The sequence below is a fragment of the Myxine glutinosa genome, chromosome 1, assembly GCF_964187855.1.
Source record: "Myxine glutinosa chromosome 1, kmMyxGlut1.1, whole genome shotgun sequence".
NCBI classification, from domain to species: domain Eukaryota; kingdom Metazoa; phylum Chordata; class Myxini; order Myxiniformes; family Myxinidae; genus Myxine; species Myxine glutinosa.
The window spans coordinates 322,986,782-323,130,960 of record NC_136261.1 but is presented as its reverse complement, the minus strand read 5'-3'; the positions used below and the strand labels follow the sequence as shown (position 1 = coordinate 323,130,960).

General features: G+C 43.4%; 1 protein-coding gene across 3 annotated transcripts; it reads left to right on the top strand.

The window, feature by feature from the left end:
- The first annotated feature begins 68,100 nt into the window (after positions 1-68,100).
- On the top strand, positions 68,101-136,048 carry LOC137411362 (pigment epithelium-derived factor). 3 transcript variants are annotated; one of them, XM_078769704.1, is made up of 8 exons: positions 68,101-68,165; positions 97,272-97,381; positions 104,488-104,656; positions 119,826-119,978; positions 127,227-127,430; positions 127,833-127,975; positions 133,510-133,720; positions 134,252-136,048. In XM_078769704.1, the coding sequence occupies exons 2-8, from the start codon at positions 97,310-97,312 to the stop codon at positions 134,605-134,607; spliced, it is 1,308 nt and encodes a 435-aa protein (XP_078625830.1). In that variant the 5' UTR covers positions 68,101-68,165; positions 97,272-97,309; the 3' UTR covers positions 134,608-136,048. The 3 variants fall into 3 exon arrangements, with proteins under 3 accessions (XP_078625830.1, XP_078625828.1, XP_078625829.1); XM_078769702.1 differs by lacking the exon at positions 68,101-68,165 and adding an exon at positions 96,797-96,814; XM_078769703.1 differs by lacking the exon at positions 68,101-68,165 and adding an exon at positions 96,798-96,830.
- The last annotated feature ends 8,131 nt before the right edge of the window (positions 136,049-144,179 follow it).

Below are 144,179 nucleotides of genomic sequence, written 5' to 3'. Positions count from 1 at the left end.
CCAGGCATTGTAAGGATTTCTCATTTTGGATTGTCATCCAGGCACTGTAAGGATTTCTCATTTTGGATTGTCATCCAGGCATTGTAAGGATTTCTCATTTTGGATTGTCATCCAGGCACTGTAAGGATTTCTCATTTTGGATTGTCATCCAGGCATTGTTAGGATTTCTCATTTTGGATTGTCATCCAGGCATTGTAAGCATTTCTCATTTTGGATTGTCATCCAGGCATTGTAAGGATTTCTCATTTTGGATTGTCATCCAGGCATTGCAAGCATTGCTCCTTTTGGATTGTCATCCAGGCAGTGTAAGCATTTCTCATTTTGGATCGTCATCCAGGCAGTGTAAGCATTTCTCATTTTGGATTGTCATCCAGGCAGTGCAAGCATTTCTCATTTTGGATTGTCATTCAGACATTGTAAGCATTTATCATTTTGGATTGTCATCCAGACATTGTAAGCATTTCTCATTTTGGATTGTCATCCAGACATTGTAAGCCTTTCTCATTTTGGATTGTCATCCAGACATTGTAAGCATTTCTCATTTTGGATTGTCATCAAGGCACTGCAAGCATTTCTCATTTTGGATTGTCATCCAGGCAGTGTAAGCATTTCTCATTTTGGATTGTCATCCAGGCAGTGTAAGCATTTCTCATTTTGGATTGTCATCCAGGCAGTGTAAGCATTTCTCATTTTGGATTGTCATCAAGGCACTGCAAGCATTTCTCATTTTGGATTGTCATCCAGGCAGTGTAAGCATTTCTCATTTTGGATTGTCATCCAGGCAGTGTAAGCATTTCTCATTTTGGATTGTCATCCAGGCAGTGTAAGCATTTCTCATTTTGGATTGTCATCCAGGCAGTGTAAGCATTTCTCATTTTGGATTGTCATCCAGGCACTGCAAGCATTTCTCATTTTGGATTGTCATCCAGGCACTGCAAGCATTTCTCATTTTGGATTGTCATCCAGGCACTGCAAGCATTTCTCATTTTGGATTGTCATCCAGGCACTGCAAGCATTTCTCATTTTGGATTGTCATCCAGACACTGCAAGCATTTCTCATTTTGGATTGTCATCCAGGCACTGCAAGCATTTCTCATTTTGGATTGTCATCCAGGCATTGTAAGCATTTCTCATTTTGGATTGTCATCCAGGCATTGTAAGCATTTCTCATTTTGGATTGTCATCCAGGCATTGTAAGCATTTCTCATTTTGGATTGTCATCCAGGCACTGCAAGCATTTCTCATTTTGGATTGTCATCCAGGCAGTGTAAGCATTTCTCATTTTGGATTGTCATGCACACATTGTAAGCATTTCTCATTTTGGATTGTCATCCAGACACTGCAAGCATTTCTCATTTTGGATTGTCATCCAGGCAGTGTAAGCAATTTTCATTTTGGATTGTCATGCACACATTGTAAGCATTTCTCATTTTGGATTGTCATTCAGACATTGTAAGCATTTATCATTTTGGATTGTCATCCAGACATTGTAAGCATTTCTCATTTTGGATTGTCATCCAGACATTGTAAGCCTTTCTCATTTTGGATTGTCATCCAGACATTGTAAGCATTTCTCATTTTGGATTGTCATCAAGGCACTGCAAGCATTTCTCATTTTGGATTGTCATCCAGGCAGTGTAAGCATTTCTCATTTTGGATTGTCATCCAGGCAGTGTAAGCATTTCTCATTTTGGATTGTCATCCAGGCAGTGTAAGCATTTCTCATTTTGGATTGTCATCAAGGCACTGCAAGCATTTCTCATTTTGGATTGTCATCCAGGCAGTGTAAGCATTTCTCATTTTGGATTGTCATCCAGGCAGTGTAAGCATTTCTCATTTTGGATTGTCATCCAGGCAGTGTAAGCATTTCTCATTTTGGATTGTCATCCAGGCAGTGTAAGCATTTCTCATTTTGGATTGTCATCCAGACACTGCAAGCATTTCTCATTTTGGATTGTCATCCAGGCACTGCAAGCATTTCTCATTTTGGATTGTCATCCAGGCACTGCAAGCATTTCTCATTTTGGATTGTCATCCAGGCACTGCAAGCATTTCTCATTTTGGATTGTCATCCAGACACTGCAAGCATTTCTCATTTTGGATTGTCATCCAGGCACTGCAAGCATTTCTCATTTTGGATTGTCATCCAGGCACTGCAAGCATTTCTCATTTTGGATTGTCATCCAGGCACTGCAAGCATTTCTCATTTTGGATTGTCATCCAGGCATTGTAAGCATTTCTCATTTTGGATTGTCATCCAGGCATTGTAAGCATTTCTCATTTTGGATTGTCATCCAGGCATTGTAAGCATTTCTCATTTTGGATTGTCATCCAGGCACTGCAAGCATTTCTCATTTTGGATTGTCATCCAGGCAGTGTAAGCATTTCTCATTTTGGATTGTCATGCACACATTGTAAGCATTTCTCATTTTGGATTGTCATCCAGACACTGCAAGCATTTCTCATTTTGGATTGTCATCCAGGCAGTGTAAGCATTTCTCATTTTGGATTGTCATGCACACATTGTAAGCATTTCTCATTTTGGATTGTCATCCAGGCACTGCAAGCATTTCTCATTTTGGATTGTCATCCAGGCAGTGTAAGCATTTCTCATTTTGGATTGTCATCCAGGCAGTGTAAGCATTTCTCATTTTGGATTGTCATGCAGACATTGTAAGCATTTCTTATTTTGGATTGTCATTCAGACATTGTAAGCATTTATCATTTTGGATTGTCATCCAGGCATTGCAAGCATTTCTCATTTTGGATTGTCATCCAGACATTGTAAGCGTTTCTCATTTTGGATTGTCATCCAGGCACTGTAAGCATTTCTCATTTTGGATTGTCATCCAGGCAGTGTAAGCATTTCTCATTTTGGATTGTCATCCAGGCAGTGTAAGCATTTCTCATTTTGGATTGTCATCCAGGCACTGTAAGCATTTCTCATTTTGGATTGTCATCCAGGCAGTGTAAGCATTTCTCATTTTGGATTGTCATCCAGGCACTGCAAGCATTTCTCATTTTGGATTGTCATCCAGGCAGTGTAAGCATTTCTCATTTTGGATTGTCATCCAGACATTGTAAGCATTTCTCATTTTGGATTGTCATCCAGGCACTGTAAGCATTTCTCATTTTGGATTGTCATCCAGACATTGTAAGCGTTTCTCATTTTGGATTGTCATCCAGACATTGTAAGCATTTCTCATTTTGGATTGTCATCCAGACATTGTAAGCATTTCTCATTTTGGATTGTCATCCAGGCACTGTAAGCATTTCTCATTTTGGATTGTCATCCAGACATTGTAAGCATTTCTCATTTTGGATTGTCATCCAGACATTGTAAGCATTTCTCATTTTGGATTGTCATCCAGGCACTGTAAGCATTTCTCATTTTGGATTGTCATCCAGGCACTGCAAGCGTTTCTCATTTTGGATTGTCATCCAGACATTGTAAGCATTTCTCATTTTGGATTATCATTCAGACATTGTAAGCATTTCTCATTTTGGATTGTCATCCAGACATTGTAAGCATTTCTCATTTTGGATTGTCATCCAGGCATTGTAAGCATTTCTCATTTTGGATTGTCATCCAGGCACTGCAAGCGTTTCTCATTTTGGATTGTCATCCAGGCACTGCAAGCATTTCTCATTTTGGATTGTCATCCAGGCACTGCAAGCATTTCTCATTTTGGATTGTCATCCAGGCACTGCAAGCATTTGTCATTTTGGATTGTCATCCAGACATTGTAAGCATTTCTCATTTTGGATTGTCATCCAGGCATTGCAAGCATTTCTCATTTTGGATTGTCATCCAGGCACTGCAAGCATTTCTCGTTTTGGGTTGTCATCCAGGCAGTGTAAGCCTTTCTCATTTTGGATTGTCATGCAGACATTGTAAGCCTTTCTCATTTTGGATTGTCATCCAGGCATTGCAAGCATTTCTCATTTTGGATTGTCATCCAGGCACTGCAAGCATTTCTCATTTTGGATTGTCATCCAGGCACTGCAAGCATTTCTCGTTTTGGATTGTCATCCAGGCAGTGTAAGCCTTTCTCATTTTGGATTGTCATGCAGACATTGTAAGCATTTCTCATTTTGGATTGTCATCCAGGCATTGCAAGCATTTCTCATTTTGGATTGTCATCCAGGCACTGCAAGCATTTCTCATTTTGGATTGTCATCCAGACATTGCAACGATTTCTCATTTTGGATTGTCATCCAGACATTTTAAGCCTTTCTCTTTTTTTTTTTAATCCAGGCATTGTAAGCATTTCTCATTTTGGATTGTTATCCAGGCATTGTAAGCATTTCTCATTTTGGATTGTCATCCAGGCATTGTAAGCATTTCTCATTTTGGATTGTCATCCAGGCATTGTAAGCATTTCTCATTTTGGATTGTTATCCAGGCATTGTAAGCATTTCTCATTTTGGATTATCATCCAGGATTGTAAGCATTTCTCATTTTGGATTGTCATCCAGACATTGTAAGCCTTTCTCATTTTTTTTTTTATCCAGGCATTGTAAGCATTTCTCATTTTGGATTGTTATCCAGGCATTGTAAGCATTTCTCATTTTGGATTGTCATCCAGGCATTGTAAGCATTTCTCATTTTGGATTGTCATCCAGGCATTGTAAGCGTTTCTCATTTTGGATTGTTATCCAGGCATTGTAAGCATTTCTCATTTTGGATTGTCATCCAGGCATTGTAAGCATTTCTCATTTTGGATTGTTATCCAGACATTGTAAGCATTTCTCATTTTGGATTGACATCCAGACATTGTAAGCCTTTCTCATTATTATTTTTATCCAGGCATTGTAAGCATTTCTCATTTTGGATTGGCATCCAGACATTGTAAGCCTTTCTCATTATTATTTTTATCCAGGCATTGTAAGCATTTCTCATTTTGGATTGTCATCCAGGCACTGAAAGCATTTTTCATTTTGGATTGTCATCCAGGCACTGCAAGCATTTCTCATTTTGGATTGTCATCCAGGCACTGAAAGCATTTCTCATTTTGGATTGTCATCCAGGCACTGCAAGCATTTCTCATTTTGGATTGTCATCCAGACATTGTAATCGTTTCTCATTTTGGATTGTCATGCAGGCACTGTAAGCATTTCTCATTTTGGATTGTCATCCAGGCAGTGTAAGCATTTATCATTTTGGATTGTCATGCACACATTGTAAGCATTTCTCATTTTGGATTGTCATCCAGGCACTGCAAGCATTTCTCATTTTGGATTGTCATCCAGGCAGTGTAAGCATTTCTCATTTTGGATTGTCATCCAGGCAGTGTAAGCATTTCTCATTTTGGATTGTCATGCAGACATTGTAAGCATTTCTTATTTTGGATTGTCATTCAGACATTGTAAGCATTTATCATTTTGGATTGTCATCCAGGCATTGCAAGCATTTCTCATTTTGGATTGTCATCCAGGCATTGCAAGCATTTCTCATTTTGGATTGTCATCCAGGCACTGCAAGCGTTTCTCATTTTGGATTGTCATCCAGGCAGTGTAAGCATTTCTCATTTTGGATTGTCATCCAGGCAGTGTAAGCATTTCTCATTTTGGATTGTCATGCACACATTGTAAGCATTTCTCATTTTGGATTGTCATCCAGGCACTGCAAGCATTTCTCATTTTGGATTGTCATCCAGGCAGTGTAAGCATTTCTCATTTTGGATTGTCATCCAGGCAGTGTAAGCATTTCTCATTTTGGATTGTCATGCAGACATTGTAAGCATTTCTTATTTTGGATTGTCATTCAGACATTGTAAGCATTTATCATTTTGGATTGTCATCCAGGCACTGCAAGCATTTCTCATTTTGGATTGTCATCCAGGCAGTGTAAGCATTTCTCATTTTGGATTGTCATCCAGACATTGTAAGCATTTCTCATTTTGGATTGTCATCCAGGCACTGTAAGCATTTCTCATTTTGGATTGTCATCCAGACATTGTAAGCGTTTCTCATTTTGGATTGTCATCCAGACATTGTAAGCATTTCTCATTTTGGATTGTCATCCAGACATTGTAAGCATTTCTCATTTTGGATTGTCATCCAGGCACTGTAAGCATTTCTCATTTTGGATTGTCATCCAGACTTTGTTAGCATTTCTCATTTTGGATTGTAATCCAGACATTGTAAGCATTTCTCATTTTGGATTGTCATCCAGGCACTGTAAGCATTTCTCATTTTGGATTGTCATCCAGGCACTGCAAGCATTTCTCCTTTTGGATTGTCATCCAGGCACTGCAAGCATTTCTCATTTTGGATTGTCATGCAGACATTGTAAGCATTTCTTATTTTGGATTGTCATGCAGACATTGTAAGCATTTCTTATTTTGGATTGTCATTCAGACATTGTAAGCATTTCTCATTTTGGATTGTCATCCAGGCATTGTAAGCATTTCTCATTTTGGATTGTCATCCAGGCATTGTAAGCATTTGTCATTTTGGATTGTCATCCAGGCACTGCAAGCATTTCTCATTTTGGATTGTCATCCAGGCACTGCAAGCATTTGTCATTTTGGATTGTCATCCAGACATTGTAAGCATTTCTCATTTTGGATTGTCATCCAGGAACTGCAAGCATTTCTCATTTTGGATTGCCATCCAGGCATTGTAAGCATTTCTCATTTTGGATTGTCATCCAGGCACTGCAAGCATTTCTCATTTTGGATTGCCATCCAGGCACTGCAAGCATTTCTCATTTTGGATTGCCATCCAGGCACTGCAAGCATTTCTCATTTTGGATTGTCATCCAGACATTGCAAGCATTTCTCATTTTGGATTGTCATCCAGGCATTGTAAGCATTTCTCATTTTGGATTGTCATCCAGGCATTGTAAGCATTTCTCATTTTGGATTGTCATCCAGGCATTGTAAGCATTTCTCATTTTGGATTGTCATCCAGGCACTGCAAGCATTTCTCATTTTGGATTGCCATCCAGGCACTGCAAGCATTTCTCATTTTGGAATGTCATCCAGGCACTGCAAGCATTTCTCATTTTGGATTGTCATCCAGGCACTGCAAGCATTTCTCATTTTGGATTGTCATCCAGGCACTGCAAGCATTTCTCATTTTGGATTGCCATCCAGGCACTGCAAGCATTTCTCATTTTGGATTGTCATCCAGGCACTGCAAGCATTTCTCATTTTGGATTGTCATCCAGGCACTGCAAGCATTTCTCATTTTGGATTGCCATCCAGGCACTGCAAGCATTTCTCATTTTGGATTGTCATCCAGACATTGCAAGCATTTCTCATTTTGGATTGTCATCCAGATATTGCAAGCATTTCTCATTTTGGATTGTCATCCAGGTACTGTAAGCATTTCTCATTTTGGATTGTCATCCAGGCACTGCAAGCATTTCTCATTTTGGATTGCCATCCAGGCACTGCAAGCATTTCTCATTTTGGATTGTCATCCAGACATTGCAAGCATTTCTCATTTTGGATTGTCATCCAGGCATTGCAAGCATTTCTCATTTTGGATTGTCATCCAGATATTGCAAGCATTTCTCATTTTGGATTGTCATCCAGGCACTGTAAGCATTTCTCATTTTGGATTGCCATCCAGGCACTGCAAGCATTTCTCATTTTGGATTGTCATCCAGATATTGCAAGCATTTCTCATTTTGGATTGTCATCCAGGCATTGTAAGCATTTCTCATTTTGGATTGTCATCCAGGTACTGTAAGCATTTCTCATTTTGGATTGCCATCCAGGCACTGCAAGCATTTCTCATTTTGGATTGCCATCCAGGCACTGCAAGCATTTCTCATTTTGGATTGTCATCCAGATATTGCAAGCATTTCTCATTTTGGATTGTCATCCAGGCACTGCAAGCATTTCTCATTTTGGATTGCCATCCAGGCACTGCAAGCATTTCTCATTTTGGATTGTTATCCAGATATTGCAAGCATTACTCATTTTGGATTGTCATCCAGGCAGTGTAAGCATTTCTCATTTTGGATTGCCATCCAGGCACTGCAAGCATTTCTCATTTTGGATTGTCATCCAGATATTGCAAGCATTACTCATTTTGGATTGTCATCCAGGCACTGCAAGCATTTCTCATTTTGGATTGTCATCCAGACACTGCAAGCATTTCTCATTTTGGATTGTCATCCAGGCACTGCAAGCATTTCTCATTTTGGATTGTCATCCAGATATTGCAAGCATTTCTCATTTTGGATTGTCATCCAGGCATTGTAAGAATTTCTCATTTTGGATTGTCATCCAGGTACTGTAAGCATTTCTCATTTTGGATTGCCATCCAGGCACTGCAAGCATTTCTCATTTTGGATTGTCATCCAGATATTGCAAGCATTTCTCATTTTGGATTGTCATCCAGGCACTGCAAGCATTTCTCATTTTGGATTGCCATCCAGGCACTGCAAGCATTTCTCATTTTGGATTGTCATCCAGATATTGCAAGCATTACTCATTTTGGATTGTCATCCAGGCAGTGTAAGCATTTCTCATTTTGGATTGCCATCCAGGCACTGCAAGCATTTCTCATTTTGGATTGTCATCCAGATATTGCAAGCATTACTCATTTTGGATTGTCATCCAGGCACTGCAAGCATTTCTCATTTTGGATTGTCATCCAGACACTGCAAGCATTTCTCATTTTGGATTGTCATCCAGGCATTGTTAGCATTTCTCATTTTGGATTGTCATCCAGGCACTGCAAGCATTTCTCATTTTGGATTGTCATCCAGATATTGCAAGCATTTCTCATTTTGGATTGTCATCCAGGCACTGCAAGCATTTCTCATTTTGGATTGTCATCCAGAGATTGTTAGCATTTCTCATTTTGGATTGTCATCCAGGCACTGCAAGCATTTCTCATTTTGGATTGTCATCCAGGCAGTGTAAACATTTCTCATTTTGGATTGTCATCCAGGCAGTGTAAGCATTTCTCATTTTGGATTGTCATCCAGGCACTGCAAGCATTTCTCATTTTGGATTGTCATCCAGGCAGTGTAAGCATTTCTCATTTTGGATTGTCATCCAGGCACTGCAAGCATTTCTCATTTTGGATTGTCATCCAGACATTGTAAGCGTTTCTCATTTTGGATTGTCATCCAGGCAGTGTAAGCATTTCTCATTTTGGATTGTCATCCAGACATTGTTAGCATTTCTCATTTTGGATTGTCATCCAGGCGCTGTAAGCATTTCTCATTTTGGATTGTCATCCAGGCACTGTAAGCGTTTCTCATTTTGGATTGTCATCCAGGCACTGAAAGCGTTTCTCATTTTGGATTGTCATCCAGGCACTGTAAGCGTTTCTCATTTTGGATTGTCATCCAGGCATTGCAAGCATTTCTCATTTTGGATTGTCATCCAGGCAGTGTAAGCATTTCTCATTTTGGATTGTCATCCAGACATTGTTAGCATTTCTCATTTTGGATTGTCATCCAGGCATTGCAAGCATTTCTCATTTTGGATTGTCATCCAGGCACTGTAAGCATTTCTCATTTTGGATTGTCATCCAGACATTGTAAGCATTTCTCATTTTGGATTGTCATCCAGGCACTGTAAGCATTTCTCATTTTGGATCGTCATCCAGACATTGTAAGCGTTTCTCATTTTGGATTGTCATCCAGGCACTGTAAGCGTTTCTCATTTTGGATTGTCATCCAGACATTGTAAGCATTTCTCATTTTGGATTGTCATCCAGGCACTGTAAGCATTTCTCATTTTGGATCGTCATCCAGACATTGTAAGCGTTTCTCATTTTGGATTGTCATCCAGGCACTGTAAGCGTTTCTCATTTTGGATTGTCATCCAGACATTGTAAGCGTTTCTCATTTTGGATTGTCATCCAGGCAGTGTAAGCATTTCTCATTTTGGATTGTCATCCAGACATTGTTAGCATTTCTCATTTTGGATTGTCATCCAGGCATTGCAAGCATTTCTCATTTTGGATTGTCATCCAGACATTGTAAGCGTTTCTCATTTTGGATTGTCATCCAGGCACTGTAAGCATTACTCATTTTGGATTGTCATCCAGGCACTGCAAGCATTACTCATTTTGGATTGTCATCCAGACATTGTTAGCATTTCTCATTTTGGATTGTCATCCAGGCATTGTAAGCATTTCTCATTTTGGATTGTCATCCAGGCACTGCAAGCATTTCTCATTTTGGATTGTCATCCAGACATTGTAAGCGTTTCTCATTTTGGATTGTCATCCAGGCACTGTAAGCATTACTCATTTTGGATTGTCATCCAGGCACTGTAAGCAATTCCCATTTTGGATTCAGGCACTGCAAGCACTGCAAGCATTTCTCATTTTGGATTGCCATCCAGGCATTGTAAGCATTTCTCATTTTGGATTGTCATCCAGGCATTGCAAGCATTTCTCATTTTGGATTGTCATCCAGGCACTGCAAGCATTTCTCATTTTGGATTGCCATCCAGGCACTGCAAGCATTTCTCATTTTGGATTGTCATCCAGGCACTGCAAGCATTTCTCATTTTGGATTGTCATCCAGGCAGTGTAAGCATTTCTCATTTTGGATTGTCACCCAGGCAGTGTAAGCATTTCTCAGTTTGGATTGTCATGCAGACATTGTAAGCATTTCTTATTTTGGATTGTCATCCAGACATTGTAAGCATTTCTCATTTTGGATTGTCATCCAGGCACTGTAAGCATTTCTCATTTTGGATTGTCATCCAGACATTGTAAGCATTTCTCATTTTGGATTGTCATCCAGGCACTGTAAGCATTTCTCATTTTGGATTGTCATCCAGACATTTTAAGCGTTTCTCATTTTGGATTGTCATCCAGGCACTGTAAGCATTACTCATTTTGGATTGTCATCCAGGCACTGCAAGCATTTCTCACTTTGGATTGTCATCCAGGCATTGTAAGCATTTCTCATTTTGGATTGTCATCCAGGCACTGTAAGCATTACTCATTTTGGATTGTCATCCAGGCACTGCAAGCATTTCTCACTTTGGATTGTCATCCAGGCATTGTAAGCATTTCTCATTTTGGATTGTCATCCAGGCACTGCAAGCATTACTCATTTTGGATTGTCATCCAGGCATTGTAAGCATTTCTCATTTTGGATTGTCATCCAGGCACTGCAAGCATTACTCATTTTGGATTGTCATCCAGGCACTGCAAGCATTACTCATTTTGGATTGTCATCCAGGCACTGTAAGCAATTCCCATTTTGGATTGTCATCCAGGCACTGCAAGCATTACTCATTTTGGATTGTCATCCAGGCACTGCAAGCATTTCTCACTTTGGATTGTCATCCAGGCACTGCAAGCATTTCTCATTTTGGATTGTCATCCAGGCACTGCAAGCATTTCTCATTTTGGATTGTCATCCAGGCACTGCAAGCATTTCTCATTTTGGATTGTCATCCAGGCATTGCAAGCATTTTTCATTTTGGATTGTCATCCAGGCAGTGTAGGCATTTCTCATTTTGGATTGTCATCCAGGCATTGTAGGCATTTCTCATTTTGGATTGTCATCCAGGCATTGTAAGCATTTCTCATTTTGGATTGTCATCCAGGCATTGTAGGCATTTCTCATTTTGGATTGTCATCCAGGCATTGTAAGCATTTCTCATTTTGGATTGTCATCCAGGCACTGCAAGCATTTCTCATTTTGGATTGTCATCCAGGCATTGTAAGCATTTCTCATTTTGGATTGTCATCCAGGCATTGTAAGCATTTCTCATTTTGGATTGTCATCCAGGCACTGCAAGCATTTCTCATTTTGGATTGTCATCCAGGCATTGTAAGGATTTCTCATTTTGGATTGTCATCCAGGCACTGCAAGCATTTCTCATTTTGGATTGTCATCCAGGCATTGTAAGCATTTCTCATTTTGGATTGTCATCCAGGCATTGTAAGGATTTCTCATTTTGGATTGTCATCCAGGCACTGCAAGCATTTCTCATTTTGGATTGTCATCCAGGCACTGCAAGCATTTCTCATTTTGGATTGTCATCCAGGCATTGTAAGGATTTCTCATTTTGGATTGTCATCCAGGCATTGTAAGGATTTCTCATTTTGGATTGTCATCCAGGCATTGTAAGGATTTCTCATTTTGGATTGTCATCCAGGCATTGTAGGCATTTCTCATTTTGGATTGTCATCCAGACATTATAGGCATTTCTCATTTTGGATTGTCATCCAGGCATTGCAAGCGTTTCTCATTTTGGATTGTCATCCAGGCACTGCAAGCATTTCTCATTTTGGATTGTCATCCAGGCATTGTAAGCATTTCTCATTTTGGATTGTCATCCAGGCACTGCAAGCATTTCTCATTTTGGATTGTCATCCAGGCACTGCAAGGATTTCTCATTTTGGATTGTCATCCAGGCATTGTAAGCATTTCTCATTTTGGATTGTCATCCAGGCATTGTAGGCATTTCTCATTTTGGATTGTCATCCAGGCATTGTAAGGATTTCTCATTTTGGATTGTCATCCAGGCATTGTAGGCATTTCTCATTTTGGATTGTCATCCAGGCATTGTAAGGATTTCTCATTTTGGATTGTCATCCAGGCATTGTAGGCATTTCTCATTTTGGATTGTCATCCAGACATTATAGGCATTTCTCATTTTGGATTGTCATCCAGGCACTGCAAGGATTTCTCATTTTGGATTGTCATCCAGGCATTGTAGGCATTTCTCATTTTGGATTGTCATCCAGGCATTATAGGCATTTCTCATTTTGGATTGTCATCCAGGCACTGCAAGGATTTCTCATTTTGGATTGTCATCCAGGCATTGTAAGCATTTCTCATTTTGGATTGTCATCCAGGCATTGTAGGCATTTCTCATTTTGGATTGTCATCCAGACATTGTAAGCATTTCTCATTTTGGATTGTCATCCAGGCACTGTAAGCATTTCTCATTTTGGATTGTCATCCAGGCATTGTAAGCATTTCTCATTTTGGATTGTCATCCAGGCACTGCAAGGATTTCTCATTTTGGATTGTCATCCAGGCATTGTAGGCATTTCTCATTTTGGATTGTCATCCAGGCACTGCAAGCATTTCTCATTTTGGATTGTCATCCAGGCATTGTAAGCATTTCTCATTTTGGATTGTCATCCAGGCACTGCAAGCATTTCTCATTTTGGATTGTCATCCAGGCATTGTAAGCATTTCTCATTTTGGATTGTCATCCAGGCACTGCAAGCATTTCTTATTTTGGATTGTCATCCAGACATTGTAAGCGTTTCTCATTTTGGATTGTCATCCAGGCATTGTAAGCATTTCTCATTTTGGATTGTCATCCAGGCACTGAAAGCATTTCTCACTTTGGATTGTCATCCAGGCATTGTAAGCATTTCTCATTTTGGATTGTCATCCAGGCACTGTAAGCATTTCTCATTTTGGATTGTCATCCAGGCATTGTAAGCATTTCTCATTTTGGATTGTCATCCAGGCACTGTAAGCATTTCTCATTTTGGATTGTCATCCAGGCACTGCAAGCATTTCTCACTTTGGATTGTCATCCAGGCATTGTAAGCATTTCTCATTTTGGATTGTCATCCAGGCACTGTAAGCATTTCTCATTTTGGATTGTCATCCAGGCACTGTAAGCATTTCTCATTTTGGATTGTCATCCAGGCACTGTAAGCATTTCTCATTTTGGATTGTCATCCAGGCACTGTAAGCATTTCTCATTTTGGATTGTCATCCAGGCACTGTAAGCATTTCTCACTTTGGATTGTCATCCAGGCATTGTAAGCATTTCTCATTTTGGATTGTCATCCAGGCACTGTAAGCATTTCTCATTTTGGATTGTCATCCAGGCACTGCAAGCATTTCTCACTTTGGATTGTCATCCAGGCATTGTAAGCATTTCTCATTTTGGATTGTCATCCAGGCATTGTAAGCATTTCTCATTTTGGATTGTCATCCAGGCATTGTAAGCATTTCTCATTTTGGATTGTCATCCAGGCATTGTAAGCATTTCTCATTTTGGATTGTCATCCAGGCACTGAAAGCATTTCTCATTTTGGATTGTCATCCAGGCATTGCAAGCATTTCTCATTTTGGATTGTCATCCAGGCATTGCAAGCATTTCTCATTTTGGATTGTCATCCAGGCATTGTAAGCGTTTCTCATTTTGGATTGTCATCCAGGCATTGCAAGCATTTCTCATTTTGGATTGTCATCCAGGCATTGCAAGCATTTCTCATTTTGGATTGTCATCCAGGCACTGTAAGCATTTCTCATTTTGGATTGTCATCCAGACATTGTAAGCGTTTCTCATTTTGGATTGTCATCCAGGCATTGCAAGCATTTCTCATTTTGGATTGTCATCCAGGCATTGTAAGCATTTCTCATTTTGGATTGTCATCCAGGCACTGCAAGCATTTCTCACTTTGGATTGTCATCCAGGCATTGTAAGCATTTCTCATTTTGGATTGTCATCCAGGCATTGTAAGCATTTCTCATTTTGGATTGTCATCCAGGCATTGTAAGCATATCTCATTTTGGATTCTCATCCAGGCATTGTAAGCATTTCTCATTTTGGATTGTCATCCAGGCACTGAAAGCATTTCTCATTTTGGATTGTCATCCAGGCATTGCAAGCATTTCTCATTTTGGATTGTCATCCAGGCATTGCAAGCATTTCTCATTTTGGATTGTCATCCAGGCATTGTAAGCGTTTCTCATTTTGGATTGTCATCCAGGCACTGCAAGCATTTCTCACTTTGGATTGTCATCCAGGCATTGTAAGCATTTCTCATTTTGGATTGTCATCCAGGCATTGTAAGCATTTCTCATTTTGGATTGTCATCCAGGCATTGTAAGCATTTCTCATTTTGGATTGTCATCCAGGCACTGAAAGCATTTCTCATTTTGGATTGTCATCCAGGCATTGCAAGCATTTCTCATTTTGGATTGTCATCCAGGCATTGTAAGCATTTCTCATTTTGGATTGTCATCCAGGCATTGTAAGCATTTCTCATTTTGGATTGTCATCCAGGCATTGTAAGGATTTCTCATTTTGGATTGTCATCCAGGCATTGTAAGGATTTCTCATTTTGGATTGTCATCCAGGCATTGTAGGCATTTCTCATTTTGGATTGTCATCCAGACATTATAGGCATTTCTCATTTTGGATTGTCATCCAGGCACTGCAAGGATTTCTCATTTTGGATTGTCATCCAGGCATTGTAGGCATTTCTCATTTTGGATTGTCATCCAGGCATTATAGGCATTTCTCATTTTGGATTGTCATCCAGGCACTGCAAGGATTTCTCATTTTGGATTGTCATCCAGGCATTGTAAGCATTTCTCATTTTGGATTGTCATCCAGGCATTGTAGGCATTTCTCATTTTGGATTGTCATCCAGACATTGTAAGCATTTCTCATTTTGGATTGTCATCCAGGCACTGAAAGCATTTCTCATTTTGGATTGTCATCCAGACATTGTAAGCATTTCTCATTTTGGATTGTCATCCAGGCATTGTAGGCATTTCTCATTTTGGATTGTCATCCAGACATTGTAAGCATTTCTCATTTTGGATTGTCATCCAGGCACTGTAAGCATTTCTCATTTTGGATTGTCATCCAGGCATTGTAAGCATTTCTCATTTTGGATTGTCATCCAGGCAATGCAAGGATTTCTCATTTTGGATTGTCATCCAGCGACTGTAAGGATTTCTCATTTTGGATTGTCATCCAGGCATTGTAAGCATTTCTCATTTTGGATTGTCATCCAGGCATTGTAGGCATTTCTCATTTTGGATTGTCATCCAGACATTGTAAGCATTTCTCATTTTGGATTGTCATCCAGGCACTGTAAGCATTTCTCATTTTGGATTGTCATCCAGGCATTGTAAGCATTTCTCATTTTGGATTGTCATCCAGGCAATGCAAGGATTTCTCATTTTGGATTGTCATCCAGCGACTGTAAGGATTTCTCATTTTGGATTGTCATCCAGACATTGTAAGGATTTCTCATTTTGGATTGTCATCCAGTCATTGTAAGCATTTATCATTTTGGATTGTCATCCAGGCATTGTAGGCATTTCTCATTTTGGATTGCCATCCAGGCATTGTAAGCATTTCTCATTTTGGATTGTCATCCAGGCACTGCAAGCATTTCTCATTTTGGATTGTCATCCAGACATTGTAAGCATTTCTCATTTTGGATTGTCATCCAGGCATTGTAAGCATTTCTCATTTTGGATTGTCATCCAGGCATTGTAAGGATTTCTCATTTTGGATTGTCATCCAGGCATTGCAAGCATTTCTCATTTTGGATTGTCATCCAGGCATTGTAAGGATTTCTCATTTTGGATTGTCATCCAGGCAGTGTAAGCATTTCTCATTTTGGATTGTCATCCAGGCAGTGTAAGCATTTCTCATTTTGGATTGTCATCCAGGCAGTGCAAGCATTTCTCATTTTGGATCGTCATTCAGACATTGTAAGCATTTAACATTTTGGATTGTCATCCAGACATTGTAAGCATTTCTCATTTTGGATTGTCATCCAGACATTGTAAGATTTTCTCATTTTGGATTGTCATCCAGGCACTGCAAGCATTTCTCATTTTGGATTGTCATCCAGACATTGTAAGCATTTCTCATTTTGGATTGTCATCCAGGCACTGTAAGCATTTCTCATTTTGGATTGTCATCCAGACATTGTAAGCGTTTCTCATTTTGGATTGTCATGCAGACATTTTAAGCATTTCTCATTTTGGATTGTCATCCAGGCATTGTAAGCGTTTCTCATTTTGGATTGTCATCCAGGCATTGTAAGCATTTCTCATTTTGGATTGTCATCCAGGCACTGTAAGCATTTCTCATTTTGGATTGTCATCCAGACATTGTAAGCATTTATCATTTTGGATTGTCATCCAGACATTGTAAGCATTTATCATTTTGGATTGTCATCCAGGCACTGCAAGCATTTCTCATTTTGGATTGTCATCCAGGCACTGCAAGCATTTCTCATTTTGGATTGTCATCCAGGCACTGCAAGCATTTCTCATTTTGGATTGTCATCCAGGCACTGCAAGCATTTCTCATTTTGGATTGTCATCCAGACATTGCAAGCATTACTCATTTTGGATTGTCATCCAGGCACTGCAAGCATTTCTCATTTTGGATTGTCATCCAGATATTGCAAGCATTTCTCATTTTGGATTGTCATCCAGACATTGTTAGCATTTCTCATTTTGGATTGTCATCCAGACATTGTTAGCATTTCTCATTTTGGATTGTCATCCAGACATTGTTAGCATTTCTCATTTTGGATTGTCATCCAGGCACTGCAAGCATTTCTCATTTTGGATTGTCATCCAGGCACTGCAAGCATTTCTCATTTTGGATTGTCATCCAGGCAGTGTAAGCATTTCTCATTTTGGATTGTCATCCAGGCACTGCAAGCATTTCTCATTTTGGATTGTCATCCAGGCACTGCAAGCATTTCTCATTTTGGATTGTCATCCAGGCATTGCAAGCATTTCTCATTTTGGATTGTCATCCAGACATTGTAAGCGTTTCTCATTTTGGATTGTCATCCAGGCACTGCAAGCATTTCTCATTTTGGATTGTCATCCAGGCACTGCAAGCATTTCTCATTTTGGATTGTCATCCAGACACTGCAAGCATTTCTCATTTTGGATTGTCATCCAGGCATTGTAAGCATTTCTCATTTTGGATTGTCATCCAGGCATTGTAAGCATTTCTCATTTTGGATTGTCATCCAGGCATTGTAAGCATTTCTCATTTTGGATTGTCATCCAGGCATTGTAAGCATTTCTCATTTTGGATTGTCATCCAGGCACTGAAAGCATTTCTCATTTTGGATTGTCATCCAGGCATTGTAAGCATTTCTCATTTTGGATTGTCATCCAGGCATTGTAAGCATTTCTCATTTTGGATTGTCATCCAGGCATTGTAAGCATTTCTCATTTTGGATTGTCATCCAGGCATTGTAAGCATTTCTCATTTTGGATTGTCATCCAGGCATTGTAAGCATTTCTCATTTTGGATTGTCATCCAGGCATTGTAAGCATTTCCCATTTTGGATTGTCATCCAGGCATTGCAAGCATTTCTCATTTTGGATTGTCATCCAGGCATTGTAAGCATTTCTCATTTTGGATTGTCATCCAGGCATTGTAAGCATTTCTCATTTTGGATTGTCATCCAGGCATTGTAAGCATTTCTCATTTTGGATTGTCATCCAGGCATTGTAAGCATTTCTCATTTTGGATTGTCATCCAGGCATTGTAAGCATTTCTCATTTTGGATTGTCATCCAGGCATTGTAAGCATTTCTCATTTTGGATTGTCATCCAGGCATTGCAAGCATTTCGCATTTTGGATTGTCATCCATGCACTGCAAGCATTTCTCATTTTGGATTGTCATCCAGGCATTGTAAGCATTTCTCATTTTGGATTGTCATCCAGGCATTGTAAGCATTTCTCATTTTGGATTGTCATCCAGGCATTGTAAGCATTTCTCATTTTGGATTGTCATCCAGGCATTGTAAGCATTTCTCATTTTGGATTGTCATCCAGGCATTGCAAGCATTTCGCATTTTGGATTGTCATCCATGCACTGCAAGCATTTCTCATTTTGGATTGTCATCCAGGCACTGTAAGCATTTCTCATTTTGGATTGTCATCCAGGCATTGTAAGCATTTCTCATTTTGGATTGTCATCCAGGCACTGCAAGCATTTCTCATTTTGGATTGTCATCCAGGCACTGTAAGCATTTCTCATTTTGGATTGTCATCCAGGCACTGCAAGCATTTCTCATTTTGGATTGTCATCCAGGCATTGTAAGCATTTCTCATTTTGGATTGTCATCCAGGCACTGTAAGCATTTCTCATTTTGGATTGTCATCCAGGCATTGTAAGCATTTCTCATTTTGGATTGTCATCCAGGCACTGCAAGCATTTCTCATTTTGGATTGTCATCCAGGCACTGTAAGCATTTCTCATTTTGGATTGTCATCCAGGCATTGTAAGCATTTCTCATTTTGGATTGTCATCCAGGCACTGCAAGCATTTCTCATTTTGGATTGTCATCCAGACATTGCAAGCATTTCTCATTTTGGATTGTCATCCAGGCACTGCAAGCATTTCTCATTTTGGATTGTCATCCAGATATTGCAAGCATTTCTCATTTTGGATTGTCATCCAGGCACTGCAAGCATTTCTCATTTTGGATTGTCATCCAGGCACTGCAAGCATTTCTCATTTTGGATTGTCATCCAGGCACTGTTAGCATTTCTCATTTTGGATTGTCATCCAGGCACTGCAAGCATTTCTCATTTTGGATTGTCATCCAGGCACTGCAAGCATTTCTCATTTTGGATTGTCATCCAGACATTGTAAGCGTTTCTCATTTTGGATTGTCATCCAGGCATTGTAAGCATTTCTCATTTTGGATTGTCATCCAGGCACTGCAAGCATTTCTCATTTTGGATTGTCATCCAGATATTGCAAGCATTACTCATTTTGGATTGTCATCCAGGCACTGTTAGCATTTCTCATTTTGGATTGTCATCCAGGCATTGTTAGCATTTCTCATTTTGGATTGTCATCCAGGCACTGAAAGCATTTCTCATTTTGGATTGTCATCCAGGCATTGTAAGCATTTCTCATTTTGGATTGTCATCCAGGCACTGCAAGCATTTCTCATTTTGGATTGTCATCCAGATATTGCAAGCATTACTCATTTTGGATTGTCATCCAGGCACTGCAAGCATTTCTCATTTTGGATTGTCATCCAGGCATTGTAAGCATTACTCATTTTGGATTGTCATCCAGGCACTGCAAGCATTACTCATTTTGGATTGTCATCCAGGCACTGTTAGCATTTCTCATTTTGGATTGTCATCCAGGCATTGTTAGCATTTCTCATTTTGGATTGTCATCCAGGCACTGAAAGCATTTCTCATTTTGGATTGTCATCCAGGCATTGTAGGCATTTCTCATTTTGGATTGTCATCCAGGCAGTGTAAGCATTTCTCATTTTGGATTGTCATCCAGGCACTGCAAGCATTTCTCATTTTGGATTGTCATCCAGACATTGTTAGCATTTCTCATTTTGGATTGTCATCCAGGCACTGCAAGCATTTCTCATTTTGGATTGTCATCCAGACATTGTTAGCATTTCTCATTTTGGATTGTCATCCAGGCACTGCAAGCATTTCTCATTTTGGATTGTCATCCAGACATTGTTAGCATTTCTCATTTTGGATTGTCATCCAGGCAGTGTAAGCATTTCTCATTTTGGATTGTCATCCAGACATTGTTAGCATTTCTCATTTTGGATTGTCATCCAGGCACTGCAAGCATTTCTCATTTTGGATTGTCATCCAGGCACTGCAAGCATTTCTCATTTTGGATTGTCATCCAGGCACTGCAAGCATTTCTCATTTTGGATTGTCATCCAGGCACTGCAAGCATTTCTCATTGTGGATTGTCATCCAGGCAGTGTAAGCATTTCTCATTTTGGATTGTCATCCAGGCACTGCAAGCATTTCTCATTTTGGATTGTCATCCAGGCAGTGTAAGCATTTCTCATTTTGGATTGTCATCCAGGCACTGTAAGCATTTCTCATTTTGGATTGTCATCCAGGCACTGCAAGCATTTCTCATTTTGGATTGTCATCCAGGCACTGTAAGCGTTTCTCATTTTGGATTGTCATCCAGGCATTGTAAGCATTTCTCATTTTGGATTGTCATCCAGGCACTGCAAGCATTTCTCATTTTGGATTGTCATCCAGGCAGTGTAAGCATTTCTCATTTTGGATTGTCATCCAGGCACTGTAAGCATTTCTCATTTTGGATTGTCATCCAGGCACTGCAAGCATTTCTCATTTTGGATTGTCATCCAGGCAGTGTAAGCATTTCTCATTTTGGATTGTCATCCAGGCACTGTAAGCATTTCTCATTTTGGATTGTCATCCAGGCACTGCAAGCATTTCTCATTTTGGATTGTCATCCAGGCACTGTAAGCGTTTCTCATTTTGGATTGTCATCCAGACATTGTAAGCGTTTCTCATTTTGGATTGTCATCCAGGCAGTGTAAGCATTTCTCATTTTGGATTGTCATCCAGACATTGTTAGCATTTCTCATTTTGGATTGTCATCCAGGCACTGTAAGCATTTCTCATTTTGGATTGTCATCCAGGCACTGTAAGCGTTTCTCATTTTGGATTGTCATCCAGGCACTGAAAGCGTTTCTCATTTTGGATTGTTATCCAGGCACTGTAAGCGTTTCTCATTTAGGATTGTCATCCAGACATTGTAAGCGTTTCTCATTTTGGATTGTCATCCAGGCAGTGTAAGCATTTCTCATTTTGGATTGTCATCCAGACATTGTTAGCATTTCTCATTTTGGATTGTCATCCAGGCACTGTAAGCATTTCTCATTTTGGATTGTCATCCAGACATTGTAAGCATTTCTCATTTTGGATTGTCATCCAGGCACTGAAAGCGTTTCTCATTTTGGATTGTCATCCAGACATTGTAAGCATTTCTCATTTTGGATTGTCATCCAGGCACTGTAAGCGTTTCTCATTTTGGATTGTCATCCAGGCACTGAAAGCGTTTCTCATTTTGGATTGTCATCCAGACACTGTAAGCGTTTCTCATTTTGGATTGTCATCCAGGCACTGTAAGCGTTTCTCATTTTGGATTGTCATCCAGGCACTGAAAGCGTTTCTCATTTTGGATTGTCATCCAGACACTGTAAGCGTTTCTCATTTTGGATTGTCATCCAGGCACTGTAAGCGTTTCTCATTTTGGATTGTCATCCAGACACTGTAAGCGTTTCTCATTTTGGATTGTCATCCAGACACTGTAAGCGTTTCTCATTTTGGATTGTCATCCAGACACTGTAAGCGTTTCTCATTTTGGATTGTCATCCAGGCACTGTAAGCGTTTCTCATTTTGGATTGTCATCCAGGCACTGTAAGCGTTTCTCGTTTTGGATTGTCATCCAGGCACTGAAAGCGTTTCTCATTTTGGATTGTCATCCAGACACTGTAAGCGTTTCTCATTTTGGATTGTCATCCAGGCACTGTAAGCGTTTCTCATTTTGGATTGTCATCCAGACACTGTAAGCGTTTCTCATTTTGGATTGTCATCCAGGCACTGTAAGCGTTTCTCATTTTGGATTGTCATCCAGACACTGTAAGCATTTCTCATTTTGGATTGTCATCCAGGCACTGCAAGCATTTCTCATTTTGGATTGTCATCCAGGCACTGCAAGCATTTCTCATTTTGGATTGTCATCCAGGCACTGCAAGCATTTCTCATTTTGGATTGCCATCCAGGCACTGCAAGCATTTCTCATTTTGGATTGTCATCCAGATATTGCAAGCATTTCTCATGTTGGATTGTCATCCAGGCACTGCAAGCATTTCTCATTTTGGATTGTCATCCAGATATTGCAAGCATTTCTCATGTTGGATTGTCATCCAGGCACTGCAAGCATTTCTCATTTTGGATTGTCATCCAGATATTGCAAGCATTTCTCATTTTGGATTGTCATCCAGGCACTGCAAGCATTTCTCATTTTGGATTGTCATCCAGGCATTGTAAGCATTTCTTATTTTGGATTGTCATCCAGGCACTGTAAGCGTTTCTCATTTTGGATTGTCATCCAGGCACTGTAAGCATTTCTCATTTTGGATTGTCATCCAGGCACTGCAAGCATTTCTCATTTTGGATTGTCATCCAGGCACTGTAAGCATTTCTCATTTTGGATTGTCATCCAGGCACTGTAAGCGTTTCTCATTTTGGATTGTCATCCAGGCACTGCAAGCATTTCTCATTTTGGATTGTCATCCAGGCACTGCAAGCATTTCCCATTTTGGATTGTCATCCAGGCATTGCAAGCATTTCTCATTTTGGATTGTCATCCAGACATTGTAAGCGTTTCTCATTTTGGATTGTCATCCAGGCACTGAAAGCATTTCTCATGTTGGATTGTCATCCAGATATTGCAAGCATTTCTCATGTTGGATTGTCATCCAGGCACTGCAAGCATTTCTCATTTAGGATTGTCATCCAGGCACTGCAAGCATTTCTCGTTTTGGATTGTCATCCAGGCACTGCAAGCATTTCTCATTTTGGATTGTCATCCAGGCATTGTAAGCATTTCCCATTTTGGATTGTCATCCAGGCAGTGTAAGCATTTCTCATTTTGGATTGTCATCCAGGCACTGCAAGCATTTCTCATTTTGGATTGTCATCCAGGCACTGCAAGCATTTCCCATTTTGGATTGTCATCCAGGCATTGCAAGCATTTCTCATTTTGGATTGTCATCCAGACATTGTAAGCGTTTCTCATTTTGGATTGTCATCCAGGCACTGCAAGCATTTCTCACTTTGGATTGTCATCCAGGCATTGTAAGCATTTCTCATTTTGGATTGTCATCCAGGCATTGTAAGCATTTCTCATTTTGGATTGTCATCCAGGCATTGTAAGCATTTCTCATTTTGGATTGTCATCCAGGCATTGTAAGCATTTCTCATTTTGGATTGTCATCCAGGCACTGAAAGCATTTCTCATTTTGGATTGTCATCCAGGCATTGCAAGCATTTCTCATTTTGGATTGTCATCCAGGCATTGTAAGCATTTCTCATTTTGGATTGTCATCCAGGCATTGTAAGCATTTCTCATTTTGGATTGTCATCCAGGCACTGAAAGCATTTCTCATTTTGGATTGTCATCCAGGCACTGTAAGCATTTCTCATTTTGGATTGTCATCCAGGCATTGCAAGCATTTCTCATTTTGGATTGTCATCCAAGCACTGTAAGCATTTCTCATTTTGGATTGTCATCCAGACATTGTAAGCGTTTCTCATTTTGGATTGTCATCCAGGCACTGTAAGCATTTCTCATTTTGGATTGTCATCCAGGCATTGCAAGCATTTCTCATTTTGGATTGTCATCCAGACACTGTAAGCATTTCTCATTTTGGATTGTCATCCAGACATTGTAAGCATTTCTCATTTTGGATTGTCATCCAGGCACTGCAAGGATTTCTCATTTTGGATTGTCATCCAGACATTGCAAGCATTTCTCATTTTGGATTGTCATCCAGGCACTGCAAGGATTTCTCATTTTGGATTGTCATCCAGGCATTGTAAGCGTTTCTCATTTTGGATTGTCATCCAGGCACTGTAAGCATTTCTCATTTTGGATTGCCATCCAGGCACTGCAAGCATTTCTCATTTTGAATTGTCATCCAGCGACTGTAAGGATTTCTCATTTTGGATTGTCATCCAGGCATTGCAAGCATTTCTCATTTTGGATTGTCATCCAGGCATTGCAAGCATTTCTCATTTTGGATTGTCATCCAGGCAATGCAAGGATTTCTCATTTTGGATTGTCATCCAGCGACTGTAAGGATTTCTCATTTTGGATTGTCATCCAGACATTGTAAGGATTTCTCATTTTAGATTGTCATCCAGCGACTGTAAGGATTTCTCATTTTGGATTGTCATCCAGACATTGTAAGGATTTCTCATTTTGGATTGTCATCCAGCGACTGTAAGGATTTCTCATTTTGGATTGTCATCCAGACATTGTAAGGATTTCTCATTTTGGATTGTCATCCAGCGACTGTAAGGATTTCTCATTTTGGATTGTCATCCAGGCATTGTAAGCATTTCTCATTTTGGATTGTCATCCAGGCATTGTAGGCATTTCTCATTTTGGATTGTCATCCAGGCACTGCAAGCATTTCTCATTTTGGATTGTCATCCAGGCACTGTAAGCATTTCTCATTTTGGATTGTCATCCAGGCACTGCAAGCATTTCTCATTTTGGATTGTCATCCAGGCACTGCAAGGATTTCTCATTTTGGATTGTCATCCAGGCACTGCAAGCATTTCTCATTTTGGATTGTCATCCAGGCACTGCAAGCATTTCTCATTTTGGATTGTCATCCAGACACTGCAAGCATTTCTCATTTTGGATTGTCATCCAGGCACTGCAAGGATTTCTCATTTTGGATTGTCATCCAGGCATTGCAAGCATTTCTCATTTTGGATTGTCATCCAGGCAATGCAAGGATTTCTCATTTTGGATTGTCATCCAGCGACTGTAAGGATTTCTCATTTTGGATTGTCATCCAGGCATTGCAAGCATTTCTCATTTTGGATTGTCATCCAGGCATTGCAAGCATTTCTCATTTTGGATTGTCATCCAGGCAATGCAAGGATTTCTCATTTTGGATTGTCATCCAGCGACTGTAAGGATTTCTCATTTTGGATTGTCATCCAGGCATTGCAAGCATTTCTCATTTTGGATTGTCATCCAGGCATTGCAAGCATTTCTCATTTTGGATTGTCATCCAGGCACTGCAAGCATTTCTCATTTTGGATTGTCATCCAGGCACTGCAAGGATTTCTCATTTTGGATTGTCATCCAGGCATTGTAAGCATTTCTCATTTTGGATTGTCATCCAGGCATTGTAAGGATTTCTCATTTTGGATTGTCATCCAGGCATTGTAAGGATTTCTCATTTTGGATTGTCATCCAGGCACTGCAAGGATTTCTCATTTTGGATTGTCATGCAGACATTGTAAGCATTACTCATTTTGGATTGTCATCCAGGCATTGTAAGGATTTCTCATTTTGGATTGTCATCCAGGCATTGTAAGGATTTCTCATTTTGGATTGTCATCCAGGCATTGTAAGGATTTCTCATTTTGGATTGTCATCCAGGCATTGCAAGGATTTCTCATTTTGGATTGTCATCCAGGCACTGCAAGGATTTCTCATTTTGGATTGTCATCCAGGCATTGTAAGCATTTCTCATTTTGGATTGTCATCCAGGCATTGTAAGGATTTCTCATTTTGGATTGTCATCCAGGCATTGTAAGGATTTCTCATTTTGGATTGTCATCCAGGCATTGTAAGGATTTCTCATTTCGGATTGTCATCCAGGCAGTCTAAGCATTTCTCATTTTGGATTGTCATCCAGGCAGTCTAAGCATTTCTCATTTTGGATTGTCATCCAGCGACTGTAAGGATTTCTCATTTTGGATTGTCATCCAGGCACTGCAAGGATTTCTCATTTTGCATTGTCATCCAGGCACTGTAAGGATTTCTCATTTTGGATTGTCATCCAGGCATTGTAAGGATTTCTCATTTTGGATTGTCATCCAGGCATTGCAGGCATTTCTCATTTTGGATTGTCATCCAGGCATTGCAAGCATTTCTCATTTTGGATTGTCATCCAGGCATTGTAAGGATTTCTCATTTTGGATTGTCATCCAGGCATTGCAAGCATTGCTCCTTTTGGATTGTCATCCAGGCAGTGTAAGCATTTCTCATTTTGGATTGTCATCCAGGCATTGTAAGGATTTCTCATTTTGGATTGTCATCCAGGCATTGTAAGGATTTCTCATTTTGGATTGTCATCCAGGCACTGCAAGCATTTCTCATTTTGGATTGTCATCCAGGCATTGTAAGCATTTCTCATTTTGGATTGTCATCCAGGCATTGTAAGGATTTCTCATTTTGGATTGTCATCCAGGCATTGTAAGGATTTCTCATTTTGGATTGTCATCCAGGCACTGTAAGGATTTCTCATTTTGGATTGTCATCCAGGCATTGTAAGGATTTCTCATTTTGGATTGTCATCCAGGCATTGTAAGGATTTCTCATTTTGGATTGTCATCCAGGCACTGTAAGGATTTCTCATTTTGGATTGTCATCCAGGCATTGTAAGGATTTCTCATTTTGGATTGTCATCCAGGCACTGTAAGGATTTCTCATTTTGGATTGTCATCCAGGCATTGTTAGGATTTCTCATTTTGGATTGTCATCCAGGCATTGTAAGCATTTCTCATTTTGGATTGTCATCCAGGCATTGTAAGGATTTCTCATTTTGGATTGTCATCCAGGCATTGCAAGCATTGCTCCTTTTGGATTGTCATCCAGGCAGTGTAAGCATTTCTCATTTTGGATCGTCATCCAGGCAGTGTAAGCATTTCTCATTTTGGATTGTCATCCAGGCAGTGCAAGCATTTCTCATTTTGGATTGTCATTCAGACATTGTAAGCATTTATCATTTTGGATTGTCATCCAGACATTGTAAGCATTTCTCATTTTGGATTGTCATCCAGACATTGTAAGCCTTTCTCATTTTGGATTGTCATCCAGACATTGTAAGCATTTCTCATTTTGGATTGTCATCAAGGCACTGCAAGCATTTCTCATTTTGGATTGTCATCCAGGCAGTGTAAGCATTTCTCATTTTGGATTGTCATCCAGGCAGTGTAAGCATTTCTCATTTTGGATTGTCATCCAGGCAGTGTAAGCATTTCTCATTTTGGATTGTCATCAAGGCACTGCAAGCATTTCTCATTTTGGATTGTCATCCAGGCAGTGTAAGCATTTCTCATTTTGGATTGTCATCCAGGCAGTGTAAGCATTTCTCATTTTGGATTGTCATCCAGGCAGTGTAAGCATTTCTCATTTTGGATTGTCATCCAGGCAGTGTAAGCATTTCTCATTTTGGATTGTCATCCAGGCACTGCAAGCATTTCTCATTTTGGATTGTCATCCAGGCACTGCAAGCATTTCTCATTTTGGATTGTCATCCAGGCACTGCAAGCATTTCTCATTTTGGATTGTCATCCAGGCACTGCAAGCATTTCTCATTTTGGATTGTCATCCAGACACTGCAAGCATTTCTCATTTTGGATTGTCATCCAGGCACTGCAAGCATTTCTCATTTTGGATTGTCATCCAGGCATTGTAAGCATTTCTCATTTTGGATTGTCATCCAGGCATTGTAAGCATTTCTCATTTTGGATTGTCATCCAGGCATTGTAAGCATTTCTCATTTTGGATTGTCATCCAGGCACTGCAAGCATTTCTCATTTTGGATTGTCATCCAGGCAGTGTAAGCATTTCTCATTTTGGATTGTCATGCACACATTGTAAGCATTTCTCATTTTGGATTGTCATCCAGACACTGCAAGCATTTCTCATTTTGGATTGTCATCCAGGCAGTGTAAGCAATTTTCATTTTGGATTGTCATGCACACATTGTAAGCATTTCTCATTTTGGATTGTCATTCAGACATTGTAAGCATTTATCATTTTGGATTGTCATCCAGACATTGTAAGCATTTCTCATTTTGGATTGTCATCCAGACATTGTAAGCCTTTCTCATTTTGGATTGTCATCCAGACATTGTAAGCATTTCTCATTTTGGATTGTCATCAAGGCACTGCAAGCATTTCTCATTTTGGATTGTCATCCAGGCAGTGTAAGCATTTCTCATTTTGGATTGTCATCCAGGCAGTGTAAGCATTTCTCATTTTGGATTGTCATCCAGGCAGTGTAAGCATTTCTCATTTTGGATTGTCATCAAGGCACTGCAAGCATTTCTCATTTTGGATTGTCATCCAGGCAGTGTAAGCATTTCTCATTTTGGATTGTCATCCAGGCAGTGTAAGCATTTCTCATTTTGGATTGTCATCCAGGCAGTGTAAGCATTTCTCATTTTGGATTGTCATCCAGGCAGTGTAAGCATTTCTCATTTTGGATTGTCATCCAGACACTGCAAGCATTTCTCATTTTGGATTGTCATCCAGGCACTGCAAGCATTTCTCATTTTGGATTGTCATCCAGGCACTGCAAGCATTTCTCATTTTGGATTGTCATCCAGGCACTGCAAGCATTTCTCATTTTGGATTGTCATCCAGACACTGCAAGCATTTCTCATTTTGGATTGTCATCCAGGCACTGCAAGCATTTCTCATTTTGGATTGTCATCCAGGCACTGCAAGCATTTCTCATTTTGGATTGTCATCCAGGCACTGCAAGCATTTCTCATTTTGGATTGTCATCCAGGCATTGTAAGCATTTCTCATTTTGGATTGTCATCCAGGCATTGTAAGCATTTCTCATTTTGGATTGTCATCCAGGCATTGTAAGCATTTCTCATTTTGGATTGTCATCCAGGCACTGCAAGCATTTCTCATTTTGGATTGTCATCCAGGCAGTGTAAGCATTTCTCATTTTGGATTGTCATGCACACATTGTAAGCATTTCTCATTTTGGATTGTCATCCAGACACTGCAAGCATTTCTCATTTTGGATTGTCATCCAGGCAGTGTAAGCATTTCTCATTTTGGATTGTCATGCACACATTGTAAGCATTTCTCATTTTGGATTGTCATCCAGGCACTGCAAGCATTTCTCATTTTGGATTGTCATCCAGGCAGTGTAAGCATTTCTCATTTTGGATTGTCATCCAGGCAGTGTAAGCATTTCTCATTTTGGATTGTCATGCAGACATTGTAAGCATTTCTTATTTTGGATTGTCATTCAGACATTGTAAGCATTTATCATTTTGGATTGTCATCCAGGCATTGCAAGCATTTCTCATTTTGGATTGTCATCCAGACATTGTAAGCGTTTCTCATTTTGGATTGTCATCCAGGCACTGTAAGCATTTCTCATTTTGGATTGTCATCCAGGCAGTGTAAGCATTTCTCATTTTGGATTGTCATCCAGGCAGTGTAAGCATTTCTCATTTTGGATTGTCATCCAGGCACTGTAAGCATTTCTCATTTTGGATTGTCATCCAGGCAGTGTAAGCATTTCTCATTTTGGATTGTCATCCAGGCACTGCAAGCATTTCTCATTTTGGATTGTCATCCAGGCAGTGTAAGCATTTCTCATTTTGGATTGTCATCCAGACATTGTAAGCATTTCTCATTTTGGATTGTCATCCAGGCACTGTAAGCATTTCTCATTTTGGATTGTCATCCAGACATTGTAAGCGTTTCTCATTTTGGATTGTCATCCAGACATTGTAAGCATTTCTCATTTTGGATTGTCATCCAGACATTGTAAGCATTTCTCATTTTGGATTGTCATCCAGGCACTGTAAGCATTTCTCATTTTGGATTGTCATCCAGACATTGTAAGCATTTCTCATTTTGGATTGTCATCCAGACATTGTAAGCATTTCTCATTTTGGATTGTCATCCAGGCACTGTAAGCATTTCTCATTTTGGATTGTCATCCAGGCACTGCAAGCGTTTCTCATTTTGGATTGTCATCCAGACATTGTAAGCATTTCTCATTTTGGATTATCATTCAGACATTGTAAGCATTTCTCATTTTGGATTGTCATCCAGACATTGTAAGCATTTCTCATTTTGGATTGTCATCCAGGCATTGTAAGCATTTCTCATTTTGGATTGTCATCCAGGCACTGCAAGCGTTTCTCATTTTGGATTGTCATCCAGGCACTGCAAGCATTTCTCATTTTGGATTGTCATCCAGGCACTGCAAGCATTTCTCATTTTGGATTGTCATCCAGGCACTGCAAGCATTTGTCATTTTGGATTGTCATCCAGACATTGTAAGCATTTCTCATTTTGGATTGTCATCCAGGCATTGCAAGCATTTCTCATTTTGGATTGTCATCCAGGCACTGCAAGCATTTCTCGTTTTGGGTTGTCATCCAGGCAGTGTAAGCCTTTCTCATTTTGGATTGTCATCCAGGCATTGCAAGCATTTCTCATTTTGGATTGTCATCCAGGCACTGCAAGCATTTCTCGTTTTGGGTTGTCATCCAGGCAGTGTAAGGATTTCTCATTTTGGGTTGTCATCCAGACATTGTAAGCATTTCTCATTTTGGATTGTCATCCAGGCATTGCAAGCATTTCTCATTTTGGATTGTCATCCAGGCACTGCAAGCATTTCTCGTTTTGGATTGTCATGCACACATTGTAAGCATTTCTCATTTTGGATTGTCATCCAGGCACTGCAAGCATTTCTCATTTTGGATTGTCATCCAGGCAGTGTAAGCCTTTCTCATTTTGGATTGTCATCCAGGCACTGCAAGCATTTCTCACTTTGGATTGTCATGCAGACATTGTAAGCCTTTCTCATTTTGGATTGTCATCCAGGCATTGCAAGCATTTCTCATTTTGGATTGTCATCCAGGCACTGCAAGCATTTCTCGTTTTGGATTGTCATCCAGGCACTGCAAGCATTTCTCATTTTGGATTGTCATCCAGGCACTGCAAGCATTTCTCGTTTTGGATTGTCATCCAGGCACTGCAAGCATTTCTCGTTTTGGATTGTCATCCAGGCACTGCAAGCATTTCTCGTTTTGGATTGTCATCCAGGCACTGCAAGCATTTCTCGTTTTGGATTGTCATCCAGGCAGTGTAAGCCTTTCTCATTTTGGATTGTCATGCAGACATTGTAAGCATTTCTCATTTTGGATTGTCATCCAGGCATTGCAAGCATTTCTCATTTTGGATTGTCATCCAGGCACTGCAAGCATTTCTCATTTTGGATTGTCATCCAGACATTGCAACGATTTCTCATTTTGGATTGTCATCCAGACATTTTAAGCCTTTCTCTTTTTTTTTTTAATCCAGGCATTGTAAGCATTTCTCATTTTGGATTGTTATCCAGGCATTGTAAGCATTTCTCATTTTGGATTGTCATCCAGGCATTGTAAGCATTTCTCATTTTGGATTGTCATCCAGGCATTGTAAGCATTTCTCATTTTGGATTGTTATCCAGGCATTGTAAGCATTTCTCATTTTGGAATATCATCCAGGATTGTAAGCATTTCTCATTTTGGATTGTCATCCAGACATTGTAAGCCTTTCTCATTTTTTTTTTTTATCCAGGCATTGTAAGCATTTCTCATTTTGGATTGTTATCCAGGCATTGTAAGCATTTCTCATTTTGGATTGTCATCCAGGCATTGTAAGCATTTCTCATTTTGGATTGTCATCCAGGCATTGTAAGCGTTTCTCATTTTGGATTGTTATCCAGGCATTGTAAGCATTTCTCATTTTGGATTGTCATCCAGGCATTGTAAGCATTTCTCATTTTGGATTGTTATCCAGACATTGTAAGCATTTCTCATTTTGGATTGACATCCAGACATTGTAAGCCTTTCTCATTATTATTTTTATCCAGGCATTGTAAGCATTTCTCATTTTGGATTGGCATCCAGACATTGTAAGCCTTTCTCATTATTATTTTTATCCAGGCATTGTAAGCATTTCTCATTTTGGATTGTCATCCAGGCACTGAAAGCATTTTTCATTTTGGATTGTCATCCAGGCACTGCAAGCATTTCTCATTTTGGATTGTCATCCAGGCACTGAAAGCATTTCTCATTTTGGATTGTCATCCAGGCACTGCAAGCATTTCTCATTTTGGATTGTCATCCAGACATTGTAATCGTTTCTCATTTTGGATTGTCATGCAGGCACTGTAAGCATTTCTCATTTTGGATTGTCATCCAGGCAGTGTAAGCATTTATCATTTTGGATTGTCATGCACACATTGTAAGCATTTCTCATTTTGGATTGTCATCCAGGCACTGCAAGCATTTCTCATTTTGGATTGTCATCCAGGCAGTGTAAGCATTTCTCATTTTGGATTGTCATCCAGGCAGTGTAAGCATTTCTCATTTTGGATTGTCATGCAGACATTGTAAGCATTTCTTATTTTGGATTGTCATTCAGACATTGTAAGCATTTATCATTTTGGATTGTCATCCAGGCATTGCAAGCATTTCTCATTTTGGATTGTCATCCAGGCATTGCAAGCATTTCTCATTTTGGATTGTCATCCAGGCACTGCAAGCGTTTCTCATTTTGGATTGTCATCCAGGCAGTGTAAGCATTTCTCATTTTGGATTGTCATCCAGGCAGTGTAAGCATTTCTCATTTTGGATTGTCATGCACACATTGTAAGCATTTCTCATTTTGGATTGTCATCCAGGCACTGCAAGCATTTCTCATTTTGGATTGTCATCCAGGCAGTGTAAGCATTTCTCATTTTGGATTGTCATCCAGGCAGTGTAAGCATTTCTCATTTTGGATTGTCATGCAGACATTGTAAGCATTTCTTATTTTGGATTGTCATTCAGACATTGTAAGCATTTATCATTTTGGATTGTCATCCAGGCACTGCAAGCATTTCTCATTTTGGATTGTCATCCAGGCAGTGTAAGCATTTCTCATTTTGGATTGTCATCCAGACATTGTAAGCATTTCTCATTTTGGATTGTCATCCAGGCACTGTAAGCATTTCTCATTTTGGATTGTCATCCAGACATTGTAAGCGTTTCTCATTTTGGATTGTCATCCAGACATTGTAAGCATTTCTCATTTTGGATTGTCATCCAGACATTGTAAGCATTTCTCATTTTGGATTGTCATCCAGGCACTGTAAGCATTTCTCATTTTGGATTGTCATCCAGACTTTGTTAGCATTTCTCATTTTGGATTGTAATCCAGACATTGTAAGCATTTCTCATTTTGGATTGTCATCCAGGCACTGTAAGCATTTCTCATTTTGGATTGTCATCCAGGCACTGCAAGCATTTCTCCTTTTGGATTGTCATCCAGGCACTGCAAGCATTTCTCATTTTGGATTGTCATGCAGACATTGTAAGCATTTCTTATTTTGGATTGTCATGCAGACATTGTAAGCATTTCTTATTTTGGATTGTCATTCAGACATTGTAAGCATTTCTCATTTTGGATTGTCATCCAGGCATTGTAAGCATTTCTCATTTTGGATTGTCATCCAGGCATTGTAAGCATTTGTCATTTTGGATTGTCATCCAGGCACTGCAAGCATTTCTCATTTTGGATTGTCATCCAGGCACTGCAAGCATTTGTCATTTTGGATTGTCATCCAGACATTGTAAGCATTTCTCATTTTGGATTGTCATCCAGGCATTGCAAGCATTTCTCATATTGGATTGTCATCCAGGCACTGCAAGCATTTCTCGTTTTGGATTGTCATCCAGGCAGTGTAAGCCTTTCTCATTTTGGATTGTCATGCAGACATTGTAAGCCTTTCTCATTTTGGATTGTCATCCAGGCATTGCAAGCATTTCTCATTTTGGATTGTCATCCAGGCACTGTAAGCATTTCTCATTTTGGATTGTCATCCAGGCACTAAGCATTTCTCGTTTTGGATTGTCATCCAGGCACTGCAAGCATTTCTCATTTTGGATTGTCATTCAGACATTGTAAGCATTTATCATTTTGGATTGTCATCCAGCGACTGTAAGGATTTCTCATTTTGGATTGTCATCCAGACATTGTAAGGATTTCTCATTTTGGATTGTCATCCAGCGACTGTAAGGATTTCTCATTTTGGATTGTCATCCAGACATTGTAAGGATTTCTCATTTTGGATTGTCATCCAGCGACTGTAAGGATTTCTCATTTTGGATTGTCATCCAGGCATTGTAAGCATTTCTCATTTTGGATTGTCATCCAGGCATTGTAGGCATTTCTCATTTTGGATTGTCATCCAGGCACTGCAAGCATTTCTCATTTTGGATTGTCATCCAGGCACTGTAAGCATTTCTCATTTTGGATTGTCATCCAGGCACTGCAAGCATTTCTCATTTTGGATTGTCATCCAGGCACTGCAAGCATTTCTCATTTTGGATTGTCATCCAGGCATTGCAAGCATTTCTCATTTTGGATTGTCATCAAGACATTGCAAGCATTTCTCATTTTGGATTGTCATCCAGGCACTGCAAGGATTTCTCATTTTGGATTGTCATCCAGGCATTGCAAGCATTTCTCATTTTGGATTGTCATCCAGGCAATGCAAGGATTTCTCATTTTGGATTGTCATCCAGCGACTGTAAGGATTTCTCATTTTGGATTGTCATCCAGGCATTGCAAGCATTTCTCATTTTGGATTGTCATCCAGGCATTGCAAGCATTTCTCATTTTGGATTGTCATCCAGGCAATGCAAGGATTTCTCATTTTGGATTGTCATCCAGCGACTGTAAGGATTTCTCATTTTGGATTGTCATCCAGGCATTGCAAGCATTTCTCATTTTGGATTGTCATCCAGGCATTGCAAGCATTTCTCATTTTGGATTGTCATCCAGGCATTGTAAGGATTTCTCATTTTGGATTGTCATCCAGGCACTGCAAGGATTTCTCATTTTGGATTGTCATCCAGGCACTGCAAGCATTTCTCATTTTGGATTGTCATCCAGGCATTGCAAGCATTTCTCATTTTGGATTGTCATCAAGACATTGCAAGCATTTCTCATTTTGGATTGTCATCCAGGCACTGCAAGGATTTCTCATTTTGGATTGTCATCCAGGCATTGTAAGCATTTCTCATTTTGGATTGTCATCCAGGCATTGTAAGGATTTCTCATTTTGGATTGTCATCCAGGCATTGTAAGGATTTCTCATTTCGGATTGTCATCCAGGCAGTCTAAGCATTTCTCATTTTGGATTGTCATCCAGCGACTGTAAGGATTTCTCATTTTGGATTGTCATCCAGGCACTGCAAGGATTTCTCATTTTGCATTGTCATCCAGGCACTGTAAGGATTTCTCATTTTGGATTGTCATCCAGGCATTGTAAGGATTTCTCATTTTGGATTGTCATCCAGGCATTGCAGGCATTTCTCATTTTGGATTGTCATCCAGGCATTGTAAGGATTTCTCATTTTAGATTGTCATCCAGGCATTGCAAGCATTGCTCCTTTTGGATTGTCATCCAGGCAGTGTAAGCATTTCTCATTTTGGATTGTCATCCAGGCATTGTAAGGATTTCTCATTTTGGATTGTCATCCAGGCATTGTAAGGATTTCTCATTTTGGATTGTCATCCAGGCACTGCAAGCATTTCTCATTTTGGATTGTCATCCAGGCATTGTAAGCATTTCTCATTTTGGATTGTCATCCAGGCATTGTAAGGATTTCTCATTTTGGATTGTCATCCAGGCATTGTAAGGATTTCTCATTTTGGATTGTCATCCAGGCACTGTAAGGATTTCTCATTTTGGATTGTCATCCAGGCATTGTAAGGATTTCTCATTTTGGATTGTCATCCAGGCATTGTAAGGATTTCTCATTTTGGATTGTCATCCAGGCACTGTAAGGATTTCTCATTTTGGATTGTCATCCAGGCATTGTAAGGATTTCTCATTTTGGATTGTCATCCAGGCACTGTAAGGATTTCTCATTTTGGATTGTCATCCAGGCATTGTTAGGATTTCTCATTTTGGATTGTCATCCAGGCATTGTAAGCATTTCTCATTTTGGATTGTCATCCAGGCATTGTAAGGATTTCTCATTTTGGATTGTCATTCAGACATTGTAAGCATTTATCATTTTGGATTGTCATCCAGACATTGTAAGCATTTCTCATTTTGGATTGTCATCCAGACATTGTAAGCCTTTCTCATTTTGGATTGTCATCCAGACATTGTAAGCATTTCTCATTTTGGATTGTCATCAAGGCACTGCAAGCATTTCTCATTTTGGATTGTCATCCAGGCAGTGTAAGCATTTCTCATTTTGGATTGTCATCCAGGCAGTGTAAGCATTTCTCATTTTGGATTGTCATCCAGGCAGTGTAAGCATTTCTCATTTTGGATTGTCATCAAGGCACTGCAAGCATTTCTCATTTTGGATTGTCATCCAGGCAGTGTAAGCATTTCTCATTTTGGATTGTCATCCAGGCAGTGTAAGCATTTCTCATTTTGGATTGTCATCCAGGCAGTGTAAGCATTTCTCATTTTGGATTGTCATCCAGGCAGTGTAAGCATTTCTCATTTTGGATTGTCATCCAGACACTGCAAGCATTTCTCATTTTGGATTGTCATCCAGGCACTGCAAGCATTTCTCATTTTGGATTGTCATCCAGGCACTGCAAGCATTTCTCATTTTGGATTGTCATCCAGGCACTGCAAGCATTTCTCATTTTGGATTGTCATCCAGACACTGCAAGCATTTCTCATTTTGGATTGTCATCCAGGCACTGCAAGCATTTCTCATTTTGGATTGTCATCCAGGCATTGTAAGCATTTCTCATTTTGGATTGTCATCCAGGCATTGTAAGCATTTCTCATTTTGGATTGTCATCCAGGCATTGTAAGCATTTCTCATTTTGGATTGTCATCCAGGCACTGCAAGCATTTCTCATTTTGGATTGTCATCCAGGAAGTGTAAGCATTTCTCATTTTGGATTGTCATGCACACATTGTAAGCATTTCTCATTTTGGATTGTCATCCAGACACTGCAAGCATTTCTCATTTTGGATTGTCATCCAGGCAGTGTAAGCATTTTTCATTTTGGATTGTCATGCACACATTGTAAGCATTTCTCATTTTGGATTGTCATTCAGACATTGTAAGCATTTATCATTTTGGATTGTCATCCAGACATTGTAAGCATTTCTCATTTTGGATTGTCATCCAGACATTGTAAGCCTTTCTCATTTTGGATTGTCATCCAGACATTGTAAGCATTTCTCATTTTGGATTGTCATCAAGGCACTGCAAGCATTTCTCATTTTGGATTGTCATCCAGGCAGTGTAAGCATTTCTCATTTTGGATTGTCATCCAGGCAGTGTAAGCATTTCTCATTTTGGATTGTCATCCAGGCAGTGTAAGCATTTCTCATTTTGGATTGTCATCAAGGCACTGCAAGCATTTCTCATTTTGGATTGTCATCCAGGCAGTGTAAGCATTTCTCATTTTGGATTGTCATCCAGGCAGTGTAAGCATTTCTCATTTTGGATTGTCATCCAGGCAGTGTAAGCATTTCTCATTTTGGATTGTCATCCAGGCAGTGTAAGCATTTCTCATTTTGGATTGTCATCCAGACACTGCAAGCATTTCTCATTTTGGATTGTCATCCAGGCACTGCAAGCATTTCTCATTTTGGATTGTCATCCAGGCACTGCAAGCATTTCTCATTTTGGATTGTCATCCAGGCACTGCAAGCATTTCTCATTTTGGATTGTCATCCAGGCACTGCAAGCATTTCTCATTTTGGATTGTCATCCAGACACTGCAAGCATTTCTCATTTTGGATTGTCATCCAGGCACTGCAAGCATTTCTCATTTTGGATTGTCATCCAGGCATTGTAAGCATTTCTCATTTTGGATTGTCATCCAGGCATTGTAAGCATTTCTCCTTTTTGATTGTCATCCAGGCATTGTAAGCATTTCTCATTTTGGATTGTCATCCAGGCACTGCAAGCATTTCTCATTTTGGATTGTCATCCAGGCAGTGTAAGCATTTCTCATTTTGGATTGTCATGCACACATTGTAAGCATTTCTCATTTTGGATTGTCATCCAGACACTGCAAGCATTTCTCATTTTGGATTGTCATCCAGGCAGTGTAAGCATTTCTCATTTTGGATTGTCATGCACACATTGTAAGCATTTCTCATTTTGGATTGTCATCCAGGCACTGCAAGCATTTCTCATTTTGGATTGTCATCCAGGCAGTGTAAGCATTTCTCATTTTGGATTGTCATCCAGGCAGTGTAAGCATTTCTCATTTTGGATTGTCATGCAGACATTGTAAGCATTTCTTATTTTGGATTGTCATTCAGACATTGTAAGCATTTATCATTTTGGATTGTCATCCAGGCATTGCAAGCATTTCTCATTTTGGATTGTCATCCAGGCATTGCAAGCATTTCTCATTTTGGATTGTCATCCAGACATTGTAAGCGTTTCTCATTTTGGATTGTCATCCAGGCACTGTAAGCATTTCTCATTTTGGATTGTCATCCAGGCAGTGTAAGCATTTCTCATTTTGGATTGTCATCCAGGCAGTGTAAGCATTTCTCATTTTGGATTGTCATCCAGGCACTGTAAGCATTTCTCATTTTGGATTGTCATCCAGGCATTGTAAGGATTTCTCATTTTGGATTGTCATCCAGGCATTGTAAGGATTTCTCATTTTGGATTGTCATCCAGGCACTGTAAGGATTTCTCATTTTGGATTGTCATCCAGGCATTGTAAGGATTTCTCATTTTGGATTGTCATCCAGGCATTGTAAGGATTTCTCATTTTGGATTGTCATCCAGGCACTGTAAGGATTTCTCATTTTGGATTGTCATCCAGGCATTGTAAGGATTTCTCATTTTGGATTGTCATCCAGGCACTGTAAGGATTTCTCATTTTGGATTGTCATCCAGGCATTGTTAGGATTTCTCATTTTGGATTGTCATCCAGGCATTGTAAGCATTTCTCATTTTGGATTGTCATCCAGGCATTGTAAGGATTTCTCATTTTGGATTGTCATCCAGGCATTGCAAGCATTGCTCCTTTTGGATTGTCATCCAGGCAGTGTAAGCATTTCTCATTTTGGATCGTCATCCAGGCAGTGTAAGCATTTCTCATTTTGGATTGTCATCCAGGCAGTGCAAGCATTTCTCATTTTGGATTGTCATTCAGACATTGTAAGCATTTATCATTTTGGATTGTCATCCAGACATTGTAAGCATTTCTCATTTTGGATTGTCATCCAGACATTGTAAGCCTTTCTCATTTTGGATTGTCATCCAGACATTGTAAGCATTTCTCATTTTGGATTGTCATCAAGGCACTGCAAGCATTTCTCATTTTGGATTGTCATCCAGGCAGTGTAAGCATTTCTCATTTTGGATTGTCATCCAGGCAGTGTAAGCATTTCTCATTTTGGATTGTCATCCAGGCAGTGTAAGCATTTCTCATTTTGGATTGTCATCAAGGCACTGCAAGCATTTCTCATTTTGGATTGTCATCCAGGCAGTGTAAGCATTTCTCATTTTGGATTGTCATCCAGGCAGTGTAAGCATTTCTCATTTTGGATTGTCATCCAGGCAGTGTAAGCATTTCTCATTTTGGATTGTCATCCAGGCAGTGTAAGCATTTCTCATTTTGGATTGTCATCCAGGCACTGCAAGCATTTCTCATTTTGGATTGTCATCCAGGCACTGCAAGCATTTCTCATTTTGGATTGTCATCCAGGCACTGCAAGCATTTCTCATTTTGGATTGTCATCCAGGCACTGCAAGCATTTCTCATTTTGGATTGTCATCCAGACACTGCAAGCATTTCTCATTTTGGATTGTCATCCAGGCACTGCAAGCATTTCTCATTTTGGATTGTCATCCAGGCATTGTAAGCATTTCTCATTTTGGATTGTCATCCAGGCATTGTAAGCATTTCTCATTTTGGATTGTCATCCAGGCATTGTAAGCATTTCTCATTTTGGATTGTCATCCAGGCACTGCAAGCATTTCTCATTTTGGATTGTCATCCAGGCAGTGTAAGCATTTCTCATTTTGGATTGTCATGCACACATTGTAAGCATTTCTCATTTTGGATTGTCATCCAGACACTGCAAGCATTTCTCATTTTGGATTGTCATCCAGGCAGTGTAAGCAATTTTCATTTTGGATTGTCATGCACACATTGTAAGCATTTCTCATTTTGGATTGTCATTCAGACATTGTAAGCATTTATCATTTTGGATTGTCATCCAGACATTGTAAGCATTTCTCATTTTGGATTGTCATCCAGACATTGTAAGCCTTTCTCATTTTGGATTGTCATCCAGACATTGTAAGCATTTCTCATTTTGGATTGTCATCAAGGCACTGCAAGCATTTCTCATTTTGGATTGTCATCCAGGCAGTGTAAGCATTTCTCATTTTGGATTGTCATCCAGGCAGTGTAAGCATTTCTCATTTTGGATTGTCATCCAGGCAGTGTAAGCATTTCTCATTTTGGATTGTCATCAAGGCACTGCAAGCATTTCTCATTTTGGATTGTCATCCAGGCAGTGTAAGCATTTCTCATTTTGGATTGTCATCCAGGCAGTGTAAGCATTTCTCATTTTGGATTGTCATCCAGGCAGTGTAAGCATTTCTCATTTTGGATTGTCATCCAGGCAGTGTAAGCATTTCTCATTTTGGATTGTCATCCAGACACTGCAAGCATTTCTCATTTTGGATTGTCATCCAGGCACTGCAAGCATTTCTCATTTTGGATTGTCATCCAGGCACTGCAAGCATTTCTCATTTTGGATTGTCATCCAGGCACTGCAAGCATTTCTCATTTTGGATTGTCATCCAGACACTGCAAGCATTTCTCATTTTGGATTGTCATCCAGGCACTGCAAGCATTTCTCATTTTGGATTGTCATCCAGGCACTGCAAGCATTTCTCATTTTGGATTGTCATCCAGGCACTGCAAGCATTTCTCATTTTGGATTGTCATCCAGGCATTGTAAGCATTTCTCATTTTGGATTGTCATCCAGGCATTGTAAGCATTTCTCATTTTGGATTGTCATCCAGGCATTGTAAGCATTTCTCATTTTGGATTGTCATCCAGGCACTGCAAGCATTTCTCATTTTGGATTGTCATCCAGGCAGTGTAAGCATTTCTCATTTTGGATTGTCATGCACACATTGTAAGCATTTCTCATTTTGGATTGTCATCCAGACACTGCAAGCATTTCTCATTTTGGATTGTCATCCAGGCAGTGTAAGCATTTCTCATTTTGGATTGTCATGCACACATTGTAAGCATTTCTCATTTTGGATTGTCATCCAGGCACTGCAAGCATTTCTCATTTTGGATTGTCATCCAGGCAGTGTAAGCATTTCTCATTTTGGATTGTCATCCAGGCAGTGTAAGCATTTCTCATTTTGGATTGTCATGCAGACATTGTAAGCATTTCTTATTTTGGATTGTCATTCAGACATTGTAAGCATTTATCATTTTGGATTGTCATCCAGGCATTGCAAGCATTTCTCATTTTGGATTGTCATCCAGACATTGTAAGCGTTTCTCATTTTGGATTGTCATCCAGGCACTGTAAGCATTTCTCATTTTGGATTGTCATCCAGGCAGTGTAAGCATTTCTCATTTTGGATTGTCATCCAGGCAGTGTAAGCATTTCTCATTTTGGATTGTCATCCAGGCACTGTAAGCATTTCTCATTTTGGATTGTCATCCAGGCAGTGTAAGCATTTCTCATTTTGGATTGTCATCCAGGCACTGCAAGCATTTCTCATTTTGGATTGTCATCCAGGCAGTGTAAGCATTTCTCATTTTGGATTGTCATCCAGACATTGTAAGCATTTCTCATTTTGGATTGTCATCCAGGCACTGTAAGCATTTCTCATTTTGGATTGTCATCCAGACATTGTAAGCGTTTCTCATTTTGGATTGTCATCCAGACATTGTAAGCATTTCTCATTTTGGATTGTCATCCAGACATTGTAAGCATTTCTCATTTTGGATTGTCATCCAGGCACTGTAAGCATTTCTCATTTTGGATTGTCATCCAGACATTGTAAGCATTTCTCATTTTGGATTGTCATCCAGACATTGTAAGCATTTCTCATTTTGGATTGTCATCCAGGCACTGTAAGCATTTCTCATTTTGGATTGTCATCCAGGCACTGCAAGCGTTTCTCATTTTGGATTGTCATCCAGACATTGTAAGCATTTCTCATTTTGGATTATCATTCAGACATTGTAAGCATTTCTCATTTTGGATTGTCATCCAGACATTGTAAGCATTTCTCATTTTGGATTGTCATCCAGGCATTGTAAGCATTTCTCATTTTGGATTGTCATCCAGGCACTGCAAGCGTTTCTCATTTTGGATTGTCATCCAGGCACTGCAAGCATTTCTCATTTTGGATTGTCATCCAGGCACTGCAAGCATTTCTCATTTTGGATTGTCATCCAGGCACTGCAAGCATTTGTCATTTTGGATTGTCATCCAGACATTGTAAGCATTTCTCATTTTGGATTGTCATCCAGGCATTGCAAGCATTTCTCATTTTGGATTGTCATCCAGGCACTGCAAGCATTTCTCGTTTTGGGTTGTCATCCAGGTAGTGTAAGCCTTTCTCATTTTGGATTGTCATGCAGACATTGTAAGCCTTTCTCATTTTGGATTGTCATCCAGGCATTGCAAGCATTTCTCATTTTGGATTGTCATCCAGGCACTGCAAGCATTTCTCGTTTTGGATTGTCATCCAGGCACTGCAAGCATTTCTCATTTTGGATTGTCATCCAGGCACTGCAAGCATTTCTCGTTTTGGATTGTCATCCAGGCAGTGTAAGCCTTTCTCATTTTGGATTGTCATGCAGACATTGTAAGCATTTCTCATTTTGGATTGTCATCCAGGCATTGCAAGCATTTCTCATTTTGGATTGTCATCCAGGCACTGCAAGCATTTCTCATTTTGGATTGTCATCCAGACATTGCAACGATTTCTCATTTTGGATTGTCATCCAGACATTTTAAGCCTTTCTCTTTTTTTTTTTAATCCAGGCATTGTAAGCATTTCTCATTTTGGATTGTTATCCAGGCATTGTAAGCATTTCTCATTTTGGATTGTCATCCAGGCATTGTAAGCATTTCTCATTTTGGATTGTCATCCAGGCATTGTAAGCATTTCTCATTTTGGATTGTTATCCAGGCATTGTAAGCATTTCTCATTTTGGATTATCATCCAGGATTGTAAGCATTTCTCATTTTGGATTGTCATCCAGACATTGTAAGCCTTTCTCATTTTTTTTTTTATCCAGGCATTGTAAGCATTTCTCATTTTGGATTGTTATCCAGGCATTGTAAGCATTTCTCATTTTGGATTGTCATCCAGGCATTGTAAGCATTTCTCATTTTGGATTGTCATCCAGGCATTGTAAGCGTTTCTCATTTTGGATTGTTATCCAGGCATTGTAAGCATTTCTCATTTTGGATTGTCATCCAGGCATTGTAAGCATTTCTCATTTTGGATTGTTATCCAGACATTGTAAGCATTTCTCATTTTGGATTGACATCCAGACATTGTAAGCCTTTCTCATTATTATTTTTATCCAGGCATTGTAAGCATTTCTCATTTTGGATTGGCATCCAGACATTGTAAGCCTTTCTCATTATTATTTTTATCCAGGCATTGTAAGCATTTCTCATTTTGGATTGTCATCCAGGCACTGAAAGCATTTTTCATTTTGGATTGTCATCCAGGCACTGCAAGCATTTCTCATTTTGGATTGTCATCCAGGCACTGAAAGCATTTCTCATTTTGGATTGTCATCCAGGCACTGCAAGCATTTCTCATTTTGGATTGTCATCCAGACATTGTAATCGTTTCTCATTTTGGATTGTCATGCAGGCACTGTAAGCATTTCTCATTTTGGATTGTCATCCAGGCAGTGTAAGCATTTATCATTTTGGATTGTCATGCACACATTGTAAGCATTTCTCATTTTGGATTGTCATCCAGGCACTGCAAGCATTTCTCATTTTGGATTGTCATCCAGGCAGTGTAAGCATTTCTCATTTTGGATTGTCATCCAGGCAGTGTAAGCATTTCTCATTTTGGATTGTCATGCAGACATTGTAAGCATTTCTTATTTTGGATTGTCATTCAGACATTGTAAGCATTTATCATTTTGGATTGTCATCCAGGCATTGCAAGCATTTCTCATTTTGGATTGTCATCCAGGCATTGCAAGCATTTCTCATTTTGGATTGTCATCCAGGCACTGCAAGCGTTTCTCATTTTGGATTGTCATCCAGGCAGTGTAAGCATTTCTCATTTTGGATTGTCATCCAGGCAGTGTAAGCATTTCTCATTTTGGATTGTCATGCACACATTGTAAGCATTTCTCATTTTGGATTGTCATCCAGGCACTGCAAGCATTTCTCATTTTGGATTGTCATCCAGGCAGTGTAAGCATTTCTCATTTTGGATTGTCATCCAGGCAGTGTAAGCATTTCTCATTTTGGATTGTCATGCAGACATTGTAAGCATTTCTTATTTTGGATTGTCATTCAGACATTGTAAGCATTTATCATTTTGGATTGTCATCCAGGCACTGCAAGCATTTCTCATTTTGGATTGTCATCCAGGCAGTGTAAGCATTTCTCATTTTGGATTGTCATCCAGACATTGTAAGCATTTCTCATTTTGGATTGTCATCCAGGCACTGTAAGCATTTCTCATTTTGGATTGTCATCCAGACATTGTAAGCGTTTCTCATTTTGGATTGTCATCCAGACATTGTAAGCATTTCTCATTTTGGATTGTCATCCAGACATTGTAAGCATTTCTCATTTTGGATTGTCATCCAGGCACTGTAAGCATTTCTCATTTTGGATTGTCATCCAGACTTTGTTAGCATTTCTCATTTTGGATTGTAATCCAGACATTGTAAGCATTTCTCATTTTGGATTGTCATCCAGGCACTGTAAGCATTTCTCATTTTGGATTGTCATCCAGGCACTGCAAGCATTTCTCCTTTTGGATTGTCATCCAGGCACTGCAAGCATTTCTCATTTTGGATTGTCATGCAGACATTGTAAGCATTTCTTATTTTGGATTGTCATGCAGACATTGTAAGCATTTCTTATTTTGGATTGTCATTCAGACATTGTAAGCATTTCTCATTTTGGATTGTCATCCAGGCATTGTAAGCATTTCTCATTTTGGATTGTCATCCAGGCATTGTAAGCATTTGTCATTTTGGATTGTCATCCAGGCACTGCAAGCATTTCTCATTTTGGATTGTCATCCAGGCACTGCAAGCATTTGTCATTTTGGATTGTCATCCAGACATTGTAAGCATTTCTCATTTTGGATTGTCATCCAGGCATTGCAAGCATTTCTCATATTGGATTGTCATCCAGGCACTGCAAGCATTTCTCGTTTTGGATTGTCATCCAGGCAGTGTAAGCCTTTCTCATTTTGGATTGTCATGCAGACATTGTAAGCCTTTCTCATTTTGGATTGTCATCCAGGCATTGCAAGCATTTCTCATTTTGGATTGTCATCCAGGCACTGTAAGCATTTCTCATTTTGGATTGTCATCCAGGCACTAAGCATTTCTCGTTTTGGATTGTCATCCAGGCACTGCAAGCATTTCTCATTTTGGATTGTCATTCAGACATTGTAAGCATTTATCATTTTGGATTGTCATCCAGCGACTGTAAGGATTTCTCATTTTGGATTGTCATCCAGACATTGTAAGGATTTCTCATTTTGGATTGTCATCCAGCGACTGTAAGGATTTCTCATTTTGGATTGTCATCCAGACATTGTAAGGATTTCTCATTTTGGATTGTCATCCAGCGACTGTAAGGATTTCTCATTTTGGATTGTCATCCAGGCATTGTAAGCATTTCTCATTTTGGATTGTCATCCAGGCATTGTAGGCATTTCTCATTTTGGATTGTCATCCAGGCACTGCAAGCATTTCTCATTTTGGATTGTCATCCAGGCACTGTAAGCATTTCTCATTTTGGATTGTCATCCAGGCACTGCAAGCATTTCTCATTTTGGATTGTCATCCAGGCACTGCAAGCATTTCTCATTTTGGATTGTCATCCAGGCATTGCAAGCATTTCTCATTTTGGATTGTCATCCAGGCACTGCAAGGATTTCTCATTTTGGATTGTCATCCAGGCACTGCAAGGATTTCTCATTTTGGATTGTCATCCAGGCACTGCAAGGATTTCTCATTTTGGATTGTCATACAGGCACTGTAAGCATTTCTCATTTTGGATTGTCATCAAGACATTGCAAGCATTTCTCATTTTGGATTGTCATCCAGGCACTGCAAGGATTTCTCATTTTGGATTGTCATCCAGGCATTGCAAGCATTTCTCATTTTGGATTGTCATCCAGGCAATGCAAGGATTTCTCATTTTGGATTGTCATCCAGCGACTGTAAGGATTTCTCATTTTGGATTGTCATCCAGGCATTGCAAGCATTTCTCATTTTGGATTGTCATCCAGGCATTGCAAGCATTTCTCATTTTGGATTGTCATCCAGGCAATGCAAGGATTTCTCATTTTGGATTGTCATCCAGCGACTGTAAGGATTTCTCATTTTGGATTGTCATCCAGGCATTGCAAGCATTTCTCATTTTGGATTGTCATCCAGGCATTGCAAGCATTTCTCATTTTGGATTGTCATACAGGCATTGTAAGGATTTCTCATTTTGGATTGTCATCCAGGCACTGCAAGGATTTCTCATTTTGGATTGTCATCCAGGCACTGCAAGCATTTCTCATTTTGGATTGTCATCCAGGCATTGCAAGCATTTCTCATTTTGGATTGTCATCAAGACATTGCAAGCATTTCTCATTTTGGATTGTCATCCAGGCACTGCAAGGATTTCTCATTTTGGATTGTCATCCAGGCATTGTAAGCATTTCTCATTTTGGATTGTCATCCAGGCATTGTAAGCATTTCTCATTTTGGATTGTCATCCAGGCATTGTAAGGATTTCTCATTTTGGATTGTCATCCAGGCATTGTAAGGATTTCTCATTTCGGATTGTCATCCAGGCAGTCTAAGCATTTCTCATTTTGGATTGTCATCCAGCGACTGTAAGGATTTCTCATTTTGGATTGTCATCCAGGCACTGCAAGGATTTCTCATTTTGCATTGTCATCCAGGCACTGTAAGGATTTCTCATTTTGGATTGTCATCCAGGCATTGTAAGGATTTCTCATTTTGGATTGTCATCCAGGCATTGCAGGCATTTCTCATTTTGGATTGTCATCCAGGCATTGTAAGGATTTCTCATTTTAGATTGTCATCCAGGCATTGCAAGCATTGCTCCTTTTGGATTGTCATCCAGGCAGTGTAAGCATTTCTCATTTTGGATTGTCATCCAGGCATTGTAAGGATTTCTCATTTTGGATTGTCATCCAGGCATTGTATGGATTTCTCATTTTGGATTGTCATCCAGGCACTGCAAGCATTTCTCATTTTGGATTGTCATCCAGGCATTGTAAGCATTTCTCATTTTGGATTGTCATCCAGGCATTGTAAGGATTTCTCATTTTGGATTGTCATCCAGGCATTGTAAGGATTTCTCATTTTGGATTGTCATCCAGGCACTGTAAGGATTTCTCATTTTGGATTGTCATCCAGGCATTGTAAGGATTTCTCATTTTGGATTGTCATCCAGGCATTGTAAGGATTTCTCATTTTGGATTGTCATCCAGGCACTGTAAGGATTTCTCATTTTGGATTGTCATCCAGGCATTGTAAGGATTTCTCATTTTGGATTGTCATCCAGGCACTGTAAGGATTTCTCATTTTGGATTGTCATCCAGGCATTGTTAGGATTTCTCATTTTGGATTGTCATCCAGGCATTGTAAGCATTTCTCATTTTGGATTGTCATCCAGGCATTGTAAGGATTTCTCATTTTGGATTGTCATTCAGACATTGTAAGCATTTATCATTTTGGATTGTCATCCAGACATTGTAAGCATTTCTCATTTTGGATTGTCATCCAGACATTGTAAGCCTTTCTCATTTTGGATTGTCATCCAGACATTGTAAGCATTTCTCATTTTGGATTGTCATCAAGGCACTGCAAGCATTTCTCATTTTGGATTGTCATCCAGGCAGTGTAAGCATTTCTCATTTTGGATTGTCATCCAGGCAGTGTAAGCATTTCTCATTTTGGATTGTCATCCAGGCAGTGTAAGCATTTCTCATTTTGGATTGTCATCAAGGCACTGCAAGCATTTCTCATTTTGGATTGTCATCCAGGCAGTGTAAGCATTTCTCATTTTGGATTGTCATCCAGGCAGTGTAAGCATTTCTCATTTTGGATTGTCATCCAGGCAGTGTAAGCATTTCTCATTTTGGATTGTCATCCAGGCAGTGTAAGCATTTCTCATTTTGGATTGTCATCCAGACACTGCAAGCATTTCTCATTTTGGATTGTCATCCAGGCACTGCAAGCATTTCTCATTTTGGATTGTCATCCAGGCACTGCAAGCATTTCTCATTTTGGATTGTCATCCAGGCACTGCAAGCATTTCTCATTTTGGATTGTCATCCAGGCACTGCAAGCATTTCTCATTTTGGATTGTCATCCAGACACTGCAAGCATTTCTCATTTTGGATTGTCATCCAGGCACTGCAAGCATTTCTCATTTTGGATTGTCATCCAGGCATTGTAAGCATTTCTCATTTTGGATTGTCATCCAGGCATTGTAAGCATTTCTCATTTTGGATTGTCATCCAGGCATTGTAAGCATTTCTCATTTTGGATTGTCATCCAGGCACTGCAAGCATTTCTCATTTTGGATTGTCATCCAGGAAGTGTAAGCATTTCTCATTTTGGATTGTCATGCACACATTGTAAGCATTTCTCATTTTGGATTGTCATCCAGACACTGCAAGCATTTCTCATTTTGGATTGTCATCCAGGCAGTGTAAGCATTTTTCATTTTGGATTGTCATGCACACATTGTAAGCATTTCTCATTTTGGATTGTCATTCAGACATTGTAAGCATTTATCATTTTGGATTGTCATCCAGACATTGTAAGCATTTCTCATTTTGGATTGTCATCCAGACATTGTAAGCCTTTCTCATTTTGGATTGTCATCCAGACATTGTAAGCATTTCTCATTTTGGATTGTCATCAAGGCACTGCAAGCATTTCTCATTTTGGATTGTCATCCAGGCAGTGTAAGCATTTCTCATTTTGGATTGTCATCCAGGCAGTGTAAGCATTTCTCATTTTGGATTGTCATCCAGGCAGTGTAAGCATTTCTCATTTTGGATTGTCATCAAGGCACTGCAAGCATTTCTCATTTTGGATTGTCATCCAGGCAGTGTAAGCATTTCTCATTTTGGATTGTCATCCAGGCAGTGTAAGCATTTCTCATTTTGGATTGTCATCCAGGCAGTGTAAGCATTTCTCATTTTGGATTGTCATCCAGGCAGTGTAAGCATTTCTCATTTTGGATTGTCATCCAGGCACTGCAAGCATTTCTCATTTTGGATTGTCATCCAGGCACTGCAAGCATTTCTCATTTTGGATTGTCATCCAGGCACTGCAAGCATTTCTCGTTTTGGATTGTCATCCAGGCACTGCAAGCATTTCTCATTTTGGATTGTCATCCAGGCACTGCAAGCATTTGTCATTTTGGATTGTCATCCAGACATTGTAAGCATTTCTCATGTTGGATTGTCATCCAGGCATTGCAAGCATTTCTCATTTTGGATTGTCATCCAGGCACTGCAAGCATTTCTCGTTTTGGGTTGTCATCCAGGCAGTGTAAGCCTTTCTCATTTTGGATTGTCATGCAGACATTGTAAGCCTTTCTCATTTTGGATTGTCATCCAGGCATTGCAAGCATTTCTCATTTTGGATTGTCATCCAGGCACTGCAAGCATTTCTCATTTTGGATTGTCATCCAGGCACTGCAAGCATTTCTCATTTTGGATTGTCATCCAGGCACTGCAAGCATTTCTCGTTTTGGATTGTCATCCAGGCAGTGTAAGCCTTTCTCATTTTGGATTGTCATGCAGACATTGTAAGCATTTCTCATTTTGGATTGTCATCCAGGCATTGCAAGCATTTCTCATTTTGGATTGTCATCCAGGCACTGCAAGCATTTCTCATTTTGGATTGTCATCCAGACATTGTAAGCATTTCTCATTTTGGATTGTCATCCAGGCATTGCAAGCATTTCTCATTTTGGATTGTCATCCAGGCACTGCAAGCATTTCTCGTTTTGGGTTGTCATCCAGGCAGTGTAAGCCTTTCTCATTTTGGATTGTCATGCAGACATTGTAAGCCTTTCTCATTTTGGATTGTCATCCAGGCATTGCAAGCATTTCTCATTTTGGATTGTCATCCAGGCACTGCAAGCATTTCTCGTTTTGGATTGTCATCCAGGCACTGCAAGCATTTCTCATTTTGGATTGTCATCCAGGCACTGCAAGCATTTCTCGTTTTGGATTGTCATCCAGGCAGTGTAAGCCTTTCTCATTTTGGATTGTCATCCAGACATTGCAACGATTTCTCATTTTGGATTGTCATCCAGACATTTTAAGCCTTTCTCTTTTTTTTTTTAATCCAGGCATTGTAAGCATTTCTCATTTTGGATTGTTATCCAGGCATTGTAAGCATTTCTCATTTTGGATTGTCATCCAGGCATTGTAAGCATTTCTCATTTTGGATTGTCATCCAGGCATTGTAAGCATTTCTCATTTTGGATTGTTATCCAGGCATTGTAAGCATTTCTCATTTTGGATTATCATCCAGGATTGTAAGCATTTCTCATTTTGGATTGTCATCCAGACATTGTAAGCCTTTCTCATTTTTTTTTTTATCCAGGCATTGTAAGCATTTCTCATTTTGGATTGTTATCCAGGCATTGTAAGCATTTCTCATTTTGGATTGTCATCCAGGCATTGTAAGCATTTCTCATTTTGGATTGTCATCCAGGCATTGTAAGCGTTTCTCATTTTGGATTGTTATCCAGGCATTGTAAGCATTTCTCATTTTGGATTGTCATCCAGGCATTGTAAGCATTTCTCATTTTGGATTGTTATCCAGACATTGTAAGCATTTCTCATTTTGGATTGACATCCAGACATTGTAAGCCTTTCTCATTATTATTTTTATCCAGGCATTGTAAGCATTTCTCATTTTGGATTGGCATCCAGACATTGTAAGCCTTTCTCATTATTATTTTTATCCAGGCATTGTAAGCATTTCTCATTTTGGATTGTCATCCAGGCACTGAAAGCATTTTTCATTTTGGATTGTCATCCAGGCACTGCAAGCATTTCTCATGTTGGATTGTCATCCAGGCACTGAAAGCATTTCTCATTTTGGATTGTCATCCAGGCACTGCAAGCATTTCTCATTTTGGATTGTCATCCAGACATTGTAATCGTTTCTCATTTTGGATTGTCATGCAGGCACTGTAAGCATTTCTCATTTTGGATTGTCATCCAGGCAGTGTAAGCATTTCTCATTTTGGATTGTCATGCACACATTGTAAGCATTTCTCATTTTGGATTGTCATCCAGGCACTGCAAGCATTTCTCATTTTGGATTGTCATCCAGGCAGTGTAAGCATTTCTCATTTTGGATTGTCATCCAGGCAGTGTAAGCATTTCTCATTTTGGATTGTCATGCAGACATTGTAAGCATTTCTTATTTTGGATTGTCATTCAGACATTGTAAGCATTTATCATTTTGGATTGTCATCCAGGCATTGCAAGCATTTCTCATTTTGGATTGTCATCCAGGCATTGCAAGCATTTCTCATTTTGGATTGTCATCCAGGCACTGCAAGCATTTCTCATTTTGGATTGTCATCCAGGCAGTGTAAGCATTTCTCATTTTGGATTGTCATCCAGACATTGTAAGCATTTCTCATTTTGGATTGTCATCCAGGCACTGTAAGCATTTCTCATTTTGGATTGTCATCCAGACATTGTAAGCGTTTCTCATTTTGGATTGTCATCCAGACATTGTAAGCATTTCTCATTTTGGATTGTCATCCAGACATTGTAAGCATTTCTCATTTTGGATTGTCATCCAGGCACTGTAAGCATTTCTCATTTTGGATTGTCATCCAGACTTTGTAAGCATTTCTCATTTTGGATTGTAATCCAGACATTGTAAGCATTTCTCATTTTGGATTGTCATCCAGGCACTGTAAGCATTTCTCATTTTGGATTGTCATCCAGGCACTGCAAGCATTTCTCCTTTTGGATTGTCATCCAGGCACTGCAAGCATTTCTCATTTTGGATTGTCATGCAGACATTGTAAGCATTTCTTATTTTGGATTGTCATGCAGACATTGTAAGCATTTCTTATTTTGGATTGTCATCCAGGCATTGTAAGCATTTCTCATTTTGGATTGTCATCCAGGCACTGCAAGCATTTCTCATTTTGGATTGTCATCCAGGCACTGCAAGCATTTGTCATTTTGGATTGTCATCCAGACATTGTAAGCATTTCTCATTTTGGATTGTCATCCAGGCATTGCAAGCATTTCTCATTTTGGATTGTCATCCAGGCACTGCAAGCATTTCTCGTTTTGGATTGTCATCCAGGCAGTGTAAGCCTTTCTCATTTTGGATTGTCATCCAGGCATTGCAAGCATTTCTCATTTTGGATTGTCATCCAGGCACTGCAAGCATTTCTCATTTTGGATTGTCATCCAGGCACTGCAAGCATTTCTCATTTTGGATTGTCATCCAGGCACTGCAAGCATTTCTCGTTTTGGATTGTCATCCAGGCAGTGTAAGCCTTTCTCATTTTGGATTGTCATGCAGACATTGTAAGCATTTCTCATTTTGGATTGTCATCCAGGCATTGCAAGCATTTCTCATTTTGGATTGTCATCCAGGCACTGCAAGCATTTCTCATTTTGGATTGTCATCCAGGCACTGCAAGGATTTCTCATTTTGGATTGTCATCCAGGCATTGTAAGCATTTCTCATTTTGGATTGTCATCCAGGCATTGTAAGCATTTCTCATTTTGGATTGTCATCCAGGCACTGCAAGCATTTCTCATTTTGGATTGTCATCCAGACATTGCAACGATTTCTCATTTTGGATTGTCATCCAGGCATTGTAAGCATTTCTCATTTTGGATTGTCATCCAGGCATTGTAAGCATTTCTCATTTTGGATTGCCATCCAGACATTGCAACGATTTCTCATTTTGGATTGTCATCCAGGCATTGTAAGCATTTCTCATTTTGGATTGTCATCCAGGCATTGTAAGCATTTCTCATTTTGGATTGTCATCCAGGCATTGTAAGCATTTCTCATTTTGGATTGCCATCCAGACATTGCAACGATTTCTCATTTTGGATTGTCATCCAGGCATTGTAAGCATTTCTCATTTTGGATTGTTATCCAGACATTGTAAGCATTTCTCATTTTGGATTGTTATCCAGACATTGTAAGCATTTCTCATTTTGGATTGTCATCCAGGCATTGTAAGCATTTCTCATTTTGGATTGTTATCCAGACATTGTAAGCATTTCTCATTTTGGATTGACATCCAGACATTGTAAGCCTTTCTCATTATTATTTTTATCCAGGCATTGTAAGCATTTCTCATTTTGGATTGTCATCCAGGCACTGAAAGCATTTTTCATTTTGGATTGTCATCCAGGTACTGCAAGCATTTCTCATTTTGGATTGTCATCCAGGCATTGTAAGCATTTCTCATTTTGGATTGTCATCCAGGCACTGCAAGCATTTCTCATTTTGGATTGTCATCCAGGCACTGCAAGCATTTCTCATTTTGGATTGTCATCCAGGCACTGCAAGCATTTCTCATTTTGGATTGTCATCCAGGCACTGCAAGCATTTCTCATTTTGGATTGTCATCCAGGCACTGCAAGCATTTCTCATTTTGGATTGTCATCCAGGCACTGCAAGCATTTCTCATTTTGGATTGTCATCCAGGCACTGCAAGCATTTCTCATTTTGGATTGTCATCCAGGCACTGAAAGCATTTCTCATTTTGGATTGTCATCCAGGCACTGCAAGCATTTCTCATTTTGGATTGTCATCCAGGCACTGAAAGCATTTCTCATTTTGGATTGTCATCCAGGCACTGCAAGCATTTCTCATTTTGGATTGTCATCCAGGCACTGCAAGCATTTCTCATTTTGGATTGTCATCCAGGCACTGCAAGCATTTCTCATTTTGGATTGTCATCCAGGCACTGCAAGCATTTCTCATTTTGGATTGTCATCCAGGCAGTGTAAGCATTTCTCATTTTGGATTGTCATGCACACATTGTAAGCATTTCTCATTTTGGATTGTCATCCAGGCAGTGTAAGCATTTCTCATTTTGGATTGTCATGCACACATTGTAAGCATTTCTCATTTTGGATTGTCATCCAGACATTGTAAGCATTTCTCATTTTGGATTGTCATCCAGGCACTGTAAGCATTTCTCATTTTGGATTGTCATCCAGGCAGTGTAAGCATTTCTCATTTTGGATTGTCATCCAGGCACTGCAAGCATTTCTCATTTTGGATTGTCATCCAGGCAGTGTAAGCATTTCTCATTTTGGATTGTCATGCACACATTGTAAGCATTTCTCATTTTGGATTGTCATCCAGGCACTGCAAGCATTTCTCATTTTGGATTGTCATCCAGGCACTGCAAGCATTTCTCATTTTGGATTGTCATGCAGGCACTGCAAGCATTTCTCATTTTGGATTGTCATCCAGGCACTGCAAGCATTTCTCATTTTGGATTGTCATCCAGGCACTGCAAGCATTTCTCATTTTGGATTGTCATCCAGGCACTGCAAGCATTTCTCATTTTGGATTGTCATCCAGGCAGTGTAAGCATTTCTCATTTTGGATTGTCATCCAGGCACTGCAAGCATTTCTCATTTTGGATTGTCATCCAGGCACTGCAAGCATTTCTCATTTTGGATTGTCATCCAGACATTGTAATCGTTTCTCATTTTGGATTGTCATCCAGGCACTGCAAGCATTTCTCATTTTGGATTGTCATCCAGGCAGTGTAAGCATTTCTCATTTTGGATTGTCATGCACACATTGTAAGCATTTCTCATTTTGGATTGTCATCCAGGCACTGCAAGCATTTCTCATTTTGGATTGTCATCCAGGCACTGCAAGCATTTCTCATTTTGGATTGTCATCCAGGCACTGCAAGCATTTCTCATTTTGGATTGTCATCCAGGCACTGTAAGCATTTCTCATTTTGGATTGTCATCCAGGCAGTGTAAGCATTTCTCATTTTGGATTGTCATCCAGGCACTGCAAGCATTTCTCATTTTGGATTGTCATCCAGGCAGTGTAAGCATTTCTCATTTTGGATTGTCATGCACACATTGTAAGCATTTCTCATTTTGGATTGTCATCCAGGCACTGCAAGCATTTCTCATTTTGGATTGTCATCCAGGCACTGCAAGCATTTCTCATTTTGGATTGTCATCCAGGCACTGCAAGCATTTCTCATTTTGGATTGTCATCCAGGCACTGCAAGCATTTCTCATTTTGGATTGTCATCCAGGCACTGCAAGCATTTCTCATTTTGGATTGTCATCCAGGCACTGCAAGCATTTCTCATTTTGGATTGTCATCCAGGCAGTGTAAGCATTTCTCATTTTGGATTGTCATCCAGGCACTGCAAGCATTTCTCATTTTGGATTGTCATCCAGGCACTGCAAGCATTTCTCATTTTGGATTGTCATCCAGGCACTAAGCATTTCTCATTTTGGATTGTCATCCAGGCACTTCAAGGATTTCTCATTTTGGATTGTCATCCAGGCACTGCAAGCATTTCTCATTTTGGATTGTCATCCAGGCACTGCAAGCATTTCTCATTTTGGATTGTCATCCAGGCACTAAGCATTTCTCATTTTGGATTGTCATCCAGGCACTTCAAGGATTTCTCATTTTGGATTGTCATCCAGGCACTGCAAGGATTTCTCATTTTGGATTGTCATCCAGGCATTGTAAGCATTTCTCATTTTGGATTGTCATCCAGGCACTGCAAGCATTTCTCATTTTGGATTGTCATCCAGGCACTGCAAGGATTTCTCATTTTGGATTGTCATCCAGGCATTGTAAGCATTTCTCATTTTGGATTGTCATCCAGGCATTGTAAGCATTTCTCATTTTGGATTGTCATCCAGGCACTGCAAGCATTTCTCATTTTGGATTGTCATCCAGGCACTGCAAGCATTTCTCATTTTGGATTGTCATCCAGGCACTGCAAGGATTTCTCATTTTGGATTGTCATCCAGGCATTGTAAGCATTTCTCATTTTGGATTGTCATCCAGGCACTGCAAGCATTTCTCATTTTGGATTGTCATCCAGGCACTGAAAGCATTTCTCATTTTGGATTGTCATCCAGGCACTGCAAGCATTTCTCATTTTGGATTGTCATCCAGGCACTGCAAGCATTTCTCATTTTGGATTGTCATCCAGGCACTGCAAGCATTTCTCATTTTGGATTGTCATCCAGGCACTGCAAGCATTTCTCATTTTGGATTGTCATCCAGGCATTGCAAGCATTTCTCATTTTGGATTGTCATCCAGGCAGTGTAAGCCTTTCTCATTTTGGATTGTCATCCAGGCATTGCAAGCATTTCTCATTTTGGATTGTCATCCAGGCACTGCAAGCATTTCTCATTTTGGATTGTCATCCAGGCACTGCAAGCATTTCTCATTTTGGATTGTCATCCAGGCATTGTAAGCATTTCTCATTTTGGATTGTCATCCAGGCATTGTAAGCATTTCTCATTTTGGATTGTCATCCAGGCACTGCAAGCATTTCTCATTTTGGATTGTCATCCAGACATTGCAACGATTTCTCATTTTGGATTGTCATCCAGGCATTGTAAGCATTTCTCATTTTGGATTGTCATCCAGGCATTGTAAGCATTTCTCATTTTGGATTGCCATCCAGACATTGCAACGATTTCTCATTTTGGATTGTCATCCAGGCATTGTAAGCATTTCTCATTTTGGATTGTCATCCAGGCATTGTAAGCATTTCTCATTTTGGATTGTCATCCAGGCATTGTAAGCATTTCTCATTTTGGATTGCCATCCAGACATTGCAACGATTTCTCATTTTGGATTGTCATCCAGGCATTGTAAGCATTTCTCATTTTGGATTGTTATCCAGACATTGTAAGCATTTCTCATTTTGGATTGTTATCCAGACATTGTAAGCATTTCTCATTTTGGATTGTCATCCAGGCATTGTAAGCATTTCTCATTTTGGATTGTTATCCAGACATTGTAAGCATTTCTCATTTTGGATTGACATCCAGACATTGTAAGCCTTTCTCGTTATTATTTTTATCCAGGCATTGTAAGCATTTCTCATTTTGGATTGTCATCCAGGCACTGCAAGCATTTCTCATTTTGGATTGTCATCCAGGCATTGTAAGCATTTCTCATTTTGGATTGTCATCCAGGCACTGCAAGCATTTCTCATTTTGGATTGTCATCCAGGCAGTGTAAGCCTTTCTCATTTTGGATTGTCATCCAGGCACTGCAAGCATTTCTCATTTTGGATTGTCATCCAGGCACTGCAAGCATTTCTCATTTTGGATTGTCATCCAGGCACTGCAAGCATTTCTCATTTTGGATTGTCATCCAGGCACTGCAAGCATTTCTCATTTTGGATTGTCATCCAGGCACTGCAAGCATTTCTCATTTTGGATTGTCATCCAGACATTGTAATCGTTTCTCATTTTGGATTGTCATCCAGACATTGTAAGCATTTCTCATTTTGGATTGTCATCCAGGTACTGCAAGCATTTCTCATTTTGGATTGTCATCCAGGCATTGTAAGCATTTCTCATTTTGGATTGTCATCCAGGCACTGCAAGCATTTCTCATTTTGGATTGTCATCCAGGCACTGCAAGGATTTCTCATTTTGGATTGTCATCCAGGCACTGCAAGCATTTCTCATTTTGGATTGTCATCCAGGCACTGCAAGCATTTCTCATTTTGGATTGTCATCCAGGCACTGCAAGCATTTCTCATTTTGGATTGTCATCCAGGCACTGCAAGCATTTCTCATTTTGGATTGTCATCCAGGCACTGAAAGCATTTCTCATTTTGGATTGTCATCCAGGCACTGCAAGCATTTCTCATTTTGGATTGTCATCCAGACATTGTAATCGTTTCTCATTTTGGATTGTCATCCAGGCACTGCAAGCATTTCTCATTTTGGATTGTCATCCAGGTACTGCAAGCATTTCTCATTTTGGATTGTCATCCAGGCATTGTAAGCATTTCTCATTTTGGATTGTCATCCAGGCACTGCAAGCATTTCTCATTTTGGATTGTCATCCAGGCACTGCAAGGATTTCTCATTTTGGATTGTCATCCAGGCACTGCAAGCATTTCTCATTTTGGATTGTCATCCAGGCACTGCAAGCATTTCTCATTTTGGATTGTCATCCAGGCATTGTAAGCATTTCTCATTTTGGATTGTCATCCAGGCACTGCAAGCATTTCTCATTTTGGATTGTCATCCAGACATTGCAACGATTTCTCATTTTGGATTGTCATCCAGGCATTGTAAGCATTTCTCATTTTGGATTGTCATCCAGGCATTGTAAGCATTTCTCATTTTGGATTGCCATCCAGACATTGCAACGATTTCTCATTTTGGATTGTCATCCAGGCATTGTAAGCATTTCTCATTTTGGATTGTCATCCAGGCATTGTAAGCATTTCTCATTTTGGATTGTCATCCAGGCATTGTAAGCATTTCTCATTTTGGATTGCCATCCAGACATTGCAACGATTTCTCATTTTGGATTGTCATCCAGGCATTGTAAGCATTTCTCATTTTGGATTGTTATCCAGACATTGTAAGCATTTCTCATTTTGGATTGTTATCCAGACATTGTAAGCATTTCTCATTTTGGATTGTCATCCAGGCATTGTAAGCATTTCTCATTTTGGATTGTTATCCAGACATTGTAAGCATTTCTCATTTTGGATTGACATCCAGACATTGTAAGCCTTTCTCGTTATTATTTTTATCCAGGCATTGTAAGCATTTCTCATTTTGGATTGTCATCCAGGCACTGAAAGCATTTTTCATTTTGGATTGTCATCCAGGTACTGCAAGCATTTCTCATTTTGGATTGTCATCCAGGCATTGTAAGCATTTCTCATTTTGGATTGTCATCCAGGCACTGCAAGCATTTCTCATTTTGGATTGTCATCCAGGCAGTGTAAGCCTTTCTCATTTTGGATTGTCATCCAGGCACTGCAAGCATTTCTCATTTTGGATTGTCATCCAGGCACTGCAAGCATTTCTCATTTTGGATTGTCATCCAGGCACTGCAAGCATTTCTCATTTTGGATTGTCATCCAGGCACTGCAAGCATTTCTCATTTTGGATTGTCATCCAGGCACTGAAAGCATTTCTCATTTTGGATTGTCATCCAGGCACTGCAAGCATTTCTCATTTTGGATTGTCATCCAGACATTGTAATCGTTTCTCATTTTGGATTGTCATCCAGGCACTGCAAGCATTTCTCATTTTGGATTGTCATCCAGGTACTGCAAGCATTTCTCATTTTGGATTGTCATCCAGGCATTGTAAGCATTTCTCATTTTGGATTGTCATCCAGGCACTGCAAGCATTTCTCATTTTGGATTGTCATCCAGGCACTGCAAGGATTTCTCATTTTGGATTGTCATCCAGGCACTGCAAGCATTTCTCATTTTGGATTGTCATCCAGGCACTGCAAGCATTTCTCATTTTGGATTGTCATCCAGGCACTGCAAGCATTTCTCATTTTGGATTGTCATCCAGGCACTGCAAGCATTTCTCATTTTGGATTGTCATCCAGGCACTGAAAGCATTTCTCATTTTGGATTGTCATCCAGACATTGTAAGCGTTTCTCATTTTGAATTGTCATCCAGGTACTGCAAGCATTTCTCATTTTGGATTGTCATCCAGGCACTGCAAGCATTTCTCATTTTGGATTGTCATCCAGACATTGTAATCGTTTCTCATTTTGGATTGTCATCCAGGCACTGCAAGCATTTCTCATTTTGGATTGTCATCCAGGCAGTGTAAGCATTTCTCATTTTGGATTGTCATGCACACATTGTAAGCATTTCTCATTTTGGATTGTCATCCAGGCACTGCAAGCATTTCTCATTTTGGATTGTCATCCAGGCACTGCAAGCATTTCTCATTTTGGATTGTCATCCAGGCACTGTAAGCATTTCTCATTTTGGATTGTCATCCAGGCAGTGTAAGCATTTCTCATTTTGGATTGTCATCCAGGCACTGCAAGCATTTCTCATTTTGGATTGTCATCCAGGCAGTGTAAGCATTTCTCATTTTGGATTGTCATGCACACATTGTAAGCATTTCTCATTTTGGATTGTCATCCAGGCACTGCAAGCATTTCTCATTTTGGATTGTCATCCAGGCACTGCAAGCATTTCTCATTTTGGATTGTCATCCAGGCACTGCAAGCATTTCTCATTTTGGATTGTCATCCAGGCACTGCAAGCATTTCTCATTTTGGATTGTCATCCAGGCACTGAAAGCATTTCTCATTTTGGATTGTCATCCAGGCACTGCAAGCATTTCTCATTTTGGATTGTCATCCAGACATTGTAATCGTTTCTCATTTTGGATTGTCATCCAGGCACTGCAAGCATTTCTCATTTTGGATTGTCATCCAGGCAGTGTAAGCATTTCTCATTTTGGATTGTCATGCACACATTGTAAGCATTTCTCATTTTGGATTGTCATCCAGGCATTGCAAGCATTTCTCATTTTGGATTGTCATCCAGGCATTGCAAGCATTTCTCATTTTGGATTGTCATCCAGGCACTGCAAGCATTTCTCATTTTGGATTGTCATCCAGACATTGCAAGCGTTTCTCATTTTGGATTGTCATCCAGGCATTGCAAGCATTTCTCATTTTGGATTGTCATCCAGGCACTGAAAGCATTTCTCATTTTGGATTGTCATCCAGGCACTGCAAGCATTTCTCATTTTGGATTGTCATCCAGGCAGTGTAAGCATTTCTCATTTTGGATTGTCATGCACACATTGTAAGCATTTCTCATTTTGGATTGTCATCCAGGCATTGCAAGCATTTCTCATTTTGGATTGTCATCCAGGCATTGCAAGCATTTCTCATTTTGGATTGTCATCCAGGCACTGCAAGCATTTCTCATTTTGGATTGTCATCCAGGCACTGAAAGCATTTCTCATTTTGGATTGTCATCCAGGCATTGCAAGCATTTCTCATTTTGGATTGTCATCCAGGCACTGCAAGCATTTCTCATTTTGGATTGTCATCCAGGCATTGCAAGCATTTCTCATTTTGGATTGTCATCCAGGCACTGAAAGCATTTCTCATTTTGGATTGTCATCCAGGCATTGCAAGCATTTCTCATTTTGGATTGTCATCCAGGCAGTGTAAGCATTTCTCATTTTGGATTGTCATGCACACATTGTAAGCATTTCTCATTTTGGATTGTCATCCAGGCATTGCAAGCATTTCTCATTTTGGATTGTCATCCAGGCATTGCAAGCATTTCTCATTTTGGATTGTCATCCAGGCACTGCAAGCATTTCTCATTTTGGATTGTCATCCAGGCACTGAAAGCATTTCTCATTTTGGATTGTCATCCAGGCATTGCAAGCATTTCTCATTTTGGATTGTCATCCAGGCACTGCAAGCATTTCTCATTTTGGATTGTCATCCAGGCACTGCAAGCATTTCTCATTTTGGATTGTCATCCAGACATTGTAAGCATTTCTCATTTTGGATTGTCATCCAGGCATTGCAAGCATTTCTCATTTTGGATTGTCATCCAGACATTGCAAGCATTTCTCATTTTGGATTGTCATCCAGGCACTGCAAGCATTTCTCATTTTGGATTGTCATCCAGGCACTGAAAGCATTTCTCATTTTGGATTGTCATCCAGGCATTGCAAGCATTTCTCATTTTGGATTGTCATCCAGGCATTGCAAGCATTTCTCATTTTGGATTGTCATCCAGGCACTGAAAGCATTTCTCATTTTGGATTGTCATCCAGGCACTGCAAGCATTTCTCATTTTGGATTGTCATCCAGGCATTGCAAGCATTTCTCATTTTGGATTGTCATCCAGGCACTGCAAGCATTTCTCATTTTGGATTGTCATCCAGGCATTGCAAGCATTTCTCATTTTGGATTGTCATCCAGACATTGTAAGCATTTCTCATTTTGGATTGTCATCCAGGCACTGCAAGCATTTCTCATTTTGGATTGTCATCCAGGCACTGCAAGCATTTCTCATTTTGGATTGTCATCCAGGCACTGCAAGCATTTCTCATTTTGGATTGTCATGCAGGCATTGTAAGCATTTCTCATTTTGGATTGTCATCCAGACACTGTAAGCATTTCTCATTTTGGATTGTCATCCAGGCACTGCAAGCATTTCTCATTTTGGATTGTCATCCAGGCATTGTAAGGATTTCTCATTTTGGATTGTCAGCCAGACATTGTAAGGATTTCTCATTTTGGATTGTCAGCCAGGCACTGCAAGCATTTCTCATTTTAGATTGTCAGCCAGACATTGTAAGGATTTCTCATTTTGGATTGTCAGCCAGACATTGTAAGGATTTCTCATTTTAGATTGTCATCCAGGCACTGCAAGCATTTCTCATTTTAGATTGTCAGCCAGACATTGTAAGGATTTCTCATTTTGGATTGTCAGCCAGACATTGTAAGGATTTCTCATTTTGGATTGTCATCCAGGCATTGTAAGGATTTCTCATTTTGGATTGTCAGCCAGACATTGTAAGGATTTCTCATTTTGGATTGTCAGCCAGACATTGTAAGGATTTCTCATTTTGGATTGTCAGCCAGACATTGTAGGGATTTCTCATTTTGGATTGTCAGCCAGACATTGTAAGGATTTCTCATTTTGGATTGTCATCCAGGCATTGTAAGGATTTCTCATTTTGGATTGTCAGCCAGACATTGTAAGGATTTCTCATTTTGGATTGTCAGCCAGACATTGTAAGGATTTCTCATTTTAGATTGTCATCCAGACATTGTAAGGATTTCTCATTTTAGATTGGCATCCAGGCATTGTAAGGATTTCTCATTTTGGATTGTCATCCAGGCATTGTAAGGATTTCTCATTTTGGATTGTCATCCAGGCACTGTAAGCATTTCTCGTTTTGGATTGTCATCCAGGCACTGTAAGCATTTCTCGTTTTGGATTGTCATCTAGACATTGTAAGGATCTGTTACTGTGAATCTGTTACTCATCAGTCACAGTTGATCCTCAATTAAGTAGTTCCAGGGATTGGCATCCAGGCATTGGCATCCAGCCATCCAGGCATTGGCATCCAGGCATCCAGCTTATGCGATGATGCGTCGTCCCTCAGTCTGTCTGTAAGCACTTGTAACTTCTTCTCAGAAACCGCTGATGGGATTGTGACCAAACTTGGCACAAATAATATTTGGTATGTTGCAACTCAAGTTTGTTCACGGCATTAAAAAGTAATCTGGTTCAAATTGGGTCTACCGGGGGTCAAAGTGGTCCACCCAGGGGAGTTAACCGCCATTGATGCACCGTCTTTTACACCACTCTATAAAACACGTTACATTAGTTATTCGTGCCTGTTGTGTGTGTCCTTTAAGACATCCTTAAGGCAGTAAGTTTCCTGTTTGAAATGATTTTCAATTTTGTCCAACTGCCAGGCAGGCAGACAGAGAATAAAAAGATTATCTCACTCCTCTCTGCACATGCGTGATCAAAACAAATTCAGAGCCGAAGTACTGCTAAACTGCAGATTTATTTTCCAATTCATGGTCCGAATCGTGTTCAAAATATAACATTTAATTGAAATTAAGTTCTTCCTCAATCATAAGCTGACGTTTTCTGGAATGTAGATAGAAAGACAGACAGACCGAAGTGAACCAATTGCTTAACCCTGCTTTTCGCCTCAATGCATCCTGGGTAAGAATTGTATGTTGCGTTGGTAATTATGGCGACAATGAGGGTACTTGCTATACCTTCCTATCGTATTAGTCCTTCAAGTCTTAAACTGGGGCACATGGTTGTAGAGCACAAGGCCAATGTGTGAGATGAATGTGATGTGCTTAAACTTCAGCGCTCTCTGGCTGAAAAGAGATATTTTTCGTTCTTGCTGACTTTGGTGACCAACAATCATCACTTTGCATCTTCAGCAATTGATCAAATGATTCTATCCATGTTTCGTCCATCGTCAGGAAGTGCTCCATGAACATGTCACCCATGAAAGGCACCACTGCGGTTATGTTGTACATATTAACACGTGTGTACAAATGTTGATGAGTTATACGCATCAACACCAGCCGATGCATCATTTAGTACATCAGGAACCCATTTTCCACAAAATTTTCTCAGCATGCAGAACATGCTTGCAGCGAAATTGTCTGCATCCTGCACAATTTCGGAACAGATTATCTTGTGCAATTTCAGATCAGAATTGATTCTGCTCTAATATCGCACCCACCTTCTGAATCTGTTACTCATCAGTCACAGAGGTTGTTCATCAGTCACGTGCATCCTCAAGACCATCCTGGATGTTGTTCAGCCACCTCCATTTGGTCTCATCCAAAGAGGAATGTTCTCCCAATTCCACAATTCTAAGCTGATTCATTCCCCATGGAATATTTTTCCCAGCAAAACAAAATTTGATAACTACATAAACATCTCCATGACAAATTCACTTGCTATGTGCCTCGGTCAAATACTTCGTTGTAACTGAAGTTGTAACTTCGTTGCAACATCTGTACATTACTGTCATCAAGTGTGGACGTTTGGTATTGCTGCTTATCATGATGACATTTGAATATTTGTCGACGCAGTCAGTTTGACATGGCAAGGTCATCCACAAAAAACCTTTGAAACAGAATACCCTGCAAGACTTACATGAGAGGGTCATGATGCTTTGGTGTACCTTATACACCAAGATGGGCTCCTTCTGAAACATTCACCAAACCACCTGCGTGTTACCTTTCAATTCTTCCAGGAAAGTAAAGTCATCCAAAAGGACCATAAGTGGAGGCATTAGTTGCTCTTCTGTTGTCTCCCATACCAGTACTTCATTTTCTTTCTGTTGTAATTTCTGGATAAATGAGTATCTCCATTGCCAAACAATTATTGTTCAGCCCAATTGCAATGGCTTTTCAAGTCTTTGCCAGTTGCTAGTATAGGCGTGTGTTGACAAAAGCACCAATAAAAATTTAACAAATTACTGCATCAGGGGCCTTGAAATCTCTGAGGTCTTTTTAGCTCCATTCCTCAGCAAGGAGCTCTCCGAGTATTTTCAACTTCCTCCACGTCTGTCCTGTGCAATTCATTCCAGCATCTCCAAATATTTATTTCAATATACAGTGTACAAGGCTAACTTGTAATTTACTAATGCAAATATTACTAACTTATGCTGACTAGTTCACATACATTTATAACCCGACTAATATTTGTGCGGTAATCTTCAACCTCATAAAGCAGCACTTACGTACACGGAAAGAAGGAATATAGCATTAATACACCTGTTGTGGCAATCTGAAATTATCTGAAATATGAAATTATCAACTACAGACCAATCAGCCTTCTCCCAATTGTCAGCAAGGTCATGGAATCCATCATTGCTTCACATATCAAATCTTTCCTCTTCTCCAATGGCTTGATCTCTGATCATCAATTTGGTTTCAGACCTGGTCACTCTACTCTGGACATGCTGCTTCTGCTGTCTCAACAATGGATGGAGGTCCTCAATGCCAAACAGGAAATTAGAGCCGTCTCCCTTGACATATCACGTGCCTTCGATACGGTCTGGCACCCCGCTCTGCTCACCAAACTCTCCTCCTATGGTATCCATGGAAATCTCCACGCATGGCTTGCGGACTTCCTCTCTGGTCGTAGTCAACGTGTGGCCCTGAATGGATTTCTCTCATCTCGCCTTTCTGTTCAGGCTGGAGTTCCCCAAGGCAGTGTTCTGGGCCCTGTGCTTTTTCTGGTCTTCATCAATGATCTCTCCGACTCTCTGGAAAATCCTCTCTATCTCTTTGCTGATGACTCCACTATTTGCCGCTCCATTCCTCATCCCTCAGATCGGCAGTCTGCAGCCTCCTCACTCTCTGCAGACCTGGACAAAATCACAGACTGGGCAAACAAGTGGAACATGTCTTTCAATTCCTGACAAATCTCACACTCTTACGATGTCTCTCCGAAAAGACTGACTGGACAACCCTCCCATCCACTTTCTGAATAATCCTCTCCAAGAAGTTCTGTCACTCAAGCTTTTGGGTCACACTACCTGCCATGATCTTTCCTGCGAAAACCACATTTCCAAGCTGGCCTCCAAAGCCAGTCGCCGACTGGGCATCCTCCGTCGTGCGAAGTCCTTCCTTGGCACACCTGAGCTCCTCACCACATACAAGGCTTTCATCCGCAGCTCAATGGAGTACTGCTCTCCCCTCTGGGCTGGTGCTCCTGCCTCACACCTCGCTCGGCTTCACACTGTTGAAACCAAAGCTTTCAGAATCATTGGAATCTCCCGTGATGAATCTCCCAGGTTGGTGGTCTTTCTGTCAACTACCGACTCCTCTCCGGCCCAGCGCCCCCAGCTCTCTCAGGGCTTTGTCCCCCAAATATTCCTTCATGATGCACAAGATCTGCCTGCATCCCTCTTCTGGTGAAATTGCCAAAATCAAGACTCTCTGCTCACCTTCACTCCTTCATTCCTCTTTACTCCCACCTCTGGAACGAACTCCATCACTCTTTTCAATCCCACTCCTCCCTCCAGGTCTTTAACGCAGCACATATATTCTATAGGTAATTATATGCTGCATTCAATATCTTTCAGTTTGTCCAAAACACACTTTCTCGATATCATTATCTAATGTTCCTTCCTCTACATGCCCCAGTGTTAGTTTTCATGGTCAAGGTCAAGACCACATTAACCCAAGGTCAATTTCAGTGCAAGTATGCTCGTCTGCTGTGTTCTCCAGTCAACATTTCTCCACCAGGCAAAGCTTCTTCAATAGAAATCCATTTTCGGTTTAAATGGTTCAGCACGCGAAGGGACAGATTTTGCTCGTCTAGACACGGAATCCCTCGGTTTCCAGACACTGCCTTCTTGAATCATGGCCTGCTGTTGGACACCCAAAAAAAAAAATTGTAGCTCAAAGGAGAATGGCAAAGCTCTCTTTGAAGCGGCGATCCTCGATGTGCATAAATCGAATGCAGTGATGTCGTCCTCCCATTTCCCGCCATCATGTATGTTATCACCCGCTTTAGATTTATCTACGTTTCCATCAAGCTCTGTTTAGACGACATCATTACTCATTTACTTTCTGTTGTCTGTTCGTTTTAAAAAACGGTGGCTGGCCTGTCATAGTCAAGCAGCTTAGAAGAGTTAGAAAACGTTTGTTAGAAAGACGAGGTCAAAATGAAAAACGACACCATCCACATAACACTACAGATTACTATGGTAAAATAAAAATATCGAAAAGTTGTTTAAATAAGTCATTTTTGGGATAAACCACAACATGATGATGTCTTACATCAGTTGTAATTAGCCACATGTAACGAGTTGCTATGGAAACTCACAATGCTTGTAGGATGGATCGCATGTGTTACTATCATATTTATGTTACACTAGGGCATGCCCGTACTATATATAAGCTAGGACGTGCCCGTACGTGGGTGCCCGTTCCTTGCCAAAAAAAAAAAAAAAAAAAAAATTTGTGTAGGGGTGTGTGTGTGTAAACATCCTAGGGCGTGCCCGTACGTGGGTGCAAAAAAACATGCGTGCAAACAACAACAACAAAAAAAAACTTTGAAACCACGTGGCAGTAACGACCACAGAACCCCCCTCCCTCTATTTACATGAATGGTTTGGTCCATTCGCAACGACCACAGAACCCCCCCCTCTATTTACATGCAATGGTTTGGTCCAGACGCAACGCCAAAGCGAACGGCGAACGGCTAAATCGCCATAGCTCGGTAAGTACTTGTCCGATTAATTACAAACCTTGAAAAGGCACATCCTCGGGTCCCCAGCAATATACCTGGCAAGTTTAAAGTATATCGGACCGGTAGTTGTCGAGAAACAGCGGTCACAGACAAACGTACAAACGTACAAACGTACAAACGTACAAACGTACAGACAGAGATTACTGGAATTATAGATAGATAATGCAAAGGGAGAAACAATGACTGTGCAGAAGGCAGGAGTGGAAAAGGCATAAAGCGGCAAATAAAAATAGGAAAGGGTTGACAAACAGGTTTGGTTAAACGATCCTCCTTGCTGAGCAACACACTTATTTTATCCACTTGATCATTTATTCTCCCGAGGGATAGAGTAGGCTCACGTGCAAATCCCATGCCTGTGCTGGTTCATAACTACCTCTTCCTCCCCCAAAAAGTGCATTCCGCTTGGTGGTTTGAAAGTGTCATTGCCTTGCTTAATAATGCGTAAGCCCCCAACTTTCAGCAATGGAAGTCCACAGCTCTTGTACAAGGTGAATATCAGGCCTACAGTTAGTTCTAGGTCGAATAAGGGAATTCAGCAGGATTCAGAAGCCAAGTGTTCTCATGGTTTGAAAAACACTGTTGACGTTTTGTTTTTTTTGTGAAGAACTTCATCAAATGCCATCCTTTTTTGCTCTTATACATGCAGAATCACTTGTCACAGGCATGAAAGAATAAAGGCACACAGACATAAACAAAAGAAATCCCTGACTCAAAAAAAAAATCCCAATACTAAAGCATCAACACCAATTTCCCTTAATCTCGACCTATGTGTCGACAAGAGCAGAAAAGAATGTCTCGAAATGATTTACAGACAGGAACACACAATAAACATCTGATTCTCTTTAGAATATTATTTGCAGTTCAAACAGTTACCTTTGCAATTGCTAACTTAATACTTGCAAACACCATCTTCAGCATTCTCATCACCCGTAATACCTGCTCCCTCTCGGAGCGAAAAATGCTGTCAATACCCCCTCCATCCAGCAGAGGTCGGTGATGATACCACTTGCACCATTCCACATATACAGGCGAAAATTCCAAGTCGTCCATCCATGCTTGCGGTGCGTGGGCAGGAGAGGGGTAGGGGCGGTATGTGTAAGTATACATACATATGCAATATATATATATATATATATATATATATATATATATATATATACATATATATATATATATATATATATTGTTACGTGCCCTTCCCCGACCCCCTGGTCACGGTATACCTCCGAGCCCCGAGAGGAGTCACGGCAGAAAAATGTGTTATTCCGTGTCAAAAATCAATGGTGAAACCACACCAATTGTTACCAACAAACAGATATTGTATTAAAAATCACACAAGAATAACTACAACAATAATAGCAATCAAAAGTACAATCAATGTATATCTTATGATGGTACCATCAGCTAGTGTAAAGTAACTCACTGTGCTCCAAGTGAGTGACAAAGAACATTCCCCAATGTCTCTATATTCCCATCTTCGAGCTCAGAGTTGATCCCCTCCAGCGATCGTCAGAAGGATGTTGAATCGAAACCCGAATCCCGTTCAGGTGACAGGCCCAGTCACGCCGCCAAAACTGCACAAAGGCGCACGCGGCCAAATCGGCGAAAAGGGTCACGCGGCCAGAAGCTGTGAAAAGGCGCACTCAAGGCGACTGGGAAATCACACCCTCTGGTATGATTGTTTTACAGCTCCAAATCGGCGAACCTCAGGTTTGCCTTCAAAATCCGCATTACACACACACATCCCAGATAGATGTCAGAATGGTGAAAACGGCTGACGTGAAGCAAGGAAAGTTTGCTCGACGAACGAAGCGTGCGAGTCAAAATGGCCGACGGCCCGTACTCGGGGCGAAATGACACGACGATGATTCCTCGGAATCCAACGCCAAACCTGACACACAGTTGGATCAGTCACAGCGACAACAACTCTGTCGCAGGAATTCCTTTCCCAGGAACCCCGAAAGTTCACTAGCGACTCGTTCCACAACGTTCGCCCCGGACCTTGAAACGACTTGCTTCTTGTCCGACTTCACTCGCTCCACCCTTTTTCTCCCTCCTCCTTTTCGTCTTCCGGTTCCCGATCCGGTTTCCTGTTTCTTTTAACATTAACTTTTTTTTACCTTTTGAAAACAGTTCATGAACAATAAACCTGTTGAAAACAATAATAGTACATGGAATCAGAATTATTTACAGTGGATGCAAATCACCACAACGGAAATGATGAATCCATAACACTTCCCCCCCTCAAGAAAGAAAGTTTGAACATAGTGAGAACTTTCTTTGCAGGCCAAAAACATTTTTTGAATGAAGGTTAAGGGGTTGTGATCAAAAATCCAAAACAAAGCAAATCTATAGCACTTTTTGAAGGAGGCCGGGCTGAGAGCCAGGTTTCATGGTGGTTGGGTGGTGAGGCCTGGAAGTATTCACTACATGGACGCCTTTAGGAACGTGGAGTTCACGGTTAATCCATGCAGGAATCTTGGCTCGGCTGCTCCGCAGCATTCAGTGCTTCAAACTCTTCCTAACTTTCATAATAATCACGGTTGGAGCGCTTGTCGCTGAAGTCACGTGAATAGCGGTGTCCTTCTCGGCCACTACCCTGATAATCATCCCTTCGGAAGCTGCCGTAACTCTGGGAGCCTCCATAGTCACCTCGACTGTGGCCACCACCAAAACTACTACCCCCACCCCAGGAGCCATAGCCACCCCTGAAACTACCTCCACGTTTTCCTCTTCTGTGCCCCCCTCGACACCCATGGCCTGCCTTCTCTACTGTTATGGTCCGACCATCCAAATCCTTGCCATTCAAATTCTTTTCTGCATCTTTGGCGTCCTTTGTGTTTTCAAACGTGACAAAGCCAAACCCTCTTGACTTTTGCGTCTCCCTGTCTTTTATCAGCAGCACATCCAAGAGCGGTCCATATTTGCCGAAGACAGAGTCCAGAACATCTTCCCTTGTGTTGAAGTTCAGTCCATCTACAAAGAGCTTGCCAATATTGCCTCCAATCATGACTCGTGGGTGCTGGCATTTAGTTTCAGGGTACTTGACAAGACGTGTCTGTGCCAAGCGTGACGTCAGTACCTTCTCCTTCTCTTCAGAGCACTTCCTACCCATAGAACGAGTCGCGGTACAGGATGGAAAGATACCCGGAATCTTCTGCTCTAACTGTGCAGTGTTATTTGACATACTAGGCTTTTCAACAAACATCGGGTTACCAGAAACTTGACCAGCGGCCAAATCATTCCCGATGACAAAAGATACTCCCTCTATAGGAAGAGTGGTTTGTAAACCTACGGTGACCGGTCCTGACACCAAATCAGACTCTAAATGTATGACATGAAGTGGAGCTTTAACATAGCCACCAACCCCCTGTAAACGAACACTAACACCAGTTGCCGTCTTTTCTGACAATGGCAAAATGCCTTAAAGCATCAAAGATTGATGTGCTCCTGTGTCCCTCAATACCCTAACAGGTCTCTGGTGAGTCAAGTCTCCATCCAGTGACACCAACCCCTCTGAAATAAAAGCTTTGTAACCCTGTTGAACAAGGTCGTTTCGTGATGCCGTAACTTTGGCATGGGAACCTTCACAAAGCACTGTCCTCCAAGGACGATTTCTCACATTTGCCAATGCATTAGGAGTTGTACTAGTCTGACTCCACTCCTGATTTTTCCTTTCCAGGGCATAACATTGGGACATCAAATGTCCAGGTTTCTTGCAAAAAGCACAAGTAGGCCCGGAGGAAAAACTCGTGGTCTGCCTCGAGCCCCCCGGAAGATAAGTCTGTCCTGGAACTGCAGACTTCTGATCCCTAAGAGTCGCGGTATCATATTTGTCCTCATAGTCATCTCTAGGTCGCCCCCATGAATATTCGTTCTCCGCACCGGATGTACCATAACTCCCCTGGCGAACTCTAGGCGGGAAGTTAGGTTTGTGGAACCCCATCCTGTGTGTCAAGGCATCGTCATCTGCCACGGTTGCTGCCTCATACAACTCTGGTACCTTCTTTTCCTCCAGATGTACTTTAATGTCCTCGTGGACACACTGTTTGAATTCCTCCACCAAGATCAATTGTCGCAACAGGTTGAAGTCTTTCCCAACCCCCTTCGAATCTCACCACTGATCAAACATGGTTTCCTTCATTCTGGCAAACTCCACATGGGTCTCACTCTCCTTCTTCCTGGCATTCCAGAATTTTTGCCGGTAAGCTTCAGGGACCAATTCATAGGCTTTGAGAATGGCTTTCTTCACTTCCTCATAATCTGTACATTTGTCAATCGGTAAAGCCGAAAATATATCTTGAGCTTTACCCACCAGAACACTTTACACTAACATAGTCCAGGACCCCACAGACCATTTTAGCATTTAAGCCACCTTCTCAAAATGTAAAAAGAACTTGGCTACCTCCTTTTCATTGAAGGGTGGAACCAGCCTCACATGCCTACCAACATCCCAAGAGTTCTGACTAGTTGTCAAACTAGCCGGCGTGGATACTACTTCACTCCGTTCTCCAAGTAATTCCAGTTCCTTGAGTTTAATTTCCCTCTGACACTCCATGTCACGTTCCTTTAACTCCCTTTCGGCTCTTCTTTCCTCTGCTTGTTTCCCCTCGAGTTCTCGTTCCTGTTCTACTCTTTTTTCCACGAGTTCCCTTTCAACTCTCCTTTCCTCTGCTCTTCTTTCTTCTTCAGCTCTCCTTTCCTCTGCTCTTCTCTCCTCGAGTTCTCTTGCAGCTCTCCTTTCCTCTGCTTTTCACCTTTCCTGGCTCTGCAGTTGCATCTCCGTTTTCCAGAGCTCCACATTTTCTTTTTCCTCGGGTAACCAATCCAAGGCTACCTCTGTCCATGTTCCCTGTCCCACCAGAGATTCTACCACCAATGTCTGCATCTCTGCTTTCTTCATATTAACTCGGACCTCCAAGTTAAAATGTCTGGCCAATATCAAGAGTTCCGATTTTTTTAACGCTTGGAACTGTGCCTCATTAAGGGACGCCGCAAACTTTTCTGCGTCAAACACCATGGTGACTATCAGTTAACACCTGTTAACCTTCACACAAAAATTTCCAAATTTTTGAAAAATTTGGGAATGTTAGAAAAATTCCAAATTTGGGAACTTTGGGAATGCTAGGGAATTCTATCCCGGACGAATGTTATCAGGGAATTTGATCCCGGATGAGTGTTATTAGGGAATTTAATCCCGGACGAAGACCCAATTTCGAGCCCCCGAGTCAATTGGACGAGCCCCCAATTTCTGTTACGTGCTCTTCCCCGACCCCCTGGTCACGGTGTACCGCCGAGCCCCGAGAGGAGTCACGGCAGAAAAATGTGTTATTCTGTGTCAAAAATCAATGGTGAAACCACACCAATTGTTACCAACAAACAAATATTGTAATAAAACTCACACAAGAATAACAGCACAACAATAATAGCAATCAAAAGTACAATCAATGTATATCTTATGATGGTACCATCAGCTAGTATAAAGTAACTCATTGTGCTCCAAGTGAGTGCAAAGAACATTCCCCATTGTCTCTATATTCCCGTCTTCGAGCTCAGAGTTGATCCCTCCAGCGATCGTCAGAACGATGTTGAATCGAAACCCGAATCCCGTTCAGGTGACAGGCCCAGTCACGCCGCCAAAACTGCACAAAGGCGCACGCGGCCAAAGTGGCGAAAAGGGTCACGCGGCCAGAAGCTGCAAAAAGGCGCACTCAAGGCGACTGGGAAATCACACCCTCTGGTATGATTGTTTTACAGCCCCAAATAGGCGAAGCTCAGGTTTGCCTTCAAAATCCGCATTACACACACACATCCCAGATATACGTCGGAATGGTGAAAACGGCTGATGCGAAGCAGGGAAAGTTTGCTCGACGCATGAAGCGTGCGAGTCAAAATGGCCGACGGCCCGTACTCGGGGCGAAATTACATGACGATGATTCCTCGGAATCCAACGCCAAACCTGACATGCAGGTGGATCAGTCACAGCGACAACAACTCTGTCGCAGGAATTCCTTTCCCAGGAACCCCGAAAGTTCACGAGCGACTTTCCTTCAACAACGTTCTCCACGGACCTTGACACGACTCGCTTCTTGTCCGACTTCACTCGCTCTGCACTTTTTCTCTCTCCTCCTCTTCGTTTTCCGGTTCCCGATCCGGTTTCCTGTTTCTTTTAACATTAACTTTTTTTTACCTTTTGAAAACAGTTCATGAACAATAAACCTGTTGAAAACAATAACAGTACATGGAATCAGAAATATTTACAGTGGATGCAAATCACCACAATGGAAGTGACGAATCCGTAACGATATATACAGTCATGTGAAAAAGTAAGTACACCCCATGTAAAGTTTTGACTTTTTCAACAAATTGCAACATACAGCTATTTGATCTTCATTTAAACAGTATCTATAGACAAAGGTGATATTAAAAAAAAAAAAAAAAAAAAAAAAAAAAATATATATATATATATATATATATATAGACAAAGGTGATATAATTGAACAAAAAACAATGAACAATTGACTTTGCAATAATTTATTCAACAAAAAATTAACAGATGCCATTTCCTTCTGTGGAAAAAGTAAGTACACCCTTGGCTCTAATAGGTGGTCTTGCCACCTTTGACAGAAACAACCTCAAGTAGGCGTTTCTTATAACTGTCTACCAGTCTCTGACATCGACTGGGAGAAATTTTTCCCACTCCTCCATGTAGAATTCTTTCAGCTGTGCGATGTTTGAGGGGTTTCTTGCATACACAGCTCGTTTCAAATCCCCCCACAACATCTCGATGGGATTTAGATCCGGGCTTTGACTTGGCCATTCCAGAACCCTCCATTTCTTTCTTTTCAGCCATTCCTTGGTGGATTTACTGGTATGTTTAGGGTCATTGTCATGTTGCAAGGTCCACCTTAGGTTGAGCTTCAACTTTCCGACAGATGGCCTCACATTATCATCAAGCACCCTCTGGTACAATGAAGAATTCATATTGGATTCTATGATGGTGAGCTGCCCAGGCACCGATGCAGCAAAGCTGCCCCAAACCATAGTATTTCCACCACCATGCTTTACAGTTGGTATCAGGTTCTTGTGGTCAAATGCTGTCTTGGGTTTTCGCCAAACATGTCTTCTGGTACTGTGGCTAAATAGCTCTACCTTTGACTCATCTGTCCAGAGCACATTGTTCCAGAAGTGCTGGTCTTTGCCCAGGTGTTCATTGGCAAACTTTAGTCTTGCCCTGATGTTCTTTCTGGACAGCAAAGGTTTCCTCCTGGCACACCTCCCATGTAGATCAAATTTGTGCAGCCTCTTTCTAATGGTAGACTCGTGCACTTTGACATCAACAGTGGCAAGAGCTACATGTAGGTCCCGTGATGACATTCTGGGGTTCTTAGAGACTTCTTTCAGCATCTTGCGGTCTGCTCTCAGGCTGAACTTGCTGGGGCGGCCTGGCCTGAACAAGTTGGCAGTTGTTTGGAATCTTCTCCACTTGTAGATGATCTTCCGGACAGTCGAATGATTGATTTCAATTTTTTTGGAGATCTTTTTAAATCCCTTCCCAGACTCGTAGGCATCTATAACCTTCTTTCTGAAGGCCTCAGAGAGCTCTTTTGATCTAGGCATGGTGACGCCGCACACTTCAACCAGAAAGAGCAAACCAAACTAAATGTCTGAGGTTTAAATGAGACAGGTTCCTCCAAGATCCTCTCTAATGATGTTCTCATCATTTGCACCTAAGCTGGTGCACCTAATTCTAATTTTAGGTATTTGAAGTAGTGATAAATGTAGAGGTGTACTTATTTTTTCCACATGCAAAATTTGCATTTATGTTTATTTCAATTATACAATGGACTACAAAATGTAAATGTTTCATGATATTTGTTATATTATATCACCTTTATCTGTCAATATTGTTGACATGAAGATCAAATAGCTGTGTGTTGAAATATGTTGAAAAAGTCAAAACTTTACATGGGGTGTACTTACTTTTTCACGTGACTGTATATATATACAGACTTGGCATTTAATATGGAATATTTTTTTTGTGGGGGTGAACTTACTTTTCAAGTTGTCTTAGAACCAAAAGTTCATTGGAATTATGTTGAAATTATTCTAGATTTTGTTAATGTGACCTTTAAAAGAAACAAATACCACATTTGACATTTCGAAACAAATAAATTGATCCTTGAAAGTGATGTAAACTGATATCGAACTCAATTCATGGATAGTACTGTGTTAAACTTCTGTACGTTTTCCAGAAGTATCTCTTTATTTAGCACATTAGCCAATTTTTTTTTTAACAAAAACAAAAGTTAAATTACGACTGTGATTACAGACAGTGAAATTACAGTTCAGTACTTCGTGTAACCCCCACGAGCATTCAGGAGAGCACGTACACGTTGAGGCATGCTGTTCACGAGATTTGCCAAGGTTTGGACAGGATTCGCTTGCCATGCAGTGACAATAGCCTGCTGCAATTCACGCACAGAGGTCGGCTGCTGGTTCAAGTGGTCGATTTGACGAGTTAATTCTGCCCACAAGTTCTCTATCGGATTCATATCCGGGGACATGGCAGGCCACTCCATATGCTCTACACCACGGTCAGCAAGAAAGTGTTGGATCATGCGAGCACGATGAGGCTGTGCATTATCATCTTGGAAGACAATGTTTCCTCGAAAGGCTGCACGAGCAAATGGAAGCAATGTTTCTTCCAGAATGGCCCTGTACTTGAACTGGTTCAGGTTTCCATTCAGAAAAACCAGGTCAGTTTTGCCCCCTGCATGAAAAGCAGCCCAAACGGTCACCCCACCACCTCCAGCTTGGACTCTTGGCACTATACAATCTTTGTTGTCGGCTTCATGCACTTGTCTGTGCACTCAGACGTGGCCATCTTGACGATAGACCAGAAATATAGACTCGTCACTGAAGATCACATGATTCCAGTGTCCTGGCTGCCATTGACGGTGCTCTCTGGCCCAATGCAATCGGCGCTGGCGGTGTTGTCTGGTCAGGCGTGGCTTTCTCAGGGGACGCCTGGCACGATAGCCTGCTTGAACCAGTCGTTGGTTGACTAGCCTTCTGGATACAGGCACATTTGTCAGTTGCTGCCACTCAGCCCTAAGCCGATTAGCTGACTTGGTACGGCCATTGCGGACTAACCGGTGCAGCTGGCGATCATCCCTCCTTGTGGTTCTGCGGGGACGTCCTGGCCTCGGTATTTTAGTAGGGACACCTCTCTGAGCATTTAGTTTCAGGATCTTTGACACCTGACCTTGAGTGATGCCATACTGCCGAGCAATAGCACGCTGTTTCATGCCGTAATTTCGTAAAGCCACCACTCCATGACAAACAGCATTGTCGAGTTAACGGACCATCTCCAGAGGAAGCGGCAATTACTTTTGGAGACGTGCAGCAGTTGTTTTCCACTAATACAGAACGCAACAACCCTTGTATACCCGACTGTGAAGCCAATCATCAAATGCACCTGTCCGTATATTTTGCCACGCCACCTGTGATATAATCCTATTGTTGACTTCTTGCTGCGACAGACAATCAATGACATGGTTCTTTTAACAAATAAATCACCAAAGTGTAAAAGAAACTCACCAAGATTGATATACTGGGTTAAGCAAGTAAACCCAAGTCAAGAAAAAAAAAAAATTCCATATTAAATGCCAAGTCTGTATATATATATATATATATATATATATATATACAGTTTGTTTCAGGAAATAGCTCAGGAAAAATAAAGGATTTTTTTTTTACAATGTACAGGATTTTTTTTTTTAGAAAGGAACAGAAAACAAAGATGAGAAACAGACAAAACGCAGGGGGAAAAGGCAAGAGAAAATACAGGTAAAACTAGACAAATAATCAGGGGAAACTCTCAGGGGAAATCTTGACGAAACAAAATGAAGAACAAAATCAAGCAAACCTAGAAAATATGCAGATCAAAAAATTCCCAGAAATAATTCTCGAAAAATATTCAGAGAAAAGTAAAAACAAAAGCAATTTAGAAACATAACCTCCGTCCGCCTTAGGTGGCCGAGGTAAAAAAATAAATTCAGAGTAAAATCCATAAGAAACCCAGAAAAAATATTTAAAAATCAGAAACATGCAAAAAAAGAAATGAAATCAGAAAAAAATTCAAGAAAAACAGGAAAAAAATACCATAAATAAAACCATAAATTAAACAGTGACGTTATTCCTGGAATCTCGGAATTATTGTGGGAAAGCCTCATTACTTAAGAAACCAGATAGAGATACTGATGCCAATAAAAACTAGAACGGCACTCGGTAGGGCGCATACCTCCCCCAGGCTGAAGAGTTTAGGCTTTGTGTCCCACTGATAAGCCAGATCTGCATCCTGAACTTAACCAAAATCGAATCACCTTGTGCTTGATATCTACCGAACTCATACACCAAATTTTGTCATATTCTGTCCATAATGTTTTGAAATATCATGCTATATAGAAGAGTTGTTGACTCGAGTCAGTGAATTAGGACTCCAGTGTGACTCGAGTCGCATTTTCTTTTTTGACTTGTGATTTTCACACTTGTGACTTGACTTGACAACATTTGACTTGACAAAATTTGACCTAACATTTGACTTAACAACATTTGACTTAACATTTGACTTGTGACTTGACTTGTAAACATTTGACTTGAGAATTGACTTGACTTGTAAACATTTGACCTGAGAATTCACTTGGCTTGTAAACATTTGACTTGTGACTTGACTTGTAAACATTTGACTTGAGAATTGACTTGACTTGTAAACATTTGACTTGAGAATTCACTTGGCTTGTAAACATTTGACTTGTGACTTGACTTGTAAACATTTGACTTGAGAATTGACTTGACTTGTAAACATTTGACTTGAGAATTGACTTGACTTGGAAACATTTGACTTGAGAATTGACTTGACTTGTAAACATTTGACTTGAGAATTGACTTGACTTGTAAACATTTGACTTGAGAATTGACTTGATTTGTAAACATTTGACTTGAGAATTGACTTGACTTGTAAACATTTGACTTGAGAATTGACTTGACTTGTAAACATTTGACTTGAGAATTGCCTTGACTTGTAAACATTTGACTTGAGAATTGACTTGTAAACATTTGACTTGTGACTTTACTTGTAAACATTTGACTTGTGACTTGACTTGTAAACATTTGACTTGAGAATTGACTTGGCTTGTAAACATTTGACATGTGACTTGACTTGACTTGTAAACATTTGACTTGAGAATTCACTTGGCTTGTAAACATTTGACATGTGACTTGACTTGACTTGCAAACATTTGACTTGAGAATTCACTTGGTTTGTAAACATTTGACTTGTGACTTGACTTGACTTGTAAACATTTGACATGTGACTTGACTTGTAAACATTTGACTTGTGACTTGACTTGTAAACATTTGACTTGAGAATTGACTTGACTTGTAAACATTTGACATGTGACTTGACTTGTAAACATTTGACTTGTGACTTGACTTGTAAACATTTGACTTGTGACTTGACTTGTAAACATTTGACTTGTGACTTGACTTGTAAACATTTGACTTGAGAATTGACTTGACTTGTAAACATTTGACTTGAGAATTGACTTGACTTGTAAACATTTGACTTGAGAATTCACTTGGCTTGTAAACATTTGACATGTGACTTGACTTGAATTGTAAACATTTAACATGTGACTTGACTTGAATTGTAAACATTTGACTTGAGAATTGACTTGCAAACATTTGACTTGTGACTTGACTTGTAAACATTTGACTTGAGAATTCACTTGGCTTGTAAACATTTGACTTGTGACTTGACTTGTAAACATTTGACTTGAGAATTGACTTGACTTGTAAACATTTGACTTGTGGCTTGACTTGACTTGTAAACATTTGACTTGAGAATTGACTTGAATTGTAAACATTTGACTTGAGAATTGACTTGTAAACATTTGACTTGTGACTTGACTTGTAAACATTTGACTTGAGAATTGACTTGTAAACATTTGACTTGAGAATTGACTTGAATTGTAAACATTTGACTTGAGAATTGACTTGTAACCATTTGACTTGTGACTTGACTTGTAAACATTTGACTTGAGAATTGACTTGTAAACATTTGACTTGAGAATTGACTTGACTTGTAAACATTTGACTTGTGACTTGAATTGAATTGTAAACATTTGACTTGAGAATTGAATTGTAAACATTTGACTTGTGACTTGACTTGTAAACATTTGACTTGAGAATTGACTTGACTTGTAAACATTTGACTTGAGAATTGACTTGACTTGTAAACATTTGACTTGAGAATTGAATTGTAAACATTTGACTTGTGACTTGACTTGTAAACATTTGACTTGTGACTTGACTTGAATTGTAAATATTTGACTTGAGAATTCACTTGGCTTGTAAACATTTGACTTGTGACTTGACTTGTAAACATTTGACTTGAGAATTGACTTGACTTGTAAACATTTGACTTGTGGCTTGACTTGACTTGTAAACATTTGACTTGAGAATTGACTTGAATTGTAAACATTTGACTTGAGAATTGACTTGTAAACATTTGACTTGTGACTTGACTTGTAAACATTTGACTTGAGAATTGACTTGTAAACATTTGACTTGAGAATTGACTTGACTTGTAAACATTTGACTTGAGAATTGACTTGACTTGTAAACATTTGACTTGTGACTTGACTTGAATTGTAAATATTTGACTTGAGAATTGACTTGACTTGCAAACATTTGACTTGAGAATTGACTTGACTTGTAAACATTTGACTTGCCGACATTAAAGGTCGTTGAAGTCTTAAGACCAATAATTTTATGCTGAAATGAGGCTAACTACTGATACTCATGCTTATCCAAATCATCTATATAGTAGCAGCAGTTTTTTTGCCGATTCGTCCGTCCAGCTACGTCATTACGTCTATGATGTCATTACGGCGTATGACATTGTTGTATAACAATGACAGCCCACACGCATCTTCTTCAGCTCAACCTTTTAATAGCGTCTCCTTCGCCACTCCTCGCCCAGCTCGTACACATCATTACCGGTCACGCCTCATCCTTTCCGGTTCATCACACATCATTAATATTCATGTGCTCCCAATACCACAGACGGCTGACTCCACCGACCGCCATTTTTATTTATATGGCTATGCCGTTCAGGCCGAACATGGCGTCGAAGTGGTCGAACCTGTCATAGTGTCATATGTCACAATCTGCTTGCTCTACCTTTACGCTTTTCATTCAGTGTGAAACACAAACGAACCGATTGTTAAAATGACCATCAAATAGCAAAAGCATCGCCGTTATAGGTCTTCCAACGACACTACGTTCGGCCTTCATGCCTCACCTTCAGGCCGCTACGAAACAATTAAGCTCATGTTTCTTAATACAGTCGTATCGTTTTCATAATAATAATGATAACGTTAACAATAATAATATAGTAAATATAACCATAACACTTTAATCCCAATGTCGTGACTGCAAAGCTGATGGATTGAAGCGGTGTATGGTTCATGGATCGATGATAAGTGGTGTACGGTACTGATAACCGTGGGAGGAAGGAATTGGCCCAGGTTTCTTAATACAGTGGTATCGTTTTCATAATAATAATGTAATGTTAATCTATCTCTTCACCCAGAACGCTAATTAGCAACGTTTGTCTTTGCGAGATGTATAAAACAACATGTTTGTTTCCTGATTGTGCCTTTCATGCACCATCATTGACACGTTCATTTTGCAATTTATCATTCATTTCCCTTCGTCTGATCTCTGGGAACATAAAACAATTTCATAACATTAAAATTTGGCAATAAGTGTGTGGATGACTAAAATGAACACTGGGTTGTTAGCAATAAACGAAAACTTCCGGGAGCACGCGAGGCAGCGCTTTGTTGCCTATACACTGCCCCAAACAAAGGGAGGGGTTTTCCGTCGAACTCTGTTCCATGTGTCCCTGCTAATTTTCCATAAAACAGCAACAAAGAAAGCTATTCAAACGTTGGTAAATCCATTGTGAAGCCAGAAAACAGCAACGCACAATTGAAATGGGATTTTTGTTGTATTACGTGCGCTGTTACAGCTTATTTGCGCAAGCACCTGGTATGGGCCCACGGCCACTTCCGGTTCATTCTGCTGTGTTTTAAACTCAATCTTTCCATATTTTCATTCCAAACAGCATCATTCCAATCACAATTATTAATACTATAGTATTAACAAGTCAGGAGACGACGATGGTTCACGAGCGAGCGGTATTCAATGACAAAGGACGGACTATAACCGAAACAGGCGCGGACAGGCCAGGCCCGGAAATGTCAAAATGAAGGTTACTGGCCTTGAAATGAGATAGATAATAATTTATAATCAGTTATGACGTTAGTTAGCTACACAATACCGAAAATTCGGTGAAAAATGAAATGAAATGAAAAAAAACAAAAAACAAATTGGTGATTCCACCAACTCCATCAGAGAAGATGTAGCTTGAAATCGATTACCCCCTAAAAAGACATCTTTTTCGGACGTGGCCCCGCCCACAATGGGCGCAATACGCCCACTCTCGGCAGGACACAACTAGATCATGATATCAACCTCCCACCCAAGTTTTATCAAGATCGGATGATATCATCGGGCAGTTATGCTGCGGACACACAGACACACACACAGACAGACGCACACACATGACGAATATAGTGGTCACTTGATAACTCGTGAACCAATATAACAAAATACGTTAAAAGTTAAAACACTCGTAGTCGTGGTGTAAACGAATGTAGACGCCGATCTCACGATCTGACGTGATAACCCACACAGACGAATCTGCCGGCGAGAAACGGCGGATATAAACCACTTTGTAACAAATAGAATAGAAATATAAAATCAAACCAAAAGAATTGTATAGATATATTTATGAAACGTACCACCCACCTTAGGATTTATAAATGCGGCGTCGTTCGTGTGAAACCTCAAAATAATAATTGTATTGAAATATTATTAAAATTTAAACCAGCGAATGTTCCTCGTCGTGTTTACTTCCGGATCGGATCAGGAGCAGATCCAACGATCGAAAGTCAAAATCATAAATATATTGAGAATAGTGTACGTGAGGACTCAAAAGACCACGCGGACCAAAAGGACCCTCGAGTGACTTGACTTGAGAGAAAATGACTTGTGACTTGACTTGAGAGAAAATGACTTATGACTCGAGTTGAGGGAAAATGACTTGTGACTTGACTTGAGATAAAATGACTTGTGACTTGACTTGAGATAAAATGACTTGTGACATGACTTGACTTGAGAGAAAATGACTTGTGTCGACTTGAGAAAAATGACTTGTGACGACTTGAGAGAAAATGACATGACGAGAGAAAATGACTTGTGTCTTGAAGGGAAATGACTTGTGACTTGACTTGAGAGAAAATGATTTGTGACGACTTGAGAGAAAATGACTTGTGACTCAAGTTGAGGGAAAATGACTTGTGACTTGACGAGATAAAATGACTTGTGACTTGACTTGAGGGAAAATGACGTGACGACTTGAGAGAAAATGACTTGTGAATTTACTTGACTTGAGAAAATCTGACTTGGGACTTGACCTGAGAGAAAATGACTTGTGACTTGACTTGAGAGAAAATGACTTGTGACATGACTTGACTTGAGAGAAAGTGACTTGTGACTTGACTTGAGAAAAATGACTTGCCACCAACTCTGCTGTATAGTTTTTGGTCCTGCCTCTCAATGGTGAAGAATCACTTTAAAAATTCTAGTATCCAGTGCCGGATCCGGATCCTCACCAAAATCTAATCATTTAGTCCCTGTCACACACCCAACCTGTTCACCAAGTTTTGTCCGAACCATCCATAACTTTTTGAGATATTCTGCTCACAAACAAACCAAAAAGATGTCATGCAGAGCACGATACTTGCAAAATCCACAATCCACACCCCCCCACCCTCCCCCCACCTCCCCAAATGGCTACTTCAACTTGTCCATTTCATTAAGATTAAAACTAAGGATCTTGATCAATGCTCAGGTCAACGAGATGAAAATTGATCATTTTAGAAGTTTGACCTTAAGTTGACATTTGACCTTTTGACCTCAAAAATAGTTATTTTTCCCAATTCAGTGACTTAATATGAAAATGCTCTTCAACTTTCAAGTCAATCGGATTTAGAAAATGACGATTTTTAAAAATTGACCTCAAGATGACCTATGACCTCAAAATCAATAGGCTTCTCAGTTGAGACTACCTTCACAGCTTGGTAAAGTTTCATAACGATCGATTTAGAATTGTGACCTGTACGGAAGTGGCAAACAAACAAGAAAGACGTCATGCAGAGCACGAAACTTGCAAAATCCGCCCCACCCCAAAAAAATGTTGCCATGGATACATCAACTTGTCCATTTCATTACAATTAAAATTAACAATTTTAATGCTCAGGTCAATCAGATGCAAAGTGATTATGATTTCAGATGAAAATTGATGATTTTAGAATGTTCACCTTGAGTTGACCTTTGACCTCAAAAATAGTTTTCCCAATTCACTAACGCGCTGTGCAATTCCTGTTCAACTTTCAAGTCAATCTGATGAAAAATGATGATTTTAGAAATGTGACCTCAAGACGACATTTGGACTTTGACCTCAAAATCAATGTTTCTCATTTGAGACTACCTCTACAACTAGGTTTAGAATTATGACCTGTAGGTGAGTGACAAACAAATAAACAGACAGACAGAATAATAAAGTCAACTGATCAATATACTTGAAAAATCTTCATTTTTGCAAGTAACATGAAAGATTTTATGCATAGCACGATACTTGCGAAATCCAAATAAACAACATGCTTCTAGGTTTTGATTGGTGAACCAATTCAGTGACTCAATGTGCATATTCTGTTCAAATTACCAGAGTACCCAGCCTCCAGGTTTGTGGAGATTGCACATTACTTGCTGAAAAAAGTACAGTTCTGTGTATTGCAAGAAGGTTTCATATATATGTCCAAATTTCATATAGATGTTTGTGTGTTGTGCGTCTAAAGGGTCTGACACTATAGGTTTAAACTGTATAAGCGGTGTAAAGGTCGAAAGGTTATCAGTGTTTTGAAAGGGTCTATATGGTTCTATAAGCGTCTTAAGGAGTCTAAGCATCAAAGATGTCTAAAGGTATCTAAAGAACTAAATGGTATTTTCCAGTAGTAACTAGGGTCTAAAGCGTCTAAAGAGGGTCGAATGGGTCAAAGGGGTCTAAAGGCTGTTTTAAAATGTCTAAAAGGTCTAAAGCCTCAATAAGTGTAAGTGGTCTAAAGGGCCTAAGGGGTCTCAAAAGGTCCAGAGGGTTTAAAATGGTTAAAAACTTTTTTTTTAAACGTCTAAACTGGTCTAAAGGGTCTTAACAGGTCTATAAGCACCTTAAGGGGTCTAACGCATTAAAGTGGGGAGGATCTAAAGGGTCTTAAAAGGTCCAAAGGGTCTAAAAGGTCTAAAATGGTCTAAGGGATATAAACGTCTAAATGGGATGCTCCAGCAGTAGTTACAGGTTCAAAGGGTCAAGGGGTCGAAAGAGTTCAGGGAGTTTAAAGAGGTATAAATTGTCGAAAAAGGGTCTAATTGTCTAAAGGTCTAAACTATCTAAGGGTCAAGGGGTCTAAGCTGTCTAAAGTGTGTAAATGTCTAAAGGTTAAAACGTCTAAAGGTATAAAAGGTCATGAAACATTCAAAGGGTTTTGAAGGTCGGAAATGGTCTGTAGGAGTCTAAAAGGTCTAAGGGGTATAAAGGTCTAAATGTCTTAAAGGTATGTTGCATTTGTCCATAATTAATAGACGTAATTAATAGACGGAGTCATGGTCCATTAATACACAAGCAATAGACGTACTCGCGGTCAAACTCACGTTCAAACAGAACGCAATTAATTGACATACTCACATGGGCCGACCCAGGCTTCACCTCGATGAGGGTCCACCATCGGTCTGTTTTTTGGTTTTATATACAGTATACATAATGTAGATAATATAGATATGAAGTGAATTGGATGTAAATTGAGGATTTATGTGTCTCTGACCTTTGACCTTTTGACCGATTGATCTAAAACAATAGGCTTCTTGCTTGTGACTACCGTCACTTCACAGATGTTTAAGTTTACTGAGGATCGGAGTAAAAATGCGACCTGTAGGAAATTGACATACATACATGCAGACAGACAGACAGCGAATAACAGACCAGACCAACCAATATACTTGCGAATCTTCGATTTTGCAGGTAGAAAACAAACAAGAAAGATATCGTGAATAGGACTGAGCAAAATCCAAATAAACAATAGTTACCATGGAAACAGCAATTTGGTAGTTTCTAAAATTTGACCTATCAAGTGTTTTACATGAATGAATGTTATGCATAACAAATTTGGGTGATACATTTTTTAATTGTGGCCTAATGGGTGTGTTACATATTTTGGATAGCATTGACCTTGACCTCTGACAAATTTTGACCAGATTGTATACACATGTACAAATAAGCTGTGTACGGTAAGTTTCAATCTGATATCTTGGAAAAATTCCTGAAGTTTGACAATAATAAAATCACAAAAAAACCCATTTGATGAAAATGTGGGTTAAATTATTATTATCATGGACACCGTTTTGTCTTTGCCACGTGGGACTTTTCTCTTTGTTACGTTGGACTTTTCTATTTGTCACGTGGGACTTTTGTCTTTGTCACGATTGACTTTTATCTTTGTTACGATGGACTTTTCTCTTTGTCACGATGGACTTTTTTCTTTGGAACGATGGACTTTTCTCTTTGTCATGTGGGACTTTTCTCTTTGTCACAATGGACCTTTTTCTTTGTTACGATGGACTTTTCTCTTTGTTAAGATGGACTTTTCTCTTTGTCATGTGGGACTTTTCTCTTTGTCACATGGGACTTTTGTCTTTGTCACGATGGACTTTTCACTTTGTTACGATGGACTTTTCTCTTTGTCATGTGGGACTTTTCTCTTTGTCACGATGGACTTTTTTCTTTGGTACGATGGACTTTTCTCTTTGTCACGTGGGTTTTTTCTCTTTGTCACGATGGACCTTTTTCTTTGTTACGATGGACTTTTCTCTTTGTTAAGATGGACTTTTCTCTTTGTCATGTGAGACTTTTCTCTTTGTCACATTGGACTTTTCCCTTTGTTACGATGGACTTTTCTCTTTGTCATGTGGGACTTTTCTCTTTGTCACGATGGACTTTTCTTTGTCACATGGGACTTTTCTCTTTGTCATGATGGACTTTTCTCTTTGTTATGATGGACTTTTCTCTTTGTCATGTGGGACTTTTCTCTTTGTCACGATGGACTTTTTTCTTTGTTACGATGGTCTTTTTTCCTTGTTATGATGGACTTTTCTCTTTGTCATGTGGGACTTTTCTCTTTGTCACGATGGACTTTTCTCTTTGTCACGTGGGTCTTTTCTCTTTGTCACAATGGACCTTTTTCTTTGTTACGATGGACTATTCTCTTTGTTAAGATGGACTTTTCTCTTTGTCATGTGGGAGTTTTCTCTTTGTCACATTGGACTTTTCTCTTTGTTATGATGGACTTTTCTCTTTGTCACATCGGACTTTTCTCTTAGTCACGATGGACTTTTCTTTGTCACATGGGACTTTTCTCTTTGTCACGAAGGACTTTTCTCTTTGTTATGATGGATCTTTTTCTTTGTTACGATGAACTTTTCTCTTTGTCATGATGGACTTTTCTCTTTGTCACGATGAACTTTTCTCTTTCTCACGAAGGACTTTTCTCTTTGTCACATGGGACTTTTCCCTTTGTCACGTTGGACTTTTCTCTTTGTCATGTTGGATTTTTCTCTTTGCCACGTAGGACTTTTCGCTATTGTTATGTGCTCCTCCCCGACCCCCTGGTCACAGTGTACCTCCGAGCCCCGAGAGGAGTCACGGCAGAAAAATGTGTTATTCTGTATGTCAAAGATCAATGGAGAAGCCACCCCAATTGCTACTCACAAACAAATATAGTATTAAGATCACACAAGAATAACAGTACAACAATAATAGTAATCAAAAGTACAATCAATATGTCCTATGATGGTACCATCAGTTTCGTAATATATAACTCACTGTGCTCCAAGTGAGTGAACCAAGAACATTCCCCAATGTCTCTTATTCCCGGCTTCAAGCCAAAGTTGTTCGTTCCAGCGATCGCCAGAACGATGTCCAATCGAGACCAGAATCCCGTGCGGATGGCAAGTACAGTCACACAGCGAAAGCTGCACAAAGGCGCCCTCAAGGTGACTGGGAAATCCAAAGGCGCCCTCCTGGCAACTGGGAAATCACACCCTCGGGTACGGACTTTCACGGCTCACAGTCGGCGAACCGCAAATTAATCTTCAAAAGTCACGGTGCACACACACACACCAGATACGTCTGAAAGCGGTGAAAACGGCTGACGGAGCAAAGAAACCTTGCTCGACACGCGAAGCGCGCGAGTCAAAATGGCCGACGACCCGTTCTTGAGACATAATGGCCCGACGATAATTCTCCTTGGAATCCACCGCCAAAAACCTGACACGCAGGTTGATCGGTCACAGCGATGACAACTCTGTCGCAGGAATCCCTTTCCTGGGGAACCCGAAAGTTCGCGAGTGACTCCCGTTCGACAACGTTCACTTCAGAACTCGGAGCAGCTCGGCTTTCTTGTCCGACTCACTCGCTCCGCCTTCTTTTCTCCTCTTCCTCTTCATCGCCGTCCGGTTCCTCTTTCATTTAAAACATTAACCTTTTTACCTTTTGACAATAATAATTGCTATTTCCCTCAAACAACAATAATAATAATACATGGAACCAGAAATGTTTCAAGTGGATGAAAACCACAACAACGGAAGTGACGAATCCGTAACACTGTGCTATGAGGAGGTTTGTGGAGGCACGTCGAACAGTGTAGGTTGAGGTTTTGAGTGGTGGTTCATTTCAGTATAAAGGTGTATGTACCTATAGCATCTTTCGGTGTATGTACCTATAGTGTATCTTTTGGAAAATTTTCGGTGCTAATTTTTCATACATGTATACACAATCGTCGGTTAATGCGTATCGAGTATTCTGCGGCCTAGTACTCGTAGGCTTAGGCTACCGTACCGTCTCCGACCTTGTGGTTTTGTTTTTCTCTCAGCGATTCGTCGAATGCGCTGCAATTATTTTCGTTCTCTGTTTCATCCCAGTCGTTCACCCCATACCTCCTTGTTTAATATCTCTACTCAAAAAAAAAAAAAACCCAAAAAAATATTTCCTTCCCAGGTCTTATTCGTTTATTTGTTCTTATTTGTTCGTTCATTCTTCGTTCGCGATCACGCGATCACGTGGTTAGAAATGTATAATCTCTCCCCTGAACAACTATTTTCTCTCATATATTATAACACCCTTTTCTTCTTTTCCTACAAAAGGATGCTTTCGTCTTGCTCACCAAATCTATCATTCCAAAAAATATATATAATACCATCTCTTACAGTGCCTCCTTTCTACATTCCCTAAACTATCCAGAACTCCACCCCTCCTTCAGTGTCCTCAAATGTATTTTTGACTCGAAGGTCTCAAACTCATTTTGCAAAAAATGTTCGTTTCCCATGAATCGTACACTTTTCAAAATCCAATCTCACCCCTCCCCTCCAAATACTCCCCATCACCCATCGCTTTCAAATCTCCCCCCTTGCCCCTTCCCTCCCCTCCATCCTAAACTCCCCCCACACCCCTCCCCTCCGAGACTCTCCCTCGCTCCTCCCCTCCTAGACTCCCCTCTCACCCCTCCTCCTCAAAGCATCCTCCCTGCTTCTTCCCCCTTCCAACTTTCACCTTCATCTCCCCCAACCTTCTGCCTCGCTCTTCCCCCTCCTCAAATAACTCCTCACTGTGCCTCACCCAATCTCCATCAAACCTTTTGTCCGCCCCATTCTTCCCTTTCTCCAAGCTATTCTGAAATCTCTGAAATCTCTGACACACCTTCAACAGCTCTCCCTACCTCTTCCTCCTCTTCCACATCTTACCCTACCCCTCCCCCCCCCCTGTTCTGGACCCGATGCTCCCCCTTCCTCTTCATTAACGGTATGGACCTCAAACATCCGGGGCCTTCGCTCAAACTTGACTGATCTCTCCATACAGGTTGCTTCTGACAAACCAGATGTGATCTGCTTAACAGAAACTTTCCTCCTTCATGATGTCTCTGATGCCTTGGTATCTCTCCCAGGTTACTCCCTCCTCCGGTATGATAGACCTGAGCCTCGTCCTGGAGGTGGGGTTGCTATCTTTATAAAAAAACTCTCTTCCTCACTCGCCCTCCACTGCCCTCTCTCCACCTCACCCCCAGGAATACCTTTGGCTACGGCTTCCCCTTCGCTCCCACCTTTTGTTCATATGTGTGTTGTACCGTCCACCAAACAGCGATGACTCCATCTACATCTCGCTGTCTGATAATATGGACCAACTTCTATCTACCCATCCCAACTCTCTCTTCCTCATATGTGGTGATTTCAATTGTCACCATGCCAGTTGGCTGGGTGTGGGTACCCCTCTCACCAGCCATGGCTCTTCAGCAAAGGACTTCTGCGATTCACTGGGACTGACACAATCTGTCAATTTCCCGACCCGGATCTCAGTCAACGGAGCATCTTCTCTTCTGGATTTGGTTATGACAAACTTCCCTGAAAATGTCTGCTGCTCTTCTTCTGCTCCAATCGGCTCATCTGATCATGTGCTTGTCAAAGTGGACATCTCTCTGACCATTCTCAGAGAGCCTCCTCAGCGTCGACGAGTCTGGCATTTCACTCAGGCCAAGTGGCACGGTCTTCAAGCAGCCATCAATCATCTGGACTGGTCTCCCATCTCTACCGCCTCTGACATCAACTCATCCTGGGAATTCTTTCAAAGTAAATTGCTCTCTCTCATGCACAGATATATCCCATCTCGTCTTCAGTTGTCATACCCTTCCTCCCGTCCATGGTACACGGAATCTTGTGGCGAGGCTGTTGCCCTGAAACAACTTGCTTTTGTCTCCTGGAAAGCAAATCCAACGAAAGGAAATCTCATTTCCTTTCACAAAGCCCGAAACAAGTGTGTGTCCACCCGCACGAGAGCCAGGAAACAATATCTCACCGTTCTCAAGACCGAACTCTCTTATCTGTCTCCCTCTTCCAAATCCTGGTGGCGTCTGGTCAAATCTGTTTCTGGTGTTTGTTCCCCCTCCATCCCCTCCCTCACCTCAAACGGCTTAACGGCTGACTCCGCACGTGAAAAACTGAATGCCTCAACTCTGTGTTTGCCTCTAAATTTTGTGTCCCAAACCCATCCCTCTCTGTACCCACCATACCCAGTCGTACCCAGCTGCTCCTGGACTCTGTGTCCTTTCCTCCTGACAAGGTGGAAAAGTTTCTGTCAACTCTTGACTCTGATTCTGCAACTGGTCCTGACGGCATCAGCCCACGGGTCCTAAAATCATGTTCTTCCGCTCTTTCACTCCCTCTTTCTGTTCTCTTCACCCTCTCTTTTGCTCAAGGTCATCTGCCATCTGCTTGGAAATCAGCCAACATCACCGCTTTGCACAAAAAGGTGCAAAAACAGATCCCAGCAACTACAGACCAATCAGCCTTCTGCCAATTATCAGCAAAGTCAAGGAATCCATCATTGCTTCAGATATGAAATCTTTCCTCTTCTCCAATGGCTTAATCTCTGATCATCAATTTGGTTTCAGACCTGGTCACTCTACTCTGGACATGCTGCTTCTGCTTTCTCAACAATGGATGGAGGTCCTCAATGCCAAACAGGAAATTAGAGCTGTCTCCCTTGACATTTCACGTGCCTTCGATACGGTCTGGCACCCTGCTCTGCTCACCAAACTCTCCTCCTTTGGTATCCATGGAAATCTCCACGCATGGCTGGCGGACTTCCTCTCTGGTCGTAGTCAACGTGTGACCCTGAATGGGTTTCTCTCATCTCCTCTTCCTGTTCAGGCTGGAGTTCCCCAAGGTAGTGTTCTGGGCCCTGTGCTTTTTCTGGTCTTCATCAATGATCTCTCTGACTCTCTTGAAAATCCTCTCTATCTCTTTGCTGACGACTCTACTCTCTGTCGCTCCATTCCTCATCCCTCAGATCGGCAGTCTGCAGCCTCCTCACTCTCTGCAGACCTGGACAAAATCACAGACTGGGCAAACAAATGGAACATGTCTTTCAATCCTGATAAATCTCACACTCTTACGATGTCTCTCCGAAAAGACCGACTGGAAAACCCTCCCATCCACTTTCTGAATAATCCTCTCCAAGGTGTTCTGTCACTCAAGCTTTTGGGTCTCACTATTTGCCATGATCTTTCCTGGGAAAACCACATTTCAAATCTGGCCTCCAAAGCCAGTCGCCGACTGGGCATCCTCCGTCGTGCGAAGTCCTTCCTTGGCACACCTGAGCTCCTCACCACATACAAGGCTTTCATCCGCAGCTCTATGGAATACTCCTCTCCCCTCTGGTCTGGTGCTCCTGCCTCACACCTAGCCCGTCTTCACGCTGTTGAAACCAAAGCGTTCAGAATCATTGGAATCTCCCGCGATGAAGCTAACTCCGAGGGCCTTTCACTCACTCACCGCAGGCAGGTTGGTGGTCTTTCCGTCTTCTACCGACTCCTCTCTGGCCTTGCCCCCCCCAGCCCTCTCTGGGCTCTGTCCCCCAAATATTCCTGCAGGTCGCACAAGATCTGCCTGCAATCCTCTTATGGTTAAACTGCCAAAATCAAGACTTTCTGCTCACCTTCACTCCTTCATTCCTCTTTTCTCCCACCTCTGGAACAAACTCCCTCACTCTCTTCAATCCCACTCCACCCTCCAGGTCTTTAAAAGAGCTGTTCACCACCATCTCTTATCCTCCCCCATCCAAAACCTTGATCTTTTCTACCCCCGCTAATTTCGGTCCCCTTGTGTTTTATACCTCTCCCCCCCCCCCCTCCCCTTCCCACGCCTCCTGCCCCCAAGCCCTCTCCCTCCCACACTTCTCCCTGCTCTCAAATGTTGTGGTTGTGTGCTTCCCCTTCTCTCCCTATCTTGTCTTCCGCTCCCTCTTTTTGTATATTTTGTTTGTCTGGTTGATTTGTTTGTGAAATAAATGTTAGCTCTTTCACGAGCCTCGATTCAGTATACAAAAAAAAAAAAAAAAAAAAAAGGGTGGGGGGGGGGGGGGGTAGTGACAGCACGGAAGAGAAATGGAGATGTGTGAATGGTGTGTGTGTGTGTGTGTGTGTGTGTGTGTGTGTGTTTTTTTGTGTGTGTGCATGTGGTTTTGCATGAATGTGTTTTTGTTTGAGTGGTGCATGTTGTAAGGGTGGTGGTCAGTTCTGTTTGTTTTATTTTTGTTTTTTTTTGGTTTGTGAGTGGATGAGGGCTGTTGATTCTGGGAGTGGAGGCAGTTTTGTTGTTGTAGTCTGTGTTCTGACTGGCTGGGGGTGAGGGTGTGTATGCATCTGGGTGTAGCTGCTGCATGTGGAAGCGTATGTGCCCCTGCTGGCCCACCTTGGCTGACAGTATTGAGGTTGATGGGCCGAAACGGGATGATGCTGAGGACCTCGACTGAGGACCCGGTCAGTGAGGCACACTTGTGACCAGATGTGTTTTGAAATTATATAAATATATATCAGGATATCTCACAAAGGTATGGACAGATTCAGCCGAAACTTGGGAGACAGGTTGGGTGTGTGATGAGGAATAATTGATTCAATTTTGGTGAATATGCTCATCCAGACCTGGATCCGAGAATTTTCTAAGTGTTTCTTCACCACAGAGAGATAGGGACAAAAACGATATGTAGCAGGAAATCTCAAAAATTGTGAACGGATTTTGACAAACCTTGGGTGGATGAGTTGGTTTGGTGATAAGAACAAGCCGATTTCCATGGATACCGGGAGTAAAGAGGAATGAAAGAGTGAAGGTGAGCAGAGAGTCTTGATTTTGGCAATTTCACCAGAAGAGGGTTGCTGGCAGATCTTGTGCGACCTGCAGAAATATTTGGGGGACAGAGCACAGATAGAGCTGGGGGAGATAGGCCGGATAGGAGTCGGTAGAAGACAGAAAGACCAAAAACCTGCCTGCGGTGAGTGAGTGAAAGGCCCTCACAATCAGCTTCATCCCCGGGAGATTCCAATGATTCTGAAAGCTTTGGTTTCAACAGCGTGAAGCCGAGCTATGTGTGAGGCAGGAGCACCAGCCCAGAGGAGAGAGCAGTATTCCATTGAGCTGCGGATGAAAGCCTTGTATGTGGTGAGGAGCTCAGGTGTGCCAAGGAAGGAGTCCGCACGACAGAGGATGCCCAGTCGGTGACTGGCTTTGTAGGCCAACTTTGAAATGTGGTTTTCCCAGGAAAGATCATGGCAGATAGTGAGACCCAAAAGCTTGAGTGACAGAACTTCTTGGAGAGGATTGTTGAGAAAGTAGATGGAAGGATTGTCCAGTCGGTCTTTTCGGAGAGACATAGTGAGATTGTGAGATTTGTCAGGATTGAAAGACATGTTCCACTTGTTTGACCAGTTTGTGATTTTGTCCAGGACTGCAGAGAGTGATGAGGCTGCAGACTGCTGATTTGAGGGATGAGGAAAGGAGCGGCATAAAGTGGAGTCAGCAAAGAGATAGAGAGGATTTTCCAGAGAGTCGGAGAGATCATTGATGAAGATCAGAAAAAGCACAGGGCCCAGAACACTGCCTTGGGGAACTCCAGCCTGAACAGGAAGGGGAGATGAGAGACATTCATTCAGGGCCACATGTTGACTACGAGCAGAGAGGAAGTCCGCAAGCCATGCGTGGAGATTTCCATGGATACCATAGGAAGAGAGTTTGGTGAGCAGAGCAGGGTGCCAGACCGTATCGAAGGCATGTGATATGTCAAGGGAGACAGCTCTAATTTCCTGTTTGGCATTGAGGACCTCCATCCATTGTTGAGACAGCAGAAGCAGCATGTCCAGAGTAGAATAACCTGGTCTGAAACCAAATTGATGATCAGAGATAAAGCCATTGGAGAAGAGTAAGGATTTGATATCCAAAGCAATGATGGATTCCATGACTTTGCATATAATTGGGAGCAGACTGATTTGTCTGTCGTTGCAAGGATCTGTTTTTGCACATTTTTTATGTAAAGCGGTAATGTTGGCTGATTTCCAAGCTGATGGCAGATGACCTTGAACAAAAGAGAGGGTGAAGAGACTAGGGAGAGGGTGTGAAAGAGCGGCAGAGCAGGATTTTAGGACCCGTGGGCTGATGCCATCTGGTACAGTTGCAGAATCAGAGTCGGGGTTTGACAGAAACTTCTCCACCTTGTCAGGAGAGAAGGAAACAGATTCCAGGAGCAGCTGGGTTCGACTGGGTAAGGTGGGTACAGAGAGAGATTGGTTTGGGACACAATATTTTGAGGCAAACACAGAGTTGAGGCATTCGGCTTTGTCACGTGCGATGTCAACTGTGTCGCCATTTGAGGTAATGGAGAGGATAGAGAGGGAACAAACACCAGAAACGCCTTTGATCAGACGCCACCAGGATTTGGAGGAAGGAGACAGGTTTGAGAGTTCAATCTTGAGTGTGGAGAGATAGTGCTTCCTGGCACTCCTGAGGGTAGACACACACTTGTTCTGAGCTTGGTGGAAGGACCTGAGATTGCCTTCAGTTGGATTTGCCTTCCAAGAGGCAAAGGCAAGTTGTTTCAGGGCAACTGCCTCACCACAAGATTCAGTGTACCATGGACGGGAGGAAGGGTATGACAACTGATGACGAGATGGGATAAATCTGTACATGAGAGAGAGCAGTTTGCTTTGGAAGAATTCCCAGGATGAGTTGATGTCAGAGGCGGTAGAGATGGGAGACCAGTCCAGATGATTGATGGCTGCTTGCAGACCGTGCCAGTTGGCCTGAGTGAAATGCCAGACTCGTCGGCGCTGAGGACGCTCTCTGAGAATGGCCAGAAAGATGTCCACTTTAACAAGCACATGATCAGAAGAACCGATTGCAGCAGAAGAAGAGCAGTAGACAGGATCTGGCCTATCAGTGGGATACAAAACGTAAACTGTTCAGGTTGGAGGAGGTATGCACTCTACTGAGTGTCGTGCTTGTTTATGAAGTGATGTGTTTCAAAAATTGAGTTGCAAGGAGTGCTTCTAAAAACTGCTCAGAAAATGAAAACTATAATTTTATATGACTTTCGCAAAGAAATGCTGATAACTAGATGCCAATTATGTAACTGGAAATGTTTTGTTTACATTATTTGCTTTTGTCACGGAGAATATTTTAGGAACTAGAACTCTGACTTGTAATGTAATAACCCACATTGTTCGACTAGGAAATAGACTCAATTACTCAATATCAGATTTTCTGTTTGAGGAAGATGACATTTCATTGGCTTCATAAAAATAATTCATTCTTAAAGGATGGAGCTGGAAGTATATTTTCTTTTACATATAGTTCGATAATACTTCCGTTGGTTATTCTTTGAATGTTCAACTCCTCCCACCATTTCCTGGTTTTGAAACTCTCACATTTCCTCCTCCCCTTCTCCCAATATAAATACTAACTCCACCGATCACTGCCCTCATTTCTGCTCTGACCAGGTGAGAACAGGCAGGGGTGAGATTTCTCATTTACAATGCTGTATTTTACTTGTAACATTGTGGTGAATGTGCCTTCATTGAGCTCTTCATTCATCTTTTTACCCAAATCTGTCTTTCTCCTCTGTTCTTCTCATGTCTAACCTCATGTCATTCGGCCACCACAAAATGTTTTGGATATTAACACAATATTTGCTATATCTTCGAGTTTACGAGCTGTGGCTTCAACACCATTGTTTAATACATCGCTTCTTGTCGTTTCGGAGTGGCCTTGTAATTCCATATTTAGGTGTATTGTATTTGTTTATCATAATAAAACGTAATCATTGTATCATTGTACTTGTAGTTTTTAGTTGTTATTTAATGTTTTGAAGATGTTTTGCTGAATTTGTTAAAGTCATACCAATAGTGTCTCAAAATACACTGACAATACAGTTCAGTGTTGCATTTGTGTTTGCAGATTTTATTGAAGTTGTGTCCTTGCTTTGAGGAAACAACATGAAGCCCATCGTGTTTGGTCTGGCTTTGCTCCTGGCTGGCTCTTTTGCAGAAAGTCCTCCATTAGATCAGGTACTGAATGAATGCATGGAAAATGAGTGATGATGATTAAAAACATCTGTGGGAAGTGGTGAGATTTTGTGGGGTCGACCTCTTGATAGTAAATGTCATTCCATTTTTTTTGGAAATTCCCAAGTAAACAGGCTTTCCTGTTCCTTCCATTTGCTGGAGTTAGATATGAGATGCATAGTGCAGCTTTCAAGGATACAAATAGAGCTGACAGGATGGCCTAGAGATATGCACACTTGCCTCTAAGCTGTCTAGCCTGGGTTCAAATCCTGACCCAGCTTTAAACTGTCATCACAGGCAAAGGTAATCCATCAATGTGTGTCGCGTCCCTCAGGTGGACGTTGAATGGACGTCCCATCTGCCGGCATGCGTTGGTGGGCGTTAATGATCCCATGGTGTCCTCCGCGAAGAGGAGGCGAGCCATCGCCAGCACCATCAACAAATTCCAGATTTCTGCCCTAACCAGCAGAGGGCATTGCATCGGCAGCCCAGCCACGCCCTCAGCCAATTATGCCAACCTGCCAGCATTGTGCTGCATATGAACAAAGAAGAAGGGTAGAAACACGAGGCAAACATTCTCAATGAGCTATAGATAATTGTAAGTGATGGATTTGGTTCAGCAATGCACTACAAAGAAATGTGATGCCTATGTTCTCTTATGTTGTAGAATTTAATTTCAATACAGAAACATTTTATCATTTTGGAATTCTCTTTTTTATCTTCTCAAAAGCTGAGAAGGCGAGACTCATATCAGAATACATCTCAGAATACATCTATCACAGTACATTCTGAATTTTTGAAGCTAAGCTGGTTCCACTTGAAAAGTTTGGTAACCGAAAACGTTGGGGTGTAGTTTTGGCAAATACATGTTTGGACTGGTAATCAGTCAATCGTTTTATATAATGGAACCACCTTTAGAGGCCATTTTTCCCCACAGAGCAGGGGTTGGCCTTTTTCGGGCACCGTGATCCCCTTTTTGAAGCGATGTTTTATGGCCGGATGCCCTTCCTGCCGCCAACCCTGTTAGTCACCTCTTGCGACACACAGGGAATTACCAGTGAACTGGTACTCAATTTGTAGACCTCAGAAGGATGAACCAGGCTGAGTCAACCCCCCTGGCGTTAATTCAGCGATTGACCGGGATTCGAACCCAGGATCCTGGGATCCGAAGCCGGCACCCTAACCGCTTAGCCACCCAGGCTATAATCGTTTTATATAATGGAACCACCTTTAGAGGCCATTTTTCCCCACAGAGCAGGGGTTGGCCTTTGTCGGGCACCGTGGTCCCCTTTTTGAAGCGATGTTTCATGGCCGGATGCCCTTCCTGCCGCCAACCCTGTTAGTCGCCTCTTGCGACACACAGGGAATTACCAGTGAACTGGTACTCAATTTCCCGACCTCAGAAGGATGACAGGCTGAGTCAACCCCCCTGGCGTTAATTCAGCGATTGACCGGGATTACGAACCCAGGATCCTGGGATCCCAAGCCGGCACCCTAACCGCTTAGCCACCCAGGCTATTAATCGATTGATATAATGAAAGTGTATAAGCTTTATGGTCCCTTGCACCTATGTTGTATCCACATCACGTCTTAATACTGCATATCCATCTACTTAACTAGCATTACTCAACCTTCACATCCCATTTAACTTACACTTGATATTTACTTTTAATTTGATTGATTTGAAGTAAATTATTAGTCACAATAACCTAGCATGCAAAGTTGCACAATGTAATGATTTATTTTCACATTGTCTAATGCTCATGGAGGAGCTAACTATGGTAAAGTGGCCTGTAGGAAATACCGTTACAGGCCGGACGATTAAAAAAGCACCAAATTTTCTACAGAATTTGTCATAGCCATCAAAAACGAGTGAAAAAAATTGAAAATACAGTGACTTATTACATGCCTACATCACAGTAAGAACTTGTTGTGCTCTATCCAGGTTACCTTCAATAATTTCAAAATCCGGACATTATCAACTTCTGCTACGCCAACAAAATTTGACTTTTTTCATGATTAATGAAAAATGGATGCTTATTATGGTATATGGACAGTATCCAGAAAATGTTACTGCTCTTAATTATACACTAGCCGAAACCCGTGGAACATCCACGGAAGGGAGGATGTGGTGTATGGATAGAGTGTACCATTATGGATGGCATAGGGGATTTGCTTGTCCGAGTAAGAGTTAGGAAGAAAGATGAGAATGAAGAGTGCGTCTATGAACAACGATCGCCGACACTGGCACAAATGCATGCTCTGGATTGTCCACTCAGTGGACGGCTTGCTTTCGCCTTCGCCTGTCCAATCAGCGGACGGCTTGCTTCGCCTTCGCCCAGCAGACGCCAATACGATGGCGTGGTAAGATGGCGTCGTATCGGCAGTTAATCGGATGCTTTTGGGCCCCAACGTCGGCGAATTCAGATTTTTCGAGTATGGCTGTACGTGATAAACAAAGAGCGCAGTTCGTAGATCGTAAATCCATTAGTACCGTGGGCATCGGGTCACTGGGTGCGGCGTAAAAGGGATAACAAAGTCAAGTCCTTACGCTATTATTATATAGTGATGATTTATTGTTTATATATGATTACTTCATTCATACTTTAAATCACATAGTTATTACTAAAGGTCCAGAATTTACCCAAGATAATTGAAATATTGAAGAATATGAATAAAACGATCCAAAACATTAAGCCCACACCATATATTGCCTGCCATTGCCCCCATATTTACAGCCATCACATATGAAACATTATACATTGTATTTTTTATTTAAAGCGAATAAATGTACAGGTGACATTTATATCAGTTTAATTCTATGCATTTTGACTGTTTGGTGTTGATTTTTTTTCCAATAACTGTTATAACTAGAACGTCACTTGGTGATTGTAAACCTCCACCAGGTAAACAGTTTATGTTTTGTATCCACTGATAGGCCGGATCTGGATTCGGACCTGAACCAAAATCTAATCGGCTTGTTCTTGTCACCAAACCAACGCATCCACCAAGTGTAGTCCTAACTCATCCATAACTTGTTTTAAATATCATGTTATATATCGCTTTTCACCCGATCTCACAATGGTGAAGAATCACTTTAAAAATTAAATAATTCTCGTATCTGAATCCATATTCAGATCTTCACCAAAGTCGAATCGATTAGTCCTTCTCATACACCCAACCGGTCCACCAAGCTTCGTCTGAATCCGTCCATAACTTTGAGATATCCTGCTATGTATAGGTTTTAGCCCGATCACTCAATGGTGAAGAATCACTTTTAAAAATTCTACTAGCGGGATCCGGATTTTCACCAACATCTCATCAATTCTTCCTTGTCAGATATGCTACCTTTCCGCTAAATTTCGCCCAAATCCGTCCACAACGTTTTGAGATATCCTGTTCACAGACAGACAAACAGACAGACAAACAGACAGACAAACACACAGACAAACAGACAGACAAACAGACAGACAAACAGACAGACAAACAGACAGACAAACAGACAGACAGACAAACAGACAGACAAACAGACAGACAGACAGACAGACAAACAGACAGACAAACAGACAGACAGACAGACAGGGGTGAAAACATAACCTCCATCCACCTTTGGTGGCGGAGGTAAAAAGACCTATTGAGGACATGTGTCATATCTGTGGGTAATATCCTATGTTGAATTTAAATTTCCCGTATTGAAGTCTCATTTTACTATTTCTGGGTGGCTACCTTTCTGAAATTAATCACTACTAGCAACGGTACCCGCCCTATGGGCGGGGCTTCAATTGGGAGGCCCAAATGAAAAGGCCAAATATCAGAAATTGAAGGCTTTTTTATTTTGAACGATTTATATAAACATCCGTTAAATCATATCACACGCAAATCATCAAAATCTAAATAGTATTTGTAGTATTTCAATAAAAGCCACATCACTGTTCATATCGGTAAATATTATTCCATCGTGTTTGGAAAAACTGGAAAATTGGAAAAATTGGAAATTGGGAAAAATTGGAAAATTGGGAAAACAATATAGACTATTTTACTCCAAGGGGTCCCAGGATTACCCACCCAAAATATCGTTGCGATCGGTTCAGCCGTTTTTGCGGTACCTGGGAACGGACGGACAGACAGACAGACAGACAGACAGACAAACAGACAGACAGGGGTGAAAACATAACCTCCATCCACCTTTGGTGACGGAGGTAAAAAGACCTATTGAGGACATGCGTCATATCTGTGGGTAATATCCTATGTTGAATTTCAATTTCCCGTACTGAAGTCTCATTTTACTATTTCTTGATGGCTACCTTTCTGAAATTAATCACTACTAGCAACGGTACCCGCCCTATGGGTGGGGCTTCAATTGGGAGGCCCAAATGAAATGGCAAAATATCAGAAATTGATGGCTTTTTTTATTTGAAACGATTCATATAAACATCCGTTAAATCATATCACATGCAAATCATCAAAATCTAAACAGTATTTGTAGAATTTCAATAAAAGCCACATCACTGTTCATATCGGTAAATATTATTCCATCGTTTGGAAAAACTGGAAAATTGGAAAAATTGGAAAAATTGGAAAAAAAAAATTAAATTGTGAAAACAATAAAGACTATTTTACTCCAGGGAGTCCCAGGATTACCCACCCAAAATTTCGTTGCGATCGGTTCAGCCGTTTTTGCGATACCTGGGAACAGACGGACAGACAGACAGACAGACAGACAGACATTTGGTGAATTATAGTAAGATGATGTGAGGAACATTTATGGAAAATTTGGCACTTTTGTCCAACCGGTAACGGTATTTCCCAAATATTTCATTAAGCCACCTTACTGCTATGAGTAGCTTGAATGTAATCATCAGGATTAATGTTATATCTCGACAGTAATGGCAATTATATTATTAACTATCAACGTTATGCAAAAGACCGAAATATAATCATTAATTAAACGGTTAATAGCAATAGTCACTTTCTGAATAAATTCTGCAGTTTGCCTTTTTCCCCATCACGAGGCTGGCGAAGGCAAATACTCACAACATTAGAATTGCCATGTTCATAATGGATAAGGGACGGAGTTTAAAGTCCTACTTAGGTCAAAGTGTAACTCGTCTTTGCTAAGCACATTGTCAGTATGGGGGCTCGAAATCTCCAAAAAAACTAATCCTAAACCTAAGTTTATAACGAATGTGTCTGTGATGCCTCAGAGGACCACACTCACATCATCAATGAGTAAATAGTGGTGGTGAAAGGTGTTTCTGTTCTTTTATTTCACCAGAATGTTGTTTTATTTCTGGTAATGATGCTGTTGGGATACATTTTAAAAAGTGTGGATTCCTTCCCGAAAGCTTTGCAAAGTTTCGAAATTGATCGGAAATCATTAACCACAAAGTCAACTTTGTGGTCACAAACAAGGCTTTGTTTTGTTTATGTGCATTATCATTGGAATATGAGTCCCTGTAAGACCCAGTGGTCTTATTAAACAACATTTCCTTTATATTTCTGGTATAATTCTGTGTAATGTCACATTTAATCATCACGATTCAAAATTGAAAACTTATACAATATCTTCTAACAAAGGGGAGAGGGAACCTAGCTTGTGCATGATACTTATTGCTACTAATCGTTTTATTGTTAGGACTTTAGTATTTCATGGAAAGATAATACGGTACTATTGAATTATTTGCAAATTTAGACTGGTCATTCCTTTTTCGCCGCGTCGCAAGACGCTGGTCATAGAGTGCCCTCTGCTGTTGTTCTTCTTCTTCTTCTTCTTCTTGTTCTTCTTGTTGTTCTTGCAGAGAAGACAAAATCTCAAAGCTCCACCCATTCTGGGAACCTTGCTCCACCCATTGTGGGAGAGGCTTCATATAAACAAATATCCACCATTTTATTAACTCGCATAGCTTTGAGGCCTGTTTTGTAGGCCCGTGGTGTCTTCCTCTCTCACACAGTTTTCTTTCAAATCAAATTCGATATATCATTTCATTTTTCACAGTCGCTAACATAGTTTTAGACTCGGTTGAAAAAAAACGGGAAGAAAATCCGATGAAAGTTGCCCTTTATAGAACGAAATGAATTCTCAAAGGCCTGTAACTTCAAGTCCATTGAGATATATTTTGTTTAAATCGCGGCATGGTCAGTCATACACCGCCCGAAATAACAGACGGGAAAATGCCGAGATATATTTAAAATTCGTCCATTTGATGACAATCGTCACGATGAAATATTTAATTTATACGTCGTCACAATAAAGAGAGAGGAGCATAGCTTCGTTCACGTGTCGCCACATACGGGAAATTGCCGAGATATATATTTTTTTACATCGCGGCATGGTCAGTCATACACCGCCTGAAATAACAGACGGGAAATTCCCGAGATATATATTTTTTAAATCGCGGCATGGTCAGTCATACACCGCCTGAAATAACAGATGGGAAAATGCCGAGATATATTAAAAATTCGTCCATTTGATGACAATCGTCACGATTAAATATTTAATTTATACGTCGTCACAATAATGTGGAGAGAGGAGCATAGCTTCGTTCACGTGTCGCCACATACGGGAAATTGCCGAGATATATATATTTTTTTCTTGTAAAGTAAGCTCAGCCAACACCTCCGGAGTGCTTACGGAAGGATTTGCTGTGTATGTTCTTACTATCCCGTTTGATCAACTTCCGACCATAATGTAAACCAATGGTATATGAAAGAAGTGAAATGATTCTTGTAGATCAAAAATAGAGCCATTTCCTGGACTTCTACTATTAACTTGCAATTGGTCACTGGCTTTGACACAAATATACATTTTATTTCGGACCCCAGGTATCAAAAAGCTACATATAGATCCGAACAAACAGGAGCACTTCGCTGCCATTAGATCATTAAAATTCCATTATATGTGGTAATAAATGTGAATTGTTGCTCCTGGCTTGCTCGACCACAGAAGACGCCATTTGCATTTTCCCCCCTCCATCCTTACCCCATTTAGAATCCCCATGCGGGCACCGGCAACTTGCTAGCATTCATTAATGTTGACATGTGAAGAGAATCTTGTTAACCTTCTTGATATTCTTTTAAATATACATATATATATATATGTTTTCCCCCAGCTCTCCCAGGTTAGAGTGGAGGAAACGCCATATTTTATGCATCGTCTCGCCGAGTCTCTCAATGACTTTGCTTTTGATTTGTACCGCTCCGTCGTCAAGGATATCCCAGGGACAAACGTGTTCATGTCTCCATTGACCACCAGCATACTCATCTCAATGCTACATATGGGTAACCTGCAATGGCTATTAACCATGGGGCCAGCTTGGGTTGGGCAGGAATGGGTACTGGGACCTTTGTTTCTGTTTCCCAAGTTTTTGTAAAAGTATAATTACGAAATGTCATAATCCCTCCACCCCTCTTCCATTTCCCTAAATTCTACAGTGGTATTCTTTACCATAATGCTAGCTGCTTGCTTGGATTGTGTCACTCTTTTTCCTAACACACAAATTAGGTCCCTGCTCCCCTCCCATATACCCTAAGCATTCGTTACTAGGTATCAAAATGTTGCATCATGTCCACTTTCCATGAAAACAACAATATGTAAAAAAAAAAGTAGATGAGACAATTATCCAGATTGTAAATGTCATTGTGATGAGAAAGGTGCATGGCCAATCATTGCGTTTTCATTATTTAAAGTATTAATAAGCATGAATATGTGGAACAATTTCATTTTTTTTGCCAATAATATTAAATAAGTGCCATAAATATAAGGGGGAGTCTCAGAAATATAAAATAGGGAAGGTTGGCCGCCATCTTGCCTCACAACAGCTCAGTGTGACACAAGTCGAATGCACCACATCAGAGCGCAATCCACTTGAGTGAGGTATCATGCAGGAGTGGAGGATGTAAATAAACAGGTATGAAAGTACTAAAGGATGATAAACATCCGGGGCCAGATAATATGCATCCAAGAGTATTGAGGGAGGTAGCCCTGCAGATAATCCTGATCATAAGAAATACCTTTAACAGGTCATTGGAGTCAGGACAGGTACCGGAGAATTATAGTCGTGGCCAAAAATATTGGCACCCTTACACTTTTTTCAAATAACTCACAATTTTCTCTAAAAATCAGTTGAAATTGACAAAAGTTGGTCTCCACAATTCTTTATTTCACTGTTAATATTACAGAACCTTTGTTTTTGATGCAGAACTTAATATATCCTTTTAAATGAAAAAATAACAAGAAATGGCATTGACAAAATTATTGACACCCTCGACTTAATATTTGGTAGCACGGCTTTTGGACAAAATAACTGCAGTCAAGCGCTTCCTATAGCCATGAATGAGCTTCCTGCACCTCTCTACTGGTAGTGTGGCCCACTCTTCTTGTGCAAACTGCTCCAGTTCTCCCAGATTTGAAGGGTGCCTTCTCCCAACTGCTGTTTTCAGATCTCTCCACAGGTATTCAATGGGATTTAGATCTGGACTTCTGGATCATCAATGACTGGATCTGGATCATCAATGGATGGCCACTTCAGAACAGTCCAGCGTTTTGTCTTGAACCATTCCTGGGTGCTTTTTGAAGTATGTTTGGGGTCATTGTGTTGCTGCAAGACCCATGACCTTCGACGGAGACCCAGCTTTCTGACACTGGGTTGAAAATTTCACTCCAAAATGCCTTGGTAATCTCCTGATTTCATGATGCCATGTGCACATTCAAGGTACCCAGTGCCAGAGGCAGCACAGCAACCCCAAAACATCACTGAACCACCTCCATGTTTGACTGTAGGGAAGGTGTTCTTTTCTTTGAAGGCTTCATTTTGTTTTATGTAAACATAGAGATGATGTGCTTCACCAAAAAGCTCTAATTTGGTATTATCTGTCCATAGGACATTCTCCTAGAAGGATTTTCGCTTGTTCAGCAGAGTTTTGGCAAACTCCAGTCAGGCTTTCTTATGTCTCTCTCTCAGCAGTGGGGTCCTCCTGGGTCTCCTACCATAGAACCCCCTTTCATTGAGTTGGCGACGGATGGTATGAGTTGAAACTGTCGTACCCTGTGTCTGAAGGTCAGCTTGACTCTGTTTGGCAGTTGATTGAGGTGCTTTCTCCACCATTCGAACAATCATTCGCTGCAATCTTCGATCTAGTTTTCTCTTGCGGCCACGTCCAGGGATGTTGGCTACAGTGCCATGGGCCTTAAATTTCCTGATAACATTGCGTACGGTGGACACAGGAACATCATGGTCTGAGATGGACCTGTAGCCTTGAGATTGTCCATGCTTGGCTACAATCTTGTGTCTGTCCTTCTCAGACAATTCTTTGGATTTCTTTCTTTTCTCCATGTGCATTGTGGTACACACAGTGACACAAAACAGCAGAATGACTCCTTTTCTCTATTCAAACTGGTTGAACGAGTGATTTTTATATTGCACGTACCTGAAACTCACCACAGGTGAGTTCAATTCCAAAGTAAAGGAGAATCACCTGCTTGACATCTAATTATTTCTCACAACTTCTAAAAGGTGCCAATAATATTGTCCGGGCCATTTTAGGATTTCTGTGTGGAATAAGCTCAGATTTTGTATTTTTTTCAGCTTTTCTGTTTTGTTCCACTGAAAACCAAAGAAATATGTGGATACAAAAGGATTTTTTAATTTCTACAACTTTTTGGAAGAAATGGTGAATTATTTCAAAAAAGTGCAAGGGTGCCAATATTTTTGGCCACGACTGTAGAATAACAAATGTAACACTGTTATTTAAGAAAGGATTCAGAGAACAATTGGGGAACTAGGGACCTGATTGCTTGACTTCAGTTACAAGTCCCCACTTTTTAAGTATAATATTCCTGTCTCCACATTTTCCAGTGCAGTGAGGTGTTTTGAATTACACATTTGAATAGGGATAATAACATACCCCCCTAGCTTTTTTTATTCATAACTAGCAAAAGCAGCTGGCGTTGGTGGGCAACGCAGAGTCGCTTCATGACGGGAATATTAAGAGAGGGAGAGAGAGGAGGTGTGGAGGGAGAAGAGGGAGGAGGGGAGGGAGGGGAGATAGGAGAAGAAGAAGGGGGAAGGAGGAGGTGATGGGAAGAACAGGAGAACAGGGAGAAGGACTGAGCTAGCCCAGCTCAGTTGGCAGAGCACTGGTACGGTTCACCAGAGGGCCTGGGTTCGATTCCCGGTATGGGGGTGTAATTTTCCCCCATAAGTCGATTGAGAATACCAATAGGTCAATTGGACCAGTAGAACAACAGTTCCAGATATGGAACCAGTTAATCAACTGTCATAAATGTCCTGCCATTTTGCAACTCACTTGTACAACTTCATTCATTTCACATCAGCTGTTAAACTGAGCTTTTAACAAATATTTATTAATAGGAGGCTGTGCCTGATAATTAAGCGAAGAAAAAAGATAGAAAGAAAGAAAAAAAATAGAAGACAAAATGTCAGAGCACAGTGTGTATATCCTGGAAAATCCTGGAAATCCATCCTGGAACTTTAGGGACAGACAGTGAGTGTGGAAAGGTGCAAACAACTTCACTTATAACAATATGGACCAATTGTCTCCAATGATGGGCTTAAATGCTCTTAAACAACAGATGGATGTATTTTGAATTGTTTCTGGAGAATATTCTGAAGAGATCATTCACACATCTAGTGGTAAGCCTGATTGGTGCAGTATTTGGAGAGCTTGAGAAGACCAATCAGCATATGTTGACAGCCAATCACTGATAAAACTAGAACGCCACTCAGTAGAGCGCATACTCCCGCCGTGGGTCAAGTTGGAATAGTACGATTTCACAAAAGATTGAGGGAGTAGTTCAGTGACAACACAAGACAGACACTGCACAGATATATATATATATATATTTAGAATATATAGAAGATAATGTTAAAAAAAAAAAAAACAAGGCAATTTCACTTACATTTTCGGATTCAGCGTTCAATTCTATATAAGTGAGTGTATTTTGAGGCATGTGTGACCTCAAATAAAATTGTAAGCCAGGAAAACGTTCGTTTCATTCCTGAGGGATACAACATGTAAAACTGGCCCAAACGTGAAAACAAAACTCGCTCATTTTAAGTCGTACAAGCTAATGCGACCACTCGTTCTTCTGGGAAGAATCCCGTGCACATGCTTGTCACACTTATAACTCACCTAAGTCTTTATAAGTTCATCAAATACTGACACCGCGAATGACATTCGCTAAGGTAAATGTTGATATCTCTTCTGAGGTAAAAAAGAAAAAGAAAAAAAAGAGGTTTTAAAGCATTATACGTATCAAACGATACATTTTATGAAACGGGGAAACCTAATACACACTTTGGTGGTTTCAAAATGACAGAATATGTCTTTATTAGAATAGAAAAAAAGAACCTTGAAAAAAAAGAAGAAGATATATATTCCTGTGGCGGACACGATGGCTCGCTGGCGCGGTGACATCATTCCGCGCACCAGGGTGTCGGCCACGCCCGGGGGGTAGGCGTGGCCTCGGGATATACACGGGCGCACAGCCCCGAGCACCTCAGTGCTATAGTTGAGCTTTGTAATAAAGACTCTTTTTTGGTTACCTGCGTTGTTGCTTCTCTTCTTGGCAAACAAGTCGTGCGCATAGCACCGCACTTCACTGGTGACCTCGACGCTGGTTCAGCCGCCGCTGACCAACAGAACGCGCCATGGCCAACAACGCGGTAGCGGTGAAGCTCCCTGAGTTTTGTGAAGCTCAGGCCGAAGTATGGTTCACGCAGGCCAAGGCACAGTTCCGACTTCGAGGCGTAACGGCGGATGAGACACGGTATTACCACGTCATCGCCGCCCTCGGGCCCGGCACAGCTGCCCGAGTCGTGTCCGTCCTGCGGAACCCACCGGCCGACCACAGGTACGAGGCGCTCAAGCGTCTCCTCATCGCCACGTTCGGCCTCACGGAGTGCGAGCGGGCCGACCGCCTCCTGGACCTTCCCGAACTCGGCGACACACGACCATCAGTCCAGATGGACGACATGCTTTCGCTACTGGGTGACAAAGCCCCGGATTTTTTATTCCGGGCGCTCTTTCTACGCCAGCTGCCGGCACAGGTACGCCACGCGTTGGCCGGTTCCAAAATAAAGGAACCCCGCGCGCTGGCCGTCGAGGCCGACAAGTTTTTCGCGGCTTGTGAGACGCGGGCAAGCTTCGGTGCGGCCGTCGCGGATCCCGAGGCTGATGCGCATGCACACCTTGTGGTTCCCGAGGCTGATGCCGATGCACACCGCGTGACCGCCGCCACGCCCTGCCCACCACCACCGCGAAAACCGCGGCCTCCGCTTCCGCCGCAAACCTGGTGCCGTTTCCACACCAGGTTTGGCCACAAGGCCAGGAATTGTTGCCCGCCGTGCTCGTTTGGCAAGTCGGGAAACTACCAAGCCAGCGCTCGGTAGCGGCCCTGAGCGTCGGCCATTCCGGCAGCCTCCTTTTTGTCACGGACACCTTGTCCGGGTGTCGCTTCCTCTGCGACACAGGCGCACAGGGGAGCGTTATCCCTGCCTCCACGTCCGACAAGCGAACCGCAGGCCGGGGCCCCGCGTTGCTTGCCGCCAACGGTACACCCATACGCACATTCGGGAAGCGCTGCCTCTCCCTGCGGTTCGGAGGGCAACGCTTTCAATGGACGTTCGTAACCGCCAGCGTGCCCATGGCATTGCTCGGTGCGGATTTCCTATGTGCAAATGGGCTGTTGGTGGACGTGAAGAACAGACGCCTCGTCCAGGTCGAATCGTTCAGCTCGCTTGCTTGCACACTGAGCAGTTCGTTGGGCAGCTCCCTGAGCGGCTCACCGAGCGGCTCGCCAAGCGGCCTGCTGAGCGGTTCGATCCCGGCGAGGTTGGTCTGTACACTTCCAGCAGCGGACGAGTTCACCCGCCTCCTCGCCAGCTTCCCGGCCCTCACGCGGCCCACCTTCTCGGCGGTGGCCGTCAAGCACGGGGTGGAACATCACATCCCCACCGTCTGGCCACCGGTCTACGCCCGGGCACGCCGCCTCGAGCCGACGAAGCTCGCGGTGGTAAAGGCGGAGTTCGCTACGCTGGAGCGGCTGGGCATCGTACGGCGCTCCAAGAGCGCTTGGGCGTCGCCACTGCACATCGTGCCGAAGCCCGGCGGGGGATGGCGGCCGTGCGGGGACTACCGCCGCCTCAACGATGCCACCACCCCCGACCGCTACCCGGTCCCTCACATTCAGGAATTTTCCGCCCGGTTGGCGAAAATGTCCTTCTTTTCTAAGGTGGACCTCATCCACGGGTACCACCAGGTCCCCGTCAGGCCGGAGGACATACCGAAGACGGCCGTCATTACACCATTCGGCCTCTTTGAGTTTCTTCGGATGCCCTTCGGTTTGAAGAATGCGGCTCAGGCGTTCCAACGATTGATGGACAGCATCTTGCGTGACTTGGATTGCGTTTACGTCTACCTGGACGACATCCTCGTCGCAAGCGCGTCCCGCGAAGAGCACCTCCGCCACCTCCGCACGCTCTTCGAATGCCTGGGCCAGCATGGCCTGATCGTAAACCCCGCCAAGTGCCGGTTCGGCATCGCCAAAATCGACTTTTTGGGGCACCGCGTCACCAGGCACGGGGCCACCCCCTTGCCGGCAAAGATGGAGGCGGTCAAGGAGATTCCGCGCCCCCGCACAATCAGGGGGCTCCAGGAGTTTCTGGGCATGGTGAACTTTTACCACCGTTTCCTGCCCCGCGTCGCCCAGCTCCTGCGCCCCCTGCACGAGGCCCTCCGGGGGAAGCCGGGCAAAGGTGACGTTGTTTGGACCGAGCAGATGGACGCGGCGTTCGCGGGCGCGAAGCTCGCCTTGGATAACGCCAGCATGCTCGCGCACCCGGCGCTCGATGCACAGATCGCCCTCACCACCGATGCGTCGGACTACGCAGTGGGCGCGGTGCACGAGCAATGGGTGCGTGGTGCTTGGCAACCGCTGGCGTTTTTCAGCCGGCAGCTTCGCCCGCACGAACGCCGGTTCAGCACCTTTGACCGCGAGTTGCTCGGGCTCCACCTGGCGGTCCGGCACTTCCGCCATCTGTTCGAGGGCCGTTCGTTCACGCCTTCATCGACCACAAGCCCCTGGTCTTCGCGATGGCCAAGGTCACAGAGCCATGGTCGGCCCGGCAGCAGCGTCACCTCTCGGCCGTGTCCGAGTACACGACGGACATCCGGCACGTCGCGGGAAAGGACAACCCGGTGGCGGATTGCCTTTCCCGGTCCGTCGCCCATGTGGTCCACCTCGGGATCGACTATGCCCGGATGGCGGCGGACCAGACCGCCGACCCCGACGTCCAGGCATTGCGGACCGCCGTCATGGGCCTCCACGTCACCGAGGTTCCGTTCGACGGTGCGGGCACGGCCCTCTTGTGCGACGTCTCTCTCGGGCGGCCTCGCCCCATCGTGCCCGCGGGCTGGCAGCGCCGGGTTTTTGACGCCATCCACGGCCTGTCCCACCCGGGCACAAAGGCCTCCCAGAGGTTGGTCGCCGACAAGTTCGTCTGGCATGGCCTCCGGAAGGCCGTCCGCGATTGGACCAGGATGTGCCTCGCGTGCCAGCGCGCAAAGGTGCACCGCCACACCCAGGCCCCGTTGGCCCCGTTCACGGTGCCCGAACGTCGGTTCGTCCACGTTCACGTGGACTTGGTGGGACCTCTGCCCCCTCGCGGGGTTTCACCCACGTCCTCACCATGGTGGACCGCACCACCCAGTGGCCGGAGGTCGTGCCTTTGGCGGCAACAACGGCGGCGGACGTCGCGCAGGCGTTCATCGCCACCTAGGTTGCCCGGTTCGGCGCTCCCTCGGACATCTCGTCCGACCGCGGCCCCCAGTTGACCTCGGAGCTCTGGGGGGCGGTCGCGCGGGGGCTCGGCGTCCAGCTGCACCGCACCACGGCCTACCACCCCCAAGCCAACGGCCTGTGCGAGCGCTTCCACCGCTCCTTGAAGGCCGCGCTCCGGGCCACCCTGCACGACGGCAGCTGGGTCGACAGGCTCCCCTGGGTCCTGCTGGGCCTCCGGATGGCGCCCAAGGACGACCTGCGCGCATCCGTGGTGGAGTTGGTCTTCGGACAACCGCTGCGGGTGCCGGGCGATTTCCTCCCCGACTCCACGGCACCATGTTTCGCGGCGCAGCAGCGCTCCGCACTGCAGGAGACCACCCGGAGGTTCGCTCCGGTGCCGACGGCGCACCACGGGTGCCCGCCAACGCACGTCGCCCCGGAGCTTCGCACGGCGGAGTACATGTTCTTCCGCCACGACGCCAACCGGACACCGCTGCGGCCCCCGTACGACGGGCCCTTCCGCGTGCTGGAGACCGGGGCGAAACACCTGACCCTCGACATCGGCGGTACTCCTGACCGCGTTTCCGTGGACCGCCTCAAGACGGCCCATCTTGACGTGGACCACCCCCCGCCAGTGGCTCGGCCCCCGCGTTGGGGCCGCCCCCCGGTGGGCGGACCTCCGGCACCGCCCGGCCCCGCCGGCACGCCCCCCCCCCCCCCCGGTCCTGCACCCATCCCAGGTGCCGCCGGAGGCATCCCAGATGACATCCCGGCATCCCAAATGCCGCCAGCCGCCAAAGGGCGCTTTGGCCGGGTCATCCGTTTGCCCCGCAAATTGACCCTTCAGGTGCGCGGGAATTCTGGGGGGGGGGGGGGGGGCGCGTGTGGCGGACACGATGGCTCGCTGGTGCGGTAACATCATTCCGCGCACCAAGAGGGTGTCGGCCACGCCCGAGGGGTAGGCGTGGCCTCGGGATATACACAGGGCGCGCAGCCCCGAGCACCTCAGTGCTATAGTTGAGCTTTGTAATAAAGACTCTTTTTTGGTTACCTGCGTTGTTGCTTCTCTTCTTGGCAAACAAGTCGTGCGCATAGCACCGCACTTCAGTGCAGTATTTGGAGAGCTTGAGAAGACCAATCAGCATATGTTGACAGCCAATCACTGATGAAACTAGAACGCCACTCAGTAGAGCGCATACTCCCGCCGTGGGTCAAGTTGGAATAGTACGATTTCACAAAAGTTTGAGGGAGTAGTTCAGTGACAACACAACACAAGACAGACACTGCACAGATATATATATATATATATATATATATATATATATATATATATATATATATATTTAGAATATACAGAAGATAATGTTAAATAAAAAAGAACAAGGCAATTTCACTTACATTGTCGGATTCAGCGTTCAATTCCATATAGGTGAGTGTATTTTGAGGCATGTGTGACTTCAAATAAAATTGTAAGCCAGGAAAACGTTCGTTTCATTCCTGAGGGATACAACATGTAAAACTGGCCCAAACGTGAAAACAAAATTCGCTCATTTTAGGTCGTACAAACTAATGCGACCACTCATTCTTCTGGGAAGAATCCCGTGCACATGCTTGTCACACTTATAAGTCACCTAAGTCTTCATAAGTTCATCAAATACTGACACCGCGAATGACATTCGCTGAGGTAAATGTTGATATCTCTTCTGAGGTAAAAAAAGAAAAAGAAAAAAAAAGAGGTTTTAAAGCATTATACGTATCAAGCGATACATTTTATGAAACGGGGAAACCTAATACACACTTTGGTGGTTTCAAAATGACAGAATATGTCTTTATTAGAATAGAAAAAAAGAACCTTGAATATGACTCTGCTAACAAAATACACCGCTCGAATGCATAACCACGAGTTTAAACTACATTTACAACAAATATGAAAACTATTTTCAAAACACAATGTTAAATATAGAATATATAGAAGGTAATGTTAAAAAAAAAATGAGCCCTATCTTCCAATGGTAAACAATCCTTCAAAAAATTCCTGGATCCGGAATAATATCCTGAGCTTCACCAAAAACTAATCAATTCTTCCTTATCCCAAGGGCAATCATCCCACCAATTTTCATCAAAATCCGTTCAGAACTTTTCCAGATATCTTGTTCACAAACACACGAACACACACACGCACAGACACACACACCGACACGAACGAATGCATTACTCCCTGGAGGGAGTAACAAAAGGCATTATCCATTCAATCAACTTGTAGTATGATAATGAGTACATTAAAGCGCGGCGTTACGCGCGCTGCTTGCGAGCAAGGAGGAAGCGGCCAAGCGTTAACTTACAAGCGTCTTTATTTGAGGAGCTCACTGTAACACTAGCGCGCTCCGGGCTGCGCGCCCCGTGTATATCCTCAGGCCACGCCTACCCCTTGGGCGTGGCCGCCGCCCACTTGGTGCGCGGAATGATGTCACCACGCCAGTGGGCTTTCGTGTCCGCCACACACGCCCCCCCAGAATTCCCGGGCACCTGGAGGGCCAGTTTGCGGGGCAAACGGATGACCCGGCCGAAGCGCCCCCTGGCGATCGGCGGCGTCCGGGGTGCAGGGATGCCAGGTGGGATGCCCCTGGCTGCCCCTGGGATGGGTGCAGGACCGGGGGGCGGTGTGGCGGCGGGGCTGGGCGGTGCCGGGGGTCCGCCCGCAGGGGGGCGGCCCCGACGCGGGGGTCGGGCCACTGGCGGTGGATGGTCCACGTCCAGGTGGGCCGGCTTGAGGCGGTCTACAGAAACGCGGTCAGGAGTATCGCCGATGTCCAGGGTGAAGTGCTTCGCCCCGGTCTCCAGCACGCGGAAAGGCCCGTCGTACGGGGGCTGCAGTGGTGTCCGGTGGGCATCGTGGCGGACGAAGACGTACTCCGCCATGCGAAGCTCCGGGGCGACGTGCGTCGGTGGGTGCCCGTGGCATGCCGTTGGCACAGGGGCGAACCTCTGGGCGGTCTCTTGCAGAGCGGAGCGCTGCTGTGCCGCGGACCATGGTGCCGTGGAGTCGGGGAGGAACTCGCCCGGCACCCGCAGCGGTTGCCCGAAGACCAACTCCGCCGCGGATGCGCGCAGGTCCTTCTTGGGCGCCGTCCGGAGGCCCAGCAGGACCCAGGGGAGCCTGTCGACCCAGCCGCCGTCGCGGAGGGTGGCCCGGAGCGTGGCCTTCAATGACCAGTGAAATCGCTCACACAGGCCGTTAGCCTGGGGGTGGTAGGCCGTGGTTCGGTGCAACCGGACCCCGAGCCCCTGCGCGACCGCCCCCCAGAGCTCCGAGGTGAACTGGGGGCCGCGGTCGGACGAGATGTCTGAGGGGGCGCCGAACTGGGCGACCCAGGTGGCGATGAAAGCCTGCGTGACGTCCGCCGCCGTCGTCGACGCCAAGGGCACGGCCTCCGGCCACCGGGTGGTGCGGTCCACAATGGTGAGGACGTGGGTGAAACCCCACGAGGGGGGCAGAGGTCCCACCAGGTCCACGTGGACGTGGTCAAACTGGCGTGCCGGCACCGTGACCGGGGCCAACGGGGCCTGGGTGTGCCGGTGCACCTTGGCGCGCTGGCACGCGAGGCACGTCCTGGCCCAGCCGCGGACGGCCTTCCGGAGGCCATGCCAGACGAACTTGTCGGCGATCAACCTTTGGGAGGCCCTCGCGCCCGGGTGGGACAGGCCGTGGATGGCGTCAAACACCTGGCGCTGCCAGCCTGCGGGCACGATGGGGCGAGGCCGCCCGAGGGAGACGTCGCACAAGAGGGCCGTGCCCGCGCCGTCGAACGGCACCTCGGTGATGCGGAGGCCCGTGACGGCGGTCCGCAAGGCCTGGACGTCGGGGTCAGCGGCCTGGTCCGCTGCCATCCGGGCATAGTCGATGCCGAGGTGGACTGCGTGGGCGACGGCCTGGGAAAGGCAATCCGCCACCGGGTTGTCCTTCCCCGCGACGTGCCAGATGTCCGTCCTGTACTCGGACACGGCCGAGAGGTGACGCTGCTGCCGGGCCGACCACGGCTCGGTGACCTTGCCCATCGCGAAGATCAGCGGCTTGTGGTCGACGAAGGCCGCGAACGCACGGCCCTCGAGCAGATGGCGGAAGTGTCGGACCGCCAAGTGAAGCCCGAGCAACTCGCGGTCGAAGGTACTGTAATGGCGTTCGGGCGGGCAAAGCTGCCGGCTAAAGAACGCCAGCGGTTGCCAAGCTCCACGCACCCATTGCTCGTGCACCGCGCTCACCGCGTAGTCCGAGGCGTCGGTGGTGAGGGCGATCGGTGCATCGGGCGCCGGGTGCGCGAGCATGGTGGCGTTAGCCAAGGCGAGCTTCGCGCCCGTGAACGCCGTGTCCATCTGCTCGGTCCAGGTAACGTCACCTTTGCCCGGCTTACCTCGGAGAGCTTCGTGCAGGGGGCGCAGGAGCTGGGCGATACGGGGCAGGAACCGATGGTAATAGTTCACCATGCCCAGGAACTCCTGCAGCCCTCTGATCGTGCGGGGGCGCGGAAACCCCTTCACCGCCTCCACCTTGGCCGGCAGGGGGACGGCTCCGTGCCTGGTGACACGGTGCCCCAGAAAATCGATTACGGCGACGCCGAACCGGCACTTTGCGGGGTTCACAATCAGGCCATGCTGGCCCAGGCGTTCAAAGAGCGTGCGGAGGTGGTGTAGGTGCTCTTCGCGGGACGCGCTGGCGACGAGGATATCGTCCAGGTAGACGTAGACAAAATCCAAGTTGCGCAGGACGCTGTCCATCAGTCGCTGGAACGCCTGAGCCGCATTCTTCAGACCGAAGGGCATCCGCAGGAACTCGAAGAGTCCGGATGGCGTGATGACCGCCATCTTCGGGATGTCCTCCGGCCTGACGGGGACCTGATGGTAGCCGCGTATGAGGTCCACCTTCGAGAAGAAGGACATGCCCGCCAAACGGGCAGAAAAGTCCTGAATGTGGGGGACGGGGTAGCGGTCGGGAGTGGTGGCGTCATTGAGACGGCGATAGTCCCCGCACCGTCGCCATCCCCCGCCGGGCTTCGGCACGATGTGCAGCGGCGACGCCCAAGCACTCTCCGAGCGCCGAACGATGCCGAGTCGCTCCAGGGTAGCGAACGCTGCTTTTGCCACCGCCAGCTTCGTCGGCTCGAGGCAGCGTGCCCGGGCGTAGACCGGTGGCCCGACGGTGGGGATGTGATGGGCCACCCCGTGCTTGATGGCTCCCGCCGAGAAGGTGGGCCACGTGAGGGCCGGGAAGCCGGCGAGGAGGCGGGTGAATTCGTTCGCTGCCGGAAGCGTACAGATCAACGTGGCCGGAACCGAACTGTTCGGCAAGCCGCTTGGCAAGCCGCTCGGCGAGCCGCTCGTTGAGCTGCTCGACGAGCTGAGCAGCGCACAAGCGAGCGAGCTGAACGTCTCGGCCTGGACAAGACATCTGCGCTTTACGTCGACCAGGAGCCCATTAGCGCACAGGAAGTCCGCGCCAAGCAGTGCCATGGGCACGTCGGCGGTGACGAACGTCCATCGGAAAACCTGCCCTCCGAACCGCAGAGAGAGGCAGCGTTTTCCGTATGTACGGATAGGCGTCCCGTTCGCGGCAAGCAGCGCGGGGCCCCCGCCCGCGGCGTGCTTGTCCGACGTACCGGCAGGAATGACACTCACCTGCGCTCCTGTGTCGCACAGGTAACGGCGCCCGGATAAGGTGTTCGTTATGAACAGCAGGCTGTTCGAACGGCCGGCGCTCAACGCCACTATTGAGCGCCGGCCCGGGCGTTTGCCAACCTGTTGAAGGAGCATGGTGGATGACACTGCCGAGCCTCGTGGCCGAACTTGGCGTGGAACCAGCACCAGGTGGTGGAGCTGGAGGAGTGCGGCTGGCTCCGCCAGGCCGGTGGAGTTGGCGGTTTTCCCCGCGGTGGCGGTTTTCGCCGCGGTGGTGGGCGGGGCGTGGCGGCGGTGACGAGGTGCGTATCATCATGCTGCGTATGCTGTGTAAGCTGATGCTGTGGATCAGCATCATCAGCAGCATCAGCCTCGAGGTCCGTGACGGCCGCACTGGCTCTCGCCCGCGTGTCCGAAGCCACGAAGTACCTGTCCGCCTCGGCTGCCAATGCTCGGGGTTCCGTTAGCACGGTCCCGGCCAACGCGAGGCGAACCTGCGCTGGAAGTTGGCGACGGAAAAGCGCCCGGAATAGAGAACCGGGGGCTTCGTCGCCCAACAGTGACAGCATATGGTCCATTCGGACTGACGGGCGCATGTCGCCGAGCTCGGGGAGATCCAGGAGGCGGTCGGCCCGTGCGTCATCCGTGAGGCCGAACGTGGCTAGGAGTAGCCGCTTGAGTGCCTCGTACTTGTGGCCGTCCGGTGGGTGGCGAAGGACGGACACAACTCGAGCGGCCGTGCCGGGCCCGAGGGAGGCAACGACGTGGCAGTAGCGCGTGTCGTCGCCGGTGAGGCGCCGAAGCTGAAATTGGGCTTCGGCTTGGACGAACCAGACTTCGGCCTGGGCCTCCCAAAATTCGGGAAGTTTAATCGACATTGCGTTGTTGGCCCTGGCAATGGCGTCGTGTGTGGAAGGATCGCTCCGGCAGATCCAACGTCGGGGTCACCAGTAAAGCGCGGCGTTACGCGCGCTGCTTGCGAGCAAGGAGGAAGCGGACAAGCGGTAACTTATAAGCGTCTTTATTTGAGGAGCTCACTGTAACACTAGCGCGCTCCGGGCTGCGCGCCCCGTGTATATCCTCAGGCCACGCCCATCCCTCGGGCGTGGCCGCCGCCCACTTGGTGCGCGGAATGATGTCACCACGCCAGTGGGCTTTCGTGTCCGCCACAACATCTCTACATTTGGGGGGTAAATACACATTTTTAGAGGTGCTCCAAGTGTTTTGTTGTCTTTATAAAATAACGATGTATTTATGATGCCCTTGTGGCGGTTACCTTATGTGCAGGTAACCGCATGTGGCGGTTACCTTATGTGCAGGTAACCATTACCTTATTTGGGCATAATACACGCGCACGGGCCTGTTGGACTTTTGGTTGTGTGGACGTGACGCACGCGCGGTTGCCGGAGCCACGCCCTCCGAAGAGGGCTTTTGGCTTTATATAAGCGTGCCGACTTCCATTCGGGTTTAGTGTGCTGGATCTTGCTGTTTGAATAAACCAACTTCGAACCCTACAAATGGCCTCGTTCTCTCGCCTTCCGCGACTCCTAAACTTCTGTTTCAGAAGGTTGCGTGTTCAGATCACGTCGGGGTCACCAGTTTAGGAGTCGCGGAAGGCGAGAGAACGAGGCCATTCGTAGGGTTCGAAGTTGGTTTATTCAAACAGCAAGATCCAGCACACTAAACCCGAACGGAAGTCGGCACGCTTATATAAAGCCAAAAGCCCTCTTCGGAGGGCGTGGGTCCGGCAACCGTGCGTGCGTCACGTCCGCACACCACAAGTCCAACAGGCCCGTGCGCGTGTATTATGCCCAAATAAGGTAATGGTTACCTGCACATAAGGTAAACGCCACATGTGGTTACCTTATGTGCAGGTAACCGCATGTGGCGGTTACCTTATGTGCAGGTAACCGCCACACCCTTCTATTGCAAATGACCGATCTGTTTCCAACTTCCAATGAAGCTCTTGCATTGCAGGCTCAGGTGAACCTACCGAGTTGATTTTGGCTCGATGTTTGCATCTAATGTGGCTCAAAAACACAAAGGGGCAGGCCACCATCAAGGAACTTCTTGAACATATCCACTCCTTGAACAGCACAAGCATTGCGGCTCGTATTTTTATTAAGAAAGGTGAGAAGGCAGGTCTTTATCTTCATCATTATCTGCATATTTATATGTCAACATTTGTGGTCTTGTATGAAGGTAAATTCAATCAATCTCGGTTGTACAATATTGTGGCGGGCACAAGGGGCAATATTTCCGCGCACCAGTGGGTGGCGCGAGCGCCCAGGCGGGGATCGAAGGCACATGCCCCGCCCTTCGACCGATCGGCCACGCCCGGGGACTAGGCGTGGCCTCGGCACATATATGCGGGCTCTAAGCTCGAGCCCGCCCAGTGCTGCAGTACGAGCTTTGGAATAAAGACTCTTTGTTATACAAACGCGTTGTGGCCTACCTCTCTGGCAATCGAGTCGTGTGTGCGCAGCACCCACACTGGTGACCCCGATTGGTTCAGCCGTTGCTGACCACCGAACGCGCCGTGGCTACCAACGCCGTCGCAGTCAAACTCCCCGAGTTTTGGGAAGCGCACGCCGACATTTGGTTTTTGCAAGCCGAAGCTCAATTCCACCTCCGACGCATAACGGCGGACGAGACCCGGTACTACAACGTGGTCGCCGCCCTCGGGCCCGGCACTGCCGCCCGAGTCGTGCCCATCCTTCGGCGCCCGCCGGGCAACAACAAGTATGAGGTGCTCAAACGTCTCCTCATCGCCACGTTCGGCCTCACGGAGATCAAACGGGCCGACTGCCTCCTGGACCTTCCCGCCCTCGGCGACACATGACCATCCGTCTGGATGGATTCCATGCTATCCCTGCTCGGAGACCAGCCCCCGGATTTCTTATTCCAGGCACTTTTCCTATGCCAGCTACCTGCACGGGTACGCCTTGCGCTGGCCGGTTCCAAAATAAAGGAACCCCGCACCCTGGCCTTAGAGGCCGACAAGTATTTCGCGGCCTGCGACACGCGGTCGGTGTACGGTGCTGCCGTAGTGGATCCCGGCACAGAGGCTCCAGCGCTCCTGACTTCCCTCGTGGCCGCTGCTACGCCCCGTCCACTACCGCCGCCGCCACCACCACCACCGCGGCCGTTACCGCCGCAAACCTGGTGCTACTACCATGCCAGGTTCGGCCGCCAGGCTAAAACGTGTCACCCGCCGTGCTCTTTTGACGGGTCGGGAAACGACCGGCGTTCACTTGCGGCCATGAGCGTCGGCCATTCCGGCAGCCTCCTTTTCATCACGGACACCTTGTCCAGGCGCCGTTTCCTTTGCGATACAGGAGCGCAGGTAAGCGTCCCCCCCCCCCCCCCTGCCTCCACATCCGACAAGCAAACCGCGGGCCGGGACCCCGCTTTGCTTGCTGCCAATGGTACACCCATCCGCACATTCGGGAAGCGTTGCCTCTGCCTGCGGTTCGGAGGGCAGCGCTTTCAATGGTCGTTCGTGACCGCCAGCGTGCCAATGGCACTGCTTGGTGTGGACTTCCTATGTGCGAATGGGTTGTTGGTCGACGTGAAGCGTAGACGGCCCGTCCAGGCCGAAACCTTTAGCTCGCTCGCTTGTTTGCTGAGCGGCTCATTGAGCGGCTCACTGAGCGGCTCACCGAGCGGCTTGCCAAGCGGCTTGCTGGAAGGTTCTGTCCTGGCGAGTTTAGTTTGCACGCTTCCGGCAGCGGACGACTTTACCCGCCTCCTCGCCAGTTTCCCGGCCCTCACGCGGCCCACCTTCTCAGCGGTGGCCGTTAAACACGGGGTGGAGCACCATATCCCCACGGTCGGGCCGCCGGTCTATGCCCGGGCACGCCGACTCGAGCCCACGAAGCTCGCCGGGGCGAAAGCGGAGTTCGCCATGCTGGAGCGGCTGGGGATCGTACGGCGCTCCAACAGCGCTTGGGCTTCTCCTCTGCACATTGTGCCGAAGCCCGACGGGGGATGGCGGCCGTGCGGGGCCTACCGTCAGCTCAATGATGCCACCACCCCTGACCGCTACCCGGTCCCACATATTCAGGACTTTTCCGCCCGGTTGGCAAACACGACCGTGTTTTCGAAGGTGGATCTCATCCGGGGCTACCTCCAGGTCCCCGTCAAACCGGACGACGTCCCGAAGACGGCCGTCATCACCCCTTTCAGCCTCTTCGAGTTCCTAAGAATGCCTTTCGGGTTGAAGAATGCGGCCCAGGCGTTCCAGCGGCTTATGGACAGCGTCTTGCGCAACTTACCTTTCCTGTTTGTCTACCTGGACGACATCCTAGTCGCGAGCGCGTCCCGGGAGGAGCACCTGCTCCACCTCTGCACGCTTTTCGAATGCCTGGGCCAGCATGGCCTCATCATCAACCCCGCCAAGTGCCGTTTCGGCGTCGCCACCATCGACTTCTTGGGGCACCGCATCACCAGGCACGGAGCCGTCCCTTTACCGGCCAAGGTGGAGGCGGTCAGGGATTCCCCGCGGCCCCGCACGATCAAGGGGCTCCAGGAGTTCCTGGGTATGGTAAATTTTTACCACCGCTTCATGCCCCACGTCGCCCAGCTCCTCCGCCCCTTGCACGAGGCCCTCCGGGGCAAGCTGGGCAAAGGTGACATCGCCTGGTCGGAGCCGATGGCCGTGGCGTTTGCGGGCACAAAGCTGGCCCTGGCGGACGCCACCATGCTGGCGCACCCGGCGCCCGATGCACCGATCAGCCTCACCACCGATGCGTTGGACTACGTGGTGGGCGCAGTGCACGAGCAATGGGTACGTGGTGCTTGGCAACCGCTGGCGTTTTTTAGCCAGCAGCTTCGCCCGCATGAACGCCGTTATAGCACCTTCGACCGCGAGCTGCTCGGGCTCCACCTGGCGGTCCGACACTTCCGCCATCTGCCGGAGGGCCACCCGTTCACGGCTTTCGTCGACCACAAGCCCCTTGTGTTCGCGATGGCCAAGGTCGCCGAGCCATGGTCGGCACGGCAGCAGCGTCACCTCTCTGCCGTGTCCGAGTACACGACGGACATCCGTCACGTGGCAGGTAAGGACAACCCGGTGGCGGATTGCCTTTCCCGGTCCGTCGTGCATGCGGTCCACCTCGGGGTCGACTATGCCCAGATGGCGGAGGACCAGACCGCCGACCCCGGCGTCCAGGCCTTGCGGACCGCCGTCACGGGCCTCCGCGTCACCGAGGTGCCGTTCGACGCTGCGGGCGCAGCCCTCCTATGCGAAGTCTCCCTCGGCCGGCCTCGCCCAATCGTGCCCGCTGGCTGGCGGCGCCCCATTTTCGACGCCATCCACGGCCTGTCCCACCCGGGCAGGAAGGCATCCCAGAAGCTCGTAGCGGCGAAGTTCGTCTGGCATGGCCTCCGGAAGGACGTCCGTGACTAGACCAGGACGTGCCTCGCGTGCCAGCGCGCAAAGGTCCACCGCCACACCCAGGCCCCGTTGGCCCTGTTTGCGGTGCCCGAGCGTCGGTTTGACCACATCCACGTCGACTTGGTGGGACCTCTGCCCCCCTCGCGGGGGTTCACCCACCTCCTCGCCATGGTCGACCGCACCACACGGTGGCCGGAGGCCGTCCCATTGGCGGCGACGTCTGCGGCTGAGGTGGCGCAAGCCTTTATCGCCACTTGGGTTGCCCGGTTCGGTGCCCCCTCGGACATCTCGTCTGACCGCGGCCCCCAGTTCACCTCGGAGCTCTGGGCTGTGGTGGCGCAAGGGCTCGGGGTGAAACTACACCGCACCACGGCCCACCACCCCCAGGCCAATGGCTTGTGCGAGCGCTTTCATCGCTCCATGAAGGCCATGCTCCGGGCCAGCCTCCGCGACGGCGGCTGGGTCGACAGACTCCCCTGGGTCCTGCTGGGCCTCAGGACGGCGCCCAAGGACGAGCTGCGTGCGTCCTCGGTGGAGCTGGTCTTCGGGCAACCACTGCGGGTACCGGGTGTATTTATCCCCGACTCCACGGCTCCTTGGTCTGCGGCGCAACAGTGCTCCGCCCTTCAGGAGACCGCCCGGAGGTTCGCCCCGGTGCCGACGGCACACCACGGTTGCCTGCCTTCCCACGTCGCCCCGGAGCTTCGCACGGCAAAGTACGTCTTCATCCGGCACGACGCCCACCGGGCACCGCTACGGCCCCCGTACGACGGGCCCTTCCACGTGCTGGAGACCGGGGACAAATTTTTCACCATCGACATCGGCGGTGCCCCGGATCGCATTTCCGTGGACCGCCTCAAGCCGGCCCACCTCGATCCGGACCACCCCCCGCCAGCAGCTCTGCCTCCGCGTCGAGGCCGCCACCCGGCGGTCGGACCCCCGGCACCCCCCAGCCTCGCTGGCCCGCTACCCCCCAGCCCTGCACCCATCGCCAGGGGGCGTTTCCGCCGGGTCATCCGGCTTCCCCGCAAACTCCACCTTCAGGTGTGCGGGAATTCTGGGGGGGGGTGCGTGTGGCAGGCACAAGGGGCAATAATTCCGCGCACCAGTGGGTGGCGCGAGCGCCCAGGCGGGGATCGAAGGCACATGCCCCGCCCTCCGACCGATCGGCCACGCCCGGGGACTAGGCGTGGCCTCGGCACATATATGCGGGCTCTAAGCTCGAGCCCGCCCAGTGCTGCAGTGCGAGCTTTGGAATAAAGACTCTTTGTTATACAAACGCGTTGTGGCCTACCTCTGTGGCAATCGAGTCGTGTGTGCGCAGCACCCACAATATAATGTAAATGAATAATCAGATCCACAATACTACAGTATATACTGTATTTGGCTCACTGTGAGCGAATGGCCTGGGGGTTAAGAGCCCATGATGGGTGAAGGCTACATTGAGACACATTGAAATTGCAATTTATATTTGAACTGATTCTGAAAAAGTCAGATATTACTTTAAATCACAGGTTTTAGTGATTTTCTGGGTTCCATATTGTTGGGGAGGGTAGGTGAGGAGACGAGTCATAAGTATATATGTATGTGTGTGTCCATTTCACACTCAACATGTTTGACGTGTATTGCTATCTCATATACAGTAGTTATAACGTTTATGGAATATGTGTGTGATCTTGTCAATATACATGTATTGATCAACAAAAGTTTTTTTTTCTTTCTTTCCATGAAAATCAGTTGTTAAAAAATAAAATCCCCAACATACACTACATGACCAAAAGTATGTGGACACCCAAACATCGAACATCTCATTCCAAAATTATGGGCATTGATATGGAGTTTGTCTCCCCCTCCCCCTTTGCTGCTATAACAGCCTCCACTCTTCTGGGAAGGCTTTCCACTAGATGTTAGAACATTGCTGTGGGGATTTACTTCCATTAAGCCACAAGAGCATTAGTGAGGTCAGGCACTGATGTTTGGCGATTAGGCCTGGCTTGCAGTCGGCGTTCCAATTCATCCCAAATGTGTTCGATGGGGTTGAGGTCAGGGCTCTGTGCAGGCCAGTGAAGTTCTTCCACACCAATCTCAACAAACCATTTCTGTATGGACCTCGCTTTGTGCACGGGGGCATTGTCATGCTGAAACAGGAAAGGGCCTTCCCAAAACTGTTGCCACAAAGTTGGAAGCACACAATCATCTAGAATGTCATTGTATGCTGTAGCATTAAGATTTCCCTTCACTGGAACTAAGGGGTCGAATCCGAACCATGAAAAACAGCCCCAGACCATTATTCCTCCTCCACCAAACATTACAGTTGGCACTATGCATTCGGGCAGGTAGCGTTCTGGCATCTGCCAAACCCAGCTTCGGACTGCCAGACGGTGAAGCGTGATTCATCACTCCAAAGAACGCGTTTCCACTGTTACAGAGTCCAATAGCGGCGAGCTTTACACCAATCCATCCAACGCTTGGCATTGTGCATGGTGATCTTAGGCTTGTGTGTGGCTGCTCGGCCATGGAACCCCATTTCATGAAGCTCCCAATGAACAGTTGTTGTGCTGACGTTGCTTCCAGAGGCAGCTTGGAACTCGGTAGTGAGTGTTGCAACCCGAGGACAGACGATTTTTACACGCTATGCGCTTCAGCACTCGGTGGTCCCATTCCGTGTGCTTGTGTGGCCTACCACTTTGCGGCTGAGATGTTGTTGCTCCTAGACGTTTCCACTTCAACAATAACAGCACTTACAGTTGACTGGGGCAGCTCTAGCCACACAGAAATTTGACGAACTGACTTGTTGGAAAGGTGGCATCTTATGACGGTGCCATGTTGAAAGTCACTGAGCTCTTCAGTATGGCCCATTCTACTGCCAACGTTTGTCTATGGAGATTGCATGGCTGTGTGCATGATTATATATATACCTGTCAACAATGGGTGTGGCTGAAACAGTCGAATCCACTAATTAGAAGGGGTGTCCACATACTTTTGGTCATGTAGTGTACCTCTGTCATTGGAAAGAAATACCTTCTGTTGGACCTAACCTTTAACTTTTCCAGCAGATGCTCCAACATTGGAGCATAAAATTACATTACATTCATAAAAGACAATTACATTCCATTGTGTACTTTGTCGGGGAGGGGTACAAAATTCTGGATTATTTAGCATACATTATAATAAATAAGAAATGACTCAAGTATAGCACTGATAGCAACAAGCATTCATGACAACTATTGGGGAGTACGCCACTTCGCGGTGGTTGTACCCCCTAACTCAAGCTGTGGGCCAATTCTTCCCCATTCTTCTCTGCTGCCCAAATTCGTCAGGGCAGCATGGTCATCGTCAGTGCTGATCCGTCCCCATGGACCAGCCCTTTCCCTCTTGTCTGTCTGTCTCTGTCTCTGTCTCTGTCTCTGTCTCTGTCTCTCTCTCTCTCTCTCTCTCTCTCTCTCTCTCTCTCTCTCTCTCTCTCTCTCTCTAACTTGTTGTGGCCCTGATTTGGTGAAGGCAGAGGTAACACCATCCTTGACGTGAGGATCTCTGGGTCGCTCCTAGGAGATCGATCGGCTGTCTCCATGCCACGGGCTTGTTCAAGAGAACTTCGAGAGAAAAGAAAAGAGAAGAATTACAAAACGGCTGTTTTGAATCATTCATTTAATCAGTTTTGTAGCTCAACAATGCTGTCCAAAAGTTTAACGTGTTATTGGATGTGCAATCCTCACAGCGAACTGATAGGTACTTTAAAGGTTTATATGTTTGCATCTTGCTAGATTGTTTGAGGATTTGTGTTGTATTAAACCTATACATATGTTGTATTAAATGTGTCCATGCTATCCCTACATCGGAAGTTTAGCGACTTCCTGACTATGTAAAAACTTCTCATTGAGTTTTAAAATACAAAGCACTGTTAAAAAAAAAATGAATCAAATATCAATATCACTTGACTATTCCGATGGCTCATAAAAGGATAATGCTCTCTTTCACAGACGTGCCTTTGCTGGAAAGCTTTATTGAAAGAGCAGAAAAAATTTACTCTGCAAAGCCAGAAAACTTTGTGGGAGACAAGAAAGTTGACATCAAAAGAGTAAATGATTGGGTAAAAGAGAAAACAGACAACATGATTAAGAACTTTCTTACTGATCTTCCAGATAATGTGGATCTTTTGTTGCTTAGTGCCATCTATTTCAAAGGTAGGCCCATAAAGGAAAACAAAATAGGTATTAAAAACAAAAACCCATAGTATTGCAATGTACTAGAGTTTATCACTTTAAATTTTTTTTATGTGAACACACTAGCAATTCGTTTGAAATACAACAATATCTTGCATTTGTGCGTCCCTGATTGGTTGTGAAAAGCATTAGAAATAAATAATATCTAGGGAAATGCAATATTGTTTTTCTTTTTTGTTATCCTACTGTATATCCAAAAGCGATTTTTGTGTGCATTTTTCTTGTAATACGTTATTTGAAATTTGCATCACATTTCAATTGTATACGTTAGCAGAAAACATTGTGTCCCTTGATTAAACAAAAGAAACAATATCCATCCATTTATGTTGTTTAAGCTCCAAATACAAACATGACTCATTGCAGGTCAGTGGATGGAATCATTTTCCAGCATGCACACCACAAAAACCAGGTTTTACTTAAGTAAACAGACAAGCAAACAAGTGGAAATGATGTTTGGACCACAGAGGAAAATCAAGATGGCTGTTTATGAACATTTGAACTGTGAGGTACAGTACCTTTATTTTGATAGTCTCCCTATCTTTCGCTGTTTCAAATTGTGTCGTAGTTTTCACATGTACCAGGATCGTAATTATCGGGGTATTGTTGAAGTTTTACATCATACCTGTGAGTACAAGCAGCATGATGTCATCTACAACAAAATGTCATTTATCATCACCTTTCTTAGTAATTTGTTTTGCTATCTCGTCTGATATCTCATTAGAGTCTCAAGTGAAGTTGTCAATGCTGTGCTTTATGTATACAGGAAAGTTTGCACCTCATGTTCAGCAGTCAATGCTCTGCTTGAGGATTTGTCTGGCAAAACATTGCCTGGAGTCTTGATCTTGCCAACTTTTGTACGCTTAAAAGTATTGTCGCGTTCCTGGTAATTGGAATCTTTCCAAGGAACGGATAGCCGAACGACCTGTTACTCCGAGGCATTCAGTTCAAAAATATAGCGGAGAATACGCGTGGGGGAGCAAGAGGGAGGGGGGAAACCGGAATTTACCCTTTCGGATTCCAACGGCAGCCCTCGAACCTATAATAAATAAACTCACACGAAACGGATATTAAAATGTACAAAAATAACAGGTCCATTTCATAAAATGCAGGTACAAGGAAAATGCGCGATAAACTAAATTCCTAAATGCGACATCCCTACAAACGGATCCAAAGACAGACGAAAGGGAAAAATAACTGAAATTAAATATGAGTCTCTGTGCACTTAACTAAACTTGGCCGGTGGGGTCTCGTCAGTCCGCGAACGGGTCCAGGAGGTCCATGCACGGGAACACATGCCTTGGCGTGAAGTCCATGCGCGGAACCAGGTCTCAAGGTGCCCTCGTTCACTCGGCCACGCTTGTGGGCGCGAAACAGGCCTAATGCGCGAAACGAACGGTAGGCGTGCAGCCCTCTCTTCCACGCCGTGCTCGTCCATCCGTTCTCTGCACGGAGAACCGCAATTCCCGGGCCGCGGCTCTTCTGCCTTCCAACCACCAGCAAGGTCTCGGAACACTGCTGGTCCACTATGAGCTTCCTTGAGCCAGAGAGCAAAGTGCCACCGTTCGTACGAGGTCTAGTATGAGAAAGCACAAGAGGGAATCATGCCCGTTTGCTTTGGTCTTCAGAACGACAAGGCACAAGGGAGCTAAATGTCGGTCAGAGCGTTCTGAACTCCCCATGCGTCAAAAGGACAAATATCAGGAACACAGTCTTTTGTTCCTCAGGCTCCGACATCATCTCAACACATCTCCGTCCCGACCCTATCAGCGAGTTTCATCCTACTAGTCCTTTCTGTCAATCAAACCCCGCCCAATCACAGCTCCTCGGGACGTGGCCTCACAGATCTTTCGGCCTGTGTGCTTCCGACATCAGGGTTGTCAGTGGCAGTCCTTCATGCCTGGCTTCCGGGTAGTTTTTATTAATTAGTGTGTTTAATTAGGGCGATTTTGGCTAGTGTCTATGGTGTGGTACCAAAAGGGACATAGGAATAAAGTACAGACGTAACGACATACAGGGGATAAATTACCCATAATCCCTGAGCTAATTAACATACCCCACTCCTCGTAATGGGGACCAAGGTACACTTACACGACTCATAGTCTACCGGATCCCTACTTATAGTACATCGAGGTGGTTCTTCTTCTTCGCGACAGTCTGAGCACACTAATCTATACACTCTACCTGGTCTATGGTATCACTACCCCCTACAAACGTAACAGTATGCTTCCTGGCCACGATTGCATCAACTCTTAGTCTTTCTTTTAGCCAAAACCATATATTATAATCACATTTTGAGTAATTATGCCTATGTATCCAAGTTTATGTGCTTTCAAACATAATTTAGTCCTGTGCAGATCCATTGCGTTTTCTTCTCTTTTTTTCTATTTCATTATTGTTGGCATTTATATGAACTGTTCAACAGCGATAATCAGCCCAAAATGATTGAGAAATGAGTCAAAGGATTCATATGAATGATTAACCAAAGCAATATGTTGCCACGATGTGAAACTTTCACCCTCTCAAAACCATCATGAAAAATTGATCTGTGTGGTCGTGGTGAACTCATCAGTAACTAGAACAGGACTCGGAAGAGCACATACCCCCACCAGGCTGAACAGTTTATGTTTTGTACCCCACTGATAGGCCAGATCTGGATCCGGACCTGAACCAAAATCTAATCGCTCGTTCTTGTCGACGAAACAACTCATCCACGTAGTTTTGTCATAATCCGTGCACAACATTTTGAAACATGCTATATATTGTCGCGCGGACCCTTCCGGTTAAGACCAGGGACCGCGGATGGACCAGAACAGATTTACTTGAGGCGACGACCAAACACGGATTCGGCTATAAAACGCGGGAGGAAGAAGGGAAGTGCAAGCTGTGGTAAAAGCGCTTACCTGGAGCGCGCCGACTGCAGCTTCGATCCTGCAGGGAATTAATGAACTCACGAACGACAAGATATAATGTACAAAAATAAAGATTTATTCCATGGACCCGATACAATCAAACGCGACGGCCATCAAATAAACTAAATCCTACGTTGGGATCCCACACACCTCACTTCAGAAATGAGACACAGGAATGGATGAAAGGAAAAGAATCGTCGTGTGGTTGTGAATGTGGTGCGTCCTTATCTGTCTTGTCGTCTTGTCCCTACGCAGCTCCAATCTCCGCTGCACACCACGAGGTCCCTCGCTCCAGCACCACAGCACCGCGGAGGACCGGGCCAAAGCCCACTCCAGGCTCCTCGTCGACCGCCCATGAGGTCTGTGCACCACTCTAAGCTCCAGGAGCACCGAGCACCACTCCAAGCACCACGCCGATGGTGAACTAACGACCTCCAGGACCTCTCAAGACCAAGAAGAAACGCAAGAGCTTCAGAGGGACGTGCTGCGCAAGAGCTAGAGCAAGACCAGAGGGACGTGCTGCGCAAGAGTTTGAGCTGGACATGCAAGAGTTCGAGCTGGACGTGCAAGAGTTCGAGCTGGATGTGCAAGAGTTAGAGCTGGACGCGCAAGAGCGAAAATGTCGTTCGGCGCGCCCTTATATGACCTGGGTTACGACGTCAGCCTTGGCGCGCCACCCAATAAGCGCCTTCCACCGAACCTCCCAGCTCCTTCCCTCTAATCACAACCTCCTTGGCATGTTGCTATGCAAGTTCGTGATGCGTCTGGCAGTAGCTATCATCGGTGGTGTCCTGGCCTGGTTTCCTGTCCGGTTTCTTCCAAAGTCATGGTAAGGGAGGGGAATTAATTAGTGTGTGCGCTAGGGACCTATCTAAGTGTTTAAATGAGTGCATTGCCATAAGGGGCAAAGGTTTGATTACCAGGTGTGACACACAGGGGTTTAACTTAATCCCTACACTATCAAACACCCGAACATCCTGGTATGTTCACAAGCAGACATCTTAACCCGACAAACCGGACTAAAACACAGAATTTATTACAGGTAGATTCCCTATCGCGACAGTCGAATACCTACCTATACAGATCTACCTGACTCTAGATATTGCTTTACCCTGCTGACATAACAATATCATGCTTGGCCCTATCTCTCAATGTTGAGGAATAATTTAACTAGAACGACACTCTTCGACGTCACAACATCGACTGATATGCCTCCACCCACATTATTACATAATAATACATATTTGTACCAAGTTTGATTTAAATCCCTTCAGCTGTTCTCAGGTTATCTCATTTTTACCTGACAGGACCTCTGATCTTTGACGTCTTGATGCCATTATCCAATCAGTTCATCTTTGCATCATATATACTTCTATCAAGTTTGTTCAAAATCCCATCACTTGTTCACAAGTTGGCGCAGCAACGTAATTCTTACTTAACATGACCTTTGACCTCTTGACCCCAAAATTTAATCAGTTCATGTTTACATAATTATACATACTTGTACGAAGTTTGATTTAAATCCTTCAGCTGTTCTCAAGTTATCACATTTTTACCTGACATGACCTCTAACCTTTAACCTCTTGATGCCATAATCCAATCAGTTCATCTTTGCATCATATATACCCATACCAAGTTTGTAAAAAAAATCCCATCACTGGTTCATGAGTTGGCATGGCAACATAATTTTTATTTAACATGATCTCTGACCTTTGGCCTTTGACTCCTTGACTCCAAAATTTAATCAGTTGATCTTTACCTCATTATATATACCTGCACCACTTTGACTTAGATCCCTTCAGCCGTTCTTAAGTTATCGTGGCAACGAAATAATTGTAACTTCACATGATCACTGATCTTTGACCTCTTGACACCAAAATCGAATCAGTTTATCTTTGCACCATAATATATAATTATACCAAGTTTGGTGAAAATCCCATGACTGTTTCACAAGTTAGCTTGGTAACAGAATTTTTACCTGATGGGGAATCTGACATTTGACCTTTTGACACCAAAATCTAATCAGTTAATCTTTACATCATTATACATACCTGTACCAAGTTTGAATTAGATCACTTCAGCTGTTCTCAAGTTATAGACCTATTACAGACTTTGAACTTTGACCTTGTGACCCCAAAATCTATTCCGTTCATCTTTACATCATTCTACATAATTGTCCAAATTGCTGATCTGAGATGAGGTTGTTGGAGAAAAAGAAGGATTTTATGTCAACTGCGATGATGGATTGCATGACCTTGCTGATGATTGGAAGTAAGCTCATAGGTCGGTAGTGAAGGAGATCACTTTAACTATAAGGTATTTAACATCACCAATTAACATTCACCTATAGACATTATAAGGTGATGACACTATAAGGTGTCACTAAAAGGACACTATAAGGTGAAAGATTAACTAGGCACGATAAGGTATTTACTATAAGGTATTTAACTATAAGGACACTATAAGGTATATAATATTACCTATAAGACATTTAACATTCACCAATTAATACTAGTAGGTGGGAAACCGGCCCAGCTTAGTATCTGTCCAGCTGAGGGATGGCTCACTGTTTGAGCAACACTCTACCTGCAAAGCACCGACCATAATTGGGCAGAGAATCAAACCCAGAGTAGATAGCTCAAAGGTAAGTGTGCTACCTCTTTACCACCCTGTCGGCCCACCCACTCCTACTCCAGGCATTTATGTATTTTATATATTATGTAATGCTCATCCAGGTAGCTCAATAAACATGGCCAGTTCACTTTAGGCTGGGGCACTAGCTCCGTGCTGATGACTGCCAGGTAGCTGGAAATACCAGTTTGGAGATGCACCCTGTCTAACCCTACAATTAGCACTACACTATATACTGTATAACACTGCAGTATGAGTTCAGGCTTCTTTTAAAATTTATTTTCCGTCCTGGTTACCTCTACATATCTCATTGTATGGACCATAGACAAGATGTTGTGTGTCAGGCACAATTTGTTGGCGAATATTCATACAGCAATAGCCATATCGAGTGGCATATGGATTTTGCTCCCACAACAATGAAGCGGTTTATATTTCAGAAAAGCATTGAGCAACGCATTAACTTGTTTTCTCTCTCTCTTTCCTTCCCTGTCTATTTTAAGATTGGGGTTATTCCCTTTTCCGGTGGTATTGATTTGGTGGTATTCCTTCCAAAGATACCAGACGCCAATCTCACATTAATAGAAAGTTCACTCAGCAGTTCTTTCTTTAAAGATTTGGACCATAAGCTGGAAGAAATGACTGCAAACATCTATGTTCCCAAGTTCAAGATCGAATCTGAGCAAAATTTAATGCCAGTGTTGGATAATCTTGGTAAGTTTTGTTACCACATTCTTCAACTGCATCCTCGGGCCTCTGCGCTCCTTTAACCTTGATAACTCCACTCTCTTTACTCTTTTCTCAGTCAGGTGCTGTCTGAAAAGCTATGTAACTTCTGTTGTATTTTGTTTCAGTTGATGACAATATAAAACAAATACGTTAATGAACAGGATTATATATAATTAAATTTATATATGTAAGAAAATGACATGCCTAGACCAGGAATCGAACACAGGTCCTCTAGGTGAACCGTACCAGTGCTCTGCTATCTGAGCTATCTGGGCGACCTTGATCGTACCACCTATTTTACTCCAGGGGGGCCCAGGATTACCCACCCAAAATTTCGTTGCGATCGGTTCAGCCGTTTTTGCGGTACCTGGAAACAGACAGAAAGACAGACATTTGGTGAATTATAGTAAGATGAAGTCCAAATTGTAACTTTTTCCATAAATTATGTAGATGGTCCCTTTGTGTGTGAAATGTCTCTCCTACATGGTTGCTAATATATATGTTTTTCTCCATCAGGTTTGGATGACCTCTTCCATCATCCCAACTTTTCAGGGATCTCGACTGTACCTCTTGCCATTACTAATGCCTTGCACAAGGCTGCCATTGAAGTTTCGGAAGAGGGAGTTAAGGCTGCTGCGGTCACTGCCTTAATGGCCAACCGTGCACTGTTTCATGATGTACGCACACCAGAGTTTAGGCTTAATCGTCCGTTCGTTTTTGCTATTATTGATCAGCATTCGAGAGCCGTTCTCTTTTTGGGGCGCTTTGTTGGGCCTGACTCACAACAACAAACACGTTCAAAGCATGCAATGGAAAGCAGTGATGAACAAAGAGAGGATGAATCATCCAGCGATGAAACTTCCAAAGATTAATCTTTACACCAGAATAAAAATAAGACTTTTCGAACATGGCCTTTTTCTTCATTGTTAAAACATGTATAACCATTGTTCATACGAGTTTGAAGGGTGTTTCCCTAAAGAATGCCTTTTTTTCCCGACCGGATGCACACCTCAGACTTTAATAATTTTTAATCCATTTTCCACCAGCGGCTTTCACAAGATTCAAATGCGTTCGAAACGACCTCAACAAATTGCAAAAGAGGTCAGTATCACCTTTCATTCCTTCCAAGACCTCATTGATTATATCCATTAAACGGTCACGGGAACACTGTTCGCTCTCCAAAAAATTCAACAAGCGGTCTTCAACTCGCTCTTTCATAATGGCTCCAAGGTTCTCCGCTGGATTGAGGTCTGGCAAATTTCCAGGCCATCGCCCAAAGCCAACGCTGTGAAAATAATGCCAAACAAAGCCAACTATGTGCAGCCTTAACGGGCCTGAGAGTGTCTGCAAAAGCTTGCGTGCAATTCCAAACGCGACACAGGCGGCGATCCTTTGAGCAACGAGTTTTTCAGTCATATCTAAAAAAAATGAGAAAAAAGAAAAAAAATTGAGATTTTTTGGAGACTTTTCACCTCGCAGCACATGCGTTGTTGAGACTTGCTACAATTAATTATAATCACTTGTACATTCACATTGCAGTATGTGTGAGCGCGCGATTCGTTTCGGGGAAAAAAAGGCATTCTTTAGGGAAACACCCTTTACCATCATTGCTCATATACCATCGGAAGCTAAATGTAAGTTCAAAAGGTGTGCTCTTTCATTATGGTGAAGAGTAAAATGGTAAATTTACTTTAATTTCCTTACCAATTTATTTTCAACTTCAGTATGCAACTAATACATTTGAGATAAACTCTAAACAATTGGTATTCTAATTAATTAATTAGCTTTGTATTCTAAAATTTGTCAGACATAAATTTTATCTTGTGAAAAAAAGAAACTTCAAGAACTTTGTATTATGACAAATGTCCTTTGAACAATTGCTCACTGCTTGCAATTTCTGGACATTTTTTCATTTTTGAAAAATTCAATATACCAACTTTGTACTCAGACAAAAAAGTTTTCTGTATATCTCTCGTTGTTTTTCTTTTCAACCACTTTGTCAAACTGTGTTGTTTTAGGACTTGGAATAGTAATTGTTGACTTCTATCATGATTCTTCATAATTTACACAGGAGAGTTCAGAGATGTATTTGAAGATGAACTTTGTTTGCAGTGACCTGTGGATGCCAGAATGTTCGCTTCCTGAAATTGAATGGGAATTTAGAAAACGTGAAAGCAAACAAGCTTGGTGCCCCCCTTATAGTGCCTTCAAAAAGTAATCATACCCCCATGACCTTTTTCATATTTTGTTGTGTTCCATCCTGAATTTAAAATGGATTAAATTGAGATTTTTCTCACTGATCTACACATCATACCCCATAATGTCAAAGTGGAATTTTCTTTTCGAATTATTTACAAAATAATTACAAATTATTACTATCCCAGCCACAATTATTCGCCCATTATTGTGGGGTTGCCCGTTGAAGCCCAAGTCCTTTACAAGCCAGTTAGCCAGACCTGACGTTCGACTAAGGTTAGGGCAGGAATTTGGCCATGGTGCCGGTCATAGGTCACTTACTCTTCGTGAAAGGCACCTTGGGATCTTTAACGTCCACTAACTAATGCCGGCAGATGGGATGCAAATTTTATTGTCCATCCGAGGGACGGCACACCCATTGATCAATCACCCTGCCTGTGAAACAACGGGATGACACTTTATAGATGGGTCGAGATTCAAACCCAGGCTGGACAGTACTGAACTGAGAGTGCTTACCCTCTAGGCCAGGGGTCAGCAACCTAAAATAAAAACTAGAAAGCATCTGAAAATGCAAAGCTTGTCCATGTCCATTTGTATTCAGACATCTTTTGTCCGTGTGCTAAAAATAATGAAAACAGTTTTTTTTAAATGCAAAATTAAAATTGATGATTTTATGCAGCTTTGACCTTTGAGCTTTAGATAAATTTAAAAAATCAGCTTCTAGCTTTTGATTGGTGAACCAATTATGTGACCTGCAAATTCTTAAAATTTCAAGTCAATTGGAGGAAAATGACAATTTTATGCAAATTTGACCTTTTGATCTAAAAAAAAAAACAATCGGCTATGAGCTTTTGATTGGTGAACCAACTCAATGACCCAATATGCAAATTCTTAAAATTTCAGGTCAATTGGATGAAAATTGATGATTTTATGTGATGCTGACCTTTAACCTTTTGACTTTTTGACCAAGTTATTAATATGCCTTCTCCATATCTCTTATTATAATAGAGCAAACTTATATGGTTATGTCGTTATGTCGTGATCTCGCTATGTTTATATGCAACGAAAACGACTTCTTCTTTTTCAAATAAAATTACCACCATCTTAATTAACCCTCTTAATTGCGTTAAGACTGCTGAGACCCCTCAGACCTTCAACAACCCTTTAATTCCCCCAAGACCCTTCAGACCACCAAGACCCCTGAAGACCCAAAATACCCTGAAGACCCCCAAAGACCTGAAAGACCCAAAACACCCCAAAGACCCAAAATACCCTTCAAGGCCCTGAGGCTCAAAAAGACCCTGAATACCCAAAAACCCAAAAGACCCGAAGACCCAAAATACCCCGAAGACCCAAAACACCCAGAAGACACAAAACACCCCGAAGACACAAAACACCCCGAAGACCCAAAACACCCCAAAGACCCAAAACACCCCAAAGACCCAAAACACCCCAAATACCCAAAACACTCCGAAGACCCAAAACACCCCAAAGACCCAATACACCCCGAAGACCCAAAACACCCTGAAGACCCAAAACACCCCAAAGACCCAATACACCCCGAAGACCCAAAACACCCTGAAGACCCAAAACACCCAGAAGACCCAAAACACCCCGAAGACTCAAAACATCCCGAATACCCAAAACACCCCGAAGACCCAAAACACCCCGAAAACCCAAAACACCCCAAAGACCCAAAACACCCCGAACAACCAAAACACCCCAAAGACCCAAAACACCCCTAAGACCAAAAACACCCCAAAGACCCAACACACCCCGAAGACCCAAAACACCCCGAAGACCCAAAACACCCCAAAGACCCAAAACACCCCGAAGACCCAAAACACCCCGAATACCCAAAACACTCCGAAGACCCAAAACACCCCAAAGACCCAATACACCCCGAAGACCCAAAACACCCCGAAGACCCAAAACACCCCAAAGACCCAATACACCCCGAAGACCCAAAACACCCCAAAGGCCCAAAACACCCAGAAGACCCAAAACAACCCGAAGACTCAAAACATCCCGAATACCCAAAACACCCCGAAGACCCAAAACACCCCGAAAACCCAAAACACCCCAAAGACCCAAAACACCCCGAACAACCAAAACACCCCAAAGACCCAAAACACCCCTAAGACCAAAAACACACCGAAGACCCAAAACACCCCAAAGACCCAATACACCCCGAAGACCCAAAACACCCCGAAGACCCAAAAGACCCTGAAGACCCAAAACACCCCAAAGACCCAAAACACCCCGAACACCCAAAACACCCCAAAGACCCAATACACCCTGAAGACCCAAACACCCCGAAGACCCAAAAGACCCTGAAGACCCAAAACACCCCAAAGACCCAAAACACCCCGAACACCCAAAACACCCCGAAGACCCAAAACACCTCAAAGACCCAAAACACCTCAAAGACCCAAAACACCCCGAAGACCCAAAACACCCCAAACACCCAAAACACCCCGAACACCCAAAGACCCCGAAGACCCAAAACACCCCAAAGACCCAAAACACCCAGAAGACCCAACACACCCCGAAGACCCAACACACCCCGAAGACCCAAAACACCCCGAAGACCCAAAACATCCCGAACACCCAAAACACCCCGAACACCCAAAGACCCCAAAGACCCAAAACACCCCGAAGACCCAAACACCCAGAAGACCCAAAACACCCCGAAGACCCAAAACACCCTGAAACCCCAAAACACCCTGAAGTCCAAAAACACCCCAAAGACCAAAAAGATCCCGATGACCCAAAAGACCCCGATGACCCAAAAGACCCCGAAGACCAAAAAGACTCTGAAGACCCAAAAGACCCCAAAGACCAAAAAGACCCCAAACACCCAAAAGACACTGAAGACCAAAAAGACTCCGAAGACCCAAAAGACACCGAAGACAAAAATACCCTAAAGACCCAAAACACCTCAAAGACCCCAAAAATACCCTTAAAGGCCCAGAGGATCCAAAAGACCTTGAAGACCCAAATGGCCCTGAAGACCCAAAACACCATGAAGACGAAAAGACACCGAAATGGTCAAAGATGCCTACCCCTCTGAAACGACGTGTGGTGAGGCGCGTGGAACGCGCCGAGTCACGCTCGTTATCATAATAAAGCTTAGTAGAAAATTTGATGACAAAATTCAAATCGTAAATTTAAAGTTCAGGTCAATTGGATGAAAATTGACGATTTTAAGTGAGTTGACCTTTAACCTTTTGACGAAATAATGGTGTCTTTTGCATATTATCATAATAAAGCTTAGCTGAAAATTTGATGACAAAACTGAAATGGTAAATTTATATTTCAGGTCAATTGGATGAAAATTGATGATTTAAAGTGAGTTGACCTTTAACCTTTGGACCTTTTGACGAAATAATAATGTCTTTCCATTTTATCATAATAAAGCTTCGTTGAAAATTTGATGACAAAACTAAAATGGTAAATTTAAATTTCAGGTCAATTGGATGAAAATTGATGATTTTAGTAATGATGACCTTTGACCTTTTGACAAAATTCTTAATTTGCTTTCTCCGTATTATCATAATAAAGCTTTGATGACAATAGCTGAAATGGTAAAAAAGAAAAAGAAAAAAGGGTCACGGCCCTGACAGACAGCCACACAGAAACGATTACAAAACCTCGTCGACATGCTATGAAGAGGCATTGTTTCAAATTTGGTCAAAAATGCAAGGTCTTCAGTGCCGCAATGCATGCAACCCCTATTTCAATAATTGAGTAAGAGGATGGAGACACACATCGATTTGTAATGCAATAAATGTTTACTGATATGCACAACCTTTTTACATACTCCATGTCCTCACACTTTACACATTGGTGTTTTTACCACTATTTCCTATTTCCTCTCTCCCTCCCTCTCGCTCTCTCTGTCTCTCTCTCTCTCTCTCTCCTGGAGGACACCAACATGCTTACCTGCTCTACCATCTCCTTCAATACCATCATATCAGTGGTCCGGCTAATGCAGACCCTCTGAGCTGGAGGTCTGAGATCTCCGTGAATGACCAAACGGTCTCCGATTCACACAGTGTTCAACAGATTGTAATAAGTTATGCTGCGTTCAATTGACCATTTTCAATCCCTCAGGGATCATTCAAAATAAAGCCGAGACTGGCGGTTGCTCGCACGGGAAGGCAGAAGGTGGGAAAACGTTACTTCTAAATTATGGCTTGTTTGAAATGAATATGGGGGTTAAGGAAGGACAAGACACTATAAATAAACGGAACAGATCTGGTGGTCGACAGACACATGTAGGGCAGAATGGAGCACGAAAGTGGAACTAAACCCCACTAATGATGCTGAAATACCGGAATTCTACCTCCTCATTTTTGGTCTTGCACTCTCTGTCCTCTCTTGACTGTCCCTCCCAGGTTACTGCAGGTAACCCTCTTCTTGGTAAGCACAGTCTACCAGTAACCCTCTTTTTGGTAAGCTCGCAAGACCAAGCTCACTACTCAACTACACTCATTTGTTCCTCTTTTCTCTCGCCTGTAGAACCAAATTCCCCAGCTTGTTCAGTCCCATTCTTCTGTCCAGAGTTTCAAGACAGCTGTTCACTACTACCTCAGGTCATCCCTCATCCATACTCATGATCTCTTCTACCCCAATGACCCATTCTCTAACACTCCCTTTTCCAAGTTATTATGATCCCTCCCCCCCCCCCCCCCTCTCCCTCACCTCTTTTCATTGTCTGCAGACGGGAGGCTTTGTCAAATGGATGAAAAGGTCATGACAGTGGAACACAAAATGACAGAATAAAGGGGGGTGGGTGGAGGGATTAAAGGTTTAACTCTCATTGGAATGAAGCAGGGCAAGGAGCTCACTTCAAGGAGGGGGGAGGGGATCTCGATGGGACAGCGCAGTTCTCACACAAGGCTCCTGAATTTTGGGCTTGTGGGGCTGTGAGGTGGAGGAAGTATGGGAATCGGGGTTTCCATTGGGAGGGGCGGGAATGGGTGACGTCGAGGCCACACCCACAAGCCGCTAGAATATAATTTTTAATTTAATTTAGCGATATCATCATTAGCCATGGTCATATAAAAATGTAGCCAACAAGTAGCCTATGTTCAACAGGAGGTCACATTTGGTCTGTGTCAAGTTTGGTGGCAATTGGCCCAGAAGTTTGGGTGTGATTGGTGTTTCACACGCACACAGAAATACAACTCGTCCATTTATGATAGATGAGCCTTATTTTTGTAAGCAAAAGAAATGTGAACTTCAAAATTATGATTGTAACTTTACACATTTACATAGATTAAGAGATGTGGGTGGTAAACACTCAGATAACCTCACTGAACCATTGGCTGTCAGGTAAATAAAAGGTTCTTACAGAGAGGAAACCAATATGTGGCTTCACAGATGTTTTGCCGCTATGCATTTTGGGACGCAATTCTAGTACACCCGCACTTCCGATTCTTGACGAGCTGAGCGATTAGATGTAGACAATTTGTTCTGGATGATTTGCGATACACGAGATTGGTTTTCTTGGTTTTGTTTACAAAATGAAACAAGAAAAGAGCAATCAGAGATTGCAAACCCTCGCCAGGATGTATTTTCAGTGGTTTTTAAGGCTTTTGTGTTAAAACAAATATGGCGGCCGAACCACGTGACCGATGACGTCATCATTATTGTTTTTCTCCACCAATTTATGCCTACATGACGCTCAAGAAATTTCATCTTGATAGGATGAAGTTTTGTACTTGTCGAAATATGACGTCATAATGGAGGCACCTATGACATCATTATTAACATATTTTATTCCCCATGGAGAGTTCTTTACAATGACCCATGTCTGAATTTTTTCTATTTAGTGCTTTCTGAGATATAGAGGTGCAAAGTTTTTCGATTTTTCCAAGATGGCGGCCGAACCACGTGACCTATGTCGTCATAATGATCATTTTAAAAAAATATCCAGGTGGAGTTGCACCTATGGTGAAAATTTCCTGTCAATCGGACCAACGGTTGCAGAGAAAAATCATATATTTATTCTGCGTGGACAAACAGACAAACGGACTCAAATGCAATACCCTCTCCTCTGGCGAGGGTAATAACCTGTTAAGACATCATTCCATGTTGTTTGATTAACATTTTGAAATCATTAGATGCATTTGTACGATATTACAGCTTGAGTTTCCACCTGCAGTTAGTGAATTACCTGCAGGCCCTGCCCCTGGCCAAATGCCATGCCATTGGGGGTACTCTGTAGGCCGCGATATCCGCCAAGGTTTGGGCCTACGGGCCGATCAGACAGAGGGTTCCGAACCTACTCCTTGTCACATTCATGTTTGAGGACTGTTTTTTTTTTTGTATGCAGAATCGAGGCCCGTGGAAGAGCTAACACATTAAACATGAAAACATGCATGGACACATAAAACATATAATAAAGAGGGCGGGAGACAAGAGGGGGAGAGAGGGAAGCACACAAGCACAACAGTAGAGAACAGGGACATCGGGAGATCTGTGGGAGGGAGAGGGCTGGGGGAGGAGGGAGGGGTACACTGTACAAAGCAAATGAACACTTCTAAGAATTTCAGGAATGAGGTCGGACATTGAAAGAGGTGGATTTGGGGTGTTTTAACAGGGTTAGAAAAAATCAAGGTTTTGGATGGGGGAAGACAAGAGATGGTGGTGAACAGCTGTTTTAAAGACCTGGGGGGAGGATTGAATAGAGTGAGGGAGTTTGCTCCAGAGGCGGGAGAAAGGAGGAATGAAAGAGTGAAGGTGAGCAGAGAGTCTAGATTTTGACAGTTTAACCATAAGAGGGTTGCTTGCAGATCGTGTGCGACCTGTAGGAATATTTGGGGGACAGAGCACAGAGAGAGCTGGGGGAGCAAGGCAGGAGAGGAGTCGGTAGAAGACAGAAAGACCACCTACCTGCCTGCGGTGAGTAAGTGAAAGGCCCTCGGAGTAAGCGTCATTGCAGGAGATTCCAATGATTCTGAAAGCTTTAGTTTCAATAGCGTGAAGCCGAGCTAGGTGTGAGGCAGGAGCACAAGCCCAGAGGGGAGAACAGTACTATTTGCATTGATTGGCTATTTAAGTAATATATCTTTCAATTAATTGGTAGTTATTAAGTCATTTATTTAGCAATGTTGAATCTTTCATTTCTTTTCACTTTGACGAGAATTATCATGAAACATTCATCTTTCATCAGCGTTTGCCCACCCATGGTTCATTGTCACAAATATCAATAGTTTCAGGTAATCTGGGGTTTATTTATTTATTTCATTTAGATTCAAGTCATGATGTCCCACCCCAGGTTCAAGGTGTCCCACCCCAGGTTCAAGATGTCCCACACCAGGTTCAAGGTGAACCCCAGGTTCAAGATGTCCCAGTCCCACCCCAGGTTGAAGATCTCGGACCCCAGATTCAATATGTCCCACCCCAGGTTCAAGGTGTCCCACTCCAGGTTCAAGGTGTCCCACCCCAGGTTCAAGGTGTCCCACCCCAGTTTCAAGATGTCCCACACCAGGTTCAAGGTGTCCCACCCCAGGTTCAAAATGTCCCACCGCAGGTTGAAGATCTCCCACCCCAGATTCAATATGTCCCACCCCAGGTTCAAGGTGTCCCACCCCAGCTTCAAGGTGCCCCACCCCAGGTTCAAGGTGTCCCACCCCAGCTTCAAGGTGTCCCACCCCAAGATGTCCCACCCTAGTTTCAAGATGTCCCACCCCAGGTTCAAGGTGTCCCACTCCAGTTTCAAGATGTCCCAACCCAGGTTCCAGATGTCCCACCCCAGGTTCAAGGTGTCCCACCCCAGGTTCAAGGTGTCCCACCCAAGTTTCAAGATGTCCCACTCCAGGTTCAAGGTGTCCCACCCCAGTTTCAAGATGTCCCACACCAGGTTCAAGGTGTCCCACCCCAGTTTCAAGATGTCCCACACCAGGTTCAAGGTATCCCACCCCAGTTTCAAGATGTCCTACACCAGGTTCAGCATTGCATCTTATTTCTGGTTAAACGTCATAATTTACATGTGATGTGCGGTATTTGGATGTAATAATACAAGTTCAGCACTTGCTAAATGGTATTGAACCTTTTGTATCGTTCATGATTGCTTACACCAGGAAGTAATTTGCAGTTGTTACACCGTTCCTTTTCTTTCCTTTTCCAACTGTAAACAAGAAAGAGCAATCAGAGATTGCAGATCCTCGCCAGGATGTGTTTTGGTGGTTTTTAAGGCGTTTGTGTTAAAACAAATATGGCGGCTGAACCACGAGAC

Excerpts from the sequence above, each read along its gene's own strand:
- LOC137411362 (XM_078769704.1), top strand. The coding sequence starts at position 97,310 with ATGAAGCCCATCGTGTTTGGTCTGGCTTTGCTCCTGGCTGGCTCTTTT. Across the intron at positions 104,657-119,825 it reads CATCTCAATGCTACATATGG|GCTCAGGTGAACCTACCGAG; the intron begins GTAACCTGCAAT and ends CTTGCATTGCAG. Across the intron at positions 127,976-133,509 it reads ATGAACATTTGAACTGTGAG|ATTGGGGTTATTCCCTTTTC; the intron begins GTACAGTACCTT and ends GTCTATTTTAAG.